At 44.4% G+C, this 144179-nt stretch overlaps 1 protein-coding gene across 1 annotated transcript; it reads left to right on the forward strand.

Annotated features, from left to right (window-relative positions):
- Positions 1-26746: 26746 nt before the first annotated feature.
- On the forward strand, positions 26747-100904 carry TIMM17A (translocase of inner mitochondrial membrane 17A). Its single transcript, XM_069633577.1, has 6 exons — positions 26747-26873; positions 33555-33654; positions 40768-40831; positions 62201-62329; positions 63068-63178; positions 99335-100904. The coding sequence occupies exons 1-6, from the start codon at positions 26848-26850 to the stop codon at positions 99412-99414; spliced, it is 510 nt and encodes a 169-aa protein (XP_069489678.1). The 5' UTR covers positions 26747-26847; the 3' UTR covers positions 99415-100904.
- Positions 100905-144179: the final 43275 nt, after the last annotated feature.

A 144179-nucleotide genomic window follows, 5' to 3' on the forward strand; every position in this document is an offset into this window, starting at 1 on the left:
CCAGGCGCCGCCTTCTCCTCCTGAGTCCAACTCTCCTGTCACCTGTTCACTGCTCTACTGTCTCCGGTATGCCTCTGTCACTGATGCACGCAACATCAATACACTGCTCCTCTGCCTGTGTCCTCCACACGCTGCTCAGCTTCTCCTCAGAGCCGTTTGAGTCTACATTTTCCTGCTATGCTTCTTCTGGTCATGCCAGTATGATTACTGTTGGGTCTTTCAGATACATTTTTAGCTCCCTATGAAATGCTAGCAAGGAGTTTGGGTAACAAGAGTTGAGGGAAGGCTTATGGTAACTGCTCTGGCTACCAAACTACCATAGCACCCACCCGCCATGCCCACTGACACAGGGACCTGGAGCACATGAAGCTGGAAATTATATGAAGTGCCAAGCCGGTCTAAGAAAAGAAGTGCCGAAACGTCTACAGATCAATTTGAATATCTCTGGCTTAAGTGCCAGTGTCTTAGATGAGAAACTCCTGCTATGGTATTCTGCTCTCACATACGCGCCCTCTTGATATGCACCATCTTACGATACTGATGATCCAAGGACAGGGACTGGGGCCCCCCAGGCAGATGTCTGAAGTCATTGTGGATGTGTTATCATTTTGACAACTACTGCTTTCCCCTCAATCATGGAGCCAAAGACTCAAAAATCACTGGATGTGGCTGCCAGCTATGTCCAGTTGGAGTTGCCTGCATCATGAGGCTTCTTTTTTTCCTGATGCTGTAGATCACCCAGTTTGCCCCAACCCATAATACTGGTGTCTGTGGTAATCATGGTCGACAAGGCCTAATGAAATGCAAACACTTTAAAAATATTACTCTTTTACAACCACCACTATAAACTGCTCTCCAAACCTTCAAAGATCTGGATAAGGGCTTCAAAGACTGGGGGACCTGATGCCAATGAAAGCACAGGTGAGTGAGTGGTACATATGCAACATTGCCCAATGTACCTCAATGACATGTGCCCTCCACCAGTAGCATCTCCCTGGCAGAAGTAGAGTTCTGGGATTGCAGCCCCCTTCAGACCCCCCTGAAGCATTTCAACCCCGTCTTCTGATAGTATCAGTCAACCTCTGGTGGTCTTTAAATGAGCTGTGGTAAATTGGAGGCCTTGCGATGGGATAGAATGAATTTCTTCTTGTACAACAGGAATCCATATGACTCAAGGCTTTCGTAGATCACTTGGACACGTTCCTTCAGCTGTTCTATGAATGAGGCACTGATCACAGAATCGTCCAGATAAAGGAAATGCTAGATTCCATTAAAGCAGAGAACCACCACTGTTGGACCCTGAATCTTGGTAAAAGTCCTGGGCACTATTTTTAAGTCTAAATGGGATAGGCACTAAATTGGAAGCCATGAGACAGTTGTTGAAATCACAACCAATGGTCTTCGGGTTATGAGCGCCACTCTGGCCGAAGGCCTTCCTTTTATACAAGGAAAACTATACGTCCCTTCAGCAGACCTACGGAAGAATGTGATATAGTGGTCCCTTGATTTTAAAATCAAAGGATATCCATGACCACAGAAAACACGTGAGTTACTGCTAAGCTTAGTTAGGTTGCCAAGTTAAGCTTCCAGAACACAAAAGTGCTTCTGAAAGTTTTGGCATTCTGCCAGTTAGTTGCACCTTCCATATTTTGGATTGTGTTTTCCTTAGTTGCCAGTTCTCCCGCTTCATGGTTTACCTGCTTTTTGGATTTTCCTTGGCTTCTATTTGTGTTTTTGGACTTCTTCTTTTATCAAGAAAAATACAGGAAGACGGAATACTTTAGACCCCAGACCGCCCGGAGGGTATTGTTTTGGATCAGTTGAAGTTTAGATAACTTTTTTGATGAAGTGCCTGAAAGAATGGCATTACAGTAATCCAGTTTACTGCCAATGATGCCCCTGGCAAAGATGAGGCCATTGTCAGTGGATGAAAATTTCCTGCTGAGGTTGATGAGCTTAGTGGTGTAAGCAGCTGCAGAGGCTAGTGCCTTAACATGTTTATTCATAGTTATTTCTGCATCTAAGTAGAGTTTTCACATGGCTCGAGACGGCAATGTGGTTACCAACTATGGAGAATGAAGCAAATGCTGGGTCCAAGCGTTTGAGTCGGAGTGGGGAACGTACAATGAGGAGCTCTGTTTTGCCATCATTCAGGCAGAGATGATGTTCAGCCATCCAGGCCTGAAAGATGGCGTAGATGTGGTTGATGTTAGCGGAATCGGTAGTCTGGTTCTCGGTGAGTTTGAGCAAGATTTGGGTATCATCTGCAAAGTTTGTGTATGGGAGCCAAGATGATCGAGGTGGTTGAAAAAAGGTTTTGTGTACATGTTGTACAGGGTGGGTGAGCTACAAGACCCTTGAGGAACACCATAAGGCACATGAATGGGGTTGGCACCTTCGGTGCGGTAAAGATCCTGGAGGAGCGGTTACTGATGTTAGTACCCTGGGCTTTCAATCAGATCTGTGACAGCTACCTAGTTAGGAGCAGAGCTTTGGGGCATGCATATTTAGTTTGCGCAAAATAGGGACTCTGTTCTCGAAAACATTGCCAGTTAGAACATCGGATCGATAACTTAGGTGACTGGATCTTCTGTGAACTTAGTTGAAATATGGTGCTGTACTGGTAAAGGCTATGTAATGCGCAAGATGTTGAAAACACTGTCTGGCCTTTAGAGGACACAATGTGTTTCTGTAAGATATCATCATGGCCATGGTTGAGAAGAGTCAGTTCTATAATCTGTAAAATAGATTACCATTGTGGGAAAACTCTTGGGACTCTGGTTCTCTAAGAAAATTAGCAATTAAGGGCATGTTCTTCAATTGGGCTTGACAAAACTTGCTATCCTGTTTGAGCCTCGGGTCCCTTACATGCAATTATCAATTAAATGATGTGGGGCCGATAAACAAACAAAATGGAACCCTTATTTATGAGAACATTTTACATTACATTTCTGCTTGGAATACTTCAGTTGGTGCCATTGTTGGGAAGGAGAGAGGCACTTCCCACCTGCCTAGGCGATTTCGAATGAGAAACATACAAACCACACTTCGAGATAGCAGAGGGGCGTGCACACAGGAGAGTGCACAATTGCGTAGTGCATGCTTTAGGAGCTACATAGTAGAGGCAAGTGTAAACACCATCTTAGTTATTGGAAGCCATTTTGGAACATAGGCCCAAGAGCTGCAAAAGCACCAAATGTGTTAGTTTTAGACTTGTATTATTGGCACAGAAATAATCCACAGCATGAGTGAGCTTCAGAGAATTACAAGCCTTTCATTGTTTCAGAGGCTGCAGACCTTCGCACCCGGGAAGAATGGGCTCCGCATGGCCACGAGAGGGGGGCAGAGCACCTCTTGGCAGTTATCATCCCACGATACAGATAGCATGGCCCCTCAGCCCCAACACCCCCTCGGCATCAGAACTACAGCTCTCCTATGCTTTGATCCCATGACCACACATACCACAGTGTCAGCCGGGTCCAGACACTGGCCATAAAGCTGCAAGACCCCCCTCCCCGCCGATCGATCAACAAGAAAGGCTATCTTGCCTTCACATTTGAATCACGCGATTTGCACTGCGAGGTGCCAGGGAGGGATGAAATTATAGCCCAAAACGAATGTGGAAGACCCTGGGAGGTGGCTGGCGCATCTGGGAATGAGTGAAATATGCAAGTTTGGATGACATTGGCTCTCCTCCTGGGCCCATGTCTGTGGCTGCCAGGTGAATCGTTACAGTTGTAGAGTAGCATTGTTTTTCAAGTAACTAATTGCTCATCAGGCCCTGTTTTTCTGCGGATGACGAGCCCAGCAGCACCCTCGTGGACAGAGATAGGCAAGAAGGCTGGGACCAGTGCCTAGCATCCCCTATGGAGTGGGTCGCCTATGTATAGGTTCCTGCCTACCATTCACACAGGTTTCACTGTATGTAATGACATCACTGATGATGACTTGTACCTTCATAAGGTTCTGCTAATGCAGATTTTCATGCAGATTCTGGCAGAACGTTCGGTGGTAGCAGAGTTCTTTGCTGATGCACTTCTTTTGTGTATGAATAAAAACTTGTTATCGTTGCAAGTGGTGTCTTGTGCCTTTGTGCCTTGTGGGTTGTATTTTTTTGGTGTGAGCATGCAGGAGTGTTCCTTCACCGTTCATTAATCTTTGAAGGTGAGATGGCAGCACTAATTGCCCATTCTGAATAATAGAATGGAAAGATCAGATTCATTTTTGCTCTTTTTCTCAATGTATGTTTTTTAAGGTTAATATATTCTTATACTGTGCAAAATCGCCACTTTACGTAGTTTCAGAGCACCTCGGTTTGTCCATGTAGTGGTGCACGATGCCCTGCCTGTTGCTCTGAAACTACTAAAGGTGGTGATTTGCATCCAGACCGTAGTCTGCTAAGGTCTAGTGAGGGGGGGTGGTAGCTCAGGGACAACGCGTTTGTCTTGGAAGCAAGACAAAGCTGCACAACATAGGTTGGAATCCCGATCCCGCGCTTAGAAGCCAATCCCTGGTAATAAGCGCGTTATAAAAGAACAATTACAATCAGAAAGCAAAGTAGTGAGGGGAATGTACGAGGATGGGAAACAGACGTCTAAGAGGGCGCAAAGGAGGGATGCTGCGGGGGAAGAATGTTAGCATGGGTGTATGTCATTCTTGTTAGGTGGACTATAGTTCTGCAAAAGGGAGGAAGCAGACGGATGGGCAGCAATTAGATTAAATTGAACGGGGACAAGACGGAAGCCCAGGTGGTTGGTCCCGCATCCCATTCGTCTCCCTTCTCTTCTTTTTGGACGTACTCATTTTGGCCCCAGAATGTTGGCCCACTTCCCACCCGTGTGGTGAAAAATCTTGTGTTTAAGATCTCTGTATCTTTAGCGTTTTGCAGAACATTCTGCCTTTTCTCCCACCTTATCTTCGTGCTCTGGCAGTTGGTGCTCTTGTTGTGAGTCACATCGACTATTGTAATTCTCTTTTTTTTTTAGCACAACCACTCTTATCTCACCATCTGTCTTCAGTTCCTTAAAGATCTGTTACCGTAGATTTCTTGGAATACCATTTTCTTTTTTTTTATTGATTCGGCTGAAACAATCAACCTTTCAAAATTAACATACAAAATTTAACAATTAAAACTTAATGTTCTTACAACATTGAAACAAAATACTTAACATAATAAAACTATAAATTCCATTTACACTTAATTCATCAATCACATTAGGAAATGGTCATAATTTGCAATTTAGGCTGTGCCACAATAATTCCCTTTGTCAATTCACATATCATTTCTCCAATTAATGAATTCTCTAATTTCAACCCATGCAAGAAATTCACTGTTGCATATCCTATTGATTTTGAATGTATATGAAAAATATATTTCCATAAGTCTTTAGCATCCATGTGTGATACAAAGGCAAACAATTTCCTGAAGTATTTAACACGTAGGTATTCCATTTCAACACATTCAGTGATGATGTGCTCGAGAGTTTCAACTGCAGTTTGACAAAAGCAACATCTATTATTTATTTGGTCCTCAGTATGCCATCTAGTTGTAACCTCTCTAGTCTTCCTCCATAAATGTAATCTCAGGCGCAGGAGTCCTGTCCGATGCAGGGGATTAGGCGACTTCAAAAGACACGATTCAGCAGTGCCAAAACATTTCAATGCGAATGGATCTCTCTCAAAAATCTTGTATCTACAACATATTTCTCTAGTCAAGATACAATCTTTTTGCCACATATTTTCCTTGGCTTTATTAGGATTTTGCAAAAGTAATTCTTCTGTTATGTCTGCTTCGTGCAAAAACTCCTGTGCCTTCAATCTCCAATGTTTAATAAAGACATCGTCAGAATCCTGTACATACTTCAACAACATCATAACCAAGCCACTTTCATGGCTATGCAACATACATTTCCTGTATAACATACATATCTTCCATTTGTACATTGCGTATATGGAGATTAGCCCTATTTCATGACAAATTAGGGCTATGGGCACTGATGATGGCAATTTTAGCAAGGCTCTCCAAAATGTACCTTCTTTTCTATTCCAAATGATAGTTGGTTTACATTCTTTTGTCTCTGATCTATACAGTAGAATTGGTAAAACATGTTGTCTATAGTATATGATCAACGATTGAATAGAAAATGTGCAATATTTACCATTTATGATTCGTGCTTGTGATAATAAGCTATTTAATTTCGATCTTATACTTAGTTCATATGGTAAATCTTTTGGTTGAATGTTGACATTCACACCAAGATAAGTGTAATTTGGTACTGTTTTTAACCTTTGTATATCTAATAGCCAGGTATGTGCAAAATGTTGCTGTTTCACAATACCAAATTGGATTATTTGTGTCTTATTGCTATTCATTGTTCTTTTATTGACCAATGCATGTGTTTCCAGGACTTGGAGCATATTTCGCAGTCCCATAGGAGATTAAGAAATTAACAGATCATCCGCATATTATAAGAATTTAATTACCTGATTCCCTATTTTAGGGCAGTCTGTTACAATGTTTGCAAAGCCCAGTCCTAAGTCCAGTATGAAAAAACTGAAGAGGGCTGAAGCAAGTATGCAACCTTGCTTTAGCCCTGTCGATGTAGCAACAGGATCCGAAAGTAGGCCGTCACTATTCAATCTTATCTGTATTGTCGTCTGATCATGGAAATCCATCAACCATTTCAGAATATAACACGGGCAGTTATGTTTCAGCAATTTTTCAAAGAACAACACTCTTGCCACAGAATCAAACGCCGTCTTAAAGTCAATGAATACTATATACAGGGGTTGCTTTCCATTACGGTGTTTTGCTATAATTGCATTTACAGCAAGGAGATTAATACCCGTTCCCAACCCTGAAAGAAACCCCGTTTGACATGGATCTCTTAAATTCTATTTGGTTAACCAGGAATTAAAGTTCTGGAGTATCAAAGGAGTGAATATCTTCCCAGGGCAATCTAATAGGGCTATAGGTCTATATGAGCCCGGGTCCAGTCTGTTGCCTTTTTTAAAAGAGTGCAATTAACAGGGACTTTTTCCATAATTGGGGCAGTTCTCCTGTTTCTATTACCTCATCGAAGATTTTCTTAAGAATTGAGGCCCAAATTTCCAGGTGATTCTTCAGCATTCTTTTATCTAGCCCATCGTGCCAGAGAGCATGCGATGTACTTAAATTTCGAGATATAGTAAAGCAAATCATCATGATCAAATTGAATTACATGATCCCAACTTTTACCATTCAGAACAATCTGAGAAGCTGGTAGCGGTGTCTGATAAATTGTATGAAAGTAGTTGCACCATGTTTTTTCCCGGAATCAGGTTTATTTGCACCGAGCACTGATGTTTAAAAGTGGCTTCATTTAGCAGACCTCATATTCCGGCTGATGACTTAGGGGACATTTTCCTCATCATATGCTCACTATCATTCTGCTAGCATATGGCTTTTCTCCCTCTTAGCCAATTTTTGTATACAGATTTCAGATGATTTGCTTTAGACAACCTCTCTTTCAGCGGTAGATGTTTCAATTGTCGAATTTGCCATCTTAACTCTGCTTTCCTATTCTTTATATCTGGATCAAATACATGCAGATGTTTAAAATTAGTGCCTCGGACAGTTGATTTCACATATTTATATTTTTGCATTGATAACACATAGCATTTCTCTGGGTCGTCCGTTACTATGTTGTTAAAGTCAGCTAATGATTTTTCAGACCAACTTATACGATTCCTACCATTATTTGCAGTCACTTGCCCTCTATATCCTCCTTTCTCCTTTAGATTCTGTGATAACTCCCATTCCCAGGATAGACATAATTGGCTGTGGTCACTCTTGACACTCGATTTAATCTCTACGGTCTTAATAAAGTTCATAAATGCACAATTGGTAAACATGTAATTGATGGTGCCTCCTAGAGGGCCTTTATGCCATGTATAACCTGCAGGTATGTCACCCTCAATCGTGCCATTTAACATTATGAACTGCCTTTCTTCCATCATGTCACACCACCTTTGCTCTTCCATATTACATTTTCCTCCCTCTTTCAGATTAAATGGAGATTTAGATCCCCTGCGATTAGAATACAATCTAAGTGCCGTTCCGAGACCAGATTGTTAAGGATCTCTTCTATATGATTGATAAAAACAATCCGAAGTCAGATGCGATTTCCCCCAGTAAATAATTATTATCACGATGTATACATCTTTCACAAGTTTAACTACTTGTATAAATGTGGTAGTTGAGAAATACATACTGATTACAAATTCTTTTGATTTCCTCGTGGCTACCATTAGTCCCGCCATAGGGCGGCCTCTACATTGTGTCAAGGCTGATACTGCTAGTATTTCAAATTCATCCCAAATTGGAGGCTCAACCATCCACATCTCCTGTAGTATCACTTTGTCATAATTATGCAACTCACTGCTTCTCGAGTTGAAAAAGTGGTGAAAGCCTCAGGTATTCCAGGAGATTACACAAACAGTTATCGATGTTGGGGATTGCTATGCTTGATGTTGGTGACCATCCATTTCATATCGACTGGCGCGATCAGCACCATATTTTCGCAGACTTCTCTTAAAAGTTCCTTGTCCGTCATCCAGATCAGACTGATTATGATCTTGATGTAGGTTAAAACGTATCTCATATAATGCAGCCTTCTCACGCCACATAATGTCGGCTAAAACAGTAGATCGTATGAATATTCATGATTTAGAGAGGTCCTGGTCATCCAGGAATTCAACTCTGTCAATATCTGTTGTATTTATATTTTGCAACTGGAGAAGTTCTTTGCAAATATTTAGTATACGTGATTGATTCAAATCGAATTTTGCAAAAGGATGGTCCCGACATTTGATTATAAATCGATGGTAGCTTGTTTGTGTTCGGTAATTATTGGGCAATGGTTTGGTGTTATATGTTGTATCATTCAATATGTGGGCATTTATTCTCACTGCATGTTTTGCTCAGAGCTTACGTTATAGCGAGTATTTGCTTTAGATGCTAAATTCGAAGATCTAGGGCCATTTTTATTTGGTTGATACACCGGTGCTACCGTTTGTTCTATATTGTTAAGTTCCATACTTTGGTCCTAATGTCTATTAGCCATATAACATTCAACTGTTTTATTTATTTCTTCGCTTATCTGAGTTGGGGATAAGCTGTTTGAAGCACCTGCCAAAGACAGCATTGGACTGCTGCAATATTTAAGATCATTTATTGTGGCAGGAAGTTTTTGCTCTGAACATTTTTCCCTCTCCTTCAATAGGACTGATTCAGCAACTAGATCATCAAGTGGTTTATAGGATTCACTGATAGGTATTTTTTCTTGACTAGTGTCAACTTGTTACAGTGTTGCTTCACTGCATTAGTTTTTACCATTTTTATTCTCGCCTCTTTCTTTCGTTGTATTCATAATCTTTAGAAATCGTCTCGTCTTCGCAGTTGCTTTTGATATTTTCAGCATGATTAGTAACTTTTTGTTTTTGCCTCTTTTAAGTTTACCAAGCTGACTTGTTTTATCCTTTCTCGAATCATCTTTTAAAAATATATTAAATGCATTCCTTTGGGAGGTTTTACAGTTGTTATTTAACTGTTCTGTAGGCGGCTTGCTAGTATCAGTATTGTTTAAAAGGCCATTTCACCAGATGTGTTTGATGGTTTCAGCTTGGATATGTTTAAGTTCTTATCCACTAGTTAACTCTTCTCAAGTACTAGTTGTTTTGGTTGTTCTATAGCTATTCTCCCATGGTCATCTATAACCTCGGTTTGCGTCCCTGCATTTGGTTGAGTACAATGTCTAAAAATGTCATAATCAGGATATCAGGATCCATTATATTTGCTTTCCCATTAGGCATACTTATGGCATTGTGATTTGTTATTTGAGATAAAAGGATCGTTTGGTAATTTTATCTTTTGATCCATTGCCTCATAAAGTTTTGCCAGGATAAAAGGGCTGTGTTCATTGCCATCAAAGTCAAGCTCGCATCTATCATGTCAGGCTGAATATCTGTATTTGCTTTTCGTCTTTCAGGTGCATGCTCCGTTTGATGGCAATCCGAAAGCCGATGTTGCTCGTCGAGGGGTAGGTGGAATGAATGATAATGAATTTGCTGTGATATCTCGCTCAGAACCATCAGATGCCACTGGGGAGAGCAAAGTTACTTGTTTTGCTACTTTTTGGACCTCGTTCTCATGATCATTCAAAATAGGGAGAGTGCTGTCAAACTGACTTTTGATTGGAGATAAGTTTTCAACTTGCAGCAGGTCCATCGTGTTGTAATGTACAAATACAATTTCTTCATTACTGTCAGAATTATGGCTCAAGTTCATGAAGTTAAGTGCTTCTTCATCAACTTGCCCTGTAATATGCAGTGCTTGATATGCATCTCTTAGTTTATGCTGTGCCTCCACAGAGCATACAATATGTGGGATAGCACTCTTTTGACCTTGGGCTTTGTTCGTTAACAGAGTTTCTTGATCACAGTGCTTGCTCTCGGTTTCCATTGTGGTATCTGAAAGTGCGCTGCTAACTTTCTCTGCCGATGTAATTTCAATTGGGTTAGCTTTTATTGCAGCAATTTCTTTCTTAAGTCGGGTGTTCAATTTTGTTAGATTATTCTGCTTTACATTTGTGGAATTTGAATGCTTAGGTTTGCTGCCACACACCATTACGATGCACCATGATTATAGTACATATGTATATCAGTACCATTTGATATTGTGTGTTTCCGGCTTTTATTCAAGATTTCTTTACCTGCCGCGCAACTAGGCTGTTTTTTCTGAATGGGTGTGTGTAAGTTCGCAGGGCAGGAGTTTGCTGTTAGACTTGCTTGTAAGCAGTCTTGCATTTCACTGCTTGACGGCATGCCAGTTTTTAAGGTGAATTGACTTGCATCCATAATAGACGACGGGCGCTTCCTCACTACGCTTTAGTAAACGTTGGCAACAAATAACAACCGCAAGTATGGCCGTGCTTAGGGGATCTCCCTCCCAATTTAAGCAAATGCTGAAAGATCTCCGCCCATCCAAAAGAATGACAACTGTCGTGCCTTGCACGAAATTAACATGCATTCAGCACAGCAGAACACTGAAAGATATACATATCACAAAGGTGCTTAGATACACACAAAAATCGCTGCAAACGTGTGCTCAAAGTACTGTTTTCTCATAGACACAGTATATATCTAGCAAAATGAACACATTAACTTACGATGGCTTACCCACTGCCTTCCAATCCCACCCAAGAGAGCCTTTGACACCTCTTTCTCACAGTGCTTCCGAAACAGCGGGCACGCAACAGCACGAGCACCCTGATGATAAGGGCTTCTGGAATTGTAGGGAGTGGCTTAGCCACTTAGAAGATTTCCAGGTAAAAAGGAAAAAAAAACACTTAAAAAGTAAAGAAAACACTGCTTGATTCTGCTATGTTTGCTTCAAGTCACAAGTTACAAGTCCATAGCATGGTTTCCACAGCTCATACCGTTGTCTCTGGCAAAAGTTCACAAGTCCACAAAATTCAGCAGGACAACTCCGGACAACTCAGCTTTAGACAGCCCTTTCTCACATGGCTTCCGAAACAGCACCTAATGAGACTTCACAGAAGCCATTTCACTGAAAATGGTATATGTGTAATGCATAATCGGTGGGCTGGTTGGGGAGGGGGTTGGGGGGGGGGGATCTCCATCGACATTACAAAAAAAGAAAAAGTAGAAAAAGTAAAAAAGTAGATTTCGGTTTTCAGTGAAATCTCCATTAGGTGAAATAGTTTCGAAGAAATCACACACGTCCTCAAAATCTGGAAGCTCGTGTGCCTACTGATGCCCCTTCTGGGTCTCATATCTGCCCTGGGCTCCGTTCTTTGCACTAGCGGACTGTCTCGAAACGATCTCTTTTAAGTCACACTGCAGAGTGCACCGGGCATTCTACAGTCAGGGTGCAGAGTACTTGCAAGCTAAGTTTTCACTGTATTCCCCCACTCGCCCACTGCATTCTCGAGATGGCCGGCTGATTTTTGTCTCCTCGATTTAAGTTCGCTAGGTTTGGTGACCGTTCTTTCTCGGTTTCTGCAACTAGGCAGATTTTGAGAATTGTAAGTTAGTATGCAATGTAATGTTGAATACATGAAGGCCTCGAGAGCGTGCTCGGACAATCCTGGAAGTTCGGTGGCTTATTTTCCCATGCATCTTTATACACTGTAACCAGGTCAAACTACTAGTATTACCCAAGAGTGAAAGAGTGGAGAACAGACTGAATACTGGTGAATATTGCTAGAAATAGAAGGTAAGGTAATGGTCAAAATAGCACAGTAAAAAGTGAAGAAACCCTAATGCAAAAACGATTATTAAGAATATGTTCCATGTCATTTCACGTTTGTCTTTATTTTAGTTCACTGTGAGCCTTATTTAGGAGCCGGCCATTAGAGTATAGTAATACATAGCCAATGATAACGAAAAAATATAGCGTGAGCGACTTGTACAGACAGGATGTGTGACAAACAGGGTAAGTATGTTACGAAGAGCTGTCTGTCCTTTTGTGTGCAGTGAGAGTCTGGCACTCTTCTGCTATGATTTGTTACTATACGTTGACTGTTACCAAAAAAGGCTATGACAAACTTGGCTGCTCTCACAACACACTGTGCCATATTAACTTAGGCCACCTCAAAGGACTGAGGAAGAGGGAGGGGAATCTGATAGGTTACAGCGGTTGCAGCCTAACACTGTGAACTCTAGTGTGCATACAGATAGCACTAAGGGGATCCAAGCTAGAAAGCCGCCCAGAATACATACAGAGAAGGGGTGTGAAACAGAAGTGGATAAATGGACTCAAACGCAAGAGAAATGGAGATCTGGACAGTTTATAAACCTGGAAACCATCTAATAACATTCAGGAGGGCTTGCAAGTCAGAATGCAGGTGTTGGCATGTTTGAAACTGAGTTTTTATCCTGTATCAAATCAAAATTCTCAAGGCTTATCTTTTTCAGCAAAATGTTTAAGAAGATGGTAACCGGCCTGGCAAGAGAGAAATGGAATCTAAAACACCTTCATAATGATAGTTGCATTTATAAATAAAAATAGCAGAGACTCTACAGCTCCAGGGCATGATGGAATCTGCAACACCCTAATGAAACTAAACCTTGCGAGCTGAAATGCTGTTTTGAACTTCGTTTTTTTCTCCATCAGTGAGATTTTCCTGTCATGGACTAAGAGCTTCACCGTGCCTGTATACAAACGGGGTCCCCATAATAACCCAAATAGTTGCCGCATACTAGCAATGCTTGATGTGCCTGCCAAGATATTTGCAAGGGTTTTATTTGCAGAACTAACAGAAGGGGTGAGGCAAAAACAGGTCTCAACCTTTAACCAACTGGGATTCCTTAAATCCTGTTCCACCACAGATAATTTAATGTTACTCACGACCATAATTGAAAGTGCCTGGAATGTTCATAACCAGTCGATTTATGTAGCATTTATTGATATCAGTGCCGCTTTTTACACAGTTAACGGTATTATCCTTCAGAAGATTCATGGATAATGCCGCATGGGTTTTTAAACCACATTAGTAAACTTTACCAGAGAAACTCGGTTAGGGTTAGACTAAATGCTAGGGGAGATCCGACTGCTCCTGCTAGTACCTCCATGGGGCTGAAACAAGGTTGTATACCAATGCCACTCTTATTCAACATTTACATGGCAGATGTATCCATAGACCTGGAAGCAGTGCAATCCCCCCACCCCTAAATTGGGATCATGTGTATTACTTTGCTAGGTTACACGGATGACTTCTCGCTCATGAATCTCACTCCCAGAGGTCTACATCAACCAACTGTCAGAGTTATCCAAAGACCATGATTTGAGAATAAAATCCTTGAGTTTCAAGCAGGTAGGGAATAAGCTCTAGACAAGTTTCATTGGCCCCTTCATGGAATGCTACTGGAACAAGTCAGGGGGTATACCTATTTGGGGATACCATTGATTGCCTACTTAATTGGGATAACACCCGCAGAGGTTTGCAGTCCAAAAGGCAGACTACTGTCTTGCTTTCTTAGTTACAGTTTATAAAATGAAAATGATACCCAAAATTATCCATGGGAGCATAATGTGGGGAAGGAAGAGAGGAGGGAACGACCTGAGGCGACTCGAGAGCTATTGAATCAAGATGCTCCTGAATTTCCCATCTAGATTGCCCATGGAGTACCTAAAGGTGTGAACTGAATATATGCTCGATGAATGCAACATTATATACACAGTATGTAATGTATTATTGGAAACTAGAGACTCATAGCAAAAATCAGTGGTTGATGCCATTGCAAACCGAAACCAAAAAATGTAGTTACAATAAACATGTGACCTGCACTGAAGTATGGAAACGGATCATTTTGGGAATCATCCTATCTAGGCATAAACTTATCAATTTGTACACAAGCTATAATATAAAAGATGGATTAAGGAACACATTATGGATCTTCATCAAAATCTGCTTTGGGTTAAACCCGCCACCAAAACATCTAGCAGAGATGACATAAATGGGTTGTCTGCTGCGGCTCAGCCGGACAGTATATATACTCTTTCCCCAATGTGTATCTCTGCGCTGATTACATGAGTGCATAGAACTTAAATTCAACCTCGTAGACACGCTGGAGATTAATTGCTCATAGACTGGCTATGACTAGAATAAACCACACGTGGAGACTGTGCAAGAAAGTTGAAATCCAGTCTCAATCATCTTATATGCACGTGCCAGGTTTTAGCTAGAGACATAGAGCCTTACGCGCTGCGGAAGGAGGGGGGGGAGGACTGTTAACTCCACCACTTGTCTGATTCCAGACAGCTTGTGGAGTATGGTGCTGGAGGGAAATGCCATCCCTCTAATATACCACTACACCATATTTTGGGGAATATCAGAATCCAAAATGGGGTGGTGAAAATGCAATGAAATAAGAGGAGGGACAATTGATATGTATAATTGCTAAATTGGAACACACATTATATGGTACTATTGAGTAGGACTTATATGTATTAGCAGTAATCTTATGGTACATGGAGTGTTCATTGAAATACTGTTTATAAAAAGCCTTTTTTGACTGTATACTTTTTAAAACATAAAATCATTTAAGAAACATGCGCGCCGTCACCCGCTAAGCAGTGGCCAGGCTTCAAAGCCTTCCACAGTGCCCAGCTGCCATTGTGTGCTTGAGCATGTTCAAATCTTGCCCTAGAAAAAAAGAGGGCTAAGCCCTTCTATTTACTTCTGTATGGCCAGGTTCTAGAGACAGGAATGCTGGACGGAGTTATGGGCTCATTTAAATAATAGTGGGATTTGAACCATTGCTCTTCTGGTAGACAATTATTGGATGGAGCTTACTGAAGTTCTTAAGGCCTCCTAGGAACTTTATGGGGGATAGCTACATTTATGTGTGAGGCATGACTCCACTTATACTGAGAATGGGCTCCTCTGGGAATTACTCTCCAAAATCCTGCCGTCTATATCCTTCTTGACTTGGGCTGCACTTACATTGTACTGTTAAAAGGGGGCAGCATGCAAATTGCAGATCAAAACAGGATTGTGGAGTCTCCCTACCAGATTACATTTGCATATCTATATGGGGTGTTCTGGGCCTTTTCATTAACTGAGTGCCATGCTTGTTTAATTTGTTTGGGGGTTTTGGAAAGTGCTCATTGACACCCTATAGCGGCTTCAAATTGCATGGTCTTAAGACATTAATGAAAAACGACATAACAAAACTGCATATATAATATAACCTGACAAAACAAGAAATAGCCAGCTAGTATAACAGAAGCCCGCATCCTTTCCCAAAAATAAATGAAAAAAAGGGGTGAAAGAATACATACACAATTACATTTTAAAGGTGTGTTTGTTGGTGGCCACGAGGGAACCCATCTAAAAGCAAAAGGAAGGTGTCAATAAAAAGCACATATTTGAAATAACATCATTTAGATTTGGGAACAAAGTGCAAAGATCCTAATAAGCAATACATTTTTTTTTTGTATTAGCCCGTGTTACACAGCAGCATAAAAAAGCGTTTCAACACAAATGGAGTAAGAAGAGAGCAACATGTAACACAATCAGAAGATAGTAACCTATAATTAAAAAAGACCCTGCGGTATCACAGGAGCAGGTTAATAGTGGACTACAGACAAAGGTTTTTCAACATGCATGCAACCTTTTTCCAAAAAATGGTGAAAAACACAATGCAAGGTTTGTGGTTCTCCCCTCCACCCACACCGGTGTATAACTCCCATAATTCTTGGGCAGAAAGTGAGGGCTCCAAACCTGCTGCCATCCAGGCAAAAAGAGGGAGTGTGTCCAACGTCGCACAATGAACTAGCAAGTGTGTGGCGGACCCAATGGAAACAGTGCCACACAGACGGCATGTGCGCATAAGTCTAGGAATGTTAGACCAAGACCAAGCGCCCATCACTTCCAAGGTTTTAACAGAATTGTCTTTAAGATACTCCCAAACCAAGGTATTAACCACAAATTGGGTAACATAGTTCGGAGGGCCATCCCGGTTGGTGATGTATTCAGTAAATGGGCTACTGGTCGCCTTAGTAGTTAAAGACGCTCCGTACTGCTTGCGGTAAAGGGCCTACACCACTGTACGCATAGCGGCCTCAAACCTGGGGTAGGGCCAGTTCTCGCAGGCAGCTGGGAAGCCCAGCCATCTACTTGCCATTGAAGGAATGCAGTGGAAAGCACTATGGGGCATGTATGCAGCCTTAGACCGGGTGGCTTTGAGGATCATACAATTCAGAGAACCCGCCTCGGTGTTGACAAGGCGCCAATATATGCCTAAAGGAGAAAGCTGTAAGCTTTCCATACAAGAAAAGGTACCATACGCCACAATTCCATCGGGGCCTGCATGGGTAAACGAAACAACCTTTAAAGTAGGAGGGTTCAAGTCACGCCACCCCCTTCTCGTTGCGGGGGTGCCATCCTGTGGTGCCGTACATAAGAATGGAGCTAACCTTGGCCTGGTATAGCTGAGACAGAATGCCAAGTTTGACATGGGCAAGATGAAAGTTGCCACCAAGGCCCTCGCCAAAATAAATTCCAAGGTATTGATGGACCTTTACCACCTCAAATCTAACCCCTTCTTGAAGGCCCACGGGGTAAGATTCAGCAAAATGATGTTGTCCGTGTAGCCCAACCATTGAAGATGGAGTTCCACCAGTTTGGGAGGAATATAAATAGGGTTAGTCAAGGCTGAGCCCATGTCTGCTAAGTATAAAATAAACAGGAGGGGGGCAAGAATACAACCCTGCTTCAGGCCGTGAACCGTTGGGATCCAAGCAGAGGTAGTACCAGACTGATCCAACTAGACCCCTTGTTTCAGTGTGAAGTGAAATAATCATTGACAAGAGGCCAAATGGAATATTTCAAGATGAGAGCCTCCGCCAGAGCTTGTTGCGGTTAACGGAAAAATGCTGCACTATAGTCAATTAATGTAGTGTAAATAGAACACTGCCGGGTAAACCAGGCCTTTTGGATGACAGACTGGAGAGTTAGATGGTAGTCATGCTCAGGCCCTGTTGGAAACCGGTCTGATTAAAAGGTATGAGCTTGGACTCCACAGCCCAGGTCCAGAGGTCGGAGAGGAGCATGCAAGTGAATATTTTGGAGGAGGTGTCAAGCATCGCAAGAAGGCAGTCATTCCGGGTAGCGGTCGATCACCCTATTTCCAAATAGGGATGATGATACTGTCTCTCCATGAGGGTGGGATCTCACCAATCCAATGGAAAAGGCAGTTTAGTGCTGAACCCCAAAAGTCTGCATCTTTTTTAGGGATGTCACTGCAAATACCATCAGGACCGGGAGCTTGCAATGACTTGCTACTAGCGATGATTTTAGTGATGTCTGCTGAGCAGTGCGTGTAAGACCATTTGCTCCAAGTGTGGCCACAATCATTCACAATGCCAGCATTTCAGTCACATGCTCAACCCATGTCGATTTGGTAACACCCAACAATTGACGCTTCCAGTGGTCAGACCAACTTCCAGAATTGGTGTGTGTCATTGACGATAGCAGCATTGACCAGCCTGCGCCATTGTGTACATTCCTGGACATACTGGTGCCGTTTTATCCATTTCCGGTGGGTAAGTCCTTCTTCCTAGATGTAATGATTCTATCATAGGAGTGCCAGTGAACACGTGGCAGAAGGGTAGGGCGACGATGGTTAGAGGCTTTTCTTATGGACACTGAGGTGACCAGAGACAAAATCACTTCCCCAAAGTCATGAATCACCTTAAAGGGGCAGAAGCTAGAGACACCCAAAGATTTGAAAGTTGAGCGATTGACAAAGGAGACCAGAGAGACACATAGGAGCGGAGAGGCTTCTTCCAACCTTTGCTCACTTCATGAAATACAGTTAAGCGAGGTGTTAACCCTTATTGCCCCTCTTGGTTCAAGAGCCAAAGGAGGCGCAACCAGGTTTAAAGACATCACAAGAGGAATGGTCACTCTCAAGGCAAGGAGACTACCATATCAACCACAAGAGAAGGATCCTTTGCAATAACGCCATAGTTTAGAATACTGCTGGAGTTATTGCTGAAGTGGGTGCAATTAGGAGTGTTATCCGCTGGGGTGGGACCATTAATCATAGAAAAGCTGGTATAGTACAATAACACAGCTCATTCCAGGCCCCTTTTGCAAGAGCAAGCAAGGGGGCCGGTCTCCACTGGACAAGAAGGGAGCCCAAGAGAAGAGGCCGGGTTGGTGGGTCTGGAAACCGGGAATTAAAATTGCTACAGATGATGCAGGGGGCAGGTCTTCATGCTACCAATCAAACTCTCAATTTCGCCCAAAACTTCAGCATGGGGAGCCTGTATGGCAGGTCACACAGGTTAATCATTACAACTTCCCTGCAAAACCCGTCGAAAGGCACAGTAATCGCGACCATTAAGATTTTTGGGGAGCTGATCTGTAACTCCATAATTCCAAGAAAGTTGTTGGAGCCCAAAAACAACCCACCCCTGGGGTGTGCCATTGGACCCTAGACAGCTAGCTTATTAATAAAGTGCCACGCATCCACCCCCACTGGCTCGGTCAGCCAGGTTTCCGGAAGGGCCATGATAGAGTATTGGCCCAAGTTGTCAAAAAGGCCACCTTCCTTGAATAGGTGGCTGGTTCCATTGGTATTCCAGCTGATCAGTTGGGCGGAGCGAAGAGAGAGTGCGGCTAAAGACCCTTGGGCTCCCCCTGGGCAGCCAGCCTGGATAGGCAGCCCAGTGACATTCTTCCCCAGTCAGAGCCGCCCCATTCCTGTTCCACAAGTCAAACTAGGGGCTGGGGGTCTGAGCTTGATTAGGGGTCCGTATGGTTGTGCGGCACACAGGCAACTCCACAGGGCAATATCTCAGGTCATACAGATAGCCAATCAGCCTGCACTCGTATCCCAGTTGGTTGAATGAGGCAGCATGCTCCACCATGTAAGCCATTGTTTCCTCTGAATGGAAGTAAACCACTGGACTAGCTCGGTCAAAATGTTCACAGATGTTGGACTGTTTTAATATAGTCACTGTGTGGGAAACGCAAAGGAATGATACTGTGGAAAAGCTTAAGCAGTCGGTGCAGTTTAAGAACTGCACCTTAATTTTGTCAGAGACACACTGGATCAGAAAGGCCTTTTTTGAAGGTGGCTGAGGTTGCTTGGCTTCCTGGGTAAGAGCTGCTTGAACTAGTGGGCTGGTGAAAACGGGAGCCCTACAGACCAAAGAGGGAACAACTGGAACAAGAGTTCCAAGTAGTCCCTCAGACTGTGTGGAAGAGTTAACAGTGGACGTCCCCCTCCGCATTGAGGGTGAGTGCGGGGGAGGAACAGTGATAGCTGCCACACCAGCCATAGAACGTACCAGCACAGAGGTAGATAAAAGGTTCTCACTTGCGTTAGCAAACAGAGAATCAGCACGTGGGCCGGGGTGTAATGTAGGATTGTCTTATTTAATCAAAGACAAGTCGTCATTGTCCTTGGCAGTGGTCACACAATTAGGTCGGGTTACAGCACACCTAATAGATACACTGGATACATTGGGTCACGGGGCTATGGGGGTTTAAAAATAGGGAATGGGTGAGGAGAAGATCCCTCATGCAGGACCGCCGTCAGACAGGGAGGTCTAGCTGTGACAGTGCCTATTCTATTTTTTGTTTTTCACCAGAGGTTCCTTCATAGATGCATGGCAGACACCGCTGCGGAACAACTTCGCAGGGGGGGGGGGTTCTCTTAGCCAAGGCACTGGTGAGTAAAGTGTCAGAGGTAGGTGACAAAGATGTAGAGGAAGCAGGTAACATCGGGCAATTAGTGGGACAAGTGGTGGAAACAGGAAGGAGAGCCCACTGGTTGGTGAGAGTTGATATCCAGTATGATTCATGGAGGGCTGATACCTGGATAAAGCCTAAAGTTTTTGCGTGAAGGAGGTCCTGGGTGTCCAGTTGGCAGTAATCATGTCGCATCAAGATGAAAGTTATGATAAAAGCGATTCCAACAAGTTAAACATAGCAGCAGAGGAATCGCTGACATCTGCCAAGTTCAGAGATGCAGAGGAATAAACAGAAGCAGGTGGAGAAAAGCCATTAGTTCAGCAGACATAGACAGGGCGAAGGGCATCGAAATGAGGGTCACCAGAACCAGAAATGTGGGGAGAGCCACAGAATACAGGCGGGAAATACCCGGAAGAGACTGAGGCAGAGCGGCATAGTGTAGAAGGAGCCTAAGAATGGTTCTCACAGATGGGCGAGGGGGCCAGAAGTTCAGAGAAAGAACATCTAGGTGTCGCTGGAGTGCTCTCAGAGGAGCTGCAAGAGTGAACTAAGCAAACAGATTCCCCCATGATCTTGACAGAAGGTATGACATCATCAGGCAGGGTTAGAGAAGAGGTATGTCCTCCAGCCAGGGATGAGGTTAGGGTAGCAACAGATTTAGTAAAATGATAGTCAGTCGGAGCGTCCAGAACAGAAGTTGAAGGAAGGGAGGGCAATAAGGGTGGCAGTTAAAGGGACCTCAGTGGGTCGTGTGGGCGACAAGATGAGCAATTTGGCCACTTTTTTGAGGATGTTGGAGCCCAATCACTGGAAAGGAGTAGAACGTTCTAAAATGATGTCCTCCACATAGCTTAGCTCGAGGAAATAACATCTGCACATGGCTTGTTGCAAACCGGATAAAAGGTGGTGATTTTTGAATCTGATGAAGTCGGATGGCATAGTTTCAGTGTGCGCTGCGGACAAGCACGTTTGGTAAGGCGAGTGTTATTAGATTGGTAGTTGTGACTACCAGCAGGAGAGCCCTCAAAGGTGGCAGCACCAGAGTCTTCACTAAGCCGAGTGCAAGGACTTCAGGTACAATGCAGGGGGAAGGTGCAATGTTCACCATTGTCTCTAGGCGAAGACCAAGCCACACGCTTGAAGGGGAGATGTGTAGACGGGGCAGGAGCACACTGCTTATGCGTCGAAGATGAGCAGGGGCGTGCGTTTTCTGTTAGTGAGATGAAAACTACAGGTACCGGGGCCGTAGTAGATAAGAAGCAAGAGACATAAGTCCAGGAGAAAGGTAGAGTTGTTTAGGAGTAAAGAGAGCAGAGGGGGATCCCCCCCATACTCACCAAACTGTGTCCTCACTTACACCTCACTTCACTCTCACGCAAACATTACAGGCCTCACAAATACTTAAAAGTCCCCCTAGATCTGCAGGGCGAGTTCCATAGTTTACGTACTTAATCTACGAGAGAAGCCCTTGCCTGATGGTGACAGGTAACAAAATATTTACCAGTGCTTTCTGTAAAACGGTGCATGTCACCATAGGCACACTTCATATTGGGCGCCATGCTGCCACCCAAAAGATAGACATGCACAGTGAATCTTTTATTTGCAATTAAAGGGAAAATACGTTTGTTTGCAGTTAATGTCAAATAAAGGTTTCAAACATCCCCATGCTCGCCAGCAAAGTTAAGTACCATGCAAATCATACTCTACCTTCATAAAATCTCCTCACCAATGCCAGTGGGTTAGTGTATTTTGCAAGCCCGAACATGAGATTATGCAGCAAAACATAACATGGTGTAGCACACCAAACCCAAGAGAGCATATATTTTCAAAGCAGGGCATAGCATGATAAAGTTACGTAGTACAGTCACATGGCAAAAATGTGCTATTGCTTAGCATCATATGTTTGATAACATAAATGATAGAAAAAGTCTATCATACTAGCAATGAGAAAAATATCTAATAAACTGGGGTTTTCAGCCGAACTTCTAAAAGTATTTGTCTCCATTATGCCTTAATCATTTTTAAGTGAAGGTATAATATGAGCTTGGATGATGTATATTTGCATCTTCGATTCCTTCCCTCCTTTCTATTTTCATATTCCTTTTTCTTATTATATGTTTTTACTTGTAAGTGGTTTTACGGTAGTTGGAGAATCTCTTGCTGATGCTGTCCAAGTCGAGATTTTTTGCACCTCTGATACGAACTGCCGCCAGAGATTTTAGGCAATACACTGCCCATGACCCCATCTTCCATGCCAAAGCATTCAGTGACTTCGACTCAGATCCACCCAACAGTTTACATATGCCACGGCAATGGTGTTGTCTATCCGGACCCGAACCGCCCGTCCCTTCATCCACCAAGAGAACTTTCCCAGAGCAATGTAAATGGCTGACAGCTCCCTCCAGTTTGAATCAGGAGGATCTTTTGAAATCCTCAATTTCACGGACCCTACCATGGCCCCCACAACCAAGGTGACTGGCAACTGTGTTAAGAATGGTCTGTATGGGGTGCTACAACCAAATCCCTCTTCTTAGGTTTCTGTTGCATAGGCATCATTCTAGATCCTTTCGTAAGGCCTTGGCCACAAGCTCCTTCCTATTCAGATATTTCTCTTCAGACTCATCCTCTGAGAATCCTAACGTGACGTAGAAGACAAAGAGAAGCTGGACGAGAAAACCAGGTGGGGCTCCACCCCTCCCACGAGGAGCCAACCAACCTAAGCAGTAATCTAGGTACAATGGCAACCCAAATTGTTTACACTTTCCCCTCCAAATCATGGTGGCACTGCTTGCCAACCATGAGCGGTGCAAATCAGATTCAAAGGCCCCTGGGAAGACTATGTGCTCCAGAGCTGCAACCTCGTATCCAAGGCAACTGGCAGCCACACTTAGCCGATGACTCCCAAGTTCACATCTTGAGGGAAACAGCCCCACACTCCTTACTTGTGCACTCCAGGCTTATTAGGCTGAGGCTAATCTTGATGCCAGGCCCTCTATAGGTTTCCCTCACCCTGCAGGGAAAGCAAGAAGGATGTTATGGCAAAACCCACAAATGCTCAACTCTGTGGTTGGATCCGGGCAATATGCCTATCCTGGTCCAACTCCACCACCTAGCTGGAGGAGATGGCCACAAGATCAGCAATCTTGTTCACTAGTGCTCCTCAATAGAAATATGTTGATTCCTGATAGGAGCACACAACATTTTGGAGGGATTGTGGAGAATTAGAATGTGTTATATCCCTCAGGGACAATAATAAAAGGGTTCCTGTGGTAAAGTTGGGGGCTCAAAAGGTAAGTACTGGGCAGGACCGCCTGAAGATGTGAAACCATTCCAATATGAAGGTTTGAAGTCCCTTGCTTAGAGCAGAAAACACTGAGACACCTATGGGGTGCATACATTATAATGGAGACAAAGAAAAACAGCCGGAGTTAATAGCCGTCAATTATCACAACAGGAACAGCTAACAGGGATCTGAAGAATGAAAAGCTATAACTCGTTTGTCAGCAAGTGGCTGATGTAGAAGGAAAGGAGGTGATACGAACACATACTTGCCAACATTCTCTGACCAAAAAGATGTAGGATTTTTCAAGTTTTAAAAATAATAATTTGTGAGGTCCTTAGGGCTGTGCTCCGGCACCGTTACCACTCAGTGAAGGCCCCAAAACGGGTGCTTACTGTTTAATTACAAAACATGGCATTTGACCTAATGGCATCACAGGAAATTACATCACCTGGCATATGGTGGTGAACAGGTCACAGGAAAGGACTAACTGGCATGGTGTACCCCACCTGCTCTGACCCATAGTGAAAGATTATATTACCAAATTATAATTATAATTGTTTTTTTATAATGCACTTAATACCGAAGAGGTTTCTAAGTGTGAACCTAGGATTCAAACATCTGTTGTTCTGCGTCGTCTTGCTTCCAAGACTAGCGTGTGGCCACTGAGATATACTGCCTGTGCTTACTGGTAATGAGTGACCTGTGAGCACTCTGGCTAGTTTTTAATATGTATTAATAATGTTTCATGGTACACTCTCAACATAATGCGCCAGCAAGGAGAATCAGGTGGGAACTGCAGAGGCATGTACGCTCCACATGGGCCACTCCAGTCCTTGCAACTACTACTTTGACTATACTTACAGAGAAAAAGCTTTCACCGAATCAGAAGACACTAAACTAGTTGTCCACTGCCCTAAGAGCAGGTGAACAGTATTTTGTATGCAGTGCACAAGTGGAAAGATAGACACTAGTGTTTATGGGTGACAACTTCATAAATAAATTGGTGGGGCTCAGGCAGTGAAATTAAATCACAGGAGGAGCGTGCCAGGAGACTTTGTTGCTCCAGCCAGTCAACTTCACATGAACACGAGCTTAATGCAAAAATGCAATCACATGTTTGAAGCTTCTGGCTTACGGCCCATTCCCTGGTGCCCATGTTTCGGTCTTCACCCAGACTCCACAACCCCTTCCCTGCTTCCTATCCTCAAGGTGATCCATGCATTTGGAAACAACTATTTACTTGTGTGATGAATACATTACAATACAGAAAACATTGTCACTGTTCAGAAGCCATAGTTTGTACTTGTACCGGTCAGTGTGCTGCAGGGGCTGCCTTTGGACGAGACATTGCTGGCTTGGTGGGCTGCCTAGAGGTGGGCGCAGTTTTTTGGAGTTTTTTTATGGCACAGAGCTTACTGCTTTGTCTGACTGTAAGGGCTGACTTTTTTTTCGGATGGGTGAACCGTGGCCAATTACAGTGGCCTTACGGGACAGACTTCGCCAAACACATGTCAAGTGACAACAACCCCTTAAGTTTAAAAGTAATTATGTTACCTTTGATTATGACAACCAGCGTTTGCAGAGCAGCTAGCAAGCTATATGTACTACAGCAGAGTTCAGCTGAATTCGATAGAATAGCTGCTCACCCAGTGCTAGTGCAGTTGTACAAGACACCTGGCTGGCAGCTGAGATGCGCGGGATCTCACGGCAGCATCACGCTGATGCTCTGACACTAGACTGCCTGGAACGGGGTGCGCAGGGCAGAGTGTCTGTTTCACGCAGGCCCAGCTAGGCGCACCCTCACTGTCATCAATCAAAATGATGAGATGGGCCATTAACATGCCCCTTGGAGATGCTGCAGTGCTCTGCTCTCTGGGCCTCAGGCAGGCAGGCCTGTAAACTCCGTAGTATTGACAGGATAGTCAGTAGGTGGTAGGACTGCTTAAAAAGCGGTATCCTACCGCCTAAATCGGTAGGGTTGGCAAGTATGCAAACACTTCTGTATACCCAGTTAAATGATGGCGGGAAGAACTCCAGCAAGCACAGCTTGTAAGGCAAGTGTGCTTTACACGTTTAAAGCCCCAGATCAAAAGTCATATATTGCTGTGTTATAAGCAGTGCCTTAAGTGGCACTACAAATCGAGCCGGGGCTCATCGAGGGGGCGTGGCCTAACAGCGGGGGTCTTGATGGCCCGTTAGGCCACGCCCCCTTGACGAGCCCCGGCTCAATGGGCTACTGCCACCCCTGCCAGGCAGCCTTTTGTAGCGATTAGCACCCTCTCCCCTATGGGGGAGAGGCTGCTGATCTCTGCATTTATTTTGTGTAGGCTTGCCCGGCAGGGGACAGCGCCTGCCTATTCAGCCTTAATGGTGGTGCTGCCCCTCGCCAGCTGGGGAGGGGCAGCACCACCATTAAGGCTGAAAGGGTGAGGCCACTGGAATCAGAGACCTTTTTACTAAATACTGAAACTCCCGCAAATCCGCGGGAGCTCCAGTATTTAGAAAGCAAGGCCTCTGCTTCCAGCGGCCTCACGTTTCTCCATGATGGTGGCGCCGGCCGACGGGAATCTCTTAATTAAAGGGATGCCTCGCAGGTGCGGCGCCACCATTATGGCTGAAAGGCATTTTTTTCTGTAGCCTGAAGCTCTCGCACACGAGCGAGAGCTTCAGGCTGTAGAAAAAAATGCCTTTTCGTGTAGTGGCCGGGGCTGTCAGGGGAGATTACTGGGCCCCGGCAGGGCCCCGCCTCAAAACGAAATTTCGGAGACTGCCGGGGCTCAGCCCCGGCAGGCCCCGGCCCACTTAAAGCCCTGGTTATAAGAATTCTTACTGGCAGCATGGTGACAGTTGCTAGGGCCCCTTGATGCTCAGGACACTTTCAACTGAAAGAGTAAAAGGCCTTGACGCGAACCCTGGTAATGGGACAAGGAAGAGGGACGTGGGGGTACTACTGGTTCTGTCTAACATCAGCTTCATCTCACCCTAGGTCTAAAGGTGGGGATGGCTCATTGCTGTCAATCGCTTACAAACAGCCCCGACCTTCTCTGTCTGCCTTCCCTCAGCGCCCTCTCACTCACGCCTTGATGAAAGGCGCCGATGCCCGGCAGAGGCAGTTGAGGGCAAATATGACAACCAGGTGACCACGCCCCTAAACACTTAAAAGCCAATCACAGAATCACTCAAACCCCACGTGCTTTCTGCAATGACGAGCCTCCTGATCCAGCCAGTCACTCTAGGCCACGCCCCTCACGCTCTTTTCCCCGTTACGTCAGCTGACCCAGCTTTTTCAAGATGGAGGAATACGCACGTGAACCGTGGTGAGTGCTCCTCGGCTCGAGCCTCTTCTGTAGGGTTGTCTCTGGGCGCAGAAAGCACCGTGTAAGGGAGGGTGATTGTGGGAGCTTGAGCTGCTGTTCCGCGTGAACGCCCTGTCTCTCTTGCGCGGAGGTGCCTTCCTTTTCTATCGGCAGCCGGTGTTTTCAGAAGCCGGTTATGATGGAGGTGACCTTGTCCCTGTAATAGTCGTAAAGGAGAAGAGCTGTAAATGCTGCGTGGATTTAGCGTCGGCGCATTTCACGACGTGATACCCTGTGACTAATATTGTGTTTTTCAATTTGTACTGTATCTGTCATTGTTGTCAGCTTTTGTCAAACCAGCAAGCGTCCAGAGGATAGAATCTGACACCCGTAAACTGGTTGGGTGTCATTCTCGGCGACCAATGATATATGATCTGATATGGTATTTCTAACGCGCCTATACAATGCATTCCACCTAGCCCTACTCTTTTTTTTCAAGTATACCTGGAATAAGTGTTTATTTATTTTTTTTTACTTGCATAACCAACACTCTTTGCAGTTTCGAGCAATACAATCTACACAATGCAACGTCATTTAGATTAACTACTATAGGAAATGTGGATGCTGTTGACGCAATTTAGCTAATTCTTAGTATTGTATATTTATATAGCGCTCTTTCCCCAATTGCGTGGCCTCCATGCACTTTTTTTTTCTTGGTTGAATGCCATTGGTGATCTTAGTTTGTGTTGATGGAAAGTTCTACGGGGGATTTAGTTGAGTAGATGCGTGTGTGCATGTTGCCGTTCTATGACTTGGGTGGCTGGCAAGGTGCGACTAAGCAGCCCAAGAGAGGACAGACACATGGGTGGGTGCTGGTGGGGGTTAGAGATAGTTTGCTATTGTTGGGGAAATGATCCAGTGCAGGAAATGGGCTGCAACACGACAGAGCGGGCTCTGACAAAACATGTCCTTCTGCCCTGTCCCGAGAGCCAGGAGCTTTCCCAGGACACTCTCACCCACTCTTCAACGAGCCGGTGGATTTCATAAGTGCGGAATACATGTGCATGCAACAACTCTGCTTCAGAACAGACTACTCCCGGAGAGATCTGTCCTGTAGTAGCCAAGTAGCACATGCACAAGCAACTCACCATTCACACACTTTCAGCAGACTCTGCCTCGACAACTCAATACAGAAACATCCAAAGCCTGTTGTAGCTGTACAGATGGATGTACGTGATTTATCTTGAATACGAACATTTCTAAGATGGACTGGTCGTATTCTAAATGTTCGTATTCGCAATAAGCACCCCACAGCTAAATCCCCTTTGTAGACCCTGCTTCTCCACACCTCGTACTTACCTTTTGCCAGCACACTTCACTCTGCGCAACCCAGTATGCGCAGCTCCAGTTCCCTTCTCTTCCGTGGATGGGAACTGGCACTGGGTTTTTTTTCTTCAAAACTTTGTTTAGGATGTGGCGGACGTCACTGCCGATTTTGGTATAGCGAACAAGGGTGTGGGGGACACACCCACAATCCCTGCTTTAATTGTTCACTATAATGAAAACCAAATGGTTAAAATGTTTCTTTTTGGGTTTACGTAATTTTGGTTCAGCCAAATCTGATAATTTCAACCATTCGGTTCATGTGATAACGTCCAGACTGGTATGTGTCCTGCAATGTAGAGACATTCTTTTTTCTTGTGAGTAGTGCGACCCATTAAAACTGCAGAGCCCAAATCCATTATTCGCTCAAAACACTTTCTTACTGAATCACAGTAAGACATGTTTCAAATTTAAAATTCTGGACATTTTATGTTCCCTTAATGTTTTCTTTTATGCAAATTGCCAGTATTGGGTTCTATGAAGATCTACTGTATTGTACGACCTGGCCAGGGATCCTTTAGTACATTTTTCCCATTTCCACCACTGGAATGATCTAAATTCAACGCTCCTCTTTTGCTGTCATGGTTTGTCAGAGTTGGCGTAGTTCATCTTTTGGTTTGCTTTTTACAAGGGTCTATTTATATATACAGGGAGGAGCATTGTGTAGTTAGTTACCTGTTTTCCCTGCTGCTTTTGTTATTATGTGTGGAATGTTGGGTGAGTGACCTAGAATGCAGCCTGTGAGAATGTTGATGTATGAGTGAGAGTTCTGAGTGTATTTACTGTAATGACATTTATTGCAGTGTGGGACATGGTGTGTGGTTGCCTCTGTTTGTGTGCTAGAAGTGCTTAGTGTTTGTTTATGGGTTATGTTGAGCTTCCTCACAGCAGGTGTGTTGGCTACTATGGTGGTTCATGGGACACAGGTAACTGTTGGGAGTGGCGGCACAGCACCTTGGGTGTTGTCCACCTGGGTGTTTGGAATGCCCAGCCTAGCCTGGTTCTTAATAAAAGTGTGTAGTGCACAACTTGATGTTGGGTGTTGTTGTGGCTGTGAGGGAAGTAGTGGGTTGGTAGTTGATAAGGTGGAGAGAGGTTGGAGTGCCTGAGGTTGTTAGGATTTGTGTTGGTGCTCTTTCTCCACTATGTAGAAGAGGGGAAGGGCATTGTTGGAGTGGGTTTTGGTACTACTACTGTACGGTTTTCAGGGTTTGCAGATGTGATGGTTGTGATGCACGCATAGGGGAGTGTGTGTGTGTTTACCTTGTTCTGGTAGGCGCTTTGTGTTTAAAGAGGGAAGATATGTAGTGACCTGTTTTGCCTGTTTTGTTAGGATGTATGGAATGTTGGGTGAGTTTTGTTTGTTTTTTTATTTATATAGCGCACCTGACCCAGAGGTATCTGGGAGCTTAGAAGTACAGTTACATGATAATGGCAGTCCCTTAGACAAAGGGTGGAATACATACAGTCAAAAGGGTGTAGCACACTGGCAAAAATTAAATACATGCATCAATAATGGACATGAGCAAAGGGTAAGTGCATGCTTCAGTAATATACAGGAGGTAATTTGATTTACACACAAGTACTATACAGTAGTGATTTAGTTATCACCGAGTATCCAAGCTATGACACTTCTCCAGAAGTTGTCAAATGTTTGGCCCTAACCTTAGCTGGAAGGAAGTTCCATAGTTTGGAGGCCAGGACGGGAAGCTAGATCCGCCAGATCTTTTAAGGTTAAACCTAGCAACGGTCAGGCAGGCCGTATCTCTGGATCTAGTGATAAGTGTGGAGGATCTCCAAGTGAATTTTTCTGTGGGGGGCGGTGAGGTGGGGGCGTTTGATGCAGTTTCTTTGGAGGACAGACATAAGGATTTGAGTTTAATTTTTTCATTTATGGAGAGCCACTTGTGTTGTATCCTGGTTGCAGATATGTTTGTCTCGGGGTATATTTAGGGCAGCTCTAGAAGCGTTATTCTGCAGTTTATTAATTACTGTTTTGTTGACGCCTAAGTATAGCCCATTGCACTAGTCCAATTTGGATCCTGAGAGCTCTGGCTAAGGTGAGACAGCTTTCGGAGGATAGCATCCCTCTGCTAGCTCTTAACAATTTGTCTGTGTAGGCAGTGGCCGAAGCTGCCATATTTACTCGTTTGTTGAGGGTGGAAGTGGCATCTAAATAGAATCCAAGTGTTTTTACTGCTTTGGCGCAGATGTTCCCGTCTATATTAAATGTGTTTATAATTCGGTCCAAGTTTGTTTAAGTTGACTGTGGAGCAAACTAACTATAGTTCTGTTTTATCATCATTCAGGCACAGGCCATGGGTGGCCATCCATGCCTGAATGATGGTATAGATTTCATTTATCCTAAGCACATCTATGTCATAAGAGCCTGTAAGGGGAAGGAGTATCTGGGTGTCATCTGCATAGTTGGTGTAGGTGACACCCAGACGGTCCAGTTTGTCAAACAACGGCTATGTAATTTCTGTGAATGGCTCCTAGATACTGCACCTTTACCTCTTAGCAGGCAGTTGTTCCTAGGTACTCTGCTCTCTTTGATGCCGTCTATGAGCTTCGCCAGCCAGCTTTGCTTAACCAGTGATGCATGTTCCCCATGTCTTCCTTTACCCTCGCATTTCACTCTCAAACATGACCAGCCTCAGCCCACTATCCACCATCGGAGGTATCTGTCCCCACGAGTGTACCTCGAAACAGATCTTCTCAAGTTGCTTTCCCGTAGGGAGCAATAATTGAGAAGTTGCCCAAGGGGCACGCATTCCGTGACGTGGCCGTAACTATATCGTTTGGATGATCCGAATTGCCTAGTTTTGCCTGCAATAACACTCAACCCATGCAAGACGCGCGTGCGCGCGCGCACACACACACAAACACCAATTGAACATTATTTATAGAAAATGTAAGCCACCACCAGTGAATCTTGGTCATTTTGTGTTGTGTTGCTTTCTGGAGGATAATCCTCCATACATTCAACTTGCATATCACTTTACTGGCCAGTGCATCCTACTATCACAGGCACGCATGGCTATCCTCTAGGCACAGATGCTTCTGTGCTCTCACATACCTGGAGGTTATGCAAATGGCAGCTGTGCACAATTGGTTACCCAATATGATTCTAATCTAAGTCAACCGGATTCTGGAAACTATGTAGTTTTGTTTTGCAGAGGGCTTGGAAATCGGCATATTCGATGGCCAGTTTATTATTTTTATAACTGTTTGGCTATGAATACATCGTATAGCCCTATCTAAGAGTGAGTTGGACATTAAGTAGAGAGAATGGTATTGCTTCATGCATGTATCCTTGGCACAGAATAGGAAAGAAAGTTTAGTGGGTTGAGAGGGGTCATGGAGCAGTTTCCTATCACTTAGTTGGTTGAACCGCTTTAGCAGAGATCTATAAGTAATCTGCAGGGCCATATACCTCCTCCTAGTAATCTAGTTTGCTAGTTTGAACACCAGTTTTATATCACGAGAATTGCGAAGTACGTGTCCCAGTTTTAAAGTTACAGGTACCAAGCTCCTTTCCCTACACAAAAAAGAATGGACCACACACTATTTGAATTTTAGAAAATACAGAACTTGAATTTTACTCAAACAACCTAGGCACATTATGAATTAGAATGACTTCTCCATTTTCAGTTATTGAGTTGCCTGGCTTTCCGCCAAAGCATTTAATTAAAACACTAATTACTGCCTCACTGCTTACCAACCCCCTTCAAACTAGCAGGCACAGAAAGGAGATTGGATGGGGGTGGTGGAATTGGAGATGGCAATCTAAGATGCATTTGCTTTGAAGTGGGGGCTTGTAGCACCTCCGTTGCTATACCGGTATGGAAGTAATTAGCAAACATCTATTACTGCATCACAAGTTGCAATGCACTACATCTTAATTTTATAGCGAATACATGATTACTATGTGGTGCGAAAAAGATGCTTCATGAACAGTTGTATCTTGAATAATGAGTAAGTTGCACTGTTATAAATTCACAGTGAAAAAGGAGGAACAAATCTTTATGAATTACGTTTTTTACACAATGTAGAATGGTATTTTAAGCCCTTTAGAAACATAGTTTAATGTTTGCCTATTTTATTTCATCTCTTCCCTTTCAATACTTATGCGATTTAATACTGAATTCATTGTTATTGATTGTTTTGGAACTCTTTGGTATGTCTTGGAACATTGCTTTACTGTTTTGTCCCTTATGATGTCTCCGGACACTGGTGAGCCAGTAAACCAAGATGCATCATGATGTATCACTTTTATTTAGTAATAGCCTTTGTTATATAATGCTTTTTGTTGTTGCGCACAAAGTCCAGAAATTCATGATTTTCTTTCTCCTGCAGCTGTGGTTTTGTTTACACACAATGTTCATTACATCTTTCTTCAGTTAATATTGTTTGGTTTTCAACTTTTGTATTGTAACAGTAAAGCAAATGAGAGAGGTTGTGTTCTGACGACTCTAGCATAATGTGTGTGCATGTTGGCATTTGTAGACACTAATGTGGTAACTTAAGTGGTGCTCACCAAATCTTCTGTACAAATAAAAATCCCCCAACAGTGCTGCGCTACTGTAGAAAATGCCAAGCCCAATGCTAGCAGCGCTTCTCTGCTCTCCAGCTAGGCGTGGCCTACAAGCAATAATAGAAGTGCATTTTCCAGCGCCCTTTTTTAAACGACTTTGTTTTCTGCTTTTTTCTTTTTTGTTTTTTTGTTTTTTTTGTATGATGCGGATTATGTCATATAAGATTTCCGATTAATCGTATTTCAAGCCAATAAATATATGTATTTAAGGGTCTCTTAGCAGTCCAATAGTGTATAAGCAATAGGGTCGGTCTTAGCAGTGTATAAGAAGGTCAACCTGTTCTCGAAAAATCAGATTATATAAAGTTGCATATATCCTTGTTAAAACGAAGAGAGGGGGAGAAAATACAAAGTGTCTCGAAGCAGAGAGGCATTATTTTCTTGAATGCTGAAGTGATCTTTTCCTTAACTATAATCAATCTTTCTGATTGCTCCATGATAAACCTCTTGGTCTGCAGAAGTTATAACGGGCACCAGGTTTCCCACAACAGAAAATGGGGAATTTTAAAAGCATGACCCATGGATTCCTTGATCAGGCACCTAATGGTTGATGTCCAGGAATGAATGTTTATGAATTGTAGTTGGTCCTCTCTACTCAACATATATAAATCAATGTTTATATACAGTCCGCTGCTTAGGGGGAAGCTTCTCAGTTATTTGTTCATACGTTACCTTTGTTTTAGCTCTCGTTAATCACTGGTTTGGTTTGCCTTTCTTCACAGCCCCTGGCGGATAGTGGATGACTGCGGTGGGGCCTTCACCATGGGCACCATAGGAGGTGGTATCTTTCAGGCAGTCAAAGGGTTCCGAAACGCACCTGTGGTGAGAATTACAATGGTTTTTGAGAATGTTCATGGCACATATTTGAGAGAAATGGATGTCAGAGTTTAAGATGGCAAGTTAACAAATTCTACCACAAACCACCACTTCTATTATCACATGTGCATGCTCTGTAATCGAACAAATAGGTTGAATATATCCAGCCATGATGCTGTAAGTCACAATGTTTTCGACAAGGGATTGGAATTTGGTACAATAAAGCAAAGGGAGCAGCTTCTTTGTGTGTGTTTTGCTGAATATCGGAACCAAACATCCAACAGGCAGGTTTGAGAAGCAATGGCCAGGCCTTTCTTTTCCATGTTGATCTTTCTGAAATTTTGCATACTTCATCTGTTTACATCATTCGTGGATCAAAAAGCTGCATTCGATTCAGTGACCGAACCCCGTCCCCCCACCCTGTTGTGGGGAAAGCCTAAAGATCTCTGTATCTCCCTAGGGAACTCTTGGTCATAATATCTGTATGCCAATAAACTATACAATGGTTATTAGGTTGCGCTAAAGGGGGTGGGGGTAAGAAGTCTGTTTATCGAGAAGGGACTACCAAGGCTGCGTCTTTTCACGTTATTGTTCTTGATCTTAGTAGCAGACCTTTTCGTCATAAAATGCAATTTAGGCGACGACGGACGTGAGCTGAATGGAAGAAAATGGAGCATGCTGTTATTGGCAGACGGATGATGCAGTTATTCTCCCTTTCTACAATGGGCCCCAAACATCTAGAGGTGACCCAGAAGTTGGGAAAGAAAATTTGGACAGAACTGTGAAGATTAGCCAGGCGTCTCAAAATAATTGCCAAGATTGTCTGCCCATAATGGCACAAAAAAGTGCTTTTGGTGAGTCATTCAACTCGGAAAATAAAGCTTGAAGGAGTTGAGACCAACAAGTAGATATTTTATTTGCGTTTTAGATTAAATATCAAATATGCTCTTAACCCACAAATTTCAAGTTGCGAATTATGGGAACTGCATATTGGGGCCACATTGCTATTCTCTAGACACTTCGATGGGAAGGTGGTTCCTCATAATTGCTCTTCCGCTCTCGCAAATTTCTTTTTTTTTTTTAACATTGCTAGAGCACACAAGTTGTCCCTGGGGCTTGTGGCGCTGTTACTTAGTTACATGAAGCACGAAATAAAAATGGCTCACACAGACTGAGGTTCTTGATTACAGTGAACCTGTTTCAGAGCAGGGTAGTTCAAGTTTCATTCATTGGCATAGTTAATTTTCAAGGTTACAGTGAACTTGTTACAAGACAGTTGTTGGAGGTACTTTCTCAGAAATAAACATTGGGCAGAGTTTTGCTTACGGAGGAGCCAGGGCAGATTAAGAATGTCAAGAGTCGGAGGACCTTCTATATGACAATAGATGTGGGCAACTTACGTTGAGGTTGGTCAGTTGAAGAACTTGGTTTTGAGTGACTTGGCGGAAGGCAAGGTGGGAGGTCTCATTCCTTAGGGCCTTAGGGAGGGCATTCCAGTGTTTAGGTGCTAGCAGTATGAAGCTAGTGCCTCCTGCTTTGGTCCTTTTGTAGGTCGGGACATTAAGCTGCTTTGCATGCTGTGAGCGATTGGTTCTGGAAGATGTGGCACAAACTTTATTATTTTTTTTCTTTTCCTGATAAATGGGAAGGGGCTGCGAGTGCGAGCCATTCGTGTGTAATGGCCAATGTCTTGAATATTATGCGTTCTTTCACAGGTAGCCAGTGGGCCTGACGTCTTGCGAGTAAGAGCTGCCCTGCACGCGTTATTCTGAATGGGTTGTCTTTTTTTTAAGTTTTTTTGCTGAGGTTCCAGCCAGTCCAGTTTGGCCTCAATGGTGGCTCTGGCCAAACAGTTCTGAGAGGATAGATGGGGTCTGACTGCGTTTATCAATTTGGTGGTGAATGCAGCAGAGGGTGCAATGGCCCTAACTTGGCACGACATGGAGAGCGTGGAGTCAATGAACACTCCTAAGGTTTTCACTGATGGCAAGACAGTGTCTATGTTAAAGCTACTGTATCGTTATTTATTGAACGTTTCTTTGGGACCTACTAAGAGGATCTCGGTTTTATCACCATTGAGGCACAGCCCATTTGCTGCCATCCAGGCTTGCATGGTGTCGTATATATTTTGCACAGTGTTTCAGAATCTTTTTAGTAAGAAACCGTGAGCAGAAAGAGGACCTGTGTGTCATCGGCATAGATTGTCCAGCTTGTTGAGGAAAGGGTGAAAATATTATACAGTGTTGGTGAAGTGCAGGATCCTGTGGAACTCGGCAGTGGTTGGAGCTGCGCAGGCCTGTTCTCAGAACACCTTCATAGCTCTGCTCTCGAGGAAGGAGGTGATCTAGGAGGGGGCTCCTGCCTGAATTCATGAGTATTCTGCATGGTGTCTTATGGTCTACAAGATCAAACGCTGCAGACAAGTCGAGGAGGAGCAACCCTGGCTTGCCTTTGTCCATTATTTCGCCTAGTTTTTTTTTTTTTTAATCCAGTAAGGCCGACTTGCTGTCATTTCCAAGAATGGTTTGATTTGAATGTAGGCAGCTTTATCTAGAATTTGGTGATGGGTCTGGGTCTGTAGTTTTTTTTTTTTCAGGAGTTGGCGAACTGAATTGGTGAGGGGGGGGGCCTAAATATGAGAGTGTGGGGAAGAAGTAGGTGGTGACAGATGGTAGTGGAAAGGATGGAGCAATGCGAGGAGGGGGTCGCTTAGCGAAGGGCGCGGACATAATGATGTATACAACAAAGAGGCGCTATGCACAAAAATACATTTAGCAAAAGTGAGTCCCGATGAGGCCTGTGAGCCAATAGCAGGGTGTTTAACAGTGGAGCAGGAGGTGGAAAAGCCACAGTGGGAAAGGCGTAACAGCATTGCAGTACAACCATGAGTGGGCTACATATGCGCAAAAGGAACATTGTACAAAATCTTAGCAGTACACCGTGAGCAGTAGGGAATACAGCGTGATGAGCAGTGTAAACGGTGATGAGTTGATATTCCCAAAATGACAATTTTTGGCAAAAAAATGTTTGGCGACATAATGTGGCGCAATGTAACGTGAGACTTAATAGCAGGGCATGCAATAGTAATACGTAATGTGGAGTGGCATCGGTAGGTAGAACAAGGAATGAACCCTATCGGGTATGGGGAGCAAAAGTATTTTGGAGTTTTAGGGATACCGAATCCTATTCGAGTCTTTCGACACTGTCACGCTTCGGAGTTGTGCCACCAATTATCTCAGTTATGCGTATTGGCAGCCTATAAGAACAACACAACAACCATCCGAGGAAAGTAGTCTGCATTGACAGTCAAGTGTAGGCGGTACAGATGGATGGAAACTACGGCTGTGGCTAGCCGGGGAGCACTAGTTAAAAAGTTGCTGCTGGAACGCATGGTCTAAGCAGTGGCTGAAGGGAGTTGGTAGCTGGAACAAGGACAGAGGCACGTGGTCTGAGATGGGGCAGTTGGTGAACACAAACCAACCTTAATTGCGTCGGGCAGCGTACCTGCAGTATATTGTGTGTGTGATTAAACAAAGCAATGTAGATGAATTGCTTGTTGGCTTCTTTCAGAGGAAAATGCTGCGTACCTTGGGTTGGTGGTCTGCAGTTAGATGTAGAGTTGATGGTATGAAGACGGAACGGTTGCGCGGTCCGCCCGGCTCAGAGGAGCCTTCGTGGGGATGATGGGCTATCGTCCGTCGGGGGGCCTGATTGGCTGAAATGCAGGACAGGCAGTCAATGACCTCACCGCAGGCAGCTCGCCTCCGGTGCTAGTCAGAAGGAGAATTAAGCGGTGGCCATCTTAGGTTGGGTGCGATGCCGTGCACGGGGGGGGGAGGACACGACGGGCCCATTAAGCAGCAGGGCTATGTAATGATGATGCTGCTGATATATGGGATGTACTGCTGTAAAATGTGGGCACAAATAAGATCTGCCATCACACGTGTTGCAAAGATATATGGCTACTGACCTGTTCCATGTCTTGAGGTGGAGGAAAATGCGTTTTTGAGGAATCCTCTCGGTGTCTTCCATGAACATTTCTGTTCACCACTAGATAGCTCTTAGGACGCTGGACCAGATTTGTCTGCTTCTGATATTATTGTGTTTTGGATAGTACCCCAGAGCATATTAAGTTCATGGATGAAATGCCGAACGTTATCAACTCTCAAGTGGATCCAACTGACCTTGGTATAGGCACATTAGGAAGATGCTGGATGTAATTTGTAAGCCAATTTCTTAATATAACTGAGAGCCCATCTATGCTGAAAATGGTACACTCTCAGGCAGCTTTTGAGGACTGAGTCTTACGTTGTATGGTAGACTAAATCTCAACAGTGTGTTAGTGATTGCACCAACTTTAAAGATGATCATGTTCCAGAAATGGTTTTGGGTGCAATAACGCCTTCTGTCAGGAAACACTGTACATGAGGTTTTATCCAAATATCTTGCTGTATTCCATTTTCAGTGTTGGCTGAACACCCTACCCCCTGAATGATCAAGATATCTGTATGGTTGGAGAAGCCCTCCTTGTTTGCAAAGCCACATCTAACTAGATTTTTGCTATTACAAGTTTATCAATATTGCTCAAAACGAGTGTCACAGTAAATAACTTCTATAAATGCCCATCTACCCATTAACTTTGCTTCATCTCACCTTCTTCATCGCCATTTCCGCCTTCATTAACTTTCCTCCATATCTCCTTTGCCTTTACCATCACTTTCTTTACCACCATCTCCACCTCCTTCGACTTCTCCATTGCCAAGGCTCTGTGTATGGCCATGTGTACGTTTTGTGACTTACGGCAATCAAAGTTAAGATGCACATGTCGCTGACAGCCAAAGTAATGGAATGGATAATGTGCACTGTTGCCACCTGCATGGTTTCTTGGCACTGGATAATCTGTAAAGCAAGGGGTGGGGGTAAGTTTAGTAGGACTGAGGGGGAGAAAAGAGCAAGAGAGCTTTTGATTTGCTGTTGGCAGCTTCAGTTTGGTTGAGACCGTGCAGGGGAGATGAGGGAGTACGAACATTAGATTGAGCACAAGGTGGTGGTGGGTGGGGCAAGTTGCCACCAAGAGAAATTAAGAGAACAGAGCTAGACCGTAGACGCATTTGAAGACCAGGCATAAGTAATTGAATTAAATTGTAAGTGTCAAAAGATAACCAGCCAAGAGAGAGTCTCGGAAAGGAAATTGGGAGCCCAAACAAGAGCAGAAGAACAGTAAAAGATCAAAGGGGAATTCAACTAATTAGAGGCTTGAAAAGTAAGAAATTACAGTTTTACGAAAATGTTTGTGAAAGCGACAAGCGTGCAGTTGAAGAAATGTGGAGCGAAGGAAAGACTAAGTCCAGGTAGAGCTCAACATTTCGGGCCCTAGACAGATTGGAAGCTGGGACGTGGGGGGTGGGGGGGGTGGGAGGGGTAATGGTGTTTGCAGGGGAAAAAGAGAAATTGTTTTCCCAGCATTAGATATTGGGACGACATCCAAGAAATTAATGTCCTGGTGGCCCCTTCATTGACACCAACCCAGCACAGGACTATCGTGTCCATGTAGCTTGTTCTTGAGACTATTATTATTATTTTTTTTTTTTTTTTTTTTTTACTTACAGGGAATTGCAATAACCCCATTTCTGGTTGTAGGGCCACTGTCATTGCAGCCACAGGTTCTGGGAAGTTGGATCGATTGTACATGGTTTTAAATTATTTAAAACTTTTTTTATGGATGTTATATTTTTAGTAGTGGATGGGTTTGTAGAATGCAACTTTATAGGTAAACATACTTTACAATTGTTGCTTTCTTGATTGGACACTCAATTTCTCCAACATGTATAATTTGTTTGTGTCGAGAGATTGAAATGCTGTACACGACCGCTGGCATTTTATCAAAACCTAGGGTGGGTCTGAGTCACTTTAGTTTATCTTTCTATATGTATGTTTAAATATTGCTTAGTTGCTATTCTTTTGCCAGTTTACAAGTTTTCCAAACACATTATTTTGCTTAATTTTACCAACCAATAAATGCAGTGAGTGGATTTTTTTTCTTTTAACAATATGCTCCCTGTGTTTAAAATCAAAGCAAAATCTGCTTTCATGATCGTGTTGCATATATAAATGTCTACAGGTTTGGTGTTAATCTACCTGTATATCCATTTGTGATCAGACACTTAGGCATGCTTGTCACAGTGGCTATTTCTTTTAAAGCATGGGTCTAGGGGTTGTAGTACAGCGATCTGTGCAAGCTGCAGAGGCCTAGAAATGGGCTTCCTGTTATTGCCCAATTGATCCTGAGGCAATTTCTTGCGTTTTCAGGGAGATTTGGGGGTATCTGTTACTACATGGAAGCCTTTTCGGAGCATCCTGACATAGATGTGTAAGTCTATGACATAGGAGTGGTAGGAAAGCTCCATGCCCATTAGTAGATCCATGATGGAAGCACATGTAGATTGTGGGTACGTGTTATGTTCCCCTCCATTTGTTTTGTACTTCACCACTCCCTTATGTTGGCCAGGGCTTCTGGGAACTGAAGGACCTTGGTCAAAGCATCCACATAGCCATGTTGTGTAACCATGGTGTTTAAATGTTATAGAAGTGGGAGGACAAATGGATATATTTCCAAGCGGCTCCACAGGTGAAGTCCAGCTTAATTGCAGTTTTCTGCTTCATTCAAATGTTTGAGAAAGTAGATTTGTCATAGGCTGGCGCTGCTTGTCAATTTACAGTAGTCCACTGTTTTTGTGAAGAACTTGCGTAGGCATATGATCAATATGGACACAATTTACTGTGAACAAGCATGAACTACCTTGTTTTTAATTTGCCAAAAAAACCCTGGTGGTTCTCATTGGACCCAGCAAGTATTGCTTTGAATTCCGTACCTTACTGGTGACAAAACTACACTGTAGTCTCATTGTATACTAGCTCAAAATGTGTAGTCTGAAAATGTCCTTTTGGTTAATTGTGCATTGCTAAATACATTTTGGGTAATAAGAATTATGATTGAGTAATATTTGCGTGGCTCATCACAGCATCTACTTGTATTTTAGTTTAAATTTCGTCTGTTCAACTCAAACAGCATATTTCGATGTTTATGTGGTTCTTTCATTTTGTTTTGCTTTTCCTTAGGGAGTCAATCATCGTCTGAAAGGGAGCATGTTAGCGATAAAAACCAGAGCACCAGTTTTAGGAGGTAATTTGGCAGTTTGTTGTTATTTATACTGTTTCTTTTTTTTTTTTTCCCTCAGTGTTTACATGTAACCCCGCGGTCTCTTTTTTTTTTTTTTTTTAAGACACATGCATCATAACCTTCAGAGCTAGGATGTATATACCTGCTGTCCACTCCACGTCCCAGGGACCCATAGCCAAAACGTGTGCCAAGGCGGCCCAGTGATTTTCGGCCCCCCCCGTAGGCGGTCTGGGGGGGTTTGGGTGGGTGGCTGGGGGGGGGGGGGGGGAAGATGCCGTTCCATAGTGTTTACTAAGGGGTTAAAGTTACTATGCTAGTAATATCTGGGAATGTGAAGTTCAATCTAGTAGTTTTTGTATGTCGGGCACGTATTCCTTATGTGGTCTTATTCCAGAGGTACATTTGTTGGCAAGGGGTTTGTTTGCATTGGAAGGAAGGTTGTTGATTGTGCAACATGAGGCTCCTCGTCTGCCTCCCACCCCCCCCCCCCCCCACCCCCAACCTCCTTTGCTGCTGTGAGTGGCCACAGGGACTGTGTTGGACATTTGTTTCTGTGATGAACCACTTGATGAGGGAGTTTGCAGGCTAGTCGGGTTGCGGGCTAGATTTCAGTGCATGGTGTCACGTCTTCGAAAAAGGACAGACTGATATCTTCCATTGAAGGACTTTATTCACCTAAATAATGTAAACTCCTAATTATTCCTAAGCTATGGGGTTACCCTACCTAACACAGCTAACTAGGGCGCTCGTCAGTCCAAAAGGAAGATCTGGCCTCTGTAATTCCCGGCCCAAATGGGGCCCTGCTAGGGAGGGCTTTATTAATAAATGTGTAAAGAAGAGACGAGACGCAACGGGTTCTGAAAAAAAATCTATGTGCTTTACATGGATTTAAGCTCACCAACATTGGGGGTGGTGGCCGGCACATGAACACTGGGGAATGCCCAATAGGCTGGTCTGCCCTGCTACTTAAAGCAAAAGGCAGTTGGACAGTGATAGTTGGAAGGAGTCCAAATGCAAGGCAGAGAACAAAGCACAGCGCAAGAAGAGCAGAGGAACCTAAAGAAAAGGAAGAGCCGAGTTCCCTGGGGTTGTGGGGTGGGTGTCAGGGTTTCGCTGAGCCTGGGCATGGCTGGCAAGTTTGTGTGTGTGTGTGTGTGTGTTTGTATACACACACACACACACACACACACACCCACACACACACCAGAGGAGATGGCAGTCCCGGGCTTTGTAGTGTGACCGCAGTAAAGATGTTGGCGTGGCTGTGGGGGACAGTCCACCTGGAGCATGTGGTGAAGCATGCAGAAGACTTCCCTCCTCTCACCAGTGGCTTGTGTGGTGCCACAGTGGGTCTGTGCTGCATCTGCTCTCATAGAGGAGAGCAGCACTTATCTGGAGCACCACCGCAACGTCCTATGCAGCCGGGCCTACATGTGCAGTGCAGTGCAGTGGATTGGCGCTGACTCCGCCCAGGTGAGTGGGACCTGGGCAGAGTCTGAGGACTTTCCACGCCGGTATGGCACAGAGCACCGCGCCGGAAGAAAGAAGGGCTCTGGGAGCTCAATAAGGCACTGCAACTGAGTAAAGTGTAGGGGTTCCAAAAGCCCTAACGAGGAATGGGACTGCAAAGGGAAAGACCAAGAAACCTAGCACAGTGGAAGAAGAGCAGAAGGAAGAGCTGTGTTTCCGTTGGTGGGGGGGGGAGGGGGAGGAGAGCAGGGTAGCAGAAGACCGCCCTCACCCCACCCCCACCCGTCCTCCCCGGATCCTACAGAAGGGGTTGAGCCACAAAACATTTTCAGCAGGCCTAGCTGGTAGCAGCACTGCCATGGAGGAAAGTGCCACATTATACAACGGGCATCAGGGTCCGTGTGGGTCATGTCTACATACCCGTGCCAGCCACCCGCAGCAGAGCGGGAGTTTTGTTCCTTTGATATAACAGTGAGGGCAAACTCTTTCACTGTTTCAATTACTTTTACAGGACTAACAAAGGGGGACTTGGACTAGAGGGAAGTAAGAACAGTCTGCAGCTGCCAAGGAATGTATATTGAAGTGGGATTTTATGATGTGAAGGATGCAAAGTTCATAGTTGAAGGATTGAAAACCAGCTTAAGTCTAATATGAAGAGGGGTTCTGCAAAAAGGGTACCTGCTACTCCATGCATCATCAAACTTGGAATAGGAATCTGAATTATGTAATGGGCTGAAGAAAGTGTAGGCGATTATAAGGTTACCTTTATAAAAAAAATGTAAATGTTTGTTCAAAACCTTAAATCTCCGAGTTATTCACTGATTGCCTTGAAATTTTGTGCATTCGAATAGGCACGTGTTTTTATATACCTACTATACATAGATGTCACACCTGTGACAGGTAAAAACATGCTTTTTCTGAAAAACGGCGCCATCTGTTGGACGTCAAAGCAACACACGCTGGCTCAAATACTTGCCGAGGAAGCAGCAGAGCGACGTGCAGCCAGACTTTATGATGCATGGTTGCGATCGTGTTCTGCAGCTTCAGATTTGCTTCGAACGCGACAGGCTGAGAGTGGCTGAGCAGATCAGCGTCAAACACGACTCCGTGCTCAGCAATCATGCGATTATGATTGCCTTGCATTCCGGTATAACCCAGCTGATGATTCTAGTTTGAGCAGGCATGTTCTCACTGGCACCATGACTGAAATGTGTCCTTGTTGGAAGGCTCTGAAATTTGATGAAGGAATGTGTTGCGCCGCTGGGAAAATTAATCATCAACTTGGAGAACTGCCAGAGCCACTAAAAACTACCCACAAGCATTGTGAAATTTAATATTACAAACGTGTGCTTTCTTTTTTTTTTTTTTCTTTTCTTTTCCGTTTAACCAGACCGAGCCACAGCAACCCATGGCCCAGGACAGCTAGTTTTAATATAAAAGCCCATGAAGTGTACTGATATTCCCCCTCTGGTGTACTGTGCCTTATTACGTGTCAGGAACCCAGGATTCTGGCCCATCTCCTGTACTAACAATCTTATTTGAAGATTGCTCAGCACCCCACTGGAACAGCTGGTCTGTGATGGTGAGTTGGTTCCAGTAAGGTCCATTACTGGCCCAGGGTAATTTTAATATTGTGCACCCCTGCACCATAAAACTAGGGGTTACATCTGTCCAAAGCTGAACTGTTCTTACACTATCAAAACAACTTGGGCACAGGAGAATTACTCCCTTCTCCTGTTCTCTGCTTTTCAGCAGTCTCTTTAGTAACTTAATCGTAGGTAGTTCTTGGCAACTATTTTGACCAATTCAGAAATGTGGCTCTTCAGTTTCTCTTGCGGGTCCTTGACACCTTGCTTTTTCCCTTCTGGGCTTAATCTTCTCACTCTTTATTTAATACTTGATATCCACTTTTTCCCTGGCTGGGGCAGTTGGAAAGATTCTCAAATGAAATGTTGCTTTCATCTTTTACGTGATTTCCAGTAATGATTCTCCAACTCTGCCTCTTTAATATGAAAGGGTATGTTTGGTAAGTTTTTCTAAAGCCCAACTAGTGGGGACTTCTCTCTTGGTATTGGAACCCAACTCTTAATATAGGCCTGTACTACACTAGTCGGTAGAGTGGCTGAGCAGCCAGGCTTATCTAGGGAGGGATAAACATGAGCTGTAGAGCAGTACACTGAAATCAGTAAACGCAGGGATCCAAGTAAACACTTACTCAGTTTTATTAAAATATATGTATTTATACAAAAGGCACCCATGTAATCTAAAATGCAGCAACTAACAACATTCAATGGGAAATGGAATCAAGTTATATAAGAAACAATAATGCAGGTGAGTAACTTAGTCCATGCTTTACATATCCAGCACACAGCGAGGTCAGTATCGGCACTTATTACCTTTTACAAAATTGAGATGGGATTGAAAGTTTCAGTTAGGCGGAACACACAGCAACTGTTACCAAGTATACTCTCCCAGAGGGATCTAGGCAGTCTGTTTCCTAGCAATAAAAGAATTCACAATTAAAACCTATGGTGCCAAAGCCAGTAGGACCAAGACGGTGGACCTTTGGGAAACCAGTACAGCTGAAGTCCAGTTGACACTTCAGTTCTGATTTTAAGTTCTTCAGAGAAAAAAATTAGTTAACCAGTCAGTGGTCCTTGGAGAAACACATGAGCTAAAGTGGGGGGGGGCTAGGGGGCCTACCTGATGGTGCACAAGCTGCAAGGCCTGCATAAAGGAGTTGAGGTGAACTCTGTTAGGACAGCACTTCACAAGCCACGGGAAGTGTAGAAGAAACTGTAGCTGGCATCCCTCTAGGTGCAGCGTTGCAGACCCTGATTCCTGCTCCTTGGTCGTGGTGATAAGGGGGGAAGCTCTGGTGGGCTTCTGCAGCAGTACTCAAGAGAAGGGGTCGGCAGCAATGGATTCAGCTCACTCAGCAGCTTTTTGTGGTCATTGTGCCTTTTTCTTAGCGCCAAGAAGAAACTAATGGCTCCTTGATTACTCAGCCCTGAGCTCTAGTGAGGGGACTTTTGGTGAAGAATTCCTGCCTCTGGAGGACCACACGGATGCCTGCAAGTGTCTGCCGGATTCAATCTTCGGAAGGCCATGCACTTGATAATGGTCCAAGTACCCCAGGTATTGGTTGCAGCTCAGGAAAGTCACAGCAACTCCTTGGTGGATGGTCCAAAATGAACAAGGTTTTGAAGCTAATTGGTCGCACCAGCTTAAGGGAGGAATGTGTCCTTGGCAGATCTTCCCTAGCTATGTGAAAAAGGGGTCAGCACAGCTGCAAGGCTTCAGTGCTTTCACAGACCTGGAAGGTGCTGCTGGCTTCTTCTGCTTCGGATTCCTTGTGCCAATGGTCAAAACGGTCTGTATTCCCAAAATCCTTTCCTTTTTATGTGGGGGATCCCATTCATGGAGCTGTCAATCACCTGGGGGAGGGGGGCGAGAGTCCTCAGGACAGTCAGCCGCCCAGTTAGTACTGGTTACAGCCAGGCATACCTACAGCAAAGTTTCAGGCTACTACCTCACTTACTGCCTTCCTAGACACACTGGAGCCTAGGCGGGCTCCAGGGCTGAGGGCAAAACTCACAAAGGACACACATCTATTCTAAAGGAAGCCCAGAGGAAACGGACACAAATGGCAAAAACAGAACGTGCCATTTTGAGAAAATGGTCACAATGGGTGCTGTACTGCAGCTGAGAAATTGGTCTGCTAGTAACCGGCACAAAAGGTAGTAAAATGTAACCACTGCCACCAGCCATTTAGGTTACATGAGAAGTGGGACAAGGAGTTGCTATGTGACCAACTCCCCAACCCCCACCCTGAAACACACCACATAAGGTGGTGTGTGCTGGACCCACAAGGTAAAAGATATCTTGCTATTCTTAAACTGTAGTATCACAAGAAAATGTATTTAAACATTAAGAGAAGTCCAAGGGACTCCTCAGTGACACTGCACAGAGGGTGCTGGGTGTCACTAAGCAAAAAGCTGATGCCTATGGAGTTTACCAAACACCATTACAGTAAGAATAACACATCTGAGTGAGATTTAAAATTCAGTCCAGCAAAAGTGCTGGGGTCTCTCAGGTTAAAGGGAATTAGCACAGAAATTGAAAATTCTCCCTACAGGGTACCAGTAATGATTCTCGCTTCCCTCTGCTTCTTTAGTATTACTGGGATGAGTATGCCGGTACCAGTAAGGATGCTCACTTCTTTCATATAAATGTCCTCATATAGCTTCCCACTCTCCTTGGGGTATTAATTTGCAGTTCTCGCTGGGCCAAGTATGATGATGATTATTATGTTTGTTAGCCCTCCAGGGTCTCCTGCCTTACCTGTTACCTCACTCAGGGGTCAGTGATCCGGACGGAATGCTTGCTTCAGGTTGGTTTTGCTCTCTATTTCTGTGCCATGAACGGGTGTGTGGTTTCAGTGTCGCGGGGCCTAACAGTCAAGAGTCTTGGTCACTTCTCCACTTTGACTCTGTAAGATGTCTGAGGTTTCCTTCCTTCGGCTCTTCTCCCTTCATGCTTTTCTTGTTCCACCTTCACTTGCCAGCTTGTTCCAATGCTTGTAAGCTGCAGAATCCGGCCCAGTTCAGCTTTCCTCGCACAGATAATTGTAATCTTCCAGCCTTCTCCCTCTGACAGCATTTCTCCTCATTCATTTATGACGTGTAGCTGGGCCTTCTCTGGCGTAGCACCCAGGTCCTTTCTCTCTGTTCGTCTGTCTGTGTTCATTTTCTTCCTCACATGGATTTAAAGTTTCTGCACCACAGTAACATGCATTGATTTCTTCTTCATCTCTTCTTTGGTACGAAATTGTTGAGGTGGGTTGTGTGGTGACCTAGAATGAGGAGTAGGACCAAGTGAAGGTTTGTTGCACCACTATTACTCATTAAAAATCCTATCTATCCCTAGAGGTGGTTTCCCTACCTCCACACACTGTGGTCTGTAAGGAGGTCTTGCATTCTTACCTAGGAGAAGGATGTCCCTTCTGCTGGGTAAAAATATCTTGTTTGTGTTTAAATTTCCACAAATGTCACCGGATTAAGACAATTGCTCCCTTCTCCTAGGCTATAACCAGCTTTTCTTGACTTGAACACTGGCTTTCAACTTGCTCAGCCAGGGATGAGTGAGAGACTCCCCAAGCTCTTCCTTGACTGGTCAATGTTTTCTTGAGTTACTTCAGATTGTTCATTAAGTTCTTTCCACAGATTTAATGTTCTGTTTACTGGAACACTGGCCTTCAACTTGCCCCCACTGGAACAAGGAAGTGGCTTCCTGAGTCCTTATTCACAATAACAGTCTTATGGAACTGACAAAGGCGTTTCCTCACAAAAGATCTACTTCTTGCTTGTCCTTTGGTTTAGCCATGTAAAGTTTTCCAGGTCCCCTCCCGGTATTACTACTATTCCGGTTATCTCCTCTGAGGGAACTCTGCACCGGTTTTGCCAGTTGTTATGGGTTCTTTCTTCTGCTTTATTCTTCTGCTCTTCTTCCTCCGGCTTGACTGCGTGGCCCGTTACTGCTGGCGTTCTGGGCGCAGGTTTTGGACCAGTTACAGGTCACGCAACCACCATAGTTCCTTGTACTTCCTATGCAGCTCTGTGTTGGTGGTCTCTGCATAGTTCTTGGACTGCACTATCCACCCACCTCGGGTCACGCCACCACCACACTGACTCTGTTTCAAGGATGAGATGTTTTCCTGGTGTCGCTCAGTTTGCTCTAGTCACTTCGCACTGCTGCTGTCAGCCTTCGAACACCCTCTTTCCAACTCCCAGACTTTTTGGCGGCTTTGCAACTTGATACTTCTTTTCAGGTGTTGCTCCCCTTGTCCTTTACTGTTTAGCTAAAGTAGCTGGGACTGTCCCAGCGGAACGTCTGTTGGATTTACAACAGCTAGTGGAACGCTCTTCATGCTTGATGGTAGCGTTCTTGGGTTCTTTGTCGTCCTGCTTCCTGTTGTAGTTAGATTTGACTACCACTACTATAACGCGTTGTCTAAGACTTTACCATAGGTAAAGAAGGGTTGGGTGTTTTTTACTGTGTGGGGTTGGGAGATAAATGGCCCGTGTCCCAAATGCACGTCCTTGACCTCAAGAGGGAACACCACTCAAGCCCCCCTCCCCAATTTATGATTGTTAGGACAGTCCAACTAAGGGCTTAGTATTTGTATTTTATTTATTTGTATAGCGCAAACCAGGCCAGGAGGCTACCGGGCGCATATCTTAGAAGCAGTGGTTACATAACAGTATGGCATTTCAAATAACATTTGGGTTGAACAAGGTAATCAGAACACATTGGAAGAATGGACAGAAATGCAGAGGTAATCGAATTTTCAGAGTGCAACTTGGTCGTTTGATGTGACTAGCCAGAGTTTGGCTTTGTGTTTGAACAAATTTAGGGAAGGAAGGTTTCTGATAGTAAGAGGGACAGAGTTCCACAATTTGGCTGCCAGAACTGGGAAGCTGGACCCACCGGCTGTTTGGAGCTTGTATCTGGGGATCAGTAGGCTCTGGCTAAGGGTAGACCTTAGAGATCGAGATGGGGTATACTGCGTGAACCGTGAGGAGAGATAGATGGGGGGCCTGGTTATTCATGCATTTGTAGGTCAGGGCAAGCGATTTTAGTGAGATCCTTTGGGGGGGGGGGGCTGACAGCCAATGAAGGTTCTTCCTAGTTTGAGATTTGGGCTGATCTAAGGATATTGAGGGCTGCTCTGATCGCGTTATTTTGTATGATCTGGTGTTTGTCTAGGTTGCTTTGATTGGCGCCTTGGTACAGTGCATTACAGTAATCCAGTTTGGACATAACTGCACAATCCTTGCTAGGACTTTGGTTATGAGTGGAGAGAAAAGGGCGATATGCTGTGATCAACTTGTAAGTGTAAGCTGCGGCAGCAGCAACTGCATTCGTTCGTCTGTGGAGGGAGAGAGTGGAGTCGAGGTAGATTCCGAGAGTTTTGGTATCTTTGGAGACATTAATGGAGTTTCCGTCGATAGCTGAACATGGGGTTCAGCTTGTTAAGTCTTTGCTGTGTACCTAGGATGAGGAGCTCTGTCTTGTCGTCATTGAGTAGCTAAGACCATTCAACTGGGACAGTACAAGTATAAGCATGACCAACTGAGTTCATGGTAGCGTAGACCGAGCAGCCAGGCTTCTCCTAGGAGGGAGAGAGGGTTGTAGAAAAATACATGGAACCTGTAGGTAATATACCAAGGATGCTATAGAAACACTTGCAAACGGAAGTATTGTAACAAAAATAAAGGTTTAGTATAAATACAAGTAGACCAAGTTAAATCTTGGTGTAAGGACTGGTCATAACACATTTATAAAAACACAATCCTTTAAGGTAGACCGACCAAAGCATAAACCTTCAGAACAGTAATTCTAGGAAGGCATTATCTTTCACATTTAGTATAGGCCACACCTATTTGCGGGAAGTAAAAACATCAGTTACTAAGTCAAGGGTAGTAGTCCCTGTCAGTCATACAGTGACACGCAGCAAAGGAGTCCCACAAGGTTGAGCTCTATTAGTAACCCGAGTGCTTCACCCAGCACTCTCCTTCCTTTTCAAACCCTGCTCCCTAACACCATTTCGAACTTCCCTGCATACTGACGAGTGAATGTCAAGGCTGACGCCATTCAGCACTCCGTCCTCCCCCCTCCCCCCCCCCCCCCCGCCTGCAATCACTAAACGGGAGTTCCCACCCTGATCATAAGATTATGGCCATGTAGAATATTACCCTTACACAGGGGTATTGGATTTGCCTGTTAGGATCCTCTCTCTGTGAATATTCGTCCTTTCCAGCTTAGATTGTCCCTACAGTGTACACAAGCTTTAATGTGGACCATTTGAGCATGGCCTGCACGTTCACGCTTCCTCTACTGGCGACAGATCATACCACACTAGCTCTTTGCCCTTCCCTGATCTATTATCTATGTGCCCATGGCACCTTATCACAACATTCAACTTGCCTCTAGACCGCATTTTACTTTTTTTATTTATTCTTTTATTTTTTGCAACAACCATCGCAAACACTACTGCTCGTCCAAGCAAGGTAGCGGCACCTCTTCACAACAGACTGCTTCACCTTATTTTACTACCCACCTCCACAACTTCCAATTAACTCTCTCCGGCAGCCTTCCACTCATTCGGGTACTCTCCTGGCACCTTTTCACCCAACACACCAAACCGCTGTACCTCAATCAACTAATTCCACATCTCCTTCAAGAGTGCTTCTGGCACCAAGGGTTCCTTCCCTATCCAAATATGCTCGGGATCCTGTTTGAAAGGATTGGACCACATCCAGATACACCCCTTCCATGGATTACACTTAACATAACCATACTGTTTTTCTGCAATATGCACTTTACCTTCTCCAATATTTTGAAACGTTTTATTGATCACACATAAATACGAACTACATGACTTGAACTCCATTTAATTTTTAGAGACATATGTCAAAAAAAGACTACTCTAACCCCCATCAATAATGGCGCCATTCTCGCAGATACAAACTGTTACATAAAGGAGGATGTGATTGCCGTAGATCCAAAGACTCCTACCTCCTGAGCTATCATCTCTGCTGTATGAATCAATACTTTGCTGCTGGAATTCTTCTAGTTTTTCATAATTTGTAGGCTATTTGTGGTTGATCGCCTCATCTACTAGCAATCCCACCTTACAGGAAGGAACTTTGTGATTTAGACTGGACCTTCACTGGTCATTATGAGAGGTTCTCTCTGTTGGTTCTGTAAACAACCATTTGGTTATTTAAAACTTAAAGCATATTCTTCTGGACTGTCAATTATTAGACACTATAATACTGTGTTTGCATACTTTTACATGAAGTTAATCTTGCAGACAGTACAGTGAAGTATGACTAATCTTGCTGATACCAAGATATTTGATGAAAATGTAAGATTCAGCTTCTATTTTTGTTCCTTTTTATATATATGGCATACATTGGTTTTTAAAAATTGATTAGCAGAATGCGCTAATTATTGTCCTTGATTGGCAAACTTATTTGATTAGCAATGTTGTACTAATATACATTTCACCAGAAGTTATTTGTACCCAAGGCCTAACAATACCTCATTTATGTAATACGTTTGTGTGACCTTTCTATAAATGTAAAGGTTGTCTGCATGATGTTGGGAAAGAATTTGTAGAGTCCAACTCGTGTGGGACTTTGCAAGACTTCTCTTGGTATTAGGGAACTCACTTAATATAGGCCTGTACTACACAGGTTTGTAGTGTGACTGAGCAGACATTCTTAAGAGGGGTAATGGGAGCTGGGTAGCTGTACAATATGCAGGTATCCAAGTAAATGCTTACACACAGTTATAGTGTAAGTATTTATATACACAATGATAATTGTCTTTAAAGCAGCAACTACTAGTAACATTAATGCCAAAAGTACATCAGGTGAGTAACTTTTCATATGTTATACATTTTCCAGCACATTGATGTCATTTGAGGTCAGTAATAACGCTTATGTGATCACCATTGCGGGAAAGTTATAGTTGGCTCAGAACATATTTGGATTCTCCCAGAGGGACATAGGCAGTCTTTTATCCCAGCAATTATTGTGTTCAACAATTAAAACCTGTAAGGGGAACACTCAGTGCTAAAGCCAATCGGTTCAGAAGGGAGCCAGGACAGTGAAAGTCAATGGGCTAGTTAAAAGTTCTGATGCTCTCTTAGAAAATGTTTTAGAAAGTCAGTAGTTCAAATAGAAATCACAGAAGCTCAAGAGGAGCCACATTGAAGAAGCACAGGCTCCGAGGCCAGTGCAAGTGAGTTGAAGGTAAAATGGCATTCGCCCAACTGGGAAGCACTGCAATTGGCAAAAGGTAGATGTACCCCAACCCCCACAGTACCTGTGAACTGAATAATTTGTTCCAGCTTGATGCTTTCCTGTTGCAGTGTAGGAGACCCTTGGTCATGGTGACTAAAGGGAGGACGCCTGGTGGGCTTCTGCGACAGCACTCGAGAGAGGGGCTCTGCAGCAATGGTTTATCCTTGATTTCACCTGCCTTTTTGTGGTTTTGGTATTATTTATTTACAGAGCGCACCGGGCCGTAGAAACTGGGCGCTTGCAGAAAGTAGAGTCTTATGTTACAGGTACATAGATAGTATGCATTACTAAAGTTATAAATTCACATATACAAAATTTCTTGTGTTACAGGGTCATAACTTTCAAATAGTATATGTTACAGTTTCAAGTATTATACTTTAAATTTACAGAATATGCCTTTCTGAGCACCAAAGAAGAACAAAAATCTCTGGTTAGAACTTGCTTGATACCTTGATCCGGGACTCTGGTGGGAGCCTGGATGTAAATGTCCTGCTGCTGTAGGGTCCTCTGGATGCCCACAAAGTTTTAGCTGGATTTGCACTTCCAATGACCATGCAGTTGATGGTCAGGGGTCCTCGGACATTGGGATTCTGCAGCCTTGGAAAGTCACAGCAAGTTGGGGTTTCCCCCATAATGAAGTGTCTTGGTCCCACCAGCCCAAGGGAGGAAGTTCTCCTGTATGGGTCTTCCCAGTCGAAATTAAAACTGGGTCCGCACAGCTGCAGGGCTTCACCAGGCACTTTGCGGTCCAGGAGGGTTCTGCTGGCATCTCTTCACGTCTTCTTCGTCGGATGTCGTCCCCCAGTGGTCGACTCTGCCTTGTGTCCAAAAACCACCTTTTGTGCAAGTTCCCATTAATTCGCAGCCCTAGGCTGTCAATTCCCCCCCCCCTTCCCCTGGTTTCACACGGGCACCGAAAGGACAGGAACATTTCGAGACGCTCCCTCCCTGCCTTTCCAGATATACTGGAGCCTGGGTGGGCTTCAGGGCTGAAGCCTGCACAAAGGACTCAAACCCGGATCAAACAGCGTAAAAGCCCATAAGGAACTAACTGACAAATGGTGAAAAAAGAAGACTGGGTCATTTTGGGGAAATCCTCACCCTTCGGTGCTGTACAGCAGCTGAGGAATCAGCCGGGAGATACATGGCACAAGGTAGTAAAAAAGAAACCACTGGCACCAGGCATTCAAGTCAGCTATTGCAACGGAATGTTACATGAGAAGTGGGATGAAGGAGTTCCTGTGTAAACCCCAAACCCCCCCCCCCCCCCCGCCTCTCTCCAGTCCACACTCTGCGACCCACACTCCACATAAGATGGTGTGTGCATGGCCCACAAAAGAAAGGGTAAGTTTGACGGGAGTCATCTTGCTATTCTTGGGAACAGTAGTGCACCCAAGAAAATCTCGTTAAACATTAAGAGAAGTCCCTTTGACTTCTCAGTGGCACTGCACAAAATGTGCTGTGTGTCACAATGTAAAAAAGTGGATGCCCATGGAGTGCACCAGATTTCAACAGTAAGAGACACAAAAATCCCTGAAACCGATGACCGTCTTGCATCCTTCACCTCCCCAGGTCGAGCCGACCCTGGGCCTTCCTTATTTGGGCATGTAGTTTCCTGCGAACACAGATGCTTTCGCGGGCTTCTACAGACCTTGTGTGTGCCTCCAGGGTGGGGGCTGGGATGTCTGGTCCCAATACACATCCTGGGCACCAGAGAGTCTAGGGTGGTGTGAATGCCTGGGACCCCCGTGGTCCGTGATAGGTCCACATATGGTGTGAGTGTTTTATGAGCGGATCTCCCATTGCGTCCCCTCTGTTTTGGCGCGAAGGGAACCGTGGATAAGAGGGGGCTGCAAACACCACTACATGTCGATCTGCTGAGTTTTTATGAACGAAGGAATACAGGAGCCAAGTATCCTGCAACTACGAGGCTGAACCGAGGAATCGCTGGTTACCCGCTGAAGGATTGCTCCTCTGCACTGCTGTTGCTTTGTGAAACCCTTTCTACCTCTGATCGAACGAGAAGGCCTGTACTGGTACTTCGACCCCTTGGAGTAGTGGGAACAACTATTCTCGGCATCTTCACCATCTCCTGCACGTAAGCCTTCGGAAGTGTCTCTGGGCCATCCAGCAGACTGACCAGCCTACCCAGGAGTCTTGCTCTGTAACCGCCGTCAGGTTGTGTTGTATTACGAGTCCTTGTCACTCACACAATTCGTACACTTGGCATTCCCAGGTCTGAAGTGAGTAGTGTACATTGCGCTGAAATACACACGGCCGCTCCGTTGCCCTGCTCTGGTAACAAACTGTGCGGGTTCACTGCGTTTGGGACATCCTCAACTTCTGTTGCTACCTAATCTACACGATGCTGAGACGTCCCCTGCTCGTATTTGAACCTGCCAGCACTGAAACTTGACGCTGAGAAGCCTGGTCTGCTTGCATCGGGGACCGGTGAGTAGCATCGCTAGGAACTGGTCGCCCTCCAGCAGGAGCCCATAGCTTTTCCCCCGCTGTGTCTAACAGCACGCCTTTCCGTACTCGCGCTATGCTTCTGCCCACAGTGGAGGCTGCACTTGAGTCGCGGAGCTCTGTTCATCGAACTAAACTGCCGGATTCCCTCGAAGAGACTCCCCTTTTGCCCGTTGGCACCAGCGTGTGCAGGTACTTTTGAGCACAATGCTCCACTCTTCGTAGGGCTTGGACTTCCTTTTAGTTAGGTGCCTCTGAAGGCGGCTGGGTCTAATTATTATTCGCACTGCCTGTTTGCCTCCCCATCTAGGTGGTCTACACATTTCGTGCGTCTAACTCGTTAGACTCGTTTGTACATGTATTGTATTGGTTTGGTATGTGTTGGGTTTACTTGAGTTTTATTGTGATTTCTCGCTACGGTCAATGTTACAAAGGCCTTGTAATAAATGTGTATATATTTTTAATATGACACCTGCTTGGAGTAATTTGTAAGTGTCCTTGCTTTGTGTGCTCATTGCGGGCTTTCAGTCACCCTCACGCCTCTTGAGACCTAGTCTTGACCACCGCGATCGCTACCCTGATTGGTCTGGCTTGTCCAGAGGTTATCTTGTTCCAAGAAACTAGGCTGGCCTTCTGAACCTCTGCCCCTCCAGGGCAGAGTTCAGAAATCCGTCTTAACACCAAGTACATTCAGGGTCGTGCAAGTGTGCAGACAGAAGTCCGAGGGAAGGGGACAAGTGTGCCTGGTGTAGGGTTAAGTGCAGAGTATTAAGAGTGCAAGGGCCGGAGGCAAATGCAGGACTGGCAGGGGAGCATGGGACCTGTGAGGTGCACCAGGTGACCAATTGGGCGAAATTCGTTGGGGAAGAGAATGACTGACTGACGCTCACTGTGTCCAGCTTTCTCACGAGCCTGGTGAATTCTGGACCTGCAGAAAACCAAGAACATCGTTAGCAGCATTATCTTACCTGCATTATCATCCTTCACTGCTCGCAGCTCCTGGGCAGCTCTGTTGGTGGAGTTCACCGCCCGGATCGAAGGACCTGAGGAAAGGAGAAAGACATTAAAGGAGGTAGTGGAGACATTACAACCACAAAGCGCTTAAAGACTTACCTTGTTGGTTGCTTTTCGGCTGCCATAGCTCTGGAAGTCCATCTGCGCTGGGAACTCACTGCGACCTACGAAAAGAGAAAAACACAGGCCAGTGAGGACGACACAACACATCGCTGCGCTACGCAAAGCACCTCCTTACCGCATCATAGCGCTATAGCGCGCCATCATCTCCTGGTGAGAACCAGCATATCCAGTTCTCCAAGCGGACACTACGCGCTCCTAGGGAGAAAAAAAAAAGAGACATTTAGAACCGAGAAAAGGCATGCAAGAATTACGACCCCATCAATCGCAATAAGGTCTACCTGAAAGAGACTACAAGGGCAGTAGTCAGTGCAGTAACTGGACCACCCGTGCCCACAAAAGACCATGCGCCCCTGCCCAGAGAGCAGGACGGAGAGTCCACCGATTCCGACAACCAAGTGAGCAGAGAACCTGGATGGGCTGGAAACGCAAGGGAGGTGGGGGGAAACTTACTTTGGTCGCCCAGTCCTAATATAGTCTTCATTTCCAGGCGGAATCCCATCGACACCAAGACCACACCAGGGAATCATTGGGAAGGGCACCAACGACCAACTGGCTGGGTGGCATCCCCGTGAATATCGGGTGCTTCTCTCACCCCCCACATGGGGTGTTCGTCTTCTCGGCTATGTGTGATCTTCGGCCTTCTATTTGTCAACCTTTTCTGCGGTATTCGGCTTCAGCCTTGGATGGCACAGTTTGTGTGGTTGCTACCATCACCCCCGCCTTGGTTATTTGGGTTGTCGGCCCAGTGTGGTCTATGGCTTTTCTCAGACCCCTGCAGGGTCTTGGTGTACTCAGCCCAGTGCGAGCTCGGTTGCAACCTCACAATGGTCACCCCTGTGGGATCCTACTTGCTCTGACCTTTGGAGAGGGTGTCGCGTATGTGGTTTGATCTCCCTTGTCCCAAGAAGGGTGATTGGGGAGAAGGGACCCAATCTCTGGATTTGTTGCACCTAGTACAGAAAGAGGCCAGTACATCTGAAATTGCCTGTCTGAACCAAATGCCATCAGCTCCTAATCTTGTGAAACACTAGCTATGGGTGCAGAACTGAAATCCAGTTGGCTGACCTCTGATTCTACACATAGCAATAGCTGATTTACCCTGGATTTTATTTTCTTATAGGTACTATTTGTTAGAAATAACTAAGGTAACTTTACGCTTTTTTGGAAAGTCCCCATAAGAAAAGTGAAAAGAAAAATTCACTCAAAACCCAACTCCCGACCTGACCTCCTGCCTCCTTGACATAGAACTCTGGTTGACCCACAGCCACCTCTTGGTAAATCCCTCCAAAACGGAAATCTTGGTATGTGGCAACTCTGAACTTCTTCCGCACCCTCTACCCTGGCCATCCGCCATGGGCAACTCACCGATCCCCTCCAACTCAGTGAAAAATCTTGGATGCACCCTTGGCACGAGAGTGTTAGGTCAGAGTCAAGTCAACGTCTCAAGTCCTGCCACATCTTTCCATAGCTCTCCTTTCCCAACAGACTCTCCGTGGTCCAATCAATTGTTATATCAAGACTGGACTACGCAAACCCCCTATACCTCGGAGTCCATGCGTCCCAACTGAATAAACTCCAAAGGGCACAAAACGCAGAAGCCAATTTGCTACTTGCGCTCGGCCCAAGAGACCACATCTCCCCAGCCCTTAAGACGCTGCACTGGCTTGCAGTAGCTCGAAGGGTGACTTTCAAAACCTTATGGATCTCCCATCGAGCACTGCATAAAACCGGACCTATCGCCCCTCACGCACCCTAAGATCAAGCTCAGCTGACCTCCTAGTCATACCGAAGACAAAACTCGGTCAGGTTAGGAGGATCATCGTTCTCAGCCCCCACGCTATGGAACTCACTCCCGCCTCACATCCGCTTAACTGATTTAATGTCTTTCCACAAACTGCTGAAAACCTGGCTCCCCCCCCCCCCCCCCCAAACCATCCCGTACCAAACTAACCCAAACAGACTAACAGCAACTCAATGACACCAATCCAACAAACTACCTGGTGCGAGAAATTGACAGCTAATAACTCCTAATATAAACTAGAAGGACAAACAAACAGAATTAAACAAATAAAGTAGATCAAAGCAGTGAAATGATTAATAAGAGTAAATCATACGGAAACAGATTTACAACTCCTGAAATGGACAGAATGCGTGAGGAGTGAACGAAGTGAATGGCATGGATGAAATAGTTAGAATGGATGAAGCAGGTTGAACAGATGAATACGCTGAGTGGAAGAATGCTTGAGTGGAAGAACAGATAACTATATAGTTCGAATGAATATGTAGATCGGATGAGTGTATAGAATGGATGAACATGTTGAGCAGATGAGTGTGTAGAGCGGACAAGCGTGTAGCGTGGATGAGTGCGTAAAACAGATGAATGTGCAAAATGGTTGAGCGTAAACCGGATGAGTGTGTGGAGCGGATGAGTGTGGATGGCGCATGAATATGGAAGTGCAGAGAGTGTAGATTGCTGGATCAGATGAATGTACAGGCCTGGTGAATGTATAGAGCGGATGAGTGCATGGAGCAGATTAATGTAGAGATGAACATAAAGAACAGGATATTGCTGCAGAATGCGTGAAATGCACGAGTGCTTGAAGGGGGATGAGTGCGGGAAGGGGATGGGTGAGTAGAGCTGCTGTATGCGTAAAGCATGGGCAGACAGGAGTGCATGCGTGGGGCGGACAGGAGCGCGTGGGGCGCGCTGGAATGCATGAGTGCGTGGAGCAGACTGGGGTGCATGGAGTGGAAAGGAGTGCATGGAACGGACTGGAGCGCATAGAATTGTGTGACGTATATAGTATGGTTTGGAATGCAGAGAACGTTTGAAAGAGCATATAACCCATCATATCACACCACCACGCTTACTCTCTCCTTTACATCGCCACTCAACTAGAACACAGATACCATGACACCATTTAGTATAACTGTACTCGTAACAAAATCCGCTGCTCACTCCACATCACTCTATGTAAACACTGCTGGTTTCTTGGGCAACATGATCGGTGAAATTATGCTGATGATGGCCCTATGGATCTAAAGTTAATATTACTAAAGTACAAGGTTCGAGTGAGCTGACTTCTGTTGGATATTTACGGCTTTGTCGGCATCCACCACCATATTGATTGAGTTGTACTCAGTAACTGTGCCCGTAAGCATATCGTGAATCTGATGATTAATTTCTTGACTGAACACTTTTTAGCACAAGGATGGCTTGTTCACACAGACACTTAATTTGCTGATCAGTTCTGTAACTGATGGTACCATCTCGCAAAAATCCTCTGGAAAAGTAATTTCACCTGATGCTGCAACAATCTGGAAACTTCTGGAATGCTGCCTGCTACCACATTCGCCTTTCATATGCCAACGCTTCACCAAGCCACAAACACATTTTGACTTTTATAAATATAGATACATTATCTGACACTGTCTTTCCTGGCTTCATGTACAACACAGTGTAAATTCTTGACTGTATTCTGTGCTTTCTCATATGCAACTGCTAGCTTGTGCTTGGTGAACGTTTTATGATGGTGGGTCCAGTGTGTTGTTTCCTAAACTAGAATCCAGTTGTACAGGAAATGACTGTCCTCATATACAGACAACCCCACAAAATAACTAGTTGGGACTCATTTAACATATCCTATTGCTTGTTTACTATGTTTCTTGAAAGTCCTAGAACCAATCGAAGCCTTGAGTTAAATGCTGCTTTGACTTTCATGTTGCATTGATGGCTTAAGACATGAATCAATGTAATGCTTCAATTCACTAGACTGTCATTCCATTTCCCTTCTAGTTTCCTCTGCATCTGTTGTACCTATTTTCTGCCTGCTCTGTTCGCCCTATTGCTTTTGACCTCCCTTGGTGCCATCCTCTTTTTGCCTTTGTGGACAGGCTTTTGTTTTTTTGCTTGTCCTAGTTACTACTCATTGGCTCCATTCCCTCATAGGCTAGAGTTGGTGTTGCAATATCCGTCTTCAACACTTCAGCGTCAGGTCTCTGGACTCCTCCAGACTTCACTTTATTTTACTTCTCCCCTTTTTCTAGTTTACAAACTAGCCATTGGATCCTGGAACATGCACGGATTCAAATAATCAGTGTTTTCAAATAGTCTGCAATTTCATCACCGGACTGCAGGTGATGCACGTGGGTAAGACGGGGCAACTCCAGTGTTTGCCTAGAGTGTTTCCCATGGAAGTGGAAACCAGCAAATGTGCTTTGAAAGAACCAAAGGAATGATATATTTATAACGTGCCTATGCACAAGTGTTTCAAGGCGTGATGAGGTAAGTGAGGGGGGAACACAGTACATCGATCCTACTAAGCCAGGTGTCATTCGGATCGCGCAAGTGCATGAGAAGGGGGGCAGGGACAGTGCAGTACAAGATAACAAGTAAGTAAAGGCCAGCATGTGGTCAAAGATGACGAGTAACGGCCAGCATGTGCCAAGTGCATGGGGAAGTGCGGACAAGTGTCCATGACTAGTAGGGGGACTGTAGGGATACAGAAACAGTCTCCAAGTGCGGGGTTGCCAGGTGGGCAGTGCAGGTGCATGGCCCTGGCAGGGAAGGACCTGGGCCTGAGATCGGAGGGTGTCCAGCTGGCCAGTGCAGTTCCGGTTACAGCCAGGAGGTCCGGAGGAGAAAAAGCAGAAGCAAAGAGAGGTTTTGAAGTGCTTAGTTTAAGGGAGGCAGGGAGGCTGTTCCAGAGGGAGGCCCCAGCTGAGGAAAGAGATCTACCACCAACTCGTTGGAGAAGCAACTGACCATGAGGGAGTTGGAGGTGGATGAGCGAAGTACTTGAGAAGGAAGATATTTAGGAAGAGAGAGTTGAAGGTATTTAGGCCTTTGGCCCCAGGCCCCAGAAGGCCTTGTGGATGATGCAGAGGGTTTTTAACTTGATCCTCGCAGCCACTGGGAGCTAGTGCAGAGATTTCAGGCTTGAGGCCAAGGACAAGTCTCGCAGTCCTGTTCTGAATAAGTTGCAGAGGGCAGAGAGTAGAAGCAGGCAGATTTAGAAAGAGGCTGTTGCAATAGTCCAGACTAGAGAGAACCAGAGCTCTGGAGACATTGAGCTTCTGGGGGAAGGAGAGGAAAGGAAGAATACCTCCTGAGGAGGTGTAATTGGTAGAGTGACTGCTTAGAGACGTCAGAGATGTGAGGAGAGAAGGAGAGTGTGGAGTCAAAGATGACCCGAAGGAAGGAATCCTTCCTTGGTGGCACACCACTCCTGGATGGCAGACAGTCCGAGATGAGGGAAGGAGGCCGAGGGTAGCCTGAAAATGAGCGGAGTCATCCGCAAAGCACTGGAAGTTGGGGCAGAGAGCCGCAGTGTGGCGGGCAAGGAGTGCCAGGTATTGGTTGAACAACCAGGGAGAGAGGTTGCCCCCCCCCCCCCTTGGGGAACAGCCAGGGAGAGGGAAAAGATAGCGGAGAGGAAGGACCCAAATTGGTTCTGGGAGTGTTGGTCAGAGAGGAAAGAAGTCAGCTACGCCAGAGCCTGACCTGTGATACCCAGGTTATCACGGAGATGGTTGAGCAGGATGGCATGGTTGACGGTGTCAAAGGCAGAAGAGGGATCAAGCAAGATGAGGATGCAAGGGGTGTTGGAGCCAAGGTTGGAGAACAGGTCTTCAGATGTTCAGGAGAGCAGTTTCCGTGCTTCTGGCTACTCTAAAGCCAGAATGATGGTCATGAAGACGACCAACGGATTCAGTGTGGAGGTTAAGCTGGGATAGGGCCAGTTTCTTCAGCAGCTTGCCCAGGAAGGGAGTGATGGAGATTGGTCGTGGCCGGATGAGGTGTCTTGAATCGTGAGGCAGAGTCGGGCATTGGCCTAATGGACATGGCATCTCGCTTGATGTTGCCGCTGAGCAGGATATTGTAAGTTGCTTGTTCGGGTTGAAAAGAAGTATGTGAAATATAAAGGGGGGGGGGGAGAAAGTAGGAGGTTGTACCAAGTAATGGAGAGGCTATGCACAGATCACTAAAATGAGTCAAACTTGGCGTGTGGTTGTTTCAAATTGAGTGGAAAAAGGAAAACCACTAATTTCCTGTATGTTTTAGTAGTATGTGTGGTTTTTGCTGAGTAGTTTCAGTCCTTTCCAAAAAAGTTAGGGAGCTGATGCTTGAAGAAATTGGTAACTGGTTAATGCATTGTCTGTTAGGGTGAAGAATGTCTCTCGCCCCAAGGTACCGCCACACCCTCCTCTGTGCCCGTACCATGTGTTATCAAATACATACAAGCAGTTCCACAGTTTAATAAGGGAAACACTGCTATATTTGGTGAAGCCCGTTACATACATATTCTACACTAACTGCATTTACTATGAGCTATCCTGTGCCAAAAAAAAAAAAATGTCGTATTGTTACTTTAGCATGTTAATGACCGGTGGCCTTTATTTTGTAATTTTCTTTGAACAGGTAGTTTTGCTATATGGGGCGGCCTCTTCTCCATGATTGATTGCAGTATGGTGAAAGTAAGGGGTAAGGAAGACCCTTGGAACTCCATCACAAGTGGGGCCTTAACTGGAGCCATATTGGCAACAAGAAGTAAGAAAATATGTAGTAGTTTCATGCGGTATAACACTCCAAATGTACATTCTACAATATATAGAGGTCGTTGCAAGAGTACATGCTTATGAAGTAATGTTACCCTAAAAGTTCAATATATTTCTAATATAACAATATCTGTTAATTGGTAAGGCACCGCAAATGCTCTTTTTAAAGAGACACTTATGCAATTTGTAAACATTTATGCACTGAAGGAAACATTGAAAGATCTTAGAGTAATGTATTTGATACCCATGTTCAGATTGCATGGCGTTCGAACTGTTAGTGGTCCATCTATGTAAGGATTCCGTGGACCTGACCATGACTAATTTTGCGTCTATATTCATAGAGCATGGTTAAAGAGGATCAAGGTCTTGGCATGTATGCAGTAGAGGTGTTCAATTGAACTAAGCCCTATATGTAAAATTGTAGCCTTGAGCACGGGGGTATCGGCTGGGATCACATGTTTTCCGTATGTCCCAATCTACTTTTGTAAATGTTTTCAGAATTTATGAATTGAGGATGGTTTTTAAAAATATGCACTGTTGGGATTCTTTGCAACTGTTTCTTTTGATGTGATGTTAACCAATATGGCGTATGCTGAATAAAGGTTCTTTTTGTTTGATTAAATAGAATAACACACCTTGGCTTCATTTGTGTTCAGTGGTTTAAAGAAGCAATACATTTGTAATAATTTTTATACCAGCTATTCTAATTTCTGATATCATCTTTCTTTAGATGGACCTCTTGCAATGGCTGGCTCTGCGGCTGTCGGAGGAATTCTTTTAGCCTTAATTGAAGGAGCAGGAATACTGTTAACCAGGTTTGCCTCAACACAGTTTCCAAACGGTGAGGACAATGTACTTCATCTGGTTATGCGTGAGTAGCACTCGGGGAAGAAAGACGTAGCCCTCCCTACTGCACCTATTCTCGGCCAAAAACTATTTTCTGGGCATGAAAGGGAGTATTTGAAGATTAATGTTCAGATATTACGTATTGGCCTATAAAAGCGAGTCTCCAAATTCACCCTGCCCCAGTACAGGCAGAAAAGATTAGTGTAAATGATGTCTTCAAATAGAGTTAAACAATATTTGGACTAAAGATCCACTCAGAATGAGTGATGTAAATTTTACTGTTGATAGAAATTTATGTGGCGTTGGTCTCAACTGGGATCTAATGTGGTGTTTCCGCAGAGAAGCAAAGTTAGGAAGCATAGAAGTGATATGGTGTGTTATTAGAAATTCAGCAAATATATTTTACAGTTTATTTCTTTCCTGTACGCAGCTGAAATGTTCACTTTTCTAAATGTATGGTAAAGTCTGTCAACATACTTTTTTAAACTTAATTACGTTGCGACAAAATGAATGTAACATACCATTGTGACTTAACTCATGGGGGACAGATAAAATGTAGCAGTCTGGACATTGACCTCACTAGGGACGAATGTATTGATTTTCCAGTGGTGTAAACTATCTGCTGGCAAAGTGACATTACACTGTGGTTTTCGCGATATTCGGAAAATATTTAAAATTCTTGTTAAGGTAGCAGGATTTTGGTAACGACACCTCAGCACACCGATTCCGTATGAAACACAGCCCACCAAGTTAATATTCGCACCACTTTACGTGCACACACGTTTATTTTAGGTTACTGGTTTTAAAAACTGAGTATAAATGCTGTTTGTTCTGCATTTCATTCTTGCTCAAGGCAAATCGTTACATTTTACATTATTGGTGTCTTTACCCATTGGACAGGATTAACCATGGAAAATTGGATGCCTTGTTACCAGCAACGAATGGCGCCAACATTTTCTCCACTTTGACTCTGTACCACCACTTTGTGATGTTGTCGATATCAGATGTGCCTTTTTAAGCACACAGATCCATGTGCTTGAGATCAGTAAAGACAGAAGACTTATAGAAAGCAAATGACTAGCGCCTCAAGTGGCCAATTTACACCTCAGAATTGGGTAAAACTTCAATAAATGGAAGGAAACCCACTCTCGAACAAGGTACATAACACGCGATTCCGACATGTAGAAATACTGGCTATTCATTTTGAGCCAAACACAGAGAATACACCTGCATCAGTACATGGACAGACACCCACTGGCACACAAGGCCAAGTACAAAGGAAAGGCCTAATGTTCTTTAATTGAAATCATGGCAGACTACAGATTTTTCTCCCTACAACCCCCCCACTTCTAGCTTGATGTCTCATCAAAGTGTCAAAGGTTGGTGACTTGCACGCCAACCAATAGAATTTCCCTGTGCGCACCGCCTATGATGGACAATGCCAACCAATTTTTGATTACCTTAATTATCTATAGTGGGGATGGGTCCCGGCGGAGCGATCAAATGGGTATAGACCAATAGAGTAACTAACCCCTATGTATCATATGTAGGTTGAATCATTAACCCACCCCAATACTGTAAGTTCTGTAGAATGATAATGTGATGTTATTGCCGACTGTAATGTTAGTACAAAACCTGCTTACAATCGTTGAGAGCTATGAGATAGAGATGCTTGTATTCTGTTCCAGCTAGGATTCATGGTTTGAATAAAGCTGGGTTTTGCCATACACCCGAGTTCCACATCATGGAGTATTTGTCTCTAATTGTGTGATCCTGGGCACACCTTTACAGTAATGTAGACCAAGCAGTGTTAGGGAGAATTCTCATTTCTGTGTTAATGCCCTTCTACCTTAGAGACCCCCAGCTCTTTTGCTGGACTTGAGGAATTTTAATTTTTGTCCTGGAGTGAGTGAGACCTTTTCTCACTCAATGTATTTTTCTCTGATAACTCCATAGGCATCACCTTTTTGTATTCTGACACACAGCACCCTCACTGCAGTGTCACAGAGAAATCTTCTCTGGATAAACTACTGTTTCCAAGTAGTGAAGTGAAATTGACTTTACTTACCTTGGGGGGGCGGGTGGGGTTCCTTAATATCCCCTTTCTCTACCTTCTCATAACTTTTTTTTTTGCTATCCTTGCTACAATTAATAGCTGGTGGCAGTGGTTTAATTTGCTTACCATTTGCCCCCCTACCCCCCCCCCCCGGCTAAATCCTAAGCTGTAGTTTTGCTCTGGTTTGCTCTTTACTCAATTGCTGTTTTTGTTTGTAAGGTCCTGCTTGAGATTTACTCTGCGTGCCAAACCAGGTTCGGTCCCTTTGTTAATTTGTCTTGCAGGATTCACGGGTGGAGCCTGCCTCTGGCTCTAGCTTGTTTGACAGGGCAGGAAGCAACAGAGGTTTCTGCAACTCCCTGTGCTTGGTCTCCTTGGTTACAGGAATTCGCCCAAAGGTGATTGGGTGGCTGTCCACCCTGCTGTGTGAGTTGCAGCTAGGCTGCGAATGATTGGGAGAAACTTGCATAAAAGGCAAGGTCTTTCGTAAGGAAGGCAGAGGCCACCAGTGGACGAAGGAACCGAAGAAGGAACTAGAAGAGAAGCTTGCTGGACCGTTGGTTTGCCTGGTGAAGCCCTGCTGCAATGCTGAAGCTCCAAATCGGCTAGAGAAGCCCAGAAAGGATGACTTCTTCCCTTGGGTTGGTGGGACTAACTGACCCCAAAACAAACTTGCCTGGAACCCCTCTCCCCGCTGGCTGTACTTTTTTGCTGTTTCTGGAACTGAGTGCCAGGGGACTGGAACACCAGAATTGAGTGCATCGTTTTTAAGCCAGGCCCGAGCTCCAGGAAGATCCTAAGGACTCCCTCGAAGCAGGACTATCCAGCCACCTCAACAGGGTGCTGGACCCCAGAAGCAAGGAGAGCCCATAAGGTGTCCAAGAACTGCGGTCGTGCTATTTGCGAGTATGGGAAACCGCAAAGCGGCGCTGATCTGGAGTGTGCCCATTGCTGTTGCAGAAATTCAAACTGTAGTGCAGGAGTCCCCAGACGTCCTCCCTCTTGTCCCCATGACTGAGGCCCAGGAACCAGCGGATCTGCAGGACTGCAACAGTAACCAAAGCCAGCTGGAACCTTTTCTTCAGGCTCCAGGTACTGTATAAGTGTGGGCACTTACCTCTTGGGTGTAGCTTGCTTGCTCTCATTGGAGACTTGCATTTGCTGCCCTTTGCAGAGTTGCATGCATCGTTGCTCTTCACAGGCCTCCCAGCTTGTGCCCCAACAATGATTCTTTGTACAGAAAAAACTCTCTGTAACATTGTGCACGAAATGTGTCTGCAAGAAGTGCCTCAGCTCCCCTAGAGTTTACTTACTTAATTGACATTGGCTGTCCTGGCTCCCTGAAGTCTTCTTGCCCTCTGACTTTGTGTTGATTTGTCCCTCCAAAAAGTCATACATGCTTGTATAGCTGGGAAAGGTTTAATCTTATTTCATTGGGGAAACCTGTTTGGGAAACATCCCATTTAACCCCCTAACCCATTTCCCTTTGTATATTTCATCTTTTCTGTGTTTTTTTTTTTTTGTTATTGTCCACTTTATGTACCACTCTGTAAAAGACGTAGAATTAATGTATGCCCATATGCAATCACCAATATGTTTTCAGCCACATGAAAAGGTTGGCTATAGCATACCGCCCAGTCCACCTCTGTCGAGGGCTATCTTCTCCCTAAGGCCATTGACCGGGGCTGCCAGAGAAACTTCCACATTAGTGGTTCAATTTTTCGTATTTTGTTTCCCTTGAAGTCATACACTAACATGTCTTTCAATGTCTGAAAAGACGTCGTTTTAGGAAGTATTATTATTATTATTCCAGCTGCAGAGGAAACCCAATTCTACCTTTTACTTGTTTGAATTGGTACGAATAGCTGACAGCACCACCTCTTTCTATGCAATGAGATAACTTTAATGACCACATAATGCCGAACTTGTGCTTGTTAAATGCAAAAATATGGGCTTCTTGTGAAGTAGCTCAGTGTTAAACACTGGATATGACTTAAATCACCAGGTGTTTATATCAGAGTTTCCTCACAAGTGGAAGTGCAAGATGAGGGCTTGAGGGCAGAAATAGTGCATGCCAAAAGTGCATATTTAGACACAGCACAAAGGTATAGAAGGGCTGGCCAATCGGAAGTCCGTACTGAGGATGAATTGGGTATTATGGCGATTCCCTACTGGTGCCATTGACCTTAGGCCACACATTTCCATTGAAGCAGGTTAGCTTTGGATGAACTAGACTGTCTCTCGCGCAGGAGGAGGTTCAGTGGAAAGCTTTACGTTTTTGAAATTGCACCTAATGCAGTCTCACTGTGATGTTGAGTTTAGATGTTTTTAAAAAAACATTGTGCAAGTTGCAATTTGGTTCTTTGTAAATTTACATGAATGTTTCACCTATACCCACTGTGCCAGTTCGCATAATCCAGTAACCTTCAAAGTCTGATAAAGGACAAGCTAAGTTCGAAGGTTGGCTCAAACATCATTTTGAAATGTGCCACCTCTTTGCAATGTTTGACCCTGTTTCAAAGGGTGTGGGTTCCTGCAGCTTCTTCAATTTCACATCTTGCCTGTTGATTCGATTATAGAAGTTAGTTGATTGCGGTCCTGTATGTTAAAAGTAACCCTGTGTGAGGGAATTATATTTTTCAGCATTAATGTTAACTCTCCTGCACAGCATGAAAAATGGTGATGCACGTAACCCCGAAATATTATATTTAAACAAAACTGGCTAACTCACAAGAAGCACAACTACCTGTGATTGGTGCCTGAAAAAGGGCACTGTGGCATTGCGTGCAACGGGGAAATTTCGTGCAAACCTCTCACGCTCCCCTAATTGTAACACTGCACTCCCCTGATTGTAATAATCTGCTTCCAAAATGCCAGAGACCATGACATATGAAAGCCAATAATAGTGTTTAAGAACTGCAGGCGCAATGGCTGCTCGCAATGAAAAGCTGCAAATGGTGGCTAACAGATCAGATCATTCATTCAGTGAACAAAATAAATTAGTTTGAAGCAACCAAGTTATTGGGACTCAAGAAAGTAACCCTTCAATGAAAGGGACTTTTGCGGCTGATGTACTGACTAACCAAGTCCATTGCTTTATTAGTGGATGAGAAAAGTGTAATTTACCTCTCATTATGCACAGTTGGAAAAGCATTGTGTAAGGGCTGCTGTTGTAACAATTCTTTACATCAGTGAACATTTTTCTGGATGAATGAACTGATGGGTTAGCCAGGAAAGATTGAATATCGGGCAGATTGAAATGGGGAAATATTCACTTGTGGTCCTTGTGCAGTATCTGGCTCCAGTCATGTTAATTTAAAATGCGGGGTGGCTAGCTAAACAGTGGAAAGGGGAGGACCGAAATCTGTGCTCATTCAATTTTAATGTTTTGTAGTGGAAGGGAAGAATAAACCAGTGTTCCCTAGAACGCTAGATAATCTGGAGGTAAAGGACACTGGGAATATGCAAATGCTTAAGGTAGACCTTGGGAAATGATTTTGTAGGTCCTAATTCTTAGCTTTAGATGTTCTGGAGCATCTTGACATAAGAAAGACAAGTGCTATCAAAGATTTTAAGAAAAAAAACAAGACATACCTTTTTAATATGGCATAATACAACTACTTTGACCATCCATTGTTTGGCTTAATCTGTCTTTGTGTGCCCTGAGACCGCCGGGTGAGTGGCTTGTTAGAAAAATTAAAATAAATATGAATTCCAGTAATTGTGTGGTATGGTCCAGCTTGCTGTGCGCAACGGGGCTAGAAACCATTTGGATTTTGTTCCCAATCCGCATACGAAGCTGAATGTACACTTGAAACCTACAAGTTCTAGGACACCTGAATGGATATAACATTGACAAGCGTTTTTGAGAAGAATCATTAAGACCCTTTATTCTTGGGTCTACTATAATGGAAGCCATTATGGGCACACGTTAAACTACAAGATAAAAATATATGGAATTAAAGCGAATTTGCTAAATGAAAGACCAATGTCATCCTGAAAGTTACACCACACCTGTCCTCCTTAATACTAAGCTCCTTCACAGGAGCAAAATATGTGTAGGCCTAGCAAATTATAACAATCTTTAATAAATTGCATCAGTTTCAAATAATGTGAGATTGACATTATTAGTCTTGCAAACATCTGTTAGGCATGCATCACTTAATTACCCCTAAAACACACATGATACAGAATCTTCTGTTTTATAAAGCCCATTGTACAACACAAATTATTAATTTAAGTTGTTGGTGCATGAAGTCCCCTTTTGCATTAGATGATTCTGACTTTGACACCAAGGGAATGATTGCCTTAGGTGCAGCCCATCACTTTATTATTACATTAGACAGCACAGTATCTGTGGTTTACATATAATTCCCTCCACCTTGGAGAGTAATAGCTGATCAGAATTGATTACGCATCCTCTTAATCTTTGTTGTTCATTGTGGGTAAGTCATGATGCAAGACCCTAATGCCCTTGACGTAGAGGTTATATGTGACTATTCCAGAGACTGGTCAGATCGGGCATCTCTCGCATAGCTGTAAAGGAACTGGTACACCAATTGTGCTTTATCAACTTCAAAGTCCCTGAGGGATATGGGTAAAAAAAGGAATTGCTGAGAACCAAAAACACGGATCTGCGGGTCATTGTCTAAAGCGCAGGTCTTTGCAACAACTGAGCTCTGCTTACCTCCTAGGATCCATACTAACAGGCTTCTGTGTCTGCTTTCCTTGGGACCCCCTGCCTTTTATTGCAAGAGATATGTGAATGGTTACTTATTCCCAATTCAACGTTGGTCTTTGGGTTGCTGGTCCAGCATTTAGGGTTTCTACATACCAAATGAAACGTGGCATACTTTGTCTGAGGAAAATTGTCTTTTTTGTCATGCAGAATTTGCTTTAGGGTGCATGGATTAATTGAGGTACAATCCTCATGATCACAACTGAATAAATTGTAGTTGTTACCATGATGCCTTTATCCAACTGTTGTCGATGTCCGGGTAGTCCTTTCTGATTACAACTTTTAGGGACCGATCTTCCAATGGCTCCGAACAGAAGTTCCATTGCTCTTTAAGTGTTTTTTAGACCCATTGTTGAGCAAGCAAAGCAGAAATTACTGTGCATTTGGAGATGAGATGTTGTTGCTCATAAGAGGACGTTTCTTCTGTTATTATTGCAAATCATGAGGTTCCTCATTCTGTATCCTCACTATGACCCGGACAGCGTCCCACACTGCTTAGTCGATTTATAAAGGGTCTATAATGGAAAGTCAGAAGCAGGAAGTTCTGGGACCATTAGAGGGGTTCCTTGGTGTGCATCAGTGGTGGTTTACTCACTCTTTTTGCAGTCTAACAGATTTAAGATCTGCGTGCAATTGCAGGTGTCCTGGTTTCAATCTGTTCCTGCCCTTGGATACATTTTAAAATGGTGACTAACTCCACACACTCAACCTAACCTGCGTGTTGATAGCGATTAGCTTCCTGGCATTAAGTGCTTTCTGCCTACACCCTGAGTCATATTAATCACCTGTTTTTTTGTGTGGTTAGTTTTGCATCCCGGAGCCTGCTTCCTGATTTACCCAGACCTGTAATTGGCCAATATTTCTGAATATCACAGCATCCAACGGGGCAGCACCTCGGAGAAGGACCTGAAGGCAAAGGGCAGCTCCTGCAAAAACCACTCCAGATCATTCTGGCCCATATTAGCCTGTGAGACCTGCAGCAGTAAACCAGCAGCTACTGACAAGATAAGTGCAGTTTAGGCAGTGGGTGCAGTCATTACTGCACATCACTAAACTGACCAAACAAAACCTATTGTTCCTTACTATTGGCATATGCGTTCAGCCCACAAGTCTAGTCATCCTATCTTGCATTTAGCCTGACTGTTCCCCCATATTGCACGTCTAGCCTGATCGTCTAGCCTGATCGCTTTGGTAAGCCCTGAGGAGAAAGGACAAGCTGTTCCTCTTTGGCTGTGGCGTTTGGACTATAGAGAATTCTACCTTGCCTGTGGCTCCGAGGTGCGTGTGCCTGTTCCTTCAAGGTCTTTAAGTAAGCTGACCTTAAAAGGCTGCCTTGTTCGCCCTTGTGGTGTAAGACCTGAGAAGAAAGGGCGAGCTGTTCCTGTTCGGTGAGTGTGGGCTGTGAAGGTTTCTGGAACAAACTACAGCTGATTGCCAACCATGATGGCTGAGCGAGTGCTCGCTGTGATTGCCTCACCACGGACACGTGCACGTACCAAGCGTATTGCAAGGTCAGAGGAAAGTGCTGTGGGGCGCTCCCGACAGGCCCAAGTAAGTCGATATTATTCCTGCATATCAGATACTGACAACCCATCCATGCTTGAAAAAACATGGCAATACACCGCCCTTAAACCCAGATGTAACAACCCCTAATGATATAAATGTAGAAAATGCATATACTATCCATAACGGAGGTGTTGCATTGACTAATCATCCGCAAGCATGCACTACGAAATCTAGTGGCGCCACGATTGTCTTGCGTACACAATGGCCTTACCGCTGTGGTGGGGAGGTGTGGGTCGCCTTCCCCTGCAGGGGGTGCCATGGTGGACCTGTGGGCTGCGACTGGGGGCTCGTTGAGCGGTGGAGTGGCTGGGTCCTTATGTGAGTTGGCGGGGTGGGCGGCTGCCGCCTTTGTTGGTGCTGTCGGCCTAGAACGTGCCGTGGGTCCCTCGTCTCTGGCTGCTGGCGTGGGTGGGCGGTGCCCTGCAGTGGGGGAGGCCTGTGGTGAATGAGCGGCCTGATGCACAGGGTCTTGCATCTGCGTTCTGATGGAAATTTGTTGTAATGTGGGGCTGCCCATAATTAAACTGAACTGGATTTGTTGACTGCATCGTGGCAACTGATGTGTGCGGCAGTGCCTCTCAACTCGAAAGCCGGATCTCTACCTTGACGGGTGCACTAGCGCCACCTATGGTGACCTGTGCGTCTCTTGATCAGGGCGAGTTAGAGATTTACGATGAGGTGTTTGATACAGTGCTACCGTTGCATTCCGCTTCTAATGCCACTGCGCCGCCTACACTGAGTGAAGCTTTTGCAGTTTTATGTACTAGCCCCTCACTGGAGTCACTTTTGTTGGGTGAAGTGTGCTCCGGCAGGCAAAATTCATTGGACGTGGTAAACAATGTCCTACAAAACTTGCTCACAGTTAATAAACTTTACACTACTTCTAAGAGCCAATCTTAGAAAACGAGTCTCCTGCAAAAGCATCTTTAAAAAGAAATGGTACTAAACTGACGCCAATGAGATATCTGGTTGAGCGTTAATTATAAATCCGCGAGACTCATTGATTTTTTGCCTACTCGTGGATCTACTGATGAGTCTGGTCAGACTATTCAGGTGTCCCTATCAGTTTGGTTAGAGTCCCAGAAAAGAAATAACACCAACCTGAACGCTCACCCTCAAAGTTGCCACTGAACCTCAAAAAAATTACACCAACAGCCTAGCACCGAATCAAATTTAGATGACAGTTCATCTACAGATTCCTCGTTTGTGGATGGGCCGTTTCCAAAAAATAAGGTGGTTTGATCCTGCTGTCTTTCGGAGTTCATGACTTATTGAAGATGTAAGGAAAGATAATGAAGATCGAGTAGTCACATGCAAACATGATCCTATCAATGAGTTGCAAGCAGTTTTGGTCTCCCCAATGGCAATTTCATTGGTACCATTTACTAAACTTTGAGTCCCTTAATACCACAAAGGATTTAACGACTTTAGTAGCTTTAATGAACTCAAAATGATTGTATCTTGAAGAGCTACACAACATTAACAACATTAGACAGGATGAAGCAACTAAAAAGTTAATGGCAATACTCTGCTCGGCGAGTGACCAGAAACAAAATGACACTATTGACAAAAAGCTATTGCGGAAGTCGCAAAAGAGGCCTTGGCCCTCTTCTGTAATAACCAGACAGAAGCGCCACTGAGCTGTCAATCTCACCATTCAAAGGTCCCACGCTCAGTGGTTAATGACCTAACTCAGCTACCTAACACACGGCTTCAGACGCAAATGATTGAGCTGGGTTTGGACACTGACGCTTTAAAATGTAACTCAGCCTTTCCTGTTAGTAGCAAGGGCTGTAACGCTGACAACACAGCACACACGGTGAGTGCGGCTCCAATAGCTTCTGTCTCGGAGAACAGATTAGAAACCAACAATTCAAACGCTGATCCTTTGCCACCTTTTTATAGGTGGACTTGGGGCAACGTTTTTGCGAAATATCAGTGATACGCATTACAGAAACAGAGAAAGCTGAGATTGAGCACACAAGTCCGCAGGTATCTATTAATGCAAGTACGAATACTCCAGAAGCTCTTCCTGTCTTATCACACGAAGATGAGGTGGTCCTAAGTGACGTTGCTAGACATGACACTCCTGATGATTTGTTTGACTTATCGATTTACGACGACACAATTGGGGAGGAAAGCACAAGATCTGTACTCGGGCCAGCGAGAACCAATGAGCCACGCCTTTGTAACCAGCCTGATTCGTGCAGAAATGTTATACCGAAATCTTTTACAGATTGGGTAAGTGCGAGCACTATACATTTGCCAAATGGAACCACAGTTGCCAATAGCGGTAGAACATGCACAATAATTCTCAAGCTGGCTGCTACGTTGCCAATTTAGCAAGCTCCAAAGAGCCCTGTGTTTATTGCGCTACAGGAAAAAAAGAGACCTCATAACTACTTCACAAAGGAACCTTGCAAGTATCTTGAAGACAACTCCGAGTACGGGCTGAAGTGGAGAGAGATCTTCCAAGAAGTACAATGCCATCAACAAAAATTCCAATAAAAAGTGCAATGATAAGGTGGTGCTGCACTTAGCATCAAATATCATTGCTGGTACCATCTTAGATGCTTCAGATGCTCTACTTTCACTTGGCATTGAAATATATAAAATCAAGGAAGTAGCGTCAAAGAGCGCTGATGAGCCCATGACAACCTTCACTCTAGTGAACGCCTAATGGCACTCAAACTCTCTTACCCGGGAAGAACCAGCCTATTCACTCCATCAATCCAATGACGGTAGTAGCCAGTCCGATACTTGACTCTCAGAAACTAAAAAACTTTTTTTTTTTTGATCAAAGACTTTATTGATTTTAAACATAGGAAAACAACTTAACAGTACATGCATCTCTCTGTGTATCAGGGCTGGGAGCAAGGGAGCAATCATACAATCAACATTTTCAGGAGGAGGGTCAGGAGAGGAGAGAGAAGCAGGTAAAAAACTATAAACAACAAAAGAGAGAAAAAAAAACTCTTGGTAACTGGGACTGCCGTCTAGTGGTCCGTCAGACTTTGCCAAAGCAGGAGCTACTCGTGGCACAATCGGTATGTTTCTGGCTCGCTTCATTCAGCATCATGCGGCCCTGTCCATTCTTAGCGTCTGCCGTGTCACACCTGCCATCTAGCTGGTGTCTTCCCAGCGGCTCCATATTTTGTTCGCTTTTTGCGGGCAGCCCCTTGCAGCATATACCCGATGTTCCATGTTAAATGAAACTTGATCTGCTAAGGTCTCATTTGTTGATAACCAACCAGCTCTCACGCTTGGTCCTATGGACAAAATCAGCATTACCATAAACGGATTTAATGGTGTCGATACTTCTGGATTGGTATCCTCGAGCAGTCATGTTTTTCATGACCAAAAAGGATACTGGAAATGGCTTGCAAGATCAGTAAACCCCGGAGTTAATGCCAGAAGAGGGAACCAGCGCAGGTCTGTACCTTGGCGTCATGAAACGCACAAGGCTTCTCTCATTTATTTGGTTACAGGATGTTCGTTTCGCCTGCCTATAAGAAATCTGGATGAGTCCACTACCAGTTGTTTCAGAGTTTGAGTGTGCCCTTAATCCTGCCATTAAATCTGAGAAGAGGCGCCCAATGGCTGGCCATCTAACGCTGATTAAGATCTTCGGGTTACCGCTTATTAAAATCAACAAACTATTCATTTTACATCCAAGTCTCTGAGATCAGTAAGATTGATTCTTCACAGAAAGGTGTGGACCTTATAAAAGTAGTAAACCTGTACTGGAATCGTGACAGGAACTTACTCCTTTGAAAGACTCTGCACGAGGTGTATAGTGTGCTGTGACATGAATATGGATTACTTTAAGCCTTTACACCTTGAAATGGCCAGATTATCAAAAGAATGGTTGGAGGAACTAAAAGCAAGAGACCTATTGATGTTAAACGGGCGCACATGTGGCGATATACCTCCGGCCTCAACCTGGCACTGTGGTGATCAAGCATCCACTATTGATTACATCTAAATCTCTAATACCCTTCACCCGCGAGTGAAATCTTTGAAGGTTTCACAAATGAGTAATAGCGATCATGAAATGTTAAAAATGGAGCTTCTAATAGCAGATTTTCAGCCAGGTCCAAAATGGTTAACAAAGGTGCAGTTTCAGCCGAATCAGACTGAGGCTGGATGCAACCGAGGTTGCTCATTTATCTACTAATTTTTGGTTTGAAAGTTCAGCCATTGAATATGTATCATTGTTAATGCAATTCAAACCAAAAAACATAGGGCTCAGACAGCTATCTTTCAGAGAGAATCGCTGCTTTGATTTAAAGGTGTTGAGGAGGAAGAGATTGATGCGAGCGGAGATCCACAAGAATAAACTGCCAAGTCAGGTACAAACCTCTAGAAATCGGGCTTCAAAACAAAACTTTAAAAATTGGTTAAGAGGGCATAAATATCTGTTGCTACAACATGATGCTGAGGAAATGATGAGATGCCTAAAAAAACAAGAACAGTGGACTGTTCTGGCGAATCATTAATAACATTGAGGCCCCGCGAAGTGCTTTGCAAGCCTGTCTGGTGACCGAGGCTGAGTGGACAACTCATTTTTTGAGAGCTTATACAGTAAAAGCAATGCTATTTCAGCATCACTTGCCTTAAATGAATCACCTTGGGAATTGACATTTGCAAAAGATGAGATTACAGAGATGATCATAAAAGCAAAAAACTCTAGGGCTCTGGGACTGGATGGTTTTACAAACTTTACTATCAAACAGCATCTGGAACTCTGGGCCGATATATGCTTGGAACTATTTGTAAGAATAAATTCACAACGCCAGACTACATCGTGGAAATCTGCTAAATCGTGCTCATCTTCAAAAAAAGGGCACAGCTTGCCCTAAAAACTACCCCCCAGTGGCACTGTTGGATGTTCTGGGTAAAATCTATGCAACGGTATTCCAAAGAAAACTGAATGGTCAATAAAAGCACAACATGAAGATGAAAGACAAGCTGGTTTTGTTAAAAACGTTGGATGCTCCTTAAATCTCTTAATTTGAACTTGTTGAAGATGGAGGCCCTATATTCAAAATACAAAAGTCTACCTTGCATTTATTGACTTCTTATGCTTTCGATATGATCAACTGAGAAATCCCCTGGAAAAAAACTGCGATCCTGGGGCTGCCCACTTGGCCTGCTAGATGCAATTAAAGAGTTGCACACGGGAACTTCGATTAGAGTCCGTTTAGACCAATCGGGCACCTTGTCAGCAGAGATTAAAACCCACAAGGGGGGTGAAGCAAGGATGCCCCTTAGCTGCTGCAAGCTGCTGCAATCTTCAGTTTCTTTATATCAGATATTGGTGTGGCCATAAACTCTGCGATCCACCTAAATTACATACGCCGTACGTTAGTTGCTATAACCGGATGATTTAATCATACTGGACGTAACTCCAATCGGGCTTCAAAGAAAGCTTGAAGCAGTGCAAAAATGTGACCCTGCACCAACTAGAAATTAATACGTCAAAATGTGAAATCCTGCAGCTTGAAAATGTAAGACCTGCCTGATTCAGACTAAATAATATTGCTTGGAAATTGGGAGAAGAAACCTTGCGCATATCTCGCATCATGAAATATCTAGGCATGCAGATAAGCACAAGTATTTGTGATGGCCCGTGGGTCGTTGAAAGCAAGCGAAAATGTTTACAATTGGCCTGTCAAGCGTGTCTTTTGTAAAAAAAAAAAAAAAAAGATTTGGGAAGTTCTCCTTAACACCAGTACGGAACTTTTACCAACAAAAGTGTCTCCAATTTTATCCTATGGAGCAGAAAACGCATTGGGATGTTCTCACACACTCTGGTCTATGTTGGAAAACATGTTTTGGTCAAAGGCGTTAGGCCTACCAAAGGGCATGCCAATGGCTTGTATAAGATATTAGCCTTAATATCCTTGCATGCCAGAAGTAACTGGAATCTGTTTGCTCTGTATCGCAAAACAAGAGCACCTGAGAAAATCCTGCAATTCCAAATCTTGTATGGGGCCTCCTCGGTTGGTCATAACATCGTTTCAATGTGGGTCATGCTCTGTGAAAGGCTGCTGGTGGAGTTTGATATCAATCTGGAAGCATTACACGATAACCTGAATGCAGCAAAATTAAAATTTGGCGTGCGGACTGGGAGGTGACATGTGCTGAGAGATCTGGCAATAGTATGATGGTTAACTTGCCCATGGAAGCAAGGGGCTTCAATGTGCTCCAAAAATACACAGTCGTTTCTGGACTCCAATGCAAGGAGACTTTTTTTTTTGTTGCCGTCTTACTTAAATGCTTTCAAAACCAAAGAACGGCTCTGCACATGGACTTGCAATGCGACCTTAGATGCATCTTGTTGATTTTGCGCATATGATGTGGAGTCCTTTAAACATCTGGTGCTGTTTTGTAGCAAATTGAAAAGTGTCAGATCGATTGGGTCCTTTGCGTGACCAACACCCATCCTTGTGTGCCGACGACTGGTGGCAAAGAATATTCAATGGCACCGATATGAAACTAATAATTCCATTGACACCCCTGTTAGCAGTGATTGAAACCATGTTAAAACCAGTTACATCCCAGTCCTAAGGCCTGACTATGGGTGAGTAAAATCTAGGAGGACTCAATGTGCTACGAAAAGACAAGATTAAAGTTCTTAAAGTTCTGTAACATTTTAAAGGGTTGAGCCCTGACCATGGATTAGTTGGAAGATGCAATGTATTATGATGTGATTAATGATTTGTAATATTTAAAAGGTTTTTATTGAAACCAATAAAATTAATTTAAAAAAGCTTGCTTTGGAATACCATAAGTCTTAAGTGTTACTACATTTACTGCTGTGTCCCCCCAACCCTATTGGGCCTTTCTCCCTCTAGCCAGGTGTCCCATAAAATAAGTGTCACTGTATTTCCTCCGGCACCTCATTTTAGGCCTTTCTCCCTCTACACTGGCATCCCAATTCTAGGTGTATTACTTTGCTGATCTGCCTTTGTTTTAAGGACCAGATATCCAAGATCTGAGGGTTACTGCATTGTCATTGCAAACCCATTCTAGACCGTTCCCTTTTCTATAATTCTTGGTCCGACTAGATTCAAGTAACACTGCATCAGCCGTACTGGGCATCTATGCCAAATGTACTTGTAAGCTATACCTGGCATTACTGCTGTGTCCTCAAAATGAGTTTAGTGCCACTTGCCAGACACCCCAAATCTAAGTACTACCCCATTTACTGCTGCGCCATTTAAGGTGGGGGTGTCTCTCCCACCTTTTAGGTATCCCATAGCTAGATATCAACGCTTCTATGATCCCTTGAAGACCCTACCCACTTACCAGACATCACCAAGCTAGGTATTGCTGCCGTGCCCCAGCTTGACCAACCCTTAACCCCCCCCCCCCCCCCCCCCCCTGTAGCGAAGCTACAGGTGCCTTTTGACTAATTGCTTTATCTCCAACCCAGACACCCTCCCCAACGTGAGTTTGAATAATCAAGCTCCTGCACCTAGCACAATATGATAGGTTATTTATAACGTGCTTAATACCCAGAGGTTTCTAAGTGCGGCCCCTCTTCTTCCATTCTGCAACCTCTCCAGCTAATCTACAATAGGGCAGTGAGACTTATCCTTATCCTTGGCCTTTAAGCCCAGGGACTGCATCTCTCCTGCCCTAAAATGTCTTCACTGGCTCCCGGTTACTTCATGGATTAAATTAAAATCCCCCTGTATCATCCACAAGGTATCTGCAACTCTCTCTTACTAAATATTCCCCCCTCTAGACCCCTGTGCTCCTCTGGCCCCAACTCTTTGTGTGTAATAGCATTTCGCTAAACGCAGAGCAGGTGGTCGATTGCTTTGCTCTGCTGGCTCCCTTCTTTTGGAACAGCCTCCCCCTCCCTCTTTGTGTTGAGCAGGCCATTCTTAAATTCCGGAAGCGCCTCATACCCTTTTTAGCAGTGTTTTCACTTGTTTTTCTTAATATATTTGTACATTGAAGGCAAAACATACAATGGTGAAAAAAAGGACAAAGGTGCATAATGAAATATGTCAACCACACGTGTTTTAGCTCTGCAGTGCTTATAGATGTTACTGGCGCAAATATAAGCATACTAAACATAGAACAATATTTCGACAACCTTATTGAGTCTATGTGGGTGTCCTATTCTTTGACCTAACAAAGAAGTGACCAATCTAAGCTAGTGCTAAGACACTTGTGTTTCACACCCTTGAGCACCTATCCCATATCGAGCACCTATCCCATTCTCCCGCCGCCCCCTCTCCCACCCCTCCCCCTTGCACGTTCTGAACACTCACGGCATAGTAAGTTCGTCACCTCAACCCCCTTGATGCCCCCCACTGTATTTGATAATACAATTAAATTCATAAAAAAATCATTGTTTAATTGTTTCCCATTCCCTTGTCCCTGTCAAAAACTGAGTCCCTCACCTGACTGCTAAAAAGAAACCTTGCATTCATACTACTCTATAGACCACAAACCTTCGTAGAAGCCATCACAAACTTAGCCATCAAACACGACCACCTGATAATTCTCAGGGACTTCAGCATATGGTTTGAAGAAGAGAATGCAAATGCTCAAAATCATTAATCAAGCAACTCGAGACACTGAAACTATGCCAGGTGGTAAAAGGAGCGACACACAGCAGGACATGCACTTGACGAAATCTTTGCCAACAAAAACCTGAACTCTACAGCGCCACTAATACAAATACCATTCTTGATCCAAAAGCACTCACAGCCCCGCAGCTCTGTGCGATCTGGAAAAGAAACTGGTACATCATTAAAAGTAGTAACTTGGAATCCTTGAAACCATCAACTGCAAGCCTGGAAAGAACTGACCTAGATGAAAGAGCAGACCACATCCAGAAATGGATCGCAGATGACACCACCTCCCCAAAAAACTCTTCATCCCTTCACAAAAGAAAGTAGTGGCAAGATGGTTCACACTGCATCTGCCAGTACGATGAAGGGGAAAAAAACAAACTTGAACTAGAATGGAGAAAAACTGTGACCAGGCAAAAAGAATAAACTACCAAAAATAAATCGGTGCATATGAAATTCTCAAAACCAAAAAGAAATACTACGACAACTGAATCACGAGCGACCAACACCCAACTATTGAACCTCATAACGGCAACACACCAGTACCATCATAGAAACTATGCAACGTCCTTGCAGACCACTTCAAAAATAAAATCGTCGACTTCTATCGGACCTTACAAAGCAGACCAATCGACCTGGCTGTGCACCAGGCCCCACCAACCTTGGAACCACAGAATAACCTGCAACGCTTCACATACAAATCAGTAGAGTGACTCATCAAGCTGGTGAAACTTAGCAATAAAGCAGGATCGCACTAGGACACCTGCCCACTAGACGTCTATAAATCAATACTCGCACAAAAGCACGCTATTGGAATCCCACAGAACTGCTCAACGTACATAAAACCACTCCTCTTTAACTACAGACTTAGATCTGCTAGAAACCTATGTCTACGAACAAGCTCTGGAACACGTAGAAAAACACCAACTATTTGACCAGGTGCAAGTTGGTTTCAGACCCAAGAGAGGGATGAGCTGGAACTTCTCTTTAACTCTTTCTTTCTCTCTCCTGACCCCCTGCCCCCCCCACCCTCCCTCTCTCTGGGATGACCTAAAGACCAGCAGAGACTTCAACACAAACTGCAAAGATAGTACTTGTACGTGCTGCAGCGTTTGACACAGTAAACCGCAACATTCTAATCAGGAGACTGAAAGCAACAGGGATCACTGATAAGAATTAAATCATTGCTATCTGAAAGAACAGAAACAGTATTGATAAAACCATTCAAATCCGTGCTGAGACACCACATATGGAGTACTGCAAGGATTCTCCTTATCCCCACTTCTCTCCAACATCTACTTGACCCCACTACAACTTCATCAAAAGGCAGTCGCATCTGCTACAACTATGCAGAGAACACCCAAAGCTTCAAATTGAAGACGTACAAGAAGAGAACACCATGCTAGTAGACTATGATTGGATGAACATAAACCGCCTCAAACTGAACCCGAGCTAGACAAAAATCATGATCGTACCCAAAATCCAGGAATACAACCAATACCTCCCATTGCCAACTGATCTAGGACAGCGCCCACGCCATTGAAAATAGTAAAAAACCTTGGACCTAATGTACAACGAGCTAACGCTAGAACCACAAGTAAACACAATCAAGAAATGCTTCTTCCACCTATACACGATCCTACCATTCCTCTCTTATACGCACAAAACACTATCCATCATTTTGCTCATGTCCAGGATAGACTATGCCAATAGCCTATTCCTCCGACTGACAGATTATCTGCTGAAGAAACTGCAACATATTACGAACACAGCGGCTAGATTCCTCCTCAAACTTTCACAAGATTACATCACTCCTGCGCTAAAGAAGCTACACTGGCTGCCAGTCAAAAAACGAATACCACTCAAAACTTTGTGCATAACACACAAAGGAACTCTCTCCTGAGAGAAATATGAAACACAAAGGACCATCTCAAATTCAGAAATGAATGAGCAACACCCACACCCCTCAGAATGAACACACAAGTCGCAAGACTGAGGACTAAAGCGAACCATGACAAGTGCAGGGCGGTGGCGAGACTTCAAAGTTGGAAGGAGACCTGGGTCCCCATGGACGGCCTCGACAGAGGCTAACGAGAGATGGGAGCATCCTAGGTTGAACCACCGACAGAGGGGATGAGAGTTGAATGAGAAAGTGCTGACTGAACAGAAAAACCACGGGAACCTGGTAGATCAAGGGCATAGGGAAGAGGTGTGGCCGCCCCTCTCAAGGGACCAGGAAGGAGGTGGCAGCTGCACACCGGTATATGCCAGGGGCCAAAGCGGTCTAGAAATCCATTGGGGCCTGGGGGGGAGGTGACAACATTGCCTCTAAATAGCCTGGCAGACAACCCACAACCCTACAAAGAATATAGGAGAGAGGCACTCCATCTAGAGCAGCACAATCCGTGCACTAGTAGGGATGTGTAACACAGGTGACTAAAGCATAGGAGATATGGAGCGTCACTACTAACCAAACCCACTAAAAATCTGATCCCTCTACTCTCACCTCTCAAATTCTAAACATAACACAACCATAGTTATATATTTTGCACAACAGACCGCGCACACTTCACTGCAACAGTGACACGACAGCTACTGATTGAAAAAAATCACACCCACGCTCAGCGAACTGTGTAAACTGAACTGAAGATAGCCAACAACACATCGGTGCTGATAGTGTGCAGTATAAATATCCTATAATCTAAACGTTGAGTCCAAGGATTGCCTAGCATCCTGTCATATGTGTACTTGAACAAATCTCTGACAAAGTTGCCTCCACAAGGGATGTGCCAATCCTGTACGCCTCATCTTTGCTTTTTCTACAGTTCTGAATTCAGTGATTAAAAGAAAAACATATATTGCCAACCCCACAGAGCTTTTTGCTTGCCTCGGAAGCCCGTTGTGTCAGAGGAGGCTTCTCCCTACTGTAGAGAATTGCCTACTCCCAAGCATCAACTTTTTAATCATACACTGGAACGGGAAAGGATGGGCTAAATCTGCTCATCCACGATAATTCCAATCCGTTCAGTTAAAGTGGACCTGCTTAGACTGTTTACGAGTGGAAGCCTGCTGATTGGTGTTCCATTGTAGATCTCCAATCCCATAGTTGGGCTCATTGGGGACTTAGCTGACTCGAATGAAGCCCTGAGCAACCGGACTGTGTGCAACCGTGGCTTGTAGAATGGGAGCCAGCAGATCAATTTATTGGGCTGAATGGGTGTAGGCACTTCTTGCCAACAGGTTTAATCTCGCTAAACGGAAAGGGGCATTATGCCCCACCTAATTATGAACGTTTCTGTTCACTCTGGACTTGGATGTTATTGACTCGAATGCTAAAGCCATAGCCACGTGATCCGAGGAAATGTTCAGTTGCACAATATATTTACTAGACCGCTGCGTTGGCTATTCCATGCATTCGTTAAGCTTGCAGAGCACAATCGGTTCAGTTATGCCTACCTTAAACTGTTTAAATGGATCTTCGTCTTTAAGTGATATGGTCTCCCCATATGCAATGTGTAATGGGAATGATTTTTTTTTTAATAAAGAAAAATCATCTTCCCGTTCATATGTTGGAAGGGGCAGCACACGATCATGGTGAGTAGAGTACTAGTGTTCCCTATTACCCTTTCTCCATATTTTCTTGGGCCCCCCCTTTGTCTAATCTAGTTGGCCTCTGGTACCTGGTGGTGGGCTTTAATGAACTGGAATTCAGGGAGGGCCTGTGCACGAACAGAGCTACAAGCACGCTCAGTTAAGTCTTGCACAAGGCCTTTTTCTGCATAGAAATCTTGTAAATACACTACGTTGTTATCTTTCCATACGTTGCATTTACGCACCAGTTGATAGCAGAAGACAGGCAAAGTCCAGGTGACTTGACGGAAACCAGAATACATCCTTCTGTATGGATGACCTTGCATGCCAAGAACCTTCCGAAAACGGGCGTTTATTCTCTGAGCTGTGTGCGTTGAACCTTTCAGAAACGGCACAGAGTGATTTGAGGAAGGGTCTGTTTCTGTTTGAATTCTTTTGTGTTTTGTGTCTTTAGATGTTCGAGTAGAGGACCGTTATGCATTTTTCTAACATTTTAGGATCGTATAGTAATAAGGTGGGAAACGGTTAGAATTGTAAATATGCTCTGTAACAAACAGTTTTTTTTCCCCAGTGAATTCACGCTTGAATTGGTTCCTGTGTTGGGTGCATTTATGATATATGATAGGTTATTTATAATGCGCTTAACCCCTTAAGTGCCAAGGGCGAGGTATCTCGTCCTTGGGATTACCTCCCTGTTGCCAGGGACGAGATGCCTCGTCCTTAGCACTTAAGGGGTGAATGAAAGGGAAAACGTGAAAATGCATTGAATGGCGAAATACCGAAATCACCAAAAAAGGCCTTGGCAATGGGGGGGGGGGGGAACCCCATTTAATACCCAGAGGTTTGTAAGCGCGCACCCGGGGATCGTGCCCAGTGTTGCTCCATGTCATCTTGCTTCCAAGGCAAGCATGTTGCTGCTGAGCGATCCCTGATACGTTGTTTGAAGCTTGACTTCTCTGCTCACACATTTGTTGTTTCTTATGTGTTCTATTTATTTTCAAGGTTAGTCATGTTTTGGTTGCCTGGCACATACTTTTTACACTCTTGTAGAGGCAAATAATTTGTACCTTTACAAGTGTTACTTATGTGTTGTTGTAAAACTTTATTTGGCGTGGGCCATTGGGTACAAAAAAATGCAAAACATTCCAATTATACGCACAAAACCTATGAGTGACCAGCTTAAATCCATAAATGATAAAACCATTTCTCCCTGTGATCAGTCTAAGGCACACGGCATTGGTTAAAGTGCAGAATCAGAATCACTAAGTGCAGGTGCATATGTTACCCAATGAGTCATGCTTCAACTCATAAATTAGCAATTTGTTCCTCTTATCTACATATACATCGAGATAAAATACTACATTCAGATTTTCGGTTGATTTACAGAGTTGCCTAGCTTCCATGGTAGCGGAAATTCTGATCAGTGCAAACGGTGGTTTTAGATCTTTCCTCCTCAGGTCCCTGAGGGCATCACATATGAGTAGAAAATGGAGAGGGCTCTCTAACGCAGCCCTGCAAATCTGGCTACTTTTAGTTTGCGACCAGTCCCAGTTACTAGTACAAGTCCTTGGTGGCAAGCTGTCCAAGTGGAATCTGATGTATAATGCTTGGGCGTATAATTATGTTATAACATGCAAATATTCTTTGAACCCCACAGGATAGTTTTACATTTTAGGTATTGAGACCCAGCGGCCAGTGCAGAGCACATTGTGCTGATTCTATTTCTCCTAAGTCTTAGGTGGCCCGTTTCAACAATTGGCCTGGCAGCTGTAGGTACCAATGCTGGGTCGTCCCAATAAACAGTCCTAGTATTGAGAACCATTTAGCACTTGCATTAACCACGAGATGAAGTGCACCCCCCGCCCACAGACATCCTGTGCAAAAGGGCCTCCCAGTATTTCACCACCATGCTGGGGGTTCTCCATAGCCTCAACCAGTAATATATTTGCTTAATTTCTGCATCTCCACCAATGAAACCCAAATCAAACTCCATCTGTACCGCTGCTCTTGAACTGCTTTGTTGCAGTATAAGGGTGCTTTTAAGAAACTTGCTTTTGATTACTAAGGTGGATGATGTGTTCGTTTAGCCCTAGACTTCTGACCCAAACAGTTTTGATTCCTTCACCTGTTCCTGGTATACCAGCAGAGCTGGTATTATTGCTCCTCCCCTATGCTTGAAATTGTACCTTTTCAGGGCCCCGCTAGTCTTCCCCAAGGTTGCCTTGTGGGTAGCTCAGCTGATCTGAAAACTGTATGGCTAAATAGACGTACCAAAGCACTTGCTCCAAAATAACACCTCCCACAATAATTTTCAATGGTCCGGTTTTTGACTTCATTGGGCTGAAGATCATTGACTTGGTTTTACTTGCATTAATCCCATAAAGCCAGAGCCCGTCCCACAAGGTCAAACGCATCCCCATTGGAGTTGTTGACAACAGCACTGCGACGTACGGAAATCTGACTTGATGGTGAGGAGCTTGTCAATGATTGAGTTTATAGATGCAAAATAGAAAAGGAGCCAGACAGCATCTGTGACAAACTCCTCTTGCCACTTCTAGTGGTTTAGTGACATTTCCCGCGAGGCTCCCGCAGACTGCTGCAGTGTTATTGAAATAAAGCAGCTGTATTGTGTCTAACAGGTTGTTTGGAATATTTTTTGCCCGAAGTTCCTCTCACAATAAAGCTCTTGGAACGCTTATTATAAAAGCAGTGTGTAAAATGATACCACCTCAAAACTTTGTCTGGGGCAAAAAGGAGTATGCTATGCCTAGTTTAAAAATCATTGCATGCAGGTGAAGCTCAGTGTGTGCTTTCAGTTCTTATCAATTCCATTTGTCTGAGGGTGCTTGTGAACCGTATGTTTTGTCTGGTAATTGTGAGGAACACCTGCTTTTCTGTCACAATATGCACTGCTGCTGTGTTGCTTTGCTTACATTTATAAATGTGCAGTTGATCTGCATATTTGTTGCAGTCCGCATTGTGTTTTTGTTGGAGAGAGTCTCTCTACACTGTTTCCTGATAGGCGAGGACCTATATAACCCCAAGCAACAACGCAAAGCGATACGAGGAGTTGGTCCGCAGTGTTGTTGTAGTCCACGCCACTCCATGGAAGTCGTGGAATCAATGGAACACGTCTGAGTGACCGTGCAGTCGAGGAAGAGCGACAAGACTACAGAAAAGGTCTCGGACTCTTCCAGAAGCCCTTCCGTGCATGTTCTAAGAAGTCACCATACCCGAGCTGACTGGAGAAGTAAGCGTTGGCAAGGTTTGGCTTTTAGAAAGGAAGACGCTCCTGTGCTTATTTCGCATGCAGACAAATTGGCGTCTCACTCGTTAAGTAGTGAGTCCGACTCTGAAACCAACCACGACGGTGCACTTCTCAACAGGAGGGGCTCCGCAAGACCAACAGAACCCTCCAGCCTCGTACAGCGAGCATGATTGGCAAAACAAGCCCGCCGGACTCGTGGAGCCATGCCGGCCTTTGCTGGGCCAAATGACGGCACCTGCTCTGTCGGATCCTGAGATCTGGTCCCCCACAGCCCACAAACCTCCGCCACAGCGAGTGGTGCTACGACTGTGAGCATCAAAGGATGACTCCATTTTGCCGGCAGAGATAAGGACCAAGCCCAGAAATCATGCCGTGACCCCCTCCATACTTGAACACGCACCCAACGGGACATTACGATCCCAACTACAAACCTGACAGTGCACAAAGTGGGGTATCTCCAAGGAAACTCCTGCCTCGTAAAATTGATATGAAGGTGCCTCCAAAAACACCGGACAAAGAGAGCTCCTCATGCACATTACCGGTTCTCATATGTGCCCAGATACAAGACAAACCAATTATATCTGATCTCTGCCAAAACGACGAAATGCCACATACAGAACTTATATCTCAAGCAGGCACTCCACCTAGAATTCCTGAGTCGGAAGTGATCCTTCTGCTCTCTGACCGAGATAAAGTGGAGTAACCAGCTAGAGACAACAGGGAGATTGCTCCCTCAACAGCGAAAACCAAAACGCCACATGTGGATCCTTACTCCCAAAAAAGAGAAAAGGTGATTGCCATATACAAGAAAGCAATATACAAAAAAAGAGGGAAAGAAATAAGACATTAATACAAAGGCATCACAAAGGAAAACCAGTCTGCCCAACAAAAAAATAGATCCAGGGAAAACTCCTTTTCCTAATCCTCTGTCAACTGCCCTAAAAGACTTTTTCACAAAGCAATTTAAAAGAAAACAGGAAGCAGATGTGGAATTATTGAATGCTGAAATCCGTCCAGCGTCGAAACAACGCAAAACGTTGGAGAATGGCACCACCAAATCGCTGCCTTCTGCCTCAGTGGCGTTGGAACGTCCTTCAACAGTAAACTTATCTGCAGACTGTCAATTCCCCAAAGAATCGGCAGTCCTTAACTTGACTCAATCATCATCAGGAGCAACCACTCCTGACAGAGACAACTGTCAACCAAATATCCAAATTTAGATGCCCCAAATGCTGGCGACCCCCCTGAGATCCATACGAATGACAGAAATAGTCGAGCCGTTGAAAGAGCTGTCTATTCTGGTAGTAGAGGCACAAGCATCTTTAAATCTTGATCCTGCTCTGGCAGCTCGACCGAACAGCTCGAGGAAAAACTGCAAATGTTACATCAAACAACGAGAACGCTCTGCAAGATAGTACGCCATCACCGCCCACATCGGCCGCTGAAAAAACAAAGGTCCCAGACATCTAACCTCTACACCTTCCATCATACTCTCATAGCCGTACAGACGACAGCACTCCGGCAAAAAAACAAAAGATCAAGTGAGATCTTTATGACCACGCACAAAGATTCCCCCTAAAAACAAACAGATTTACTTAGTTATGTCGGACGTAACCATTGCTCTGGCTCCCTTTAGAAAGCTATATGAAGCAATAAATGATTCCATGAAAGACAGTATACGGTAACCGCTATGATGCACTCTAAACTGATTCATAACGGCATTGGAGCAAAAAAAATGCTGAGCAAGAACTACGCTGGGACTCGAGATTTGCATCACTTGAAGAAAAAATCAAACTACGAAGAGTGGCCACTTGGCTGCAACAACTCATGTCCGCCAAAGGGATGCAAACCATGCCCGAAAGAAACCCGACGCCACCTACAGAATGGATGACAAATACCATCCAGGAGCCACCCAAGGATAACATGAAGTCGACGGCTCCGTCCGCAGCGAGACCAAGAGCCTTAGTGGAGGGAGACTCCGCAAGCACCAAACAAGGATCACAAAAACAAAATAGCCACCAAAACACAAGCTATATTTAAACTAGGTAGGCCAAACGCCCAAACTTTAAGCAAACCACCGACCACAGAGACATTGCTCCCGGCCAGTATCGCACAAGACACCCTACAGGTGGACCCAGATGTGCCTTGCAAAATCACTGGTAACTGTTCATAGCCAGTACCTCACTGATGAACATAACCCTTCATTTAGACCAAGTTGAAGACCCAGAACTCTCTTCACGGAGCTTAGACTCGCCAACAAACCTTGACATCCCTTCCATCGAACCAGAGCTAAAAAAATAAAACATCTTCTTGCCCCTCATCGAGCAGTTCACCGGACATCGAGCTTAAAACTTCTGACCTCCAACTTGGTCGAACAACCAAAAAGAGTCATTTCGAAACTCTCTAGCAAAGAAACCGGAAAAATTGACCCACCCAAACAACATGACCAATTTCACTCGACGACTGAAGTGCAGAAACTTCGAGCCTTGAAAACTGAAGACTTTACTCTGATAGAACCAGATCACAGAGATAAGAAAGCCAAAGCGTATCTCCATATAAGAGCGCTGACCTTATGCAAAATTCAGCAAGAAGTGTAAACTGACCTGGAAAACCTGGGCTTCTGTTTGTCAGAACTACCGAAACCAGCTCTAGCCCTCCAGAAACCCTCCTCGTAAAGTTACATTGAAACATTGATACAAGTCAAGCACGGAAGATCTGTATAAAAATAAAAGATGGGACTGTCGCCCAAGAATTTCGGAAGCAGCACGACCAAGACAACCTGGCCCAGATCAAGACCACCACGAGAGATCCAACCAACAACGCACTGACAACTTTGAAAATAGCAGAAGAGCTAGATGGAGGTTGGACAGGAACCTCGGTCTCTCAAGAATAATAAGTGCATGGGCGACTTCCCCAAACTCGACCAACCGGGAACAAATAACTAGCCAAGCACAGAAAAAGTCTGCGAAGGTGCGTGACACAATGGAGAGAGAGACCAAAACGAAGACCGTGGACTAGCAGGGCCATGGAAGTGGATGAGAGATGCCTTAAAATCTAAACCGAGGAGATGGCAACGAAATCCAGAGGGCGATCAAGACAGAAACCGCCTTGAAGATCGTCTCAACTTGCCGCCATCAAAACTCTTAATATGGGTTCTTGGAATACACGCGGCCACAAACATTTTACTTACCCAGAGGCACAGGACCTGGGAATCTGTGACGTAATCTGTCTCCAAGAGACTTGGCTGGTGGAGAGGCCAATCTTGGATGGCTACGAAATTGAAATATCACTGGCATCCAAAGGCCTTCTGGGTCGTCCATCCTCAGGCCTCCTACTAGCCATATGCTCTGGGTCAGGAAGCGCCATCCAAAAAAAAGTAGTGGAGTCCTATGGAATCCTGGCAGTCTTAACCTCCTGGAACCACATAAAGCTGGGCACGGCGAACTGGACCACGATGCATTTAGCGATCATTAATCCCCATTGGAACCCTCAAAGAACCAAAGATTCCACCTTCTGCACAGCCGTTGCCGACACGATGGACAAGATTCTAACTGAGTTGGAGACCACGCATATCCTCATCTGCGGAGATTTAAGCGTGAAGTGAAACTTTTGCTGACGACGCTACAATCTCCATGTCAAGCGCCGCAGCAGTGGAACGAGGCAAGGTCTGGCTGAATCTCATGAATTTAAGAAACTTCCATAATGTATCAAATCTTCGGGGCCATGGGAACGAGCTAACTCGGCATCCACTCTCAACTACATTTTTGTTGCTCATTCCATGCTCCCATACGTTAATCTATTCGAAGTAATAAGAACAAAAGTGATCATAACCTGTTATGCATGTCATGGACTACCATCTGTCCGCAAAAGAAATTTTATGAACCAAATGTTGAGCAACCACACAGCAGTCACGCCTTCGTTTAACAGCGGCTGACATAACGGACATAACAAATATATTGCCACATCACCAGCTAATACCACCTCATTATCTAGACCGAACTATCTTCCGCTGCTGCTAACTTACAAAGTTGGAAGAACGAGAATGGAAAAAAACGACACCGATGAGTATGACAAAACGCTGGTAATCAAAAGAAGAGAACTAAGAAAATTGAAGCAAACATGTAGGCCCAAACACTCGAGCAAAGCCAGAACACTTGAGGCAGCGACAAGGAAGTACAAGTCACTGGGTAAAAAACCACAAGATAAATCTGTACCAAAACGACACAGAAAAAATGTTAAAGGTCTTAAGCACCAAAAATTCCTGGGACTTAAAGCACCTTCAAATAAACAACCAGCTCATTAACTCGGTATCCGAAACAGATTGGATAAGCTAATTTACAAATTTGTCACTGATACCCGAACAGATGGCGGAAGCCACATGGGCCGATCTAACTGAGATAGAGGACATTAAAACAGTGGTCCTCAAACTTAAATCGTCGAGAGCACCTGGCCCAGATGGCAAAACAAATATTGACCTGAAACAACATCCTGAGGAATTGTCTATCTTTATAAGCAAAATCTTTGATCGATGTAGAAAGGCAAAGCAGATCCCATCATCCTGCACCAGCAGTGGTGGTCCCAATATTTAAAAAGGGGCACGAGAGACGAGCCGGCGAATTATCGGCCAATACCACTTTTGGACATTATTGGGAACATTTTTGCCAATCTACTAGTAAGATTTCAAAATTGGGCCGAGTATCGCCCTGTTCAGACCCATTTCAAACGGGTTTTTTGAAAAACGACAGTACCTCTGTCAACATCATGCTACTGAATATAATAAACGGCAACATCAGGACCGGAGTGCCAAGAGTTGTATTTATTAATTGTTTAGCCTTTGTGGACCTGTCGCAAGCTTTTGACAAAGTAAACCGGCAAAAACTATGGAAGAAGTTGAAAGCATGGAATTGCCCGCCCGAAATACTGGACCCGGTAATCGCATTCCACACAGACACCAAACTGCGGGTGTTTCTAAGTCGGCTGGGATTGCTGTAGGAGGAGATCAAATCGGAACGGGCAGTAAAACAGGACTGCCCGCTGGCTCTGGCCCTCTTTATCGCCTTCTTGTGGGATTTCAAAGACACTGAAGAAACCGTGAGATCTTTTCCTCCAAAAATCAGTAAGTGTGCAATATCCCAAATTCTCTACTCAGATGACTTAATCTTACTGGATCAAACCCAAATTGGACTTCAGCGCCAGCTAAACAATCTGGCTCAGTATACAGAAGATAACCTTGAAATTAATACATTTAATACGAAAATACTGATCCTGGAAACAAAACCAAAAAAGAAAAAGAGGCACTGGACACTCGCCAGCACAAAAAATAGAAGTAGTTTCCCACTTCAAATATCTGGGAATTGTGGTTGATGCCTTGGGAAACGAAGATATGATGCAGTAGGCTCTGTGGAACAAAACAAGAACTTTAACAACCCAAACTCGAATGATAGATACAAAATATGGAAGATTTTCTTTAACACCAGCCATGCAATTCTACAAAACAAAAGTAGTTCCTTCCCTGGTCTATGGAATGGATGCGACTTTGAACATCCCAGCCACGCTCTGGTTGAAGCTTGAAGAGCATCTATGGAAATCGGTTCTGGGCCTCCCAAAGTCAACCTCGATGGCCGCCATTAGGTGCAAACTTGGCCTCCTTTCCCTTGCAGCGTCAGTAGAGCAAAGTCAAATGCAGCAAGTCAGAAAAATTCTAACTCCAGGCAGCCTCCCGATATTTCAAATTATTGGCAATGAAAATAAAAATGGTTGCTGCAAAGCACTTAACCGGTGGGTGCTCAGCCTAAATGGCAAACTAAACAATCTAGCCTGCACACAAGAAGACTTGATCTCTAATCCCCAAAGAGTCACAACAAAAATGGAGAACCAAGATTGGATCACAACATGTGTAAAAGCAACAGCAAATAGACTACTGGCCCACCTACCCCTCACCACGAATAAACTGAAAGTACCTCTGGCATACTGCTCAATTTCCAGATAAATCTCTTCAGAAAGTGTTTGAGAATACGCTTGAACCTATTACCAACGCAAGAAATGAGCACAATCAGGGCAATTATGCCCTCGGACAAATGCAGATTGTGCGAAGACGAGTCGAAACGGGAATCTTTGAGACATCTACTGATGACCTGCCCAAAAAAACAAGGCAATACCGTGTAGCATTCCTGATGCCCCATTTTGCTGATGTACCAGCGAAGAAGAGGTATGGTATAGTCATCTGATAGGGGGAAAAAACAAAATGGGACTATAGCGACCGTCAAGATTTTGGAAGCGGGAATGAAAATGACAACAGCCTCGTTGACCAGAGACCTGCTGAGCGAAACCATACAACCGAATCGGAAACCACGCTCAAAAACAACACAACCGTTAGGACACGATTTTTACTTACGTAAACGTTTGACTACTTAACCCACGTTTGACTACTTAACCCTTTAAGTGCCATGGGTATTTCTTCCCAGTGCCAAGGCCTTTTTTGGTGATTTTGGTATGTGGCCATTCAATGGCTTGTTTTGTTACATGAGATATCTCGGCCAAATTTGGCTCCTTATTTTCCCACATGTAGGCGGTCGTAACACCACCCAGGAATCCTAGGTTGCTGTAGGGGGGTGAGAGAAAATAAGCAAAAAGGGTGAACATGTTGGTTTTTTTCAAAAAATGCCAATAAAATGATGTACAAAGAAGCCTGTAGTTTTTTTCCTTTCCTTGTAAGAGCTAGGAACAAATGGTTTGCTGTGCTGAGTTCCCCAAATTCCTGGCGTTCAAGAACAGGTTGAGTGGAAACTTTGATGTGGTTATCAACCGTTTTGTGAGAGGTAGGTGATTTTGGCCATTTTTGCCAATTGGACATGTGTGGACGGAATGGAAGAAAAGGGTAGGAGAGCCAAATTGGAGGACAGAAAGGCATATATTTCTGAAAAGTAGACAAAATCCCAAGTTTAGGAAGGGGTGATTTGCGTAGGTCAGGCAACAACTTGGTAGGGGAAACTGCCATAGATTGGGGGAAAATCTGGGAGATGACTGAAAAAAGGTGTGTTGGACATGGTTGGCTTGGTACGGCAATGGCTTCTATGAATTTTGAGAAAAGCAATGCTCCGCTACATTCCCCTGACTCTTGCAGTTAGGAGAGCACACATTTTTTTTTGTAGTGTTTTACAAAACAAGCAATACCACAAGCCAAACACTGAGCCATGGTACACAGGAGTTTTATGCTCACGGGCTCAACAGACGCACTTAGCATGTGTAAATCGGGAAATCCAATGTGGTGAGGAACGGCAAGCCTACATTTTTTGAAAGAGCACAGGCAGACCTTTTCAAGGGTAGGTGACTTGTGCAGGTTACAAAAGTGTATGGTGGCTAAAGCAGCGACTAAATGTAGGTCACATTTGGGAAATTAAAGGGTTGTGTGACAAAGGGCACCAGCAAATGGGTCAAAACGTTATGAAAACCACACAAACACAACAAATGTTATACCTTCCCGCGTTCCCACAGGTGTCCCGATGAAAACGGTACCTCACATGTGTGGGTGCACGTACCTGGGCGCCAAGGGGAAAGCCTAAAATACAAGTAACCCCAAGTCTGTTTTCAGATCAGAATTTCAGACTCTCTGCCGACCGGCACACCATACAGATATGGGCCGCAGGTGTCCAAGCCACCAAGGAAAAGGGGGAACCCCATGTATTTCCGAAAAGAGGACACCTGTGGGAATCCGCAGAGGTATGATTTGCGCGAAGCTGCCCAGGATTTATTACCCAGAACACCAGACAAAGTGAACATTGTGTTTTTTCCCCACCAAATATCACACTTTGTTGGGGATTGTGGCTTATAAAAACTGGGGCAACTTGTGCAAGGCAGACCTCTGTGGATTCCCACGGGTGCCCTCTTTTGGGAAATGCATGGGGTTCCCCGTTTTCCCTGCTGGCTTCGACACCCTAGGTCCAAATCTGTAGGTTGCCCACATAAACAAAATGGGATGTGCCGAAAGGCTTGGGGTTACTAGTTGGTTACCCTTTTGCCCCCCACCCCCTGGTAGGTGCACCCACACATGTGAGGTACCTTTTTCTTCGGGACACCTGTGGGAACGCGAGAAGGTATGACATCTGTTGTTGGCGACGTGTTTCGGTGAGTGGACACAGGGAAATGTCTCTGAAATTGGCTGGAAATGAAGACAATTCTCAGACATTTCGCTCTGGCCACCCACCGAAACACTCTGCCAACAACACATGGCCTACCTTCCCGCGTCCCCACACGTGTCCCGATGAAAACTGTACCTCACATGTGTGGGTGCACCTACCGGGGGCGCAAAAGGAAAAGGGTAACCCACTGGTAACCCCAATCCTTTCGCCTCTGCCCATTTTGTTCATGTGGGCAACCTACAGATTTGGGCCTAGGGTGTCGAAGCCAGCAAGGGAAACAGGGAACCCCATGCATTTCCCAAAAGAGGACACCCGTGGGAATACACAGAGGTCTGCCTTGCACAAATTGCCCCAGTTTTTATTAGCCACAATCCCTGACAAAATGTGATATTTGGTGGGAAAAAAACACAATGTTCACTTTGTCTGGGGCGCTTCGTGCAAGTCAGACGTCTGCACATTCCCACGGATGTCCTCTTTTGGAAAATGCATGGGGTTCCCGGTTTTCCTTGCTGGCTTCGACGCCCTAGGCCCAAATCTGTAGGTTGCCCACATGAACAAAATGGGATGTGCCGAAAGGCTTGGGGTTACTAGTGGGTTACCCTTTTCCTTTTGCCCCCCCGGTAGGTGCACCCACACATGTGAGGTACCTTTTTCGTCGGGACACCTGTGGGAACGCGAGAAGGTATGACATCTGTTGTTGGCGACGTGTTTCAGTGAGTGGACACAGGGAAATGTCTCTGAAATTGGCTGGAAATGAAGACAATTCTCAGACATTTCGCTCTGGCCACCCACCGCCAACAACACATGGCCTACCTTCCCACGTCCCCACACATGTCCCGATGAAAACGGTACCTCACATGCCCCCCGGTACCCTACCGGGGGTGCAAAAGGAAAAGGGTAACCCACTGGTAACCCCAAGCCTTTCGCCACTGCCCATTTTGTTCATGTGGCCAACCTACAGATTTGGGCCTAGGGTGTCGAAGCCAGCAAGGGAAACGGGGAACCCCATGCATTTCTCAAAAGAGGACACCCGTGGGAATCCACACATGGCCAAATTGGAGGGGCGGCCCATCTCATGTAGCCCTCCCCAGGGGCAGATAAGGGGGAAGGTGGGACTGCCCTGCATTCCTCCCTGGGCCTAGGCGTCCATTCCTAGGAGCAGATATCTGGTCCCAGGGAGGGCTGCATGACATGGCACCCACTCCATTGAGGGTGGGGGAGACGGGGTCACTACTCCGTCCCATTCGAAAATTCCCCGTCCCTTTGGGGTGCCCCACAGCCCCCCCCTAAAATGCGTTCTGCCATTTTCTATTTTTTTCTTTGTTTACGAAACTTGCCTTGGCGCAGTGGGGCACATTGGTGTGCCAATCTGGCGCCGGGGTGCCCAAATCTTACTGCCCCACCCACTGGGGGGCCTGTCCCACCATTTTTGGGGTCCCTCTCCTCCCCCACATGGATGGGGGGGTGTACCTCACGCAGCCGTTTGTAGGAGGCCCTGGAAGGCCTGCATGAGGTGCCCCCGCCACCCATTTGGGGCGCGGGGGGAGAGGGCCCCTAAAAATAATGGGACGGGCCCCCCAGTGGGTGGGGCAGTAAGGTTTGGGCACCCCGGCGCCAGATTGGCACACCAATGCACTCACCTTATATTTTCACTGCAGCAGCCCGAAATGGCTGCTGCAGTGAAAAATTACTTTCAGTTTCACGCCAGCGTGCATGAAGCACGCCGATGTGAAACTGAATGTAATTCAGCCCCCTGGCAGTGAGGGGGGACCTCCCCCTCACATAGCCCAGGGGTTGGATTACAGTTTTGCTCGATCCCTGCTTTGCAGGGATCGAGCAAAGCAGAGTGCCAAAACCGATGAGCCGGCTCGTCGGTGGCAACCTGTAGCGGTTTCCACTGACGAGCCGGTTTGTCGGTGGCAACCTGTAGTGCTTTCCATTGACGAGCCGGCTCGTCGGTGGCACTTAAGGGGTTAAAATGACCTACACAGAGACTTTTGCTCCCTCTCCTTTGTTCCCGTATCTTTTTTTTCAATTAACTTGTAAAAATCTTAATGATTATACACCAGTATAAATAAAAAATGTGTACATGTTTGCACACGTCGTCTGGATGTCACATACTTTTTCTCTCTTGCAAAAGAGAACATTCATTTTTAATGCCTTGAAATGACATTATTCTCAAAGTAAAAAAATATGGACTAAAATGCTTCCACCTCAAAATCTTATGTGCAGCACGTCCTACCAGTGCCCCTGATTTCCACATTTCTTTATTCTGCATAGCGCTTTCCTTTGTAGGATTACAGGGAATTGGGAGCATGGTAGATACTGCAGTATTTCAAAGAAGGCAGCAGGCGCTCCTCTCCAGAAAGAACATTGCATGATAACCTGTTCTGAGATGAGAGTTTGCAGCACACGCTTTTTGCTCACTGTACCTTTCACAGATGGGAAATATCCATTTGCATATCAGTCTTTTCCCGGCCACATGGGCAGTCCAGCACTGAAATGCTATGGCAATTCCTCTCTGAACAAGAGTACCAAAAGCAACCCCATACACGTGTTTCAGCCTTGTTGCGCCTCATCAGTGTGGTGAAGCTTTGTCTCTCTAAGCACAGTGAGCAGGGAGTCCACGTCTGGTTGCCCCCCAGGTAACTCAGGGTGACCAACCCCAAGTTCCTTACAAACATTTCAAAGAAGGTAGCAGGCGCTCATCTGTAAAAGGTACAGTGAGCAAAAAAAGCGTGTGCCGCAAACTCTCATCTTTGAACAGGTTATCATGCCAAGTTCTTTCTGGGGAGGAGCGCCTGCTACCTTTTTTGAAATATTTGCAAGGAACTTGGGGTTGGTCACCCTGAGTTACCTGGGGGCAACCAGACGTGGACTCCCTGCTCACTGTGCTCAGACAGACAAAGCTTCACCTCACTGATGACGCCCAACAAGGCTGAAACACGTGTATTGGGTTGCTTTTGGTACTCTTGTTCAGAGAGGAATTGCCATAGCATTTCGGTGCTGGACTGCCCATGTGGGTGGGACAAAGACTGACATGCAAATGGATATTGCCCATCTGTGAAAGGTACAGTGAGCAAAAAGCGTGTGCCGCAAACTCTCATCTCAGAACAGGTTATCATGCCATGTTCTTTCTGGTGAGGAGCGCCTGCTACCTTTTTTTAAAATAGATACTGCAGTACTTGCACTATTTTCTATCCAGTGCCCTTTTCGCACATGCATGTGGATCACTAAGCTCTTGGCTCTCATTGACCTCACCACCCTGCTCCAGGGCAACAGTGGTAGTTAAAGGCTATCTGGTCAATCCATCTAACACCAAAGCATCTAATACCAAACCATCCAATTATATGCAGCGAAATTCCATTCCATCGAATAGCCATTTCGTTGTATATAATTTGATGGATCCATTGAAATTATTGGGGTGCGGGTAAGGGTTGGGACTAGGGTTAGATTAGGGGTTGGGACTAGGGTTAGATTAGGGGTTGGCGCTATGGTTAGATTAAGGGTTACATTAGGGTTGGGTGTGGGGGTTGAGGGGGCTGGAGGTGGACCCCCCCCCAACATATACAAAAAATGTTACATGGAGCTGGCCAGTGCCGAAATTTCAGCACTGGACAGCTCCATCTAATGTTTTAACGTTACAAAAAATGCTATCTTTTACATGTAAAAGTGCATTTCCATTGAAACCAGTCCATTTATATTTTCGATGGACTGGTTTATATGGAAAGGCACTTTTCCATGTTAAAGATAGACTGTCGATGCTTTGGCATATGAAGCATTTTTCTTTTTTTGGTATGTTGCTTTTTTTTTTTTTTGACGGAATGACTATGAACTGTAGTTAAGCATTGGGTATGTTATGCTAAGGCTTTATACAGCTCAGAAGCAGTCATTTGCTATTTAGTGCATTTAGCTTGGCCAAGAATATGTGAGTTTTGCAAAACCAGATTTCTTTTCGTCCGATTTATAATTTCCTTTTGATGTGATCAGGTTATTCTTTCGTCAACTTTCTTGGCTAATGCATGTACATGTTTTGACCCCAAGGTGGCAGCGATATCCAGAACATGTCATTCTGTAAAACTGCCAAACTACAAGAGCGAGTTTACAGTGATGTACTTTCTTCTGCACTAGATGACTTTATTTAAAGCACTATCTTTCGTGACCGTATTGCAATATTTTCTTTTCCTCCCTCTTCAGGACCACAGTTTGCAGAGGACCCCTCCCAGATGCAGCAGCCCCCTACTGCATTTGGGGATTACAGACAACAGTACCAGTAAAGGATCCCCCCTGGTAATGCTGTGAAAGAGCTTGGATTGGTCCAGGACTTGTACAAGTGCCGCACCTGAAAGAGCGCTCCTGATCACCTACAAACTCGCCAATGGATTTATTTAAGAAGCACTTTTTAGCTTATGACATCGCATGTGAAGAAAAATCTATTTTATTTATTACCAAAAGGGTGACATTCCCTGTACTATCTCATAATGTTTGTCTTTGTATGTCTGCCAAATGTGGCCATTCAAGACGTTCAGGTGGTGTCCATGGAATCCACACACAGTGGCTGCCTCAGGGCACGAGTAGCTCGCCACAAAATTTCTTTTTCACAGTCAAAGTGGGTAACTGAAAGCATAGCATGCATTTACTTTTGTTATCGCAAAAGCGACAGCAATTGCTTTCAAGAGAATGCGGGGTTGAGTTGGTGGTGTTATGCTGGCTGAGGATTTGCAAGCCCAGCTGGTATTGAAATAATCAACAGATGGGACCAAAAGAGCAAGGGACAATCCACAGACAAGTGAGCTATTTAAAGTTCCTAATTAGAGAGTTCCCTTAGATATGTCTAGGCGGGGCGGTATAGCTCACGCATTGGTCTTGTAAAGAAGACAGGGCTGACCAAAATGAGTGGCACAAGTTCGATACCCAGTCTCATGCTTGGAGGCTGCAGTCTGGCAATGTATTGTTATGATATGGAGATATATAGCTATAGCCAGTTTTTGAAAAGGTGCATATGGAATGAAGAGCTAATTGCATTTGTAAGGCATTCATAAAGCCCCTCAGATCAGATGTCCAAACCGGAGCAGTCATCCACGTGGCTACAAGAGCACCGCTTAAGATGGCCTCCTGTCTGCCAACATTTGGAAGTAGGTGGCATATGTGGTCTATTACTTAAAATCCCACCTTGCCACCAGTTACACGTAAGAGCCGTTTTGATGATGGGTGGAGTCATTGTAGCATACTATTAAGCTGGTGGTGTCATAAAATTTAGTTATCCAAGAATCGTATATATCTCTAACCTCATGGGAATTGTCAGCCTAACGTCTGGTGGAGAAAGTTGGGGAGCTGCTATGATTTCAATCTGAATGGGGAAAAACTCAGTTCAGAGAAGATAAGCTAACTGAAATGAGTTGTCCATTGAGCTGGCAGAAATCCCAAACTGATATGGAGAGGGTTGGTCCTTTGGTTTGTGCCAGAAGGTGTGGAAATTATGTTTCTCCCAAATATTCATTATTTTTTTCAATGTTGTTCAATTTCAACACATGTGCATTGTTCTCGGATAGTCACAAGAGGGCAGTGGTTGCACTGTTACATTTTCCACTGGGCTCTACATTTAAAGAAGAATGTATTTCTTTCTGTCTCGTGCATGTGTTAGCCAATTTTAAGCTGACCTACACCTTCATGTAGATGGGGCAGAATAAAGCCTTGATGAACATCTGTACAATGAAAGCTAAATCGAGTACTAAAAAAATATATATATAATAATTTGTATTTTTCATCCCTTCCGTACTTGTGTTTTGAACTTGAATTGTATTTTTTTATTTATTATATATCCACTCTTGTTTTGTACTTACACTTCACACATTGCACAAAAGCACTGTATTGGCAAATCCTTTTTCATGCACATTGCTAATGGTTTACCTTTTTCAAGGGACCAGACTGGATTTGAAAAGCAGTGCAACACCATTCTTCACTAAATTGGATGAACTGAAATGTACACCTGGTGCCAGCCACACACCTGATCCTGCTTAACTGTGCATCACCGATATTGTGACTCAAATGGACTGTATTCTGTATTGAAAGTATTTTGGCTAAATGTACTATATTCTTTTTCTTGACCAGTGGCATTACAGTGTAGCTTTGTAAAGTGTTTGGGTCAGTCTGGAATATGATATTCTGCAATAGAAGACTGCCTGTACTTTCCGAGTGCAGACCTCTATTAACCGTGATTTTAATTGTAATTCCCCATCCTCAAGTCTAAGAGATAATTCCCTGCCCTTTTGCAGAAATTGGCGATGGAAACGTGTTTGTGTGGTGTGTAGATTTTGTTCCGCTTTGAAAAGAGCCATACCTACTTTCATGACTCATGTTCATCCTATAGTATTAGTTGGGCAAGATTTGCACTCCATGCCTCATTGCTCCCCGGATATGGCAAGCATGCCTTTTGTGGACATGGGGCTTGTATCGGTGCCTTGACTGATCTGAGATGCACGACTTCGTTCTGCTCCGAGTATCCTTCCGTTAACAGGCTCTTCTGGCCCCTTTTGTCCTATGAATGCTAGTATGAGTAATCTGTGAATTCCCTTTTTTGCTCTCTCCCAGGCTATTTCAAGTCCCTGCGTATTCTTCCACGAGCTGTCACTGGGCCGTTTACACTGGCCTTGCAAGTCACCAGAGTTTTGAGTTCCCTCAAGAGGACCAAAACGGCACGGATAAAGAGAATATCCCTATTCCAAAATGGGAATCTGAAATATATAAGGTTGCCTGCCTTGCCTCCATTGCAGGGCATGTTTCACTGGACAGATGGGGAGGAACATAGTCTATCTGGATATGGGCTGGCATTACACAACCAGCATGAACAAAAACCACTCTGACCTTGATCTGGGATGATCTTGAGGTCACTGCAGACTCTGAAGGATGTGCTGCACTAATTCTCCTCGATCTCTCTGCAGCCTTTGACACAATTAACCAACTCCATCCTCCTTGACCGCCACCATTCCCTTGGAATCTGTGGCACTGCTCTCTAAATGGATTGTGTCCTTCCTCAGCAACAGGAAACACATAACCCTCCTCTCCCCTTTTGTCTCAACTGCTCGCGCGGTTAATACTGGAGTACCGCAAGGCGCATGCCTATCTGCTCTCCTATTCAACCTCTATATGTCCACCTTTCCTGGAATTATCCGCTTGCACAACATCTCGTGCTACAACTACGCTGATGATACCCAAATCATCCTAAAAATATAGAATTTGGGCACCAATCCCCAACCTCGATGCCGGTCTTCGAGACATTGATCGCTGGATGACAAACCACCTCCTCTTAAATCCCAGTAAAACCAAAATCATGGTGTGCGGAAACATTGCCCTTCCAACCCTCCCTCTCCCATGGGCCCTGTCCCTAGGCCAGCCCCCCTCCCTACACCCTCTCCGACTCAGTAAAAAACCTAGGATGCACTATGGACTCTGGCTTAACTCTCTCCTGTCAGATCAACAATATGTCGAAATGTTGTCACTACAATCTCAAACTTGCATCTTTCCCTACCTCTCCTTCCAGAGAAGACTTGCTGCAGTCATGTCTATTGTAATGTTGTGAATAGACTATGCCAACTCCCTATACCTTGGAGCCCGGCTGTCATGATTCCTGCCCATCATGTCCCCAGCCCTCCAAGATGTCGGGCTGGAGCCAGGCCACGATCACCTACATGGCCCTCAAGGGCCTCTCCATCCCTCCAAAGACCCACTTGGAGTCAGACTTGCCGCCTGTGGCACCAGACTCACTCCCATAGGATAACACTGGGGAATTGGACTTGTAGTGCATTGATGGGGACAAGATGGATGCCTCACATAGTTCGGTTCCCAGAACTGCATGTGCAGTCTAGTCTTTTGGGTTTGGTTCAGTCCAGAGACACCTGGGATACCCAGAGACTATTTAAGCCACGCCCATGCTGAGAAACATGCTTTGTGTTTTCTGCACCTGCAGCGTGACACTCGCCGTGTTCGGATCGGTCTCCAGTAGGCCTGCATCTTTCTTCTGCGCTCAACTCCTGCAAGAACACTGTTAGGAACAGACTTACCTTGCGGTGCTTCTGCCCATCATTCATCGCTCCTTCTGTTCTGCGGGCATCTTCGGCGGTGTCATTTTCATCCTGGCACGCCGATTCCTAAGGAAAAGAACAGAAAATAGGCATTAGTAAGCATTCAGCAAATCTTCGCTTAAAGACTGTACGAGCTTCAAACGCTTACCTGAATCCAGGCGCTCTGGGGGAACTCTGTCTCCGGAACTTCTCATCCATCTGCAAGAAGGAAAAGACACTCCAGTTTAGCGTGAAAACAACTAGAGGCACCGCATACCGCGCTTACCGCATTTCTTCATAACTGGCATCCACGCTGAAAATGTTGCGGCACCTAAAAGAGAAAGAAAAAGAACTCAGTTCAATACAAATACGAAAGAGTTGCATCGCGCATTGCGCTCTCACTCACCTTCAGCGTTAATCATCTCAGCAGCAGCACGTCACCATCCCCGGACGCCGGCCATCATCTAAGGAAGGAAAGGAACGAAGTTAGAGAACTGTTCAAAAGACTCATACTTACCTGGCGGACTCTTGCCAGTGAAGTAACTAGGCAGCAATGAGCCCGCATCAATCAACGCTCCCCTGCGCTGAAGGCAGGACGGAGAGTACACTTTCCAAGAAAACAAGGTGAGCTGTGGATAAAAGGGAAGGGTTGGACCCCGGGGAAGAAGGGGTTCAAGCACACAGAGACAATAGGGAGTTAAACTCTACCAATCTTGTGTTTCAGCCCAGTCTCCAGTCCAGCAGACTCCAGGGAAGGGTTTGAGGTCGTAAGAGGTCAGAACTGGCTGAGTGACGTCCCCATGGATACTAGGTGAGCGGTACAGAACACAAAGCCTCACATCAAAATCCACCTGGGCATCATGGAAACTTCAGAAACTGACCAGTTAGCCCACATGTTGGGGCAACTACGTTCCGAAGTACATGCAGCCAGGCAGGAGACCAACACCCTGAGGAGAGAGCTGATCGTAGCCAAAGAACGCACTGATGATTTAAGCCGGCAACTTCTCCAGTCACAAGCAGGGCATGCACCATTGCCGGGAAGCATGCCCTCGATGCCAGCACCATCAGCCAATCCGTTCAGATAACCCTTCCTGGGGCAGTTCCCTTGGCCCTGCCCGAACGATTTACGGGGGATCCCAAGAGGTTTGCAATGTTCATGAACCAGTGCCGCCTGCACTTCCTTTGTAGACCAGGTGCCTTTCCGAATGACCAATCACGGGTCACTTTTGTGCTACCCTACCTGAGTGGTAGCGCTGCGGACTGGTCTGTACCCTTTGTGGCCCAAGACGATCCTTTGCTGCATGACTTCAGGGGCTTTCAGCAGGAGATGGAAAAGCTGTTCGCCCGTCGTACTCATGGGCAGGCATTAGACAACAAACTTCTGTCCCTACGCCAAGGGAATCAAGACCTATTACATACATAGTCACGTTCAATAGACTCCTAGTTGAAGCAGAATGGCCAGTGGGGAAGAGAACCACGTTATTTCATCAGGGAGCTCAAGGATGTTCTTGCACAAGTAGTGAACCCCCTAAAAGACTGCTCAGAATTCATTGACCTTGTTGTTCAACTGGATCATAGATTGCAGCACTGAAGAGCAGATCGAACCAGACAGGACCCTCGCCCTATGTATGTGCGTTCAAAGTACAATTTTGCCCGCAAAACGGAAGGTCCAGGAGAACCTATGCAAATCGGGGGAGTCAGATCCCCCTTGACTAAAGCGGAAAGGGATAAAAGGAGACGGCAGCAGTTATGTCTGTACTGTGAAAGGTCAGGTCATTTCCTTAAAGAGTGCCCTGTGAAGCCACCGAGGAGGACGGTAGGGGCCACGGACAAGGAAGATAACATCAAGGAATCGGAAAACTCCCCAGCCCGGCAAGTGTAGGGGTCCACTTGTCGAGCGAAGAAAGTGCAAAATGGGAGGTCTATAGTTCACTATCTGTGGTCTTGATTGTTGGGTATTTTGTGTAGATTTGAGGCCTGGCGGTATTTTCTTGTTTGTTTGTTTTATTATTTATAATGCGCACATAACCACAAGGATAACAAGCCGAAAAATAATTTAGCAACAATCACTCCTTGTATTCAGATTGGGTTATGTATACTAATACAGTGGATATGCATTATTTCAGTACACAGACATGCGTGGTTGGTATGCGTGGTTGGTGGTATTTTTGGTGAGCATAATTCCTTTGTTTTATTTGTGGCCCCAATATCCAGAACCCCTTATTTTTGTTTAGATTTTTCGTGTAATTTCGTTGCATTTCAGGAACACCACATTTTCATTTTTAGTGTGCCACCATGGGCAATTTCTCGCTGTCTTATCTACGGCAGCGAGCTATCATGCGGTATCTCAATAAGTTGGTGATAGATATGTCCAGGGCCTCCCTTTCTGCCGACTCATAGACCTCCGGCAGACCATAACACACACAGTTAGTTAGAATTGCTCATACTGAATGACATTGTGCACACAGCTGCAGCCAAATCTTATTTTTAGCTACCTTAAAAATGACAATTGCACTGTCTAAACATCTCCCCACATCATCAGCACTGTATTGGTAAATGCACAAAGGAAAGAGAAAATAAAACACACCACCTGTCTGCTTTCAGATATTTTTGTGTATTATAAAAGTTGCATTTAAACACGATCTCACTCTTTTACAGAAATAAATGAAATAGCACAGTAACAGCATTATTTGTGATACACTGAGAAGAGAGTGGCAGGGAACAAGAATTCAATTTGCAACATTAAACATGTGGGTAAAGCACAGGAATCTCCTTTCCTACACTGACTGAATATTTTCGCACACACTCAGCCCCCACACTTCAGCGAGATAATGACCAGGCTTGTTCAGCATGTAACTTCTTTGGCTGGTCGCCTTCTGGAGGGGTTCACCCAGCAAGGACAAGCATTTGCTGTCACTCAAACTGGGACTTGTTGACTGGAAATCCCAGTCTATGCAACCAAGTTGAATCTGCTTTAGGAATCAGGCATCCCCAGCTATCAATCCAGTCCTTCTCCGAGCTGTGTCAAGATGTCTCTCCCCAGCTTCTTCCTCAAGATTATACAAGAAAACTCTGGTTACCTCCTACCAAATGATCCTAACCAATAAAATTCTATCATGCCCTAACCACCCTCTGCACACAATGGCTTGGCTTATACAGTTGCAACTGTAACCAAACTGATTTCCTGCTTATTCGAGGTCTTTGCTTCCTGCAAATACTGTGGACAGAGCGCGGATAGAAGCAAAAAAAAAACTGAATGTGCGTTTAAATTACTTTCAGAGCCTGCCATTTTCCATTCATTTTGCACTGGAGAACACATTATGTTATTAATGAGTTAGCGTGTTAGTTTTTGTTAATGAGGTTAGTTCATTAATCCTCAAATGTATCTCCCGCAACAGAGGAATTTCAGGTAAAAATAGTGCGCATTTTGAATGTACAAATGTGTGCTATTAACTGTGAAAAAAAATGATTTGCATTTTATATGTAAAAATCGTTTTTGACTGAATAACCTGCCCTCACTTATATGTCCATGTTACACTGGCAACACATAATTTGAAACAATTGCATCATAGCAATGCACCAAACCCATGCAGTGGTACTGCATAAAAAAAAACATGCTACACATTGATCCTGTGCAGTAGTGCTGTGCTGTACTCTGTGTTGTAACACGCTAAATAACCTTACGTGATCAATCACCAACAACCATCTCGGATGCACGCAGTAAGAGCGTTCATTGACAGTGGAGCCATTGGGAATTGCATCGACCTGGATCTTGCGGCAAAGATGGGGCTTCGCTTACGTCCTAAATCAACCACCGACACTGTTACCACTGTCGACGGCACGGAAATAGCTTCTGGTCCAGAATCCCAGTGCACTGCAGCTTTAACCCTTCTGTGCCAGGATGGACACCAAGAATCTATTGTTTTCGACCTCATTAAGGCACCACAGTTCCGGTTGATTTTGGGAATGCCTTGGTTGGTAGCTCACAATCCTTGAATCGATTGGCGAGCAAAAGAATTGGCCTTTCCCGAGACTTGCGCCCACACATGTTATTGCCAAGAGAAACAACCAATAGACACCAGAACCTCCACGCTTACGACTGTTGCAATCGGAACCCTACCAAGTGAATATCACGACTTTCAAGATGTCTTTCAGAAAGAACAGGCTAATACCCTACCACCGCATAGACCATACGATTGCCAAATTGACCTGATAACCGGCGCACAAATCCCTTGTGGGCGAATTTACGCACTCACGGAACCCGAAAACCAGCACCCGAAGGCCGATCTTGACCAATACCTGGCCAACGGGTTCATCTGTCCCTCGAAGTCTCCAGCAGCCAGTTCTCTATTCTTCGTACCGAAAAAGGAGGGGGATGTGCATCGACTATCGCGCACTGAACCAGATTAACATAAAAAAACGCTACCCCTGCCACTGTTCCCTGAATTGCTTGATCAAGTCAGATTCCCAAATCTACACAAAACTAGACTTGAGGGGGGCATACCACCTTGTTTGCGTAAAACAGGGACAAATGGAAAACCACTTTTTGCACCAAATACGGCTTGTACGAATATCAAGTAATGCCCTTTGGCCTTTGCAAGGCGCCTACAGCATTTCAATACCTCATGAACGATGTCCTACGAGAATTGATTGATGTCTGTACTCTAGTGTACATCAACGATATTCTAGTATATTCCGCATCAAAGCAGGACTACGTTAAACACGTCCGATCCGTATTAGAGAAACTCTTTCAACACCAGCTCTACGCCAAGCTCGAAAAGTGTTCATTCCACGTCTCTGAGGTAGAATTCCTGGGCTTTATTCTCAGCCCGAATGGAATCCGAATGGATGTACACACGGTAGATGCTATCCGGAACTGGCCATCGCCAAATTCATTCAAGGGGGTTCAAAGTATGCTGGGTTTTGCAAACTTCTACCGCCTGTTCATCCCAGGATTTTCGCAAATCGTGCATCCCATCACGTCATTTCTAAGGAAAAGCAACAAAAAGTTCCAGTGAACAACAGAAGCCGAGGAAGCTTTCCAGGAACTCGAAGCAAGATTCACATCTGCCCCAATCGTACGCCACCCTCATCTCCCATACCTGGTAGAAACGGACGCCTCAAGCATGGCTATGGGAGCCGTTCTCTCACAAAAGGACCCCGAAACGGGCCAGTTAACCCTGTTGCCTTCTGGTCGCGTAAATTCACACCCCCTGAACTCAATTACGCTATCACAGACAAAGAACTCCTGGCCATTAAGTCAGCCTTTAAGGCATGGCAGCACTACCTCTTGGGCGCCACACACAATCACCGTAATAACTGACCACCGGAACCTCCAGTACCTAAAAACGGTAAAGGCCCAATCCTCACAACAACAACGTTGGGCTCTTTTTTTTTTTTGTTGCTGAATATGACAACGTGATTACTTTTTGACCAGGAGTGAAAAACGGGAAGGCCGATGCCCTTTCCCGTATGGGGGTGGAAGAGCAAGGGTATCAGACCCCTGAGCCAATAGCAATCATCCCGAGTGACAAGCTCCTAGGAATCAGAGCAACCATAACTCAGAAAGAATTACATGAAGAAATCAAAAACCTGATGAGTCCGGAGCAATTACAAGCATGGAGTGCACAAGGAGAACATTACATGATAAAAGATCAGTTGCCCTACTTCAGGAATCGTTTATTCTTACCAAACCAAGAACTACGAGAACAAGTCATGTCCGGTTATCATGATTCCTTGATCGAGAGCCACCCCGGAATCGCTAAAACCCTAGCCAAGGTAAAACAAAATTATTGGTGGCCCACGTGGCTTAAAGACATTATCCAATTCATCCTATCTTGTGGAGTGTGTGCTCAAAACAAGTCATCCAAGCAGAAACTGGCTGGGCTTTACAACCATTGGAAATCCCAGCAACACCCTGGCACACGTTGTCCCTCGATTTTATTACTGACTTACCACCCAGTCAAGGGTTTAACACTGTTCTTGTGATCGTGGACCTATTTTAAAAAAGTGGCACATTTCATTCCTCTTAAGGGGCTCCCACAATGCTTCCAATCTGGCAAAGGTATTTCTTGGAGGCATCATATGGCTCCATGGGTTTCCTTCAGTTTTGGTCTCAGACCGAGGTACTCAATTCATGTCTAACTTCTGGAGAAAATACTGCTCTAGTGCCCAGATCGACATCCGGCTATCCACCAGTCACCATCCCCAAACGGATGGTCAAACTGAGAGGACAAATCAGACGCTCGAGCAGTATCTGTGTTGCATGTTACACCAAGCTGAAGGAAGCTGGTTTGACCTATTATGGATAGCTGAATATGCTTATAATAATTCCCTATACACCTGGCAGACACCCTTTTATACTATGTATGGCAGGCACCCACGTACTTCTGAGTTGGACGTTCCTACAACCTTGGAAATGGCAGCAGTCAAAACCTTGCACACGACCATTTCTCAAACCTTTAAAAGGGCAGCTGAACACCTACTTCAAGCTAAGAATCACCAAAATAAGTTTGCTGATCAACACCGAGCAAAGGCCCCCAACTACCAAGTGGGAGACAAAGTCTGGCTTGCGTCTAAACACGTGTCCATTAAAGGAACCCGAACTTTCCGTCCAAGATACCTGGGTCCATTCACCGTCACCTCTGTGATTAATCCTGTTGCAGTCAGACTAGCTTTGCCGTCAAACATGCAGATTCACCCTGTGTTCCACGTGTCTCTCCTTAAAGCTGTTTAACCTGGATAGCAACGCCACCGCAGCCAGTAGTAGTCGCCGGGAAGCCAGAATTCGAAGTCAAGGACATCCTGGATTCAAAGTACGTCAGATTCAAATTATACTACTTAGTAGACTGGAAGGGGTATGGTCCACAAGACAGGACATGGGAGCCTTGTGAGTACATCCATGCACCTCGCTTGCTTAGACGATTTCATCAAAACCATCCAAACCTTGAGAGGGGCCTTCAGGGTGGGGGGAGTGCTGTCATGATTCCTGCCCCTCATGCCCCCAGCCCTCCAAGATGTGAGGCTGGAGCCAGGCCACGATCACCTACATGGCCCTCAAAGTCCTCTCCATCCCTCCAAAGACCCACTTGGAGTCAGACTTAGCGCTTGTGGCACCAGACTCACTCACTGCCATAGGATCACATTGGGGAACTGGACTTGTAGTGCATTGATGGGGACAAGATGGATGCCCCCGCATATTTCGGTTCCCAGAACTGCATGTGCAGTCTAGTCTTTTGGGTGTGGTTCTGGGATACCCAGAGACTATTTAAGCCACTCCCAGGCTGAGAAACATGCTTTGTGTTTTCTGCACCTGCAGCGTGACACTCACCGTGTTCGGATCGGTCTCCAGTAGGCCTGCATCTTTCTTCTGTGCTCAACTCCTACAAGAACACTGTTAGGAACAGCCTTACCTTGCAGCGCTTCTGCCCATCATTCATCGCTCCTTCTGTTCTGCGGGCATCTTTGGCGGTGTCATTTCCATCCTGGCACGCCGCTTCCTTAGAAAGGGAAAAGAACAGAAAAAAGGCATTAGTAAGCATTCAGCAAATCTTCGCTTATTTTTAAAGACTGTACGAGCTTCAAACGCTTACCTGAATCCAGGCGCTCTGGGGGAACTCTGTCTCCAGAACTTCTCATCCATCTGCAAGAAGGAAAAGACACTCGAGGTTAGCGTGAAAACATCTATAGGCGCCGCATACCGCGCTTACTCATCGCATTTCTTCTTCATAACCGGCATCCACGCTGAAAACGTTGCGGCACCTAAAAGACACAGAAAAAGAACTCAGTTCAATACAAATATGAAAGGGTTACATCGTGCATCGCGCTCTCACTCAACTTCAGCGCTACTCATCTCAGCAGCCGGAAGCCGGCCATCATCTAAGGAAGGAAAGGAACAAAGTTAGAGAAATGTCCAAAAGACCATTATACTTACCTGTCGGACTCTTGCCAGTGAAGTAACTAGGCAGCAACGAGCCCGCATCAATCAACGCGCCCCTGCGCTGAAAGCAGGACGGAGAGCACACTTTCCAAGAAAACAAGGTGAGCTGTGTATCAAAGGGAAGTGTTGGACCCCGGGGAAGAAGGGGTTCAAGCACACAGAGACAATAGGGAGTTAAACTCTACCAATCCTGTTTCAGGCCCAGTCTCCAGTTGAGTAGACTCCAGGGAAGGGTTCGAGGTCGTAAGAGGTCAGAACAGGCTGAGTGATGTCCCCGTGGATACCAGGTGAGCGTTACACCGGCATACCATCTTAACAAACTCCAAAGAGTGTAAAGCGCTGCTGCCAAACTGCTCCTCGCCCTGGGTCCGAGAGACTGCACCTTTCCAGCGCTCCGAACCCTCCACTGGCTCCCAGTCGGGTGAAGGGCCACTTTTAAGACCCTGTGCATCACTCACCGTGCAGTGCACAAGACTGGCCCATTATACCTGCAGGAAAAGATAAAACCATACCTCCCATTGCGCACCCTAAGATCAAGCACTGCCCACCTTTTAGTGATTCCAACCTCTAACTCTGTCAGGATCAGAGTAGCAGCCTTCTCAACATTGGCCCTGACTCTGTGGCACTCGCTTCCCCCCACATATTCAAAGCACCCAAGACTAAATGACATTCTGCAAAGCTCTAAAAACGTGGCTCTTTCCGTAATACCAATCGCAACCATCTGAAGTGTTGCTCCAACTTTGTTTCAATATAATTATGTTAACTTCCAAATCATCACTCTGTGATCAATTGTTAAAATCATGAAGATTGTGTTATCTTCTGTTTTATTGCTGAGGCTTGGACATCATGCAATCAATCATGACGCATAAAAACCTGCGTCTATGCAAAAAACTTCGCATAGACGCGGGTTTTCGCGATACAGAACGTAGCGAGTAGCTGATGGTTGATACAGGTCAACCGTGAATATATGACTAGGTCCGAAATGCATTGGCATAACAAACTTAGTAGGCACTGATTGATTGCATGATATCCAAGCCTCAGCAATAAAACAGAAGATAACACAATCTTCATGATTTTAACAATTGATCACAGAGTGATGATTTGGAAGTTAACGTAATTATATTGAAACAAAGTTGGAGCAACTCCGCTTGGAGAGCAAGGGCTAGCACACCTAGGATCAGATTAGGTTCTGAATCCTCGTTGCTCATTGTCTACTTATACCCTGTGCTAGGGTTTTAAGGTGTGCCCTAAATACTGAATCAACATTAATTTAACTTGAGGCGTAACTTTAATTACTCAGCAGTGCCAACCCTTTCTAATTTAATTACTCTCTACACCATCACACGTTAAAGTACATCTATACCCCTCGATCAATTTGGCCTAGCTGCTCACATACGAATACTATCCCACGAACACCTAATCACTCTATTAAAATGCAGCTATAACCCATGGAAAACCAGCAAAGCTGCACGCATAAGCGTCCCACAGGCCTAACGCAGCCAGAACCCAGTCTTGGTGTCCACCTGCCAAACTGCACACATTGAACCGATGCCACTACCACCACACACACACCTAATGCTAGAATGCAGCTACAATCAAGCAACTACATCAGCTGCACACTTAACTGGTGCACCCAAGCACCCTTCGACACCCTACTCCTTCTACTGACCTGGCCTACAGTCCCCGAGGGCATTCAACCTACCAGCGCTTTGAGGTCATACCAATGATATATAGAGTGCTATATAAATGCCAAATAACAACATAACAAAGTATGGAAGAAGCCTATCTCTTCATCTAGCATTCCCTAAGCAGGGGGCAGCCAGATATGAGGAGGGAAACAAACAGTACACTCTCCATGCATTGCACACCTGCTCTATGCTAAGCTAGTCAATCCTCCATCGTGACCATGTGCTTCTTCCAAGATGTGCCAGTGCAAGTCTTTGAATCGTTCTTTCCAAAATAGAAGCATGTCATTTTCAACTCTGCACCTAGGGTGGCTATAATGCCTAATTGATCTTTTTATGGATTGTTATCAAGCAGAATCTGACTCGGAGGACATTTCATTGGAGATCACTCACCCATGAAAAGGGTTGGTCTTTGGACAAATGCTTTCCTAATTTTTCAAAAATATGTCCTAATAGATTTTGATGCATGCTTCCCATGGCATTTACTCTGAAAAGGTGACATCTGTACAAGATGCCCTTGTTGCCATGGAGATGATTGACCACTCTTGGTGATGTGAGGCAAGAGTGCATTTCCCCATTCCTTTGTGGCTGAAGACCCCAAGCAACAGAACTGTTATCCCAGATCCATCCAGCTAGCGTGCTACTTGGAATATTGGGGAGCACCTCAGCCCGTCAGTAGCTTAAACATTCAACTGCACGCCCAGCATTAATTCCTCCACTTCAGGTCCCCAAGACGCTCTCAGCGTAACTGCCACAATCTAGTATTCAGGTAACTCCATTCACTTCACTGTTTAATCTTCAGACAGTCTGTGTAGATATGCTGTAGGGTGTTTTTGGACTCCCACAACAGGATGTCCCTACCTAGTGCACTACCTACACACCCGACTGCCCTCACTGAAGCATGTCCCTAGCTTCTGTCAAGAGAAACAAAACAAAAGCCTTTCTTTGCTGTGTCTGCATCACACCCCTCGCCGCTGTGTGTGCCATTACAGAGAATTTGTCCTAAAAGAATGCAATGACTCAGATAATTTTAGGAAATGCTTATTAAGCCACTTATAATCTTGTATTTGTAGAGCGCCTACTGCCATAATTCACAGCGTTGATTCGATTTTGTCTGTCACACAGGCGAAGAAGTATGACAGAAAATTCAGTAGTCGCGAAGAGGAGCAAAGTCAAAGTATAGATGGTTGGGATGAGGGCGAGCGATAGATAAGGTGCCCAGAAAGACATGAGGAGGAAAAGGTGGAAGAGCTATGTGTACATTTGGATCTAATTTATAGTGGGATTCAGCTGTTTTGTATGGTGCCCAGCACCGAAACACAGAGAGCTGTAAACAAGGTGTTTGGTGTGCCAGGAATGTATGTCTGGAATCTACTCCCTGCATGGTGAGCTGGGGCATGTTAGAACCATGCCCAAGAAAACTGAAAGGTGGCAAAGCCCTTCTACTTACTTCTCTAGAGCCCCAACAACATTTGGCAGGGCTTATAAGAAAGAAATCCCAATTTGCCAATGCCCTCGTTTTTTCTTTATTCCTCATTTATTTATGTCATGGTTACCAAAGTCCTTCGCTTGTGTAAAAAGTGCTTAATAACACCAAGCCTGTCTATGGCTTAGTAGTGGCCCGACTTCTGAGCCTTCCATAGTGTCTTGGTGAGCGAAGGCATGTAGAAACCATGCCCAAGGAAACACAACATGCAAATTCCCTCTGTTCACTTCCCTCGTGCATGAATGGCGAGGTTCTATATATTGGGCAAGCTGGAAGGAAATATGAGCACATTTAACTCAGGATGGGATTGCAACTACAGCTGCTTAGGAGTAAAAGCCCCAGTCCAGCCTTTGTGGAGATTCTGGAGTTCTAGCGCCTTTAAAGGGAATGGCTATATTGGTGGGTAAGGCAGGAATCCCCTTAGGCTGAGCGCTTATGATTGTTAATTTACATTATCCCGCCTTGACTACACTTCTCACTCTGGGCTGCAGTTACTATGTCCAATAGAGGGTGTTGTGAGAAAGTTAGGTCAAAACGAGTGTTTGATCTAGTAAACAGATTAGATTTCCTAGTCTACCCCACTGGCTTTTCTTTCTTTTTTTGTGTTTTTGCGCATGTTTAGTTGTTGCTACAAGGTGTTTTATGGCAACTTGCAAATTAGACATTTAAAGCCAAACGTAATGAGCCCTGTACATAATATAACATACCCTATCCAGCTTTTATAGAAGGAAACCAGCATCATATCACCCCCAGCCCTGAGAAACACTCAGTTGAATCCATCATTTTGGTTTATACTATGAACGGAATCACTTCTACAGACTCTGTGTTGGCAGTTCAGTCACAGTAAAAGCAATGTTTTGCCAAAGGTCACACACATTTAGTTAACAGGCAAACCTGAGGTTTGAGCCCGGTCTGCAATAAAGGCCTCTTGACTGACCAGAACTCTTTCAGCTCTTTGGTTGGTAGAAATATATAAGAAATCAACCTGGCACGCAAAGGCCTATAAAAATATGTAAGAAAAAATAGTATGTAGCTTTTAAATTTTTCATTCTGAATGAACGTCTTTAAACAAGTCGATTTAAAGAAAAGCTCAGTTTTAAAACGGAGAAGGAGGTTATTGTGTGAAATTTGAGAAAAGAAAGATGTGGGAAGCAGGAACCTGGGCTAGGGTGATCAGACATCCCTGTTCCAGAATTGGTTGCAATTCCTTCTGGTTTTGGGGCGAGGACAACATTTTCATTGGTATGCACTGACACAAGCTTTCTCTTCAGTGATTTTACTACCTAAAGCCTTGAACTTTAGGTAGTAAAGTCTACCTGTAATATTTATTAAATGAAGCGGAACATGCCTATCTGTCCCTATACTTAGGGTGTTCCCTACCTAACGCTAAGGTGCTTTCATCACTGAGAGTCCAAATCAATACAAGTCTGCTGTCCAACCTAACCTTTCCTAACCCTACCACTATTCGAACAACAAAATCTTAGGCAAATAACTCACTTCTACTGTGGGCTGGTTCTTCAGTAAGTTTAGTTCAATAAAGTATCCTGCGGTAGTTTTTGGTAACTACTTGTATTAAATCACTGAGTTCAGATATTGGGTTCTTCAAGGTCTCAACCGTCTCTTTCACGCTATTAGTCTTTCTTGTTCTCTTATTCTTGTTTTTTTTTACCTTTTCTTTCAAGGACTCAGGTTATTCCTTTCTTTTCCTTTGGATTTAAGGTTTTTCCCTTATTCAATATCCACTCTTTATCTTGACTGGGACGAGTTTCAATGTTACAGTATTGATTATCTTGTCCTTCATTCACTCTTCGTTTTATATCTCGACTAGGTTGAGTATAAGTATTCCAGTAAGTATTTTCCTTCTCTTCCTTTCCTTTTGATATTTCGTCTCGTCTTGGATGAGTATGAGCGTTCCAGTAATGATTGTCACTCTCTTCATGTACTCTTACTACTTTATCTCGGCTGAGACGAGTATGAGTGGACCAGTAATAATCATTGGACCCACTCCCGGGTCTCCTGCTTTCCCCATTTGGATTCTTCAGGGATAATGTAACTGGAACTCTTAACAGACTGGGACCCTCTCCTAGACTTGTCACGTTGTCTTCTTGTTTCCCCTGTGGTCTCACATGCAGCTTTGCCGTTCTACGGTCCTTCGGACTGGGTCAAAGAAAGTGGTATCCGCATTATACACTGGGACACTGGTTCACCACGACTTGCTAGCGGTCACGCCACCACTTATCTCCTGCTCACAATCAGGACGCCTTGCATGCAGCTCCGTTTCTTGCGTCTCTTTTTCCGAATGCTGCACCTTGCAATCTGTACCCAGAGTTCTCCTTGGTGTTGGATTCTGCATGTCCACATTTCCTTCTGCATGTCTCTGTGAGTCAATTTGAAACTCGTGGTTCTCTCTCTCTTCCAATGTCTTTAGCACCTAGTTTTATTACGCTGCTGTGGGAGTTCCCCAGCACAGTGTCAAAGTCCTTCCTCTCTGTTTGGTTCACGCTATGTATTCTTCCATTGGTTTTCTTTGTCTCAGTACTGTATACATTTTCTTTTACAGGCATCATTAGTGTATTTGGATGACAACATATGCTGGTTGGTTCTCCATATTTTTCTTCCGTTGATGTTTTTGAAGATAGGTTAGTGAAATGCCGTTTAGGGAGTTACTCATAAAACTGGGAGTCCTTGTCCCCAGATGGTGATTCTCCCCTGACGAGATCCTGCTTGCCTCTACCCCTAGAAAGGCTATTGCGGAGCAGGCTCACCTTCCTAGCCTCACAGTGAAAGGCTCCCTCCCTTAGGAGATATGATTGAAGCCTGTTATTCGTCAGACACTGTATATGCTGACTGTTCCACATTGAGAGGAGAGTTTCTAGTGTGAGTGAAGGGCCAGTGGCGAGCACTGGCTGAGGGCCTGGTTCTTGTAGATTAAGTGATGTCTTGGCTCTGCTAGCAAAGGTGAGGGCAAGCGATGGTGCAAGCTTAGGATCCATGTCCTGTTTGCTCAAGGGTCAGACTGAGATTTGGACTGTTACTGCTGGCCTGTTTGGGGAGGTCTAAAAGCCTGAAGGTACGTGACATACATTTCTTGGACTGAAACTAAAGACCACAGTCTCTCATGTTGATGATTGATACTATTGGGACAGCCTAAGCAGCACAAAGCTCTGCCTGCTGGCCTCACCCACTGACCTGAACACCCATCCTGGTCATGAACTAACCGGAATGTACCAGGATTAGTTTGGGTGCAGATGCCAACAGCCAATTGGTCACCCTCAAATGTTTGCCTGATGGAACTGAGTAGAAACAAGGAAGGATGACTATGCACCAAAACAGAATGAAGGAATCTGATTTGAAAGGCAACTCTGCAGTGTCCAATAACTGTAAAAACGCATGCACCACAGTTTAAATGGCAGATAATCACTTGAATTGAGAAACTGTTTTCCAATTCATGCCACCAGCGTTGCCATTTGCAATGCCATCTAGAAATATATATTTTTTCATCACCCCCCTTCTCTCCTGTATTCCAAAGGTTTTGCCATGTATGGTGGTGCTTAGTACCACCAAATGCAGCAAAACCAATAATGCCTTCCTATAGATCTGCTTTCTAAAAAGATCATACCCAACAACCTTATTCTAAGTTTCTGCGACTGAGGGCAAAAGGATACTGTCATTTACTATCACTATAAAACGAGGGCATTCATCTGGAAGGTGGGTATTTGACTCTTAATTGGCCACGTGTTACTGCACCTTTATCTGCTTCAGCCTGTCTAGTCCTCTTGCTACAGCTAGTGTTTTGTCGTCAAGTCTAAATAAAGAGTAGATTCCCCTTTCCATAATATTAAGCATTCAACGGCATGGATCTGGCGTCATCTGACCTTGAGTCATTAAAGGCATGGTCTAGTAAAACATTTTATTTAAAAAATAGATAGGCAACATAAAAAAAAATACTAGCATTCTCTTTTTTAAAACTTCCTATGTAAAATTTTGAGCTATTCAAGCTCAAAATTCGCAAAAGCAAGCACATGGGCGCATCCATTTTGTGAAATGGATGCCCTCCTATGCTGGCTTTTGCTTTTGCGGCACTAATGAAGGAAAAGCCAGCCAGCTGTAGTAAACAAAAGCTACCGCTTGGTGGCTTTCCCTTCATTAGTGCTGTACGCGGAGGACGGGGACCGGAGACCAGAGCAGGAAAGCTGCAGCTGAATCTCGGTAAGTGCTATTTATTTTTTAAACAAAAATAAGCACTAGCTGCAGTTTTTTTTCTAGGTTTTCCGGGCTGGAGGAGCCCGGAAAACTTAGAAATAAAACCGCAGCTTTAAAAACGCTGTATTTATGTTTTCGGTCGCTTTTGAAGCGACCGCAAACATAAATACAACGTTATTGTGTTGGAAAACGCTGAGGTTTTTCTTTCCAAGTTTCTCAGGCTCCTCCGGCTCGGAGGAGCCTGAGAAACCCGGAAAGAAAAATTGCAGCGTTTTCCAACACAACCGGGTTGTGTTTCTGCCTGCTGTGGCTATCACTTTGGGTCTCCGGTGCGGAGCACCGGAGACTCAAAGTGAAAGCCACAGCAGGCAGAAACACAACGCGGTTGTGTTTACATGCCGCGTGGTGTTTCCGCCTACAGCTGATTTCCCATTTGGGGCTCTCCCCGGGCTCCCCCCAAATGGGAAAGCAGATTCAGGCAGAAACAACACGGTTGTTTTCCGCAATGCCGCGTTGTTTCTGCCTGAATCTGCTTTCCCATTTGGGGCTCTCGGGCTCCCCGTGGGGACCCCGGGCTCCCCCCAAACGGGAAAGCAGATTCAGGCAGAAACACAACGCGGTTGTGTTGGAAAACGCTGCGGTTTTTATTTCCGAGTTTCTCAGGCTCCTCCGAGCCGGAGGAGCCTGAGAAACTTGGAAAGAAAAACCGCAGCGTTTTCCAACACAATAACGTTGTATTTAACAACGTTTTTAAAGCTGCGGTTTTATTTCCTCCTCCAGCCCGGAAAACTTAGAAAAAAAAACGCAGCTAGTGCTTATTTTTTTTATTTTTTAAATAAATAGCACATTCAGCTGCAGCTTTCCTGCTCTGGTCCCCGTCCTCCGCATACAGCACTAATGAAGGGAAAGCCACCCAGCGGTAGCGTTTGTTTACTACAGCTGGCTGGCTTTTCCTTCATTAGTGCCGCAAAAGCAAAAGCCCGCACAGGAGGGCATTCATTTCACAGAATAGCTCAAAATTTTACATAGGAAGTTTTAAAAAAGAGAATGCTAGTATTTTTTTTATGTTGCCTATCTATTTTTTAAATAACATCATAACATTTTTTACTAGACCATGCCTTTAAATGGGCAGTTACTTGACAATGACACTACAGAGAGGATCCACCTCATCACTCCAGATGTTTACAAAGCTATGCAGTGCAAGCATGGTTGTGGCTGATGCCATTTGGCGGCACCCACACCTCAGTACCACAGATGGCCTGTGCAATAGATCAAGCCTTATAATCCTCAATGCCAGCTATGAATCACTACCCAACCTAGGTATGATTCAGGGGCGGAATTGCACCCGTAGTTTGCTTCATTTCGTAATTTATCATTAGTAAAACGTGATTCCCAGGAAAAATTTGACCCATAAGCTGATGCCGAAATAATGGAAGATCTTCACCAACTCCAAAGGTATTATATTTATCAGGAGTTTGTTTCGGGTGCAACTTGTTGCCTTGGACCACAATCTTGGATTTATTGGAGTTCGCAACAAACCTGTGATTATCGCAGAAAGCTGAAAAACTGCTGTATAATTTTGCCAAAAATATGGCATCATCTCCAAATATTGGTGTGTAGTGAAAAGGTCTCCCACCCTAAAAATAAGAAAGACCAATTTAGATAGACTGCTCAGAGCTGTCTCTTATTTTTTTTTATTTATTTTTTTTACGTACAACTGTCATACCCCCTGCTGCACAAAAATGCACGCAGGGGCTGACCGGTGCGGTCAGGGCAAAAACGAAAGTCACAGGCGTGAGCATGGTATTCATGTGTCTGTATGTTGAGGAGAAATGTTTGTAGTGAGGAGAGGGCAGGGAGAAGGTGTTTGTGTGGGTCGAGGTGGACAGTGTGTTGCATGTGAAAGGGTGGGCGGGCAAGTGTTTTTGTCTGTGAGGGGATATATAGGGTGAGGCATCACTTTCAAGGGTAAAAAGGTGCAACCCCCCCCCCCTCCCCAAAAAGTAATATTTTAAATAAATATAGAAGGCTGGACAAAATCGGCTGAAACAACCCGTTTTGTTGGTGTCTTCTTCAATATTCGAAAATATCACATAGAGACCAAATAACATCAGAACATTAATTTAAGTCTGAGAACCTCAACTAATATTATTATAGCATCAAGTCTGTTAAATGAAAATCGACAATAATGACCCCTAAACACACCCCTAGCATACACGAAGTAGCACAGGATAGGAGATAGTGTTGTTGCTAGCCTGTTGAAATCTCACGCAAGATGAACTATCATGGTATAGGCCAATAACGCAAGTCTTATCGGAGCATCAGAATTGGATAGAACCTCCCATATCTTAACCCTTGAGGTAGGTCAAATCTGTACTTGAGTTAGGAAAGCAAGTACATCTTTTCTGCTCTTACGCAGCAGGATTTGTTCTTTACTAAAAGGAGAGTCTGGGACTGGTTCACTGTAGTCTTTACTTTTTGAAACCTGACGCAGTGGGATGATCTGAACAGCTAGATCTAAGCTCAATTAACCGCTACCACTTGCCACACATGTAAACAGTTTGACATGTGTGCTAAGGAGTTAGATGAGCCAATAGCACATAGGGGCATGTTTCTTAAACTGTGACTCCTGGTCCTCTTCTGGGATGATGGAGTTACCCAGTTTGTAACACTGACATACAAAACCTTTATGGAAAACTGCCCCCAAGACCAATGGTTCACATTTAATAAGATGGCATACAGTTTGCTCCATGTGTTTTTCCTCTTTTCAGATCTAATATAGCTTCATGGGACGTCTTGCATACCAAAGCAAACAGCATCCCCTTTCTATGGTTCTAAAATGACAGTCCACACTAGGTCATAATGATCTAACTGACTCCTTTTAGCCCTATTTAAGGATCCTGGCAAATAGGGGCAAATGATTAAACCAATTAGTAGCACTTGCTTTATTTTCTAAAACCTACAATTTCTTATTAACCTCGGTATTAATTATGCGGAAGGACCTCTAATGGTTAGTAATGCCTGTGCTTATGAATCCTTATGGCCTTTTATATTGCTTCCTGGTTCTTATTCAGAGATGTTTTGTCAGTATCCATTCCCCTCACGGTTTTTATAAGCCCACTTGTCCTGTCTACAGGTCTCATCAAACCACCCTTTAACTTTGTTCTACTTCCTGGACCTCCCATGTACAACGCAAAAGCCCTGATATTTTTGTAGGCATCAAACCGTTTTCAATGTTGGTGCTTGCTCGATAAAAGAGCTGCTACTTCGATTTCCCTGTCTGATTATTGTTAGGGATGTATACTACATTTGATCTCAATTACCCTGGCTTCTATGAAATGGACGAGGGATCAAACCCATGTTGCTCAGCATTGTCATATTGCCAAGGCGAGCGTGTGACCATTGAACTATGCTTCCCACCCTAAGATTACCCCTCCTGATATTCCTTTGGTTCCATGGAACCTAAACGGAATCTAAATCCAAGCAGTGCATTTTGGGATGGTTTAATCTACAGGTAAATCCCTCCCTCCCCTCACCATGTACAACCCTTATTTGCATTTTGGTTTTCTTCCCACACACCATATAGTCTCCCATGATATAACTCTTTCCTCTCAGATCAGGAAGTCCCACTGCTTGATGACTCTATTAGAATTACATGTTGCCACAAGTTAACAACTCTTGGACCTAAGAATTTAGCCTAAATTAGGATGGTTTGTCTACTAATTCACCTGGTTCTTTTTGATTAAGGCCTCTGTTCCTTAGATCAGTTAGGTACCTATGATTGTTAAACTCAGATTAGGGAGTGCCACTGAGTTATGGCTTCAGTTGTTTAGATTTGGCACTTAAAACATATAAATAAGGACGTCTATGCCTTTTGTTAGTGGTACTTTGGGACATCTGTTTCACACATTATCGTCTTCCCCAGTTTAAAACTGAATTTGATAATGTATTAGCACCATGGGCTTTTGTGTAAAATAGAGAAAAACATGTACATCAACAGAACATCATTAATCCTTGCTTACAGAAAAATGTGCTTAACATTACAAAAAAACATCAAAGGTAGATCTGCAACTAAGTGAGGGACTTGTTACAAGTTAGTGCTGTCTTAAAATAAGGCCATCTTCAGGTCTTTATCTCTCAGCCACCTTTCCTTCTGTAGCAGTGACTACAAACGAGCAACAAATAGAACAATCGTAAAGATAATTCCCCGAGCGTTCTCTACCTAAACCCAATTTGAACATACATTTATCCACGAGTCTTATAGTGTACACATTTCACCAGCAGAGTGTGGCTTTTTGAGCATGTCCCATGCAAGCAATGTCCTCACTCCAATTGCTTCCCCAGGCTGACTGGCCTGCAGAAGAACTGGGGAGTTTTCCCAGTCTCATGTTATTCTAAGAGGCTTGTTAGGCGGGGACTTGTTACTCGGCCTGACCTATAACTGAATGTATCTCCCCTCCTGCTGGTATCCACTACCTGCTGTGACCGTCCTGCCAACCACATAGGAACCCAGCCCGCTTATCATTCCCACTCCAACACACAAGCATGTGCATTGCAGTACGATATTTAATCAAGAATGATGGCAGAAAATCTTGAAAGAAAAAAGGAAAGGCGGGCAACACCTATTTAGATATTTTCCGAACATTTCTTACATTCTTTCAAACTTCTATGAGCACAGCAGTGAAATGCCATTAGCACTTCGGGCAAAGTTGAAATAAATAAATCAAACGAACCATTGGAGGGTGCTCTGTGCTCACAATGAGGCTATTAAAACTTGTTTGTACAAAATGCAGATTATGTTGAAAATCCAAAGATATATTCTAGTTGAGTATCAAGTTCCACAGGAAACCGGAAAATAGAATTGCTTATAACATTTGACTTGTATGATGGATTTGGCTGATATTTTGCGAACAAAAAACTTGTCACAGACCCACCCAGATTGGAAATCCTGAGAAAGCTGTTGAAAAATGAAAAAGTTATTAAGAAAGCACAAAAACAATGTTTTTGGCCTATTCCCATTCATTTCCCCACAGAGAAAAAGTCGAAATTTCTGCGCAGCAGACTGCAAAAACTGCTCGATGAAATTGGACCAGGTACAAACAACTTGGACAGGAAGCGTTTATGTGGTTTCTGGCAGAGGTCTGGGGTTATTCCATCCAGCAGTTGTTAAAATATGTGATTGGGAAGGGAGGGCTCTGCCAATTATAGCTATGCATGTGTCCCACAAGGCATCAGCAAGGTTTTTTCAGAAGTGAAAAGCAGCCTTTTTTATTTTCGAAATGAGAGATAACCAGGGTTCTTCCAAAATAACTGGGATAGCCAAAAACAAAAAGTGGAAAAAATGCCATTTGGAGGAGTAAAACGGATGAAACTGCATCAGGCTAGAGGTGGGGTGGGGGAAAGAGGACACCATGTGAAATTGTGGGGTTGGTGGTAGTGGGGACCAAGTTCAGAGCTCAAATGTTTTCTCAAAACCGGGGTTATTTCCGCATAACCGGGTTATAGTAGAAAATGGGATTGGGAATGAAAGTGCGTCGCATGAATAACCAGGGTCATTTGTAGTACATTACTATTATTGGGGTTATACTAACCGTGGTTATGTAGAAATTAAAGTAATAAATACAAAAAAGTTGAATGTTACAGCTACAGTAAAGGGGGGGGCAATGGGTCTGGTGGAAGATTATAGCTGCTGGGTTACTTTAAGGAACCAAATGGTGTAATATGGAAAGTGGCTAGTGGTCCCCAAGAAAACCTATTGGGGTACCTTGTCAAGGGACCACTGTAAAAGGCTGTGGCCTCTGGCCATGGCTAGTCTGCCCAAAAGAAACCTAATGGTGTGGCTGGGGCCACTGGCTATGGCTGAAGGCCATGTCTTGAGGGCCTGTTTAGGAAACCCATTGTAGCAAAATGTAGAGTGGCCATGGCAGAAGGATAGTGGGACTGCAAGAAAGCTATTGGGGCAGCATTTAAAGGGGCCATGGCCAATGTTCATGGGCACAATCTGTGTTTAGTGAGTGGCAATGAAAGCAAGTGTTTTAAAAGGTACATTGGGCACAGCCGAAGTCTGTGCTCACTGGCCATCTAGTTAGTCCACAATAATATATTGGGGAAACATGTACAGTGGCCATGTCCGAAGGCCATGGCTAGTAGCCTGTTAAAAATCTATTGTTTAACAAAACCCTTGAGTTTCACTAAAAAAACTGGGGGGGCAGATTTAACACAAAACCCTTGAATTTCAGCAGATGTGAGAAGTTGTGACCAGCTTAACTCTATGCGTTCCTGACTTGGCACCATGGGCACATACATATTATAAGAGAAGGAAATACACAATGACATTATGGGGGATGTCAACGGGTGCGTGCCGAAATAAGCTGGTCATGACGTCCCACATCCTCTGAATTTCAAGGATTAAATCTGTACAACTGAATTGCACCTTAACTAAGGTTTTTTCAGTGAATATATATTTCTGATGTTTGTGAATCTGATTGGAATCACATGCTGTGAATATAGTCTGACATCTAGTGGTAATCCCATCATATTGCATCTTTTTTTCAAAGATCAAAAAAGGGACATCATCCTTGGCTTGTCTATAACACTATTCCTATTGGGACGTGTATTGTAACCAAGATCCCTCACTCGCTGAGCTCCCCCAGATAGTTTTTTTTTTCCATCCTACTGGTCGGTCGCTTTAATGCAGAGCTTGTGTTAATGAGGTTTATTGCTGTTCCTACTTGTCTTCGTCGCATCATTTTGATGATTTCTTCAACAACTGTTCCTGTTGGCTGCCCTGTGAATCTTCGATTGAATTTTCAACGGCCTTCACCTCAGGCTTCGGCGTTTACAGTAGGGACGCTGATTCTCGTCTTTCCATTGTCTTGCTGCTCCTTATGATGGAGAGATCTCCTTTTAAATGTTGCCCTTCCTGTAATCTGAAGTTTCTGTGGAAGGACACTCATAAGGAGTGCAACAACTGCTTACCTCGTGACCACGACAAACGGCGTTGCAAAGTCAGTTCACTCTTTAGGCTCAAAATGCTTAAAGAGAGGCACACAAACCGGTGGTCAACTTGAGGGTTCAGGACCCGCTGCGCCTCCACAATCATGTGTGGCACATGGTACCAAGTCTTCCGCTACCCAGCGTGCCTCTCCTAATTTTCAATGCCGGTTTCTGATGAGTCGAAAGACGCATTGAAATGCGTTACATTGGGCAAAAATCCCCCTAAAATAAGGGATAAGCTCGCCAAAGCCCCTTCACATGGTTCTGGCCCCCAAACATCCTCTTCTCTGCCCTCAGGCTATACACCAGTCTCCTCTCCATTATCACACTCTTTACAAGAGCCCAAAGGCCCTGTTCAGGCAGAATTTGCTTTTGCGCTACCAGAAACCCCAGCCACTAGCTCCTCGACTAGGGATAGTTTGGAAAAGTGTATAAACAAGGTTTCTGAATTCATTGTTTTTTCAGATAAATTTGATGAAATTCTTTAAAGGCTTCAATCACTCAGCCCGCCCTGCCTCTCATGGCCTGAAATTGCATGATCCTTCTGAAGACATTTTTCAGGATGGTCAGTGTGATCGAGGGGATAATGTGATTGTTCCCAAGACTCGATTTATCAAGATCCAGATGCATGGCTTCATACAGATGACACGGGGAGCTGCCTCCCTACTCCTAGGCAAATCGTGATTTTTTTGGGACACCTCTCCTGTTACCCAGCCAAGGGAGTCAGGTATTAAGTGAAAAGGTATTATTTATCTTTCCGAAAATGAAAAAGACTGTGTTAAAAAGACTGCCCTGAGGATGGTCTGAGCGGTCTTTCTAAATCTTAACTGTCACGCCCCTGCCGCACACAAGTGTGCACAGGGGCTGACAGGCTGACTGAGATGGGCAGGGGATGATGGGTTTAGGGCAAGCGTGTGTTTGTTTGTGTGTATGAAAGGGGACAGTGTTTGTGGTGGTGAGGGGTCTGGGGGAGAAGGAGTGTGTCTGCAGGTTTGTGCGTATTTGTATGTTAGGCAGGGGGCTGTGGAAATGTTGTGTGTTTGACTTTGAGGCAGGGTTGGGCAGACGTTGAAGGGGGTGTTCGGGGTTGAAACCCCTGATATCAAAGGGCAGAGGGATGGGACTTGAAGTATTTCGAATATTAAAGGCTGCACAATTTTCTTTTTGTGTGCAGCCTTTAATATTCGAGAAAATCACAAACCAGGGTGTCTTCCCCTATTGACAAGCTCTCTTCATTAACATTTTCAGGAAGTCTGTGGTCCATTTTAAAATTGTCACTCAGGAAGTGGTGCCAATCAGCCAGACTATCCCCTTTCCCCAACACCATTAAGAAATGCATTGCCCCTTCTTTATTTACTCCCTCCCTTAATCTGGCGGTGAATCTGCGTTTTGAGAAGATGTCACTCCTACTATAAAAGGAGCAAGCGTTCCAGTGTCTTCATCTGAGGCCCTTCATGATGAAGACTGTAAGAAACTATAAGACTTAATCAAGAGAATTACTTCTGTTGCGTGCGGCCTATAGCACCCACATTGCCAACAACACCACTCTGCTTGTTTGCTTCAATGATGTTCAGTGCTGCCTGGTACAAGATGGAATTCAGACTGTTCCTGAATGTAAGAAGGACGTCCAGTCATGTGCAACATTAAAAAAAAATAGCTGGCAGAGTGTTAGCAGAGGGAACTCTTTTAAAACAGCATGCTTGGCCGAACAATTCCAGGTTTAAAGCCGAGACGCAAGCCTCACTCATCAATAAAGACATTGAAGAGTCAGTTCTCTTTGGCAAACCAGCGGATGATGCTTTTGAAACTGCAAAGAAAGCACACGAGACATTGAAATCTCTCAATCAAATCTCTAGCAGTTTGCATGTGCAACGCAGGGTTTTCAAAACCCGCCGGTCCTTTCATGAGCAATCCTTCTCTCAAACTTCTCAGGGTTCCTACGGTACAGGAGAATCACCCTGGTACTCTGGCCAAGGAGGTTCCAGCACTTATCAAACCCCTCAACGCAGAGATTTCGGTGTGGCAAAGGAAGGGGTAGGGATACAGCTGCCAGAGGCCACCCTGCCAGTAATTGACTCTCTGTTTCGGGTCCCCTCCCATGCATCTCCAGTAGGAGGTCGAATAATATGCTTCACCCACGGATGGGATGGAATCTCTTCAGACATGTGGGAGCTCAAGACTGTAGGCAAAGTTTATTGCATCGAGTTTCTTCAAACGTCTCTATACCACCCTCCAAAGAACTGAGGACATTCACCGAACCAGCTTCTCATCCTTCAAGTAGAAGTGGAGGCCCTGTTGCAAAAGGGAGTGATGAAACTCATCCCAGATAATCAGGTAATCAAGGGTATCTATTCAATAGACATTCTTTTACCCAAAAAAAGATCTAACCATGCGCCCTGTCTTAGACCTGCACCCTGCAAACAAGTATGTCAAGCCTCACAGGTTCAGGATGATGACCCTGCACAAGGCAATTCCGCTGCTGAAGCACAGGGATGCCACCTTGGATATGAAAGATGCATACTTTCCTATTTCAATGTTGCCAGCGCACATGAAGTACCTAAGATTTAAGATAGAGAACACTCACTATCAATTCAAAGTAATTCCCTTCGGCATTGCCTCAGCCGCAAAGGTTTTTAGCAACGTGCTGGCAGTGGTGGCAGCTCACCTGCACACAGTCCCTTCCTGTGTACCCTTATCTAGACGACTGGCTCATAACTGGAGAGACACATCAAGGGTGTCTGGAGAACACCCAAAAGATTGAAGGCCTAGTTTTTCAACTGTGGTTCTCTGTCAACTAAAAGAAATCAGGTTTTGTCCCCAGCCAAGTGAAACAATTTCTAGGGGCCCTAATTCGGACAGAAGACGGGCTTGTCTTCCCCTCCAACGAGAGAGTCCAAAAAAATGTTGTTCCAGATCCCTCCGCGTGTAGCCGCTCATAAGATAACCATCCGGTAAGCCATGCGGCTATTATGAATGATGGCATCCTGCATTTTCCGGTTCCACATGTTCGTTTGCACATGCGTCTTATGCAGGCGTTGCTCTCGAACCAATGATGTCAAACAAGCGGTCAATGGCACGATCTACTGGTTTTCTCGAAAGCCATTCTTCTGTCTCTACAGTGGTGGTCAAAGGAAAAGCTTCTGAAGGGGAAATCATTCACCACCCTCGCCGTAGAAGCCACTCTCAGCACGGAGGCATCACTGTCAGGGTGGGGAGCTTACCTTCTACATCCGGCAGCGTTCAGCACATGGTCGCAATCAGTATCGAACATACACAAAAGCCTGTTAGAGCTACTTGCTGTACTCAAAGCCCTGAATGCCTTTTAGACACAGCTGCAAGGGAAGACAGGTCTAGTCCAAGCAGACAGAACCACAGCCACAGCCATATTAATTCAACAAGCGGGTAGGTACTTGCTCTCCAGGGCTGTCCAAACTGTCACAGAGCATTTGGAAATGGGCACGCAAACGCAACATGTTGCTCCTGTCACAACACATTCTATGGTAACACAATCTTCTTGCAGACGTGCTCAGCAAAGACGTGCAGCTACCCGTAGTGCATGAGTGGCGCTTGCATGAACACATTTTGCACAATATCTTTGTATAACGGGGACATCTATACATCAAACTCTTTGCAACACTGGAGAATGCATAATGCCCAGACTACGCCTCCAGGTATCCCCAAAACATATTGAAAGAATAGTCTCTGGATCAAATGGTCAGGAAGATTTGCTTATGCTTTTCCCCACAGGAAAACAGGGGAACACAGCGGAAATCTCACGAGATTACAGCAGCAACGCAGGAAAACGAATATGGATCATACGAAGCAATGAGTGATGGAGGATAATGGGAGACGGTTACGGAAGGAAATAGCAATTGAGTGGAGTGAGAGGACCTGGAAAAATGAAGGGGGACACATGTTGAGTGCCTATGAGGACGTGAAAGACTTTAATTCTGAGATGCTACTGTACCGCAGGAATGTCTGTTATTAGAAATGATTGCTGTGAAATTATCGTGGGGATAAGTAGTTAAAAAAAAAAAAGGTTCCACATCTGCATTGCTTAAATCTACTGGGTAGGGGGCAATGGGTGTCTGATAACAAAGTAATGGTTTGACATTTCAAGTGACCATGGCTCGTGGGCCCAAAAGAAAGATATTAGTGCAACACGTGCAGAGGCCACGGCCGAAAGCCATAGCAAGTGCGACCGCCAGAAACTATGCAACATGTTTGGCCGTGGCCACTGGCCATGGCTGAAGGACATTTCGAGCAATTCCACTTTAACTATCTGCCCTCTCATTGCACAGTGTATGACCACAACGGTGAAATCACTAATTACATCATACATGACAACACTGATGAGATCAATAATTACATCAAATGTGACATTACTGATTAAAAGAGTTTGAATATTTTTTTGGACCACTTTTGACATATTTTATTACACTCAAAATAAATGACATGGAGCAATACACTGATACAGGAGTATGATATAATTACATGAGGAGTATTCATTTGTAGTACATATCAACATATACATTTTAAAATAAAAATATGTAAGGTTGTACAAATGGTTTGAATTTCATGTATTAGTAAACAATTACAATACTCCATTGCAGGGAAAGTACCTCATTCAGATTCATCTATTTCTGTTATTTCAAATGTAATATAATAAGCATATGTAGTAGTAAAAAATATATATATATATATATATAGAAGTAAACACATATTTAAGTTCCATGTGTTAATATCGCCGCAAAAATATTGCCATACAAAAATATCTCCATATTTTTGTGGCAATATTAAGGCATGGAACCTGCGCTAGCATGTGCCTACCAGGATTCTCTTTAGATAATTGGGAGTTATGATCACGGGTTCCCGGGAGTTCTTTCGCTTGAATTGGGATCCGCTGGTGGTCAGCTTCCTTCAATAGTTGGAGATGTGGGCGAGTCTTCCATTGTCCCGTCTGGGGAAGGTGGCTTTGTTCAAAATGATATAATTCCTGAAGTTTCTGTATATCTTACAGAGCTTGCCATACAAGATATCTATTAAGGAATTTGAGAAGGTGGAGAAGAGGATGCAGCATTTGCTATGAGGAACAAATACCCCAAAGATAGCCCTGGGAGGTGGGCTGAACCTTCCAAACCTGCAGAAACACTTTTGGGCTATCCAACCGCTGGCTGTAAAATACTTTTTTCCTTGAGGAAGCAGATCCAACCATCGTAATGGAAAACAGTGCAAAGGGCAGATGGGATTTTAATCAAATTCTGTATGGGGGCTGTTTGGGGCAATTGGGGGCAATTTGTCTGGCAATTTTGCCAGACAAATTGGTGTCAACAAGGTGTGGCAACCCCTGCATTATTTTTAAAGGACGGGGGACACCCTCAAAATTGACCCCCCCAAAATATTGCCTATGGCTGTTCCAGACGACCATAAATATTACAATATTTTTGGTGGGGATAATATGTAGTGATACCCATATTTAGTAGTAAGCGTTATGAAAATATTCAATGTTCACATTTAAATTTGCATTTCTCATTACTGTAATAGCATTACATGAACACATTAATTTATAAATGACACATTTTATCAAAAATAATCACATACAAAAGAAAGTAAGCCCCTGTGTGCGTTCTGATGATATATAATCTAAGAATTTGAAGTTTGGTTAATATACCAAAAAAATCAGTTAGACAAGAAATTGAGATTAGAAAGGAAGTATTCAAATATAGACATAGCAATGGTATGTCTATTTTCCAGTGACTATATTTAACAGCTCCTACCTTCTTCACTTTAGCTAATTACTAGCACCTAGAATACTTTTATTCGGTTCAGTAATTATAGTTTTTGACTGCATATATTACAGAAATTGTAAATTTAATGTTGCCCAGGTGACATTCCCTGCGCCATTCACAACAGTGCTCACCAGAAATGTGTAGGACGTGGGAAGCGGCAACGTCCTTTCTAGATGGACAATGAACTGTTGGCCTGAGGGCCGGGTACATGGACCCATATGCACTGTGTTGGGGAGGGCTGCTGGGGCGAGGGGCTAATGTGTGCTGAGGAGTTAATGGGGGGAGCGGAGAATGTGTGCTGTGGAGTTGGCGGGTAGAGGGGGGAAATGTGTGCTGGGGAGTTGGCAGATGGAGGGAGTTTGTTCCACAAAAATTAAAGCCTTTTGAAACTGGACAGAAACCTTGGACATTCATGACTGTACAAGTGATGTTTATTTGACAAGTGATCTTTGTGACATGTACCCATCCACCAAATCAAAAGAAATGATGCCTGTCTGGCCCACCTCCCCTCCCTCACCCCATCCCTGTGTGCATTGGCCCCGGCAACGGGCACATGGTCATCGTCACTCCCGTCCCCTGCCTGTTGCGCATCAGGGGGTAGTGGCACATGCCTACAGCAGCAGATGTTGTGCAGCATGGCACAAGTGAGTAAAACCTTTCCTTCTTTTTAAGGCACATATATCTGTGCCCCCCTGGTACGGTCTAGGCACCGGAAATGTGCCTTCAGTTTACCAAATGTCCTCTCAACACATATGCGGGTACGACTATGGGCATTGTTATATGCCAGCTCTGCAGGAGTTTGGATACTGCACAGGGGTCATCAGCCATGTGAACTGCGGGTATCCGGAATCACCTACAGGTAAAACATGTGTGCGTTAGGCATAGGTTGCTTCACTGGGTGTGCAAGGGTTAAACAATGAATCACTATGCACCTTTGGTGATCTATATGTGCAAGGGGTACATGCTATGTCATTGCCATATTGGTATTCATCCATCATCATTAGGGACATGCATGATCTGACCCCTACATGAAACCTGTTTCAATGAGTAAAGTGTTCTGTGGCAGGTTACATTTGCATGCACTTGGTTTTAATTGACTAGCAGCAGTGTTTTATGGGCTATGGGCATGGATATGTGTGTGACACTCATGCTGAACAAGTACCATCATGTTTGCACTTGTCCTTTGATTGTGGTGTCTTCATTTGCCCTGTGTATCATCTGCAATGTGTGCATGTCCCTTCTGGACTACTTTCTACATGCAGCACCCTCTTGGCACAGTGATGCATCCCTTACATACGGATGATGTTCCCGTCATATCTGCCTCCTCACGGACAATGGGCCTCATCACAAGTCCGGCGTTAACTGTGCCGGTAAAACCGTCAGGTTGCAGCCGCACATGCAAATTCTACTGGTGCCTGGCTTGCCGAAAACACTGGCGGATTACGACCCCGGTGTACCAGGAAGTTGGGCACCGGTAATTCTAAATCCCCATTCCCATTTGAGTCCCGTGGACGGCATGTGCCACATGCATGTCTTTTGAGGATGACCGGCATGGAAAGGGGACTGCGGAGACCGCGGACAGTTGTGGATGTCTGTGGACATCCAGGGATCAGCTAATCAGGTTTCTTGGGTGTGGTGTACAGGAAGAGAGGGTATCAGGAGTTTTGTTTGCAGAAGTTTTGACGGCACTGAAAAGACCCTATTTGGCCCCCCTCGGATCCCTTGGAGCCAGTCCTGGCGCTGTTGGCATCGGAGGCACATACTAGGACGGAGTTTCAATGGCCAATGGACAAGCATGGCCGCCCCCACGAGGACTAATGGGGAACGGCACTCTGTGGTCTAGCATCCAGGCGCCCTGAAGGCACCTGGGATACATGCTCGCTATTTAAACCACGCCCGAATCGAGGCACACGCTTCGCGTTATTCTGCTCTTGCAGCGTGACGTTCACCGGGTCCTGCTCCGCATCCTGGCCTGCACGGGGGAGAAAAGGCCAGAACCATTGTCATCCTTACCTGCCCAGCAACATCCTCCGTCAACTGAAGTCATCCAACTATCATTGCCCTCCTTCTACATCTTCTCTGAAAGAGGAAGCATGAACAAAACATCGAGTAAGCTACTTACCAGTCCGTCAAGAAGACCATCATCTCCAGTACATCTTCCGTTGCAGTGAACCTTTCCTCCTGGATTCTTCTCGACCTGCAAGACAAATAGTAGCACAGGTTAGCCACTTGCAAGGACGCTCGCACCGCCGCTTGGCGCATCCATCTTACCTTCTTGAACTCAGCTTCAACATCCATCCTCAGCTTCAACATCTGCAAGAAAAGGGGAGAAGGTTATTGGGTGCTTAAACCAATATAGACTTGCTCTCATCTTAAAGACTTACCTGAAGAGTGGAGTCACAGCCGGTCTGGACTCGGCCCTTGCCAGTGAAGAAACTCTGCAGTACGGTGCCATCGACAACGCGCCCCTGCCCAGCGCGGCAGGATGGAGAGCGCATCTTAATCAAAATCAAGGTGAGAGACGTCCCCAGGGGAACCGCAAGGGGAATCCGGGAGGTGGGTCGCAAGGGGAGAAACAGCAGTTAAACTTCACCTCCTGTCTTCTAGAACCGATCCTCGACTGCACAAACTCCAGTGAAAGTGAGGGGTCCTGGAGAGCATCCCGACCAGTCGAGGGGCGTCCCTGTGGATACAAGGTGAGCGTTACACAAGATGTTGGCAGTGTTTCTCATGCTCCTGGACCACGACCTTGAAAGCACTCTATTGCTCCACCCTACAGATCAGTGCTTCACAGTACAAACATAGCACTGTGACCCTCAAAAGGTGAGCGTCAAAAGGGTTCTGTATAGCCTGTGAGGCTGCCACTGGGATCCTCTGCCCCAAAGGGGTATCCTTTATGGCAACAGAAGCAGTTGAAGAAGATGGGGTGGAGGACGGAGAGCATCCCGACCAGTCGAGGGGCGTCCCCGTGGATACAAGTTGAGCGTTACACAAGGTAGATGGCAGTGTTTCTCATGCTCCTGGACCACGGCCTTGAAAGCACTCTATTGCTCCACCCTACAGATCAGTGCTTCACAGTACACACATAGCACTGTGACCCTCAAAAGGTGAGCGTCAAATGGGTTCTGTATAGCCTGTGAGGCTGCCGCTGGGATCCTCTGCCCGAAAGGGGTATCCTGTATGGCAACAGAAGCAGTTGAAGAAGATGGGGTGGAGGACATCAATCTACTTTTACCTGTGAAATGTGCCACCTTCCTCAGAGCACCCGGGTGGTTGGACTTTGTGTGGCACCGTTTGGATGTGGTGCCGTAGGAATACAGCCCTGGTTTTCTGTGACTGAGTACTCAGTGCATCGAACCTTGGCTGCTCGAGCCTTTGGCACATTTCCGGCAGTGGTGAAAAATCACCACACCCAGGGCTCAGTTGGGGTACAGGAGATCGGGACTTACTCCACCTCATCTTCATCTTGATCCTCAACATCTGTATCACCACACGTGTTCCACTGTCCAGGCCCTCCAGGTTGCTGAGGTGGTCGGGGCACCTGGGAAGAGGCTATGGCCATTACAGATGCCATAATGGTCTGCAATAACTTTTGCAAAAATAAAGTAAAGTAGGTGCTCTCTCCGGATAGCCTGATTGAGAGTTGTACTGTGCCGGTCTGGAAAACACCAGTGCTGGTAGGCTTACTGGCACCAGTGTTTCTAGACCGGCACAGTCGTAATAAGTCCCACTGTAAGTGTTGTCAGGATTGTTTGTTGCATTTCTATGAAGGAGGAGCATTTGCAAACACAACTGGTCTGCGCTGTTCAAGTAAATGTTTTGATCAATTGGAACAGAAGATTGATTGCTACATTTGCATTGCAATTTACACCAGTTGTGTTGGAAAATTTAAAGGACCAGAGTTCTGTGTCATTTGCTGGACCTCCACTTGTTTTTCAGAAGACATATTTTTCTTTGTGCTGTTGGATATGTACTTGTGTTTGCACTACATAGTTTTGTGGTTGTGCTACTTGATGAAGTAGCAGCAGCTTTCACTTTCTTTGGTGGTACTGTTGGGAGATCTCTTATAAGTTCTCTACATTACTTTTCTTTGATCAAGTTTTCCTTTTTGCAGAACAGAGTACATATCGAGCTGACGTGTGTAGAGTGCACACAGTCTGTTGTACTCCACGATGCAAGGAATGTCAGCCTTGCCTATGTATCAAAATTGACTAGAAATAGTCCTTTGAGTATACGTAGACGTGACAGTGTTACGTAAGTCATAACTTCTTTAAATACTGTGCTGCCAATGTCAGTCAACGCCTGATCTAGAGTTAGACTTTACGATTTGTGAATAGAGACTGCATTTGCACGAGACAGAGAGAATTGTTCTCTGCGTACATGCAAGTCTTTGAAAAGAAGGAATTGTGTTGAGCATCCTATCCTTTTAACTTCTGAAAGTTTGTCAAAGTAGATGTTGACAAAATGAATGTTGTTGTCACGTGGATATGTCTGGAAGCCAACAACTGTTTAAAGTGCTCCATTAACAAAACCTTGCTCCATGTCAAGGATACATTTCAGAATTACTCTACAGTTTAAACACAATGTTGGTTTCAAAGTAAAGTACATAGTGCAAATCTAACTTTCGAATAGATATATCAGTTTGAAATGGTATTACCATGTCAATTATAAACCATTTGATGTAAACATATGTTATTCCCAACTGCAAGAAGTACTGGGATGCAACATAGCATAACATGCACAGCATCTCGATCCCCCCAAAAATGGGTGCATAATGCTTAATCCTATTTACTAATTCCAAAGTGCATAGTGTAATGTATTACAGGATAGTATTACATGGGCAGCAAACAGGGATCGAAATAAAGTGCACAGTGCAAATTGAGTTTGGTACAATTGAAAAAGTGCATAATGCATTACAATGTCAACATCTGCATCAACGTCAAAGTGCATAATAGAGAGAAATATTGATGTACCACATTATCATCAAGTAAGGCACATAATAATGATCTCAGTAGTTGATGACATAAGATTAAAACCTCCTGAAAATGCTATAATACAGTGTAGATAATGTTTCACCAGTGAAATTCAACATAATAGATATGACCAAACTTCACCACAAGCTCCACAAGGTTACAATGGCTGAGAGCATCCGAGGGGGGGCTGTAATAATATTGAGTACCAACAATGGTAAACTCAAAGGAGAGATGTTCTACCAAGTGTTTGGAAACCAAAAGAGGTTGCAATTACCTATATTACAGTCCAAAACCATTGTTGCTCTCATAAGTCTAACATGAAACCATAAGAATCAAAATCCAAATGTCCTAACTCCCCACATGCCAGAAGCAAGCCTACACCGAGTCATGTAACCATTGTAAAAAAGAGAAAGCTTCTCAAATCCACAACAAAATGGATACAGCTAGATGAGAACTTCTCCCAGTTAAAATAAAAAGAAAACCCAAAATAGACTTGTGAGCAAATGCAATGGACCATGCAACTATTGTACCTCCTAAAAAGAAGGAGAAAGTTAGCCACAAAAGCTTGAGAGCAAGTGAAAGAAGCTAAAACGTAGGGAGGGAGCAAGAGAAAGAAGAAACAGAGTAGGAAAGAAATGAGGGAAAAAGAGGTATGAGATAAAGGGGATAAAAAAGAGATAAAGCATTACATAGAATCTTCCAAACAACAATGGCAAAGTAGATATTTGTTAGATAATTCATGTCCCCAAAAAGGTGTACAGTTCTTCATCCAAATTGTATCCACTGAGTTTTTTGGTCTCTAGGTCAAGTATACACTTAGTTTCAAGTTGTCTTAGCTGGAGTTCACGATTCCCTCCCCTTGGTCATTCTTGAACTGTGTGTATACCAAGGAACGTGAAACCATCCAGCTTTCGTTCATGTGTGTTTTTGAAATGCAGAGCCAGGGTGTATGCAGGATCACTGTTCTTAATTTTGTATATGCTGGAGAATCCTCAATTGCAGTTTGCCAATAGTACTGCCCACATACCATTTTTTACATGGACATCAAAGAACACATACCACTTACTTGTTGTGACACGTTATCCAAGACGTGATCTTAATGTCTTTGGCCAAAATAGGATATTAATTAAATGAGTTGATGGCATATTGACAGGCATTTCATACATTTATTAAAACCCGGAGTTGCCTTTACTGAACCCGCTTTCAGCATTGGTGTTGACCTTAGGATTCACATAACTAAACACCAGATCTTCCTTCAGGGACAGGGATTTCCGAAAAAATTGATATTTTCTCACTGATTCAATCTCCCAAATGTTAATTGAGTTTCAAAATATGCCAGTGTCTGTTAATTATTTGGCATATAGTCATGGATTCTTCTCCATATGTAAGAATCAGACGTATAGCTTTGTTGTCATTGGCCATATTTAAATTGGTGTTGGAAACCAGTAATGAATCTCTATCTCGCGCTTTGATGCATGCCCTTTCAAGCACCTGTTTGGGATATTCTTGGGTGCAAAACCTTTGCTCCATTTTGACACATTCATTATCAAAGGTTTCAATTCTTGTGCAATTTTGCCGGATTTGTATGAACTCAACATGTGGTAAGCTCCATTTCAATGATGTATGAGGATTGCTAGAAGCATGTAAAGGAGTATTAGAGCTCATGGGGTTTCTCTATTGTTCTGAAATAAGTTCCACTTGATCGACTTTTACACAGACATCCAAAAAAACAATTGAATGTTGGCTATGGCTTTCTGTGAACTTTAAATTTAACATATTTACATGGAGGATTTTCACAAAGGCCAGCCATTCATCTGCTGTTACCTGCCATATGATTAACAGATCATCTATGTAGCATAGCAAGAGGGCAATTGTGTCTGTGTATTTGTTGTTATCAGGATGCCAGATTGTAAACTTCTCCCAACAGCCCATGGTGAGATTTGCATAAATTGGTGCAAATGTGGTGCCCATGGTTGTCCCTTGGAGTTGGATATAATAATCTTTATTGAACAGGACAATGTTACTAGTGAGATATAGGTGGATCATCTCGATAATAATTTTTCTGTGTTTAAGAAAATTAATGGATCTGGTGTTCAAGAAGAATTCACATGCTTGTAGACCATCCAAGTGCTTTATAGAAGTGTATAATGACACAACGTCTAGTGTGGCCAGTTGAAACAAGGATTCCCATGACATACAATTGATCTTATTAAGGAAGTCCTTTGTGTCTCTTAAATAAGATGGTAGCATATCTTTGGATTTTCAACATAATTGCATTTTGTACAAACAAGCTTGAATAGCCTCATTGTGAGCACATGGCTCTCTGGAATGGGTTTTAAGGTTTTTTTTATGTAGAAAACCTTTAATTCCCTTCACTTTTCCAATTTATCTTTACCCCACTCAGGCTTAACAAGTAGCCGAAGTATATGCCTGGAGTCGAATAGCAAGAACTCAATTAGCTATAACTGTCTGTTTTTCCAGTTCAATAACTGATAGAAAAAGTGCAGAAAGGTGTTTCACGAGGATACCCTGTCTCTAAGAACAGGGGATATCCTACAAAAGAGTGATGTGCCTCGCAAACTTATGGCCACCTTCTCTTAGATCATCATACACCATCATACATTTTACACCAAGAGCCCCTTGTCCATTTAGGGCCCTTTTCCCCTTTATCAAGGTGTCTCTTAAATTCGTAGCCACATGACTCCTTGATTAAGGCTTGGGGATGCAGTCATATGTGCCAATATGATACATTTCATTTTGGTAGAGACAAGTCCAGTCCTGGTTTTAACTTTTAGTCCTGGGTTTATAGGGTTGAAATCTAGTAATGAAAATCCCAGAATGCAAAGTTAAAGCCAAACTGTGACTTGTATCGCACTAATGGTATGGATAATGTTGCAATGTACAGAGTAGGGGCATCCTTTCTCAACTGTACCATAGAGAAGTACCAGCTCACCAGTTACTAAAGTCCAGTCTCTGTCCTTGACTGTCCATCTCTCGACTGCCTTTTATTTTCACTGGTACTTTCAGACTGAAGTACTGGCATATTGCTCTGCCCGTGACTCACAGATACCGTGGGCTCAATTGATGGTTGGCTCATTCATTAATTAGCTTGATTCTGTCTTGAGTTTAGCTTGTAATGGCGACTTGGAATCACAGCTGGGCTGACTTAGCTACTCCCCCTTCTGAGGTTAATGAATTGACAAACTTTGAATTGTGTAATTTCAGCTATTTGTACATTGCTTAGATTTGGGATGCAGCTGGCATGAAGCAATGTATTAAAAAACATTTGGCTGTCGTAGCAGCAATTTATTTCACGTTCCAGGAAGAATGCTGAATGGAGGTTAAAATCAGTATCTTGATATCAGTTCATCACTTTTCCAATGTCTGCGTGCATTTCAAGCAAGTGCTTTTCTGCAAGTGCTGTTGAGGCTGGAGAGGCTACACTGGACCCTGAACCCTGTTTGACTCCACTCGCACCACAACTTTATTGCGGTGTACTTCCACACCCAAATTTATATCCAAACCAAAAAGAGCTCAGCCCTGCCGACTTTTTTAAAAAATACAGAAGCACGCACATTTCGTGCGTGCATGCTGTTGAGGTTGGAGAGGCTGCACTGGATCCTGAACCCTGTTTGACTCCACTCCCACCAAGACTTAATTGCGGTATTTCAACACAGACCTTAAGCCGTCTGAAGCACTTTTGAACCTGTGAACAGTATTATCATTACTTACACTTTGTTTTTCTGTTATTTTAGGTGTACTTCCACACCCAAATTCGTATCCAAACTGAATGGAGCTAAGCCCCACCCACTTTTGCATTTCACGCGCATGCATTTCTGCAAGTGCTATTGAGGCTGGTTGGGCTGTGCGGTGGATGGCTTTAATCCCCCCCTATTTTTTTCCTCTTTCCTTTTTTATTTTCAACTTTCGTAATACCAACTTACTACATATTCATAGTAACAATACATCCATCTGCCCCCTAGTGTACACTCTCTTTGACTTTGCCGACTGCTTAAATCACATCAGTCAGGTTCATCTGTAACCACCCGCTCTCTGTGAATGAACGTGTTCAAAACAACTATTGTGTACACACTCAAAACAGGCATGCTGTCGAAAAACCAAAACACTAAAGTTGGTAGAGCGTCTCAAACGCACCCCTGTGAAAGCTGTTCATACAACTGTAACTATGAAAATCGGTACTTCTTGCACTCAGGCTCGTGCTGATTCGGCCAGCTCAGACATTCAACTCTTCTCTGCGATGGAAACCTACAAACTCAATCAACCCACAGTCCCTCCTACTGAACCGTTTGTGATCACTCACGGCTCAACGGAGCAAATTCACTCACAAACTAAATAATTCTTGCTGTCTTCACTGCCTACTGTCCTGAGCCCAAGTGATACAACAATGGAAACTGTTGCTGTCAATATAAACGCCCCCACATCCATTATGGGACCTCTGGACAAATCCCAATCAGGATAGATAGTGTTGCAGCAAAATATAGTAACATCAGGGCAAATTTACAGGGAGATGACATCTCCTGCTGTTGCACATGACCTTATAATCATTGACTCTCTACTGGAAACTCTGATTGATGCATCAATAAATGCTGTTCACATTGACAGTAAATGCACAACTGATGGTAAAAACCCTGATTTTACATCCCCTGTCGACAAATCTGCGAACTTAGCTCAGACTCCAACCCATCCGTCAGTCACAAAAATACATTCAAATGTGTCCCAGTCACCAATAATGTTTGACCCGTCACCCCAAAACTCCTCCATTTTTATCTATATCCTTTAGTCATCCCACTCCAACGAAACAACAATCAAGCTGCAGCATCCAACAATCTACTAATTCATCCGTTCCCAATAACTCACTTCTAGAGGTCACCCTTGCGGCCATGAATTTGGCCATCGAATCCATTGTCAAACTCTAATCAACCTTGGATTCAAAATGAAATATGCAAATGCTGCTGCTTGAAAGAGTACACCTCGAATTAGCTAGCAGTCAAAAAGCAAAGTACCAATCTTATGAAGCTCTACAAAGACCCTGACGATGTCCAATACACCATAAAGCCCTCACAATCTAATGCTTCTGGCCAAACCTGCAGGTCTCACTCATCAGCCAATGGAAAGAAAACAACCTCCACCCAAGCCAACAACCTCACTGTGACAGCCGCATCTAACCAACAGGCTGATGAAGCGAAAGCTACTATGTCACAGGAAGTAAGTCGCAAAACGGATTTTGGCATTTTCAATAAACACAAGCTCGAAGTATTATTAAATAAGGATAAATCACAACCAAAGAAGAGTAAAAACGTCAAAACAACATCCCCAATGAATTATGCAACTACAAAGCAATTTATCAAAAATTTGACCAAACCAAGAAATCGATCATTGACTGCCAGTACTGCAATCACCAAGAAATACAACAACCTAATTAGCTCAAACGTGACAAAAAAATTAAAGTAACCAATTAGTACAATTGCTGATAATTCTAGAGAGCCATTCGATAGTCTTCTTGAAGCGATTGAAACAGAAAAATTACCACCATTGAGCACTAGACCATCTGAAAAGTTGGACCGTTGTAACTCTAATGATAAATCTTATCCACAGATAAACTCCATGCAGGAAACTCCATGCAGAAAACACCATTTCAGACATTGGAACAAAGGAGATCTGAAATTGCAAAATCTGTTGCCCGGTATTTTCACACTTCGCAAGCAGCCCATAGAATTCCTCATACCCATCTCGTTGTAAACAACTCCATGTCAAGCACCTATTGTATGGATCCAATGTTGGATAAAACAACATTTAACCAACAGTCTAAAGTTCCGCAAGTCCCTCAATCCATCAAAACAAACAGACTGCATAAAGCCACTCCAGCTTGCCATAGTTTAATCATCCAGTGTAGATTTGGGCTGTTCCCTGTGTATGACCTCAACCGAACGTCCATACTGAATATCTTCAGCGACATCCTGTGGTCTCATTCAAGTTGAATTTGTCTATGAACATGATCTCTACGTGGCCAGAATATGGATCCAACCCAGCGTTGTTTTAAATACAATTTGGCAAGCAAAACAAAAATTACACAATCTCGGACTCAACATCATTCATCAATCCAGCAACAGGGACCACAATCAATTGAAACGTACCACTGAGTTCAACATGCAGGCTGAGGATACACAAAGGTCTAACATCAAAATCACATGTATGGAAAAACCTATTTATGAACGCCTCCATCTACGCATACCATCAAAAGTGACCCTGCAATTCCAAAATTGATCTTGAACTGTCTCATAACAATCAACAAGCCATAATCTTCGGCACTTTCAGCTTATTCGTTGGAATACGCGAGGATTCAAACACCTGATGAATTCTGAATTAAATGGCCTACAAGAATTCAACATTATAGCCCTCCAGGAGACGTGGCTATCCAAAGCACCTACATGGAACAACTACACCATCCAGCTTTTACCAACCATAAATCAACCTTAAGGAAGACTAATGGCAAGCCTTTTGATAGCCGCCAAAATATCCTTGGGCTGTAAGCTTTTAAAATGGAAAAATCCAAACAACTTCCTCCAACTAGTCAAAATAACCATAGGTGCCAGAGTCATCACGCTCCTAAACATCTATTGAATCCGCTCAGGCATCCAATTCGTAGGTGTTTTCATCATTGAAGACCTCTTAGACCAAATCATTTTGGATGCCTCTGACGATTCTAGTAGGCGACTTAAACATCCATTGCCTGCCCAACACCAATACCAAAGATCCTGCTCTAATTCGCAGATGGAGTCTAGTCATGTGCAGAAGACAATAATGCTGAACGGTGCCATCAAAACTGGCATACTGCCTGCTAGCACATGGAGGCGACTCCCCCGTAAAAGCTACTATAGACTGCATCTATACAGATAAGACATAATTTGCTGGAATTGAAAGTTTTAAAGTCAAGCAACAGAATGTCAGTGTCGACGAACAACTGATATTAAAGTGGCAATGGAAAGTCCTCAAAAGTCTTTAAAAAAAAACTAAATACACAACGTCAGTGATTGCAACAGGTGGCCGTATTCGACTGTGTTGGATCACCTCTGACCTAACAAGCCTTTATAGCATCATTTCGACCAAATTGGCTCAAGTTTCAGTTCACGCAGTCCAAATGGATGGATATTATGTAGCAACTAAAGAAACAACAAGAACCTTAAATAAGCCAGGCTTTAAACATAAACATATATATGATGGAGAAGTCCGGCATTATAAGACAACACTAAGGAAGAACATAAGGCAATGTAAAAACCTGCCCCTACAAGAATGACTGACCAAGACCAAACTTCTCAAGTCTACATACAAAAGATGGCATACTTCAAGAAAATCCTTGCTGTATCAAAAAGATGGTGAAGTAATGATTCGCAAACATAACAACATAACATACATGGGAAATATGGCAACTACTCAATCAAGCCACACACCATTCACAAATCCCTATCCAATTAAATGCATTGTCTGAGCAGGAATGGGTAACACATTTTACGGATCTTTATGCCTCAGTCCAACATCAGAAATTCAGCAGTGTATCAATGACAGAAACCGACACCCTATTGAAATTCAATCTAGAAGACATCAAGTTCTTTAACACAAAACTTAGCTCCTCAAGGGCTCTGGGCCGAGATGGCCTGTCCAACTACACTCTAAAATGCAATCCAGACCATTGGTCGAAAATACTATACCATATCTTTAGAGATGTAATATCGACTCAAGTCATTCCATCATCTTGGCCAAAATCAGTCATCATCCCGATCTTCAAAAAAGGCAACTGACAGCTAGCCAGCAATTATCGTCCCATCGCTTTGCTGAACACTCGAGGCAAACTCTTTGCTCATCTCATTCTTAGGGAGTTTAACACCCGGGTGA

Source organism: Ambystoma mexicanum, chromosome 13 (assembly GCF_040938575.1).
Source record: "Ambystoma mexicanum isolate Mex_15411 chromosome 13, UKY_AmexF1_1, whole genome shotgun sequence".
Lineage (NCBI taxonomy): Eukaryota > Metazoa > Chordata > Amphibia > Caudata > Ambystomatidae > Ambystoma > Ambystoma mexicanum.

What these genes read in the sequence shown, in the direction of transcription:
- TIMM17A (XM_069633577.1), top strand. Translation starts at nt 26,848, where the DNA reads ATGGAGGAATACGCACGTGAACCGTG. An exon ending in CAGAGCACCAGTTTTAGGAG is followed by an intron (nt 40,832 to 62,200) that starts GTAATTTGGCAG and finishes TTCTTTGAACAG; the next exon opens with GTAGTTTTGCTATATGGGGC. An exon ending in CTCAACACAGTTTCCAAACG is followed by an intron (nt 63,179 to 99,334) that starts GTGAGGACAATG and finishes CTCCCTCTTCAG; the next exon opens with GACCACAGTTTGCAGAGGAC.